Here is a 144,179-nt window from a genome sequence, read left to right as displayed (position 1 = left end):
AAAGTTTAGGCTAGATATAACATGCTCCTTGGTTTGTACCGCGATGGCCGAACTAAGGAAAAAATTTGGGATGAATGCAACATGCTCTTTAGACTGTACCCAAATGGCCAAACCAAAGACAAAATTTTGAGATAGATTAAACCATGCACCTTAGTCTGTACCGCAATGGCCGGACTAAGGGAAAGAATTTTTGAGATATGAAATATGCTCCTTTATTTATACCATGATGGCCGAACCAAGGAGAAAAAAAATTGGGAAGGGAGGAAGAAGAAAGCTCCCTGGTCTGTACCACAATGGTCAAACCAGGGGCTAGAGGAGAACCATAGATCTTACCTTCAAGCTTTCGGCAAGCACCACGTCTCATCTTCTTTCTCTATGTGCTTTTATATGATTTATGGTGTGTAGTAGAATATTGCTACTAGAGGAGAAAGAAGACTAGAGAACTCAGGAGCAAAATCCGTCCAACCCCCTCTACGCAAGGGAACCAGCTATTTATAGGGACGAAGCATGAAGCGCTGCGGCTGGAGGTGTGTGTGCCCACGTCCATGTCCACTGATCATGGGATCGTGGGATGGTGGGAGCGTGCTGGCTCCTTTTTTTCTGTTTGTTTAATCGCTAATTGACCGGTAATGTCACTAACCCATTTACTTATGTGCGTGATTGGCCGATGGATGTGGCTACACATGCACACGTACGTAGACATTTTCAAAGTGGGCTAGGCATGATTAAGGCCAATTTTCTTAACGTGCATGAGACAAAGATATGAGAATATATTCTTTCATTGATAATTCTATGATGGTGTGTGACACATTTTTTGTTCAAGCATTGCACCAATATTTCATTAGACGTCATAGAATGACATGCTCACATTTATTTTGTGGAATAATATTTTGGCGACATTGGCGCCGGCCATGATTATTTGATTTTATGTTAACATTAGAATTCTATCATCGATGAAATTTCCTTAGGACAAAAACTTGATGAGCATTTATTTGTTTCATCAATACCATTATTTTCATCAGCCCTTGCTTTGAATGATTGATTATTTTTTAATTGATCATTTTCATTATAAAACGGATTTTTGTCGCTTCACATTTATATTTTATGTGGGTTGTACATTCTAATTTATCATGGTCAAAATCCATGTCAACAAGGCCTTATCCTAGTAATCCCTCTAATAATTATTGTAATTCCTACAATAATTCTTATGGAAATTATAATAAGATGCCCTCTGATTTTGAATCTAATATTAAAGAATTTATTACTTCGCAAAAGAATTTTAATGCTTTGATTGAAGAAAAATTGCTTAAGATTGATGAGTTGGCTAGGAACGTTGATAGAATTTCTCTTGGTGTTGATTCTTTGAAACTTAGATCTATTCCACCTAAGCATGATGTCAATGAGTCTCTCAAAGCCATGAGAATTTCCATTGATGAGTGCAAAGAAAGAACCGCTAGGATGCGTGCTAAGAAAGATGCCTTTATAAGAGCGTGTTCTTCTAGTTGCTATGAAAATAATGATGAAGATCTAAAAGTTATTGATGTGTCCCCTATTAAATCTTTGTTTTGCAATATGAATCTTGATAATGATGGGACTGAATATGATCCACCTTACCTAGAAGGCGTTCCAAGAATTCGGAATTTTTTGATCTTGATGCTAAAATTGATAAAAGTGGGATTGAAGAAATTAAAACCCTGGATGTTGCTAAACCCACTATTATGGATTTCAAGGAATTTAACTTTAAAAATTGCTCTTTGATTGATTGTATTTCCTTGTTGCAATCCATGCTAAATTCTCCTGATGCTTATAGTCAAAATAAAGCATTTACTAAACATATCGTTGATGCCTTGATGCAATCTTATGAAGAAAAACTTGAATTGGAGGTTTCTATCCCTAGAAAGCTTTATGATGAGTGGGAACCAACTATTAAAATTAAAGTTAAAGATAATGAATGCTATGCTTTATGTGATTTGGGTGCTAGTGTTTCCACGATTCCAAAGACTTTGTGTGATTTGTTAGGTTTCCGTGATTTTGATGATAGCTCTTTAAACTTGCACCTTGCGGATTCCACTATTAAGAAACCTGTGGGAAGAATTAATGATGTTCTTATTGTTGAAAATAGGAATTATGTGCCCGTAGATTTTATTGTTCTTGACATAGATTGCAATCCTTCATGTCCTATTATTCTTGGTAGACCTTTCCTTAGAACGATTGGTGCAATTATTGATATGAAGGAAGGAAATATTAGATTCCAATTCCAATTAAGGAAAGGCATGGAACACTTTCCTAGAAAGAAAATTAAATTAACTTATGAATCAATTATGAGAGCCACTTATGGATTGCCTACCAAAGATGGCAATACCTAGATCTATCCTTGCTTGTTATGCCTAGCTAGAGGCGTTAAAGGATAGCACTTGTTGGGAGGCAACCCAATTTTATTTTTATTACTTACTTTTTGCTCCTGTTTAGTAGTAAATTATTTATCTAGCCTCTGTTTTGGTTGTGTTTTTTTGTTTAATTAGTGTTTGTGCCAAGTAGAACCGTTGGGAAAACTTGGGGAAGTCTTGTTAATCTTGCTGTAAAAAACAGAAACTTTAGCGCTCACGAGAACTTCTGCCATTTTTATTTGGAAAGTGATATTTAGTTAATTATTTTTACAGATGATTAATATATAAACTCCTCACGTCCATAAATTTATTTTAGAATTTTTGGGGTTCCAGAGCTTGCGCTAGCTACAGATTACTACAGACTGTTCTGTTTTTGACAGATTCTGTTTTTTCGTGTGTTGCTTGCTTATTTTGATGAATCTATGGCTAGTAAAATAGTTTATAAACCATAGAGAAGTTATAATAAAGTAGGTATAACACCAATATAAATAAAGAATGAGTTCATTACAGTACCTTGAAGTGGTCTTTTGTTTTCTTTCGCTAACAGAGCTCACGAGATTTTCTACTTTAAGTTTTGTGTTGTGAAATTTTCAAGTTTTGGATAAAGATTTGATGGATTATGGAACAAGGAGTGGCAAGAGACTAAGCTTGGGGATGCCCATGGCACCCCCAAGATAATTTAAGGACACCTAAAAGCCAAAGCTTGGGGATGCCCCGGAAGGCATCCCCTCTTTCGTCTACTTATATCGGTAACTTTACTTGGAGCTATATTTTTATTCGCCACATGATATGTGTTTTGCTTGGAGTGTCTTGTATGATTTGAGTCTTTACTATTTATTTTACCACAACCATCCTTGCTGTACACACCTTTTTAGAGAGCCATACATGATTTGAAATTTGTTAGAATACTCTATGTGCTTCGCTTATATATTTTGAGTTATATAGTTTTGCTCTAGTACTTCACTTATATCTTTTAGAGCACGGAGGTGGATTTGTTTTATAGAAACTATTGATCTCTCATGCTTCACTTAGATTATTTTGAGAGTATTAAATAGCATGGTAATTTGCTTAAAATCCTAATATGCTTGGTGTACAAGATTAATAATAAAACTTTCTTATGAGTGTGTTGAATACTATGAGAAATTTGATGTTTGATAATTGTTTTGAGATATAAAGATGGTGATTTTAAAGTTGTGCTAGTTGAGTAGTTTTGAATTTGAGAAATACTTGTGTTAAAGTTTGTGATTCCCGTAGCATGCACGTATGGTGAACCGTTATGTGATGAAGTCGGAGCATGATTTTTTTTATTGTCTTCCTAATGAGTGGCTGTCAGGGATGAGCGATGGTCTTTTCCTACCAATCTATCCCCCTAGGAGCATGCGTGTAATACTTTGCTTTGATAACTTGTAGATTTTTGCAATAAGTATATGAGTTCTTTATGAATAATGTTGAGTCCATGGATTATACGCAGTTTTCTCACCCTTCCACCTTTGCTAGCCTCTCTAATACCGCGCACCTTTCGCCGGTATCATACACACACCATATACCTTCCTCAAAACATCCACCTTACCTACCTATTATGGCATTTCCATAGCCATGCCGAGATACATTGCCATGTAACTTTCCACCGTTCCGTTTATTATGACACACTCCATCATTGTCATATTGCTTTGCATGATCATGTAGTTGACATCGTATTTGTGGCAAAGCCACCATTCATAATTCTTTCATACGTGTCACTCTTGATTCATTGCATGTCCCGGTATACCGCCGGAGGCATTCATATAGAGTCATATTTTGTTCTAAGTATCGAGTTGTAATTGTTGAGTTGTAAGAAAAATAAAAGTGTGATGATCATCATTATTAGAGCATTGTCCCAGTGAGGAAAGGATGATGGAGACTATGATTCCCCCACAAGTCGGGATGAGACTCCGGACGAAAAAAGGGGGGAGAAAATAAAAGAGGCCATAAAAAAAGAGAAAAGGCCCAAAAAATGAGAGAAAAAGAGAGAAGGGACAATGTTACTATTCTTTTACCACACTTGTGCTTCAAAGTAGCACCATGATATTCATGATAGAGAGTCTCTCATTTCGTCACTTTCATATACTAGTGGGAACTTCTTTATTATCACTAGTGCAGAACCGGGCAATAGCACCGGTTCGTAAGGCCCTTTAGTGCCGGTTTAGCAACCGGTGCTAAAGTGTATGCACTAAAGGCCCCCCCTTTAGTACCGGTTCAACACGAACCGGTGCTAAAGGGCAACCACGTGGCACGAGCCAGCTTCGGGGGCAGGGAGCCCTTTAGTACCGGTTGGTGTCACCAACCGATATTAAAAGGTTGGGGGGGGCTTTGGGTTTATGATTTCTTTTTCATTTAATTTTGTGTTTTCCATTTAATTATTTTTCGTTTGCTGGTATTTTACGATACTACATATTGTACACGTTATGCATATATATATATAAATAGAATTTCTAGTAGAACCGATCATAATATATATAGGGTCGCGCTATTTGTCACCCTCTATTTACCATGAATGCACCGTAATTTTACGTTCCGTAAGTTTTGTTTTATTTTCGACGTAAAAAGAGACCGTAAGAAAATATATAATCGTTGTAAAATATATTTTATGTTATATAAAATTACAAACGTAAAATCATAGTGTAAAATACACATAAACTGCAAATTTTCTTGTCTTATGACCTATATTTTCATTTTCTTATGGCAAATTTTACGTAGTGAATCAATAAGAATGTAACTATTTGAATTCCAAACATAATTTAATTATGAAATGATCGTAATATTACCTTGGGTGAAGAATAACTTATTCTGCACCCTGGGTGATGAATAGTAACACTATATATATATATCATCGAATGTCTCACAACCACCATTAATTAATTCACACACACACACACACAGATATATATATATATATATATATATATATATATATATAATTTCTCCTAATTGGTGCCTTCAGAGCCAGTGGCATTAGCCTAGCTAATTGGTGCCTTCGGAGCACGATAACAATTGGAAGTGGTTCATGGGGGCGGTTGCGGGTAATAGTATTCTCCTTTGGGATCTATGACCTGGTCGAGCAAAAATCCCGCTATTTCCTCTTGAATTGCTTCTATGCGGTCCTGTGCTAGGAGCTTGTCCCACACCTCTTTGAACTGTTAAGAAGGAGATCAATATGCATGTGTATTAGTTGTGTGACTAGATATCGATAATGGTGTAAAAATTGTAAATAGTGTTCTGACAATCGATATCGTACCCACTCCTGTCTTTGAGATTTGCTCCTTTCGGACGCCATCGTGCGAATGTTCTCGCAAACGTAGTATGCACATAGATCATTCCCCGGCGCCTACTTCAGGGCCTTTACGAGAATGGAATTTGATCAGATAATAATTAATCAAGCATGATAATTAAAGAGATGGCAGCTAGCTAGTACTACTTAATTACTTACCTTGGGTCGATACCATTTCAGATTTTGTTTTCATGGGCCTAGAGTGGACCTGATGAACTTTGCCCAAGCCCTGCCCGCTGACAAAGAAAATGAATAAATGGGTTATTAAATAGTTGTTATCAGGAAATGACGAACTAATTAAATAGGCCGAGATATAGTTAATAATGATTGAAATTACCTGTTGACTATCCCCTTCACGATGGTGTAGTCACTTGCTTAGTAGTGAGTCTAGTACTTCAACTGTTCCTTCATCTACTTTAATGATTAACAAGATCTAGTGAAATCTGCATGCACACACGTTTGCATGTCTTAATTAAGCGGGCATATGTAAGCAAAAACATGTAGCTAGCTAGTAGGGAAAAACAGAATTTGTAGTACAAGACAGTGTGACTCACTGGAAGTTGTAAGGAAGTAGTATATCTTCATTGTATTTGAGTTCCTTGAAGAACTATAGCATGCTTTCCTCTACACTTTTTTCGTGATATGGATCTATTTTCCATGTGTATTCATTAATGGTATTTGGGTCAACGAACCCAATGCCATAGCGTCCACCTTTTTTCATTTCATAAATCTTCATCCTGCATAATACCACAGAAAAGAATATAGTAAGGATAATTACAGGTAATGATTGATCAAAATGATCACTACAGCTAGCTTGAGACTTAAATTACATAAAGAAATCACTTACAGACAATAGCAACTGACGATAGATTTGTCGAGTGCGTCTTTATTGTATAGTTGAAATAGTTCTGAATACTCAATGGTCACAACTTTCTCATGGTAGTAATGATCCTTGTTGACATTCACCATGAGGGACTCTCGATTGGAAATCTTGGTAATTCCATGTACCATTGATGCAATTCATACATTCTTGTTGGGAGCTTATTGACCTCCTCTGGCTCGACCAAAGGTTGGCCTCGGTCATATTTCCGTTTTATTTCCTCCTCTCTAGTCGGAGACATGGGCTCGATATCGAGGAGTTGTCCAACAGTGATCCCGGTCGATTCAGCATGCGCAATATGCTCCTCAGTTATTACCACATCGCCCACCCCGGGAACGTCAACGGTTTGCCCACAATAATATTGGGCGCGCCTACTCTCATGTGTTGTTGGCACAACAAGCGGGGGGATTGATTGCGCCGCCTGTTCTCCCAGCTGGGGAACGGTTTTACCGCTCCTTTTGCCAGCTGATTTGCTCAAGCTTGAGCTCGCCTCTTTCTGTAGACGTGCTCGATTTAACTTCTTGATGTGGCGCTCATAGTCTGTGTCAACAGGCTTGGGAGCTGGTGCTCTAGCCATACGAATGAAGTGGTCAATCTTTTCCACAGGCACTTTCTCCCTTGGCGGCGGTGGCGGTTTCGGTGCAAAATGGGCTTCCACCTCGGCCTTCGATATGGCTACGTTTTCCTCCTCGGACTTGTCATAAGGCCTCTGCGGAAGAGGCGCGAGGCTTGGACCATATTGAAATCGCTTGCCTCCGCCTGTACCTCCAGTACTACCTCGACTTGTACCGCTACGCACCATAGCTGAGGCGGCTCTCTTCCGTGATTGCTAAGGCGGCGAAGACGGCTGACGTGGCTGAGTTGGAGGAGGAGGAGTGGCCTGAAGCTGTGCCAGACTTGGAGGAGGAGTGGCCTGAAGCTGTGCCGGACTTGGAGGAGGAGTGGCCTGACGCTTTGCCGGACTTGGAGGAGGAGGAGTGGCCTGAAGTTGTGTCGGACTTGGAGGAGGAGTGGCCTGACATGTTGGTGGACTTGGAGGAGCGGGAGTCTGCTGACTCGGTGGCGGACTGCGACGAGAAGTCGGATGACGCGGTGTCGGTGGCCTTCGAAAGATGATGCAATCCTTTCTCCATAGGATGATACGATGGTTGGCCTCTCCTAGTGTGTGCTCATCGTCACCTCCAGGAATGTCAAGCTCTAGCCCCGAATATTGGTCCACCACCTCATCAACCAAGATACGAGCATAGCCCGTTGGAATTGGGTTGCAATGGAAGGTTTCCTCGGGGGGATTTGTAAAAGCAAGGGCGTCCGCCACCTTCATGGATATGTTCTTCATTTTGAAGTGTTGCTCGCAGTTAGTGTTCTCCATGATGTCATCCACTGGGTAGCTATCCAGCAATGCGTCGCCCGGGGCAGAACCCACGCTGCTTCTGGGCATGGATGGGACGGTGCTATCCAATGGTGGATCATCCGCTAGCTGCTGAGACCCCTTTGCTGGCTAAGTGAGTCGATCTGCTCCTGCTGCCGCTGGAATTTGACTGCCAAGTCCGCGTGCACTGATTCTAGGCCTTGAAGGCGTTCATAGTCTAGCTTCCTCTGCTCCTCCTCCATCTTCCTCTTCTTCTCCTCCGCAGTCTTCTTTCTCACATGGGTTCTGTAGTCGGCGTTCTAGTCCGAAAACCCCTCATACCACGGAATAGCGCCCATGCCTCGTGTTCTTCCCGGGTGTTCAGGATTTCCCAGGGCACGCGTAAGCTCATCGTTCTCTTTGTTGGGCTCGAACAACCCCGATCGAGCCTCTTCTATTGCAACAAGTAGCTTATCTTCGGCTCCGTCCAGACATGCCTTCTTCGAAACTTTGCCTGTCTTCGGGTCCAACTCCCCCCATGCGCATAGAACCAAGTCCTGCACCTGGGGGGCCAGCTCAATGTTTCTGGAGTGACACCTGCATCCAACATCTCTTTCTCGGAGTTATCCCACTTAGGCATTCCCACCGCATAGCCACCTGGCCCCAGCTTATGGAACTTATCCTTTTTGCGGTATTGGCCTTGTTTATTCTCGACCGTTCCTTAGATAATTTCGAATTCTTGAATTTCACGAAATCATCCCAATGAGCACATTGGTTCTCTAGTGTTCCCTCGAATACTGAATTCTTCCTTCCTCCGTTGACGTACTTGGCCCATTCACGAATCTTGTGGTTCTTGAATGCAACCACCATCTTCCTAACAGCAGCGTCCTTGACTTTCTCCACATCTGCATCTGTGAAATGATCTGGTAGGGTGAAATGTTCCATGAGCGTTTCCCAAAGCACAAGTTTTTGTCTGTCATCGACATAAGTAACTCCTGGACGTGGCTTTGCTGGCTCTCTCCATTCTTGAAGGGAGATCGGGAGTTGGTCCTTAACAAGAACTCCGCACTGACGAATGAACTTGTCCGCAATCTTCTTAGGCGCTAATGGTTCGCCATTAGGTATGATTGCCTCGATATTGTACTTTACGCCCTCCTTCAACTTTTTGTTCGGGCCTCGTTTCGTCCTGTTGCCTGAAGATTTGCTCGATCCGGATGGCTGAAAGAAGAAAGATCGATTCGTTAATATATCTTCAAGTCATTTAAAACATGTGATGATCACCAGATGCCTGCTTATATAAATATATATACCTCACCGGTCTTTGTTGTTTCAAGATCAACATTTTCTTCGTCATGTTCATAGTTCATGACTTCATCAATTCGGTCATCGCGATCGAATATCATATCACCCTCCCCGGTGTTGTTTAAATATTCGGAGCCGTCATAATCTTCTTCATTCTGATCATCATCTGGCCCGCGAGGATTGCGTATGATATTGAACAGGGCCTCTTCTACCTCTCTGCCGGTATTGTCCGCCACAGGTTTTGTTTAACTAATCCAAAAGAAATATAAAACAATTTAGTATTCAAATTACATCGTCTCGAATAATAGATATAATCTTGAATACATCGTCTCGAATAATAGATATAATCTCGAATACATTGTCTCGAATAATAGATATAATCTCGAATACATCGTCTCGAATAATAGATATAATCACGAATACATCATCTCGAATCATATATAATCTCGAATACATCTTCTCGAATATTATATATCGAATACATCACTGGCTAGGTAGCTAATAAAGATCGAATACTACAGAAGAATCTAGGACACTCGCGGTTCCTGTGGCGCGGGCGGTGGACACCCAAAGAGAAGGAACCCTCATAGGATCATAGCTGAAGTGAGATCCCTGAAGAAACTGCCAGGTATTGGAGAACCTGCCGCCCTCTAACGCAACCATGTAGCGATGGACGTGCTCGTCCTCCTCCCTGACACGGCGACGTACCACCTCAGCGGGGCCGGCTCCCTCCGCACCGAAACTGGCCCACGCGAACGCCACCAAACGAGATTAGGGTCGACGACGGGACCCGGGGCCGGGTTCCTCATCAAGCGGCGCGCCCCTCCAGGCAGCACCTCCTAGTGCCAGCCCGGCGGAGCCCAGTCCCGGACATGGGTCAACCGGACATCGTCGCGGACGGGTCGACGGCGAGGATGCGGCCGGGCATCGTCGAGAACAAATACTAGCTATATGCCCGCAAAAAGTAACATTTTTTAATGATTGGATTTTGATAACTAAAATTTCTAACATTTCTATATAACTAACATTCCTATAACATTTCTAACAATGCTATATAACTAACATTTCTATAACATTTCTAATATTTCTATAACTAAAAAACAGAAGAAAAAAAATTATAACATTTCTATAGATATAACTAACATTTGTATAACATTTCTAATATTTCTATAACTAAAAAAAATAAAAATTTCTAACTTTTTTATAACTAAAAAACAGAAAAATTTCTAACAATTCTAACTTTTTTATAACTATTTCTATAACTAGAAAACAAAAAAATTTCTAACAATTCTAACATTTCTAACAATGCTATATAACTAACTATTTCTATAACTAAAAAAAGAAAAATTTCTAACATTTTTATAACTATTTCTATAACTAAAAAACTAAAAAAATGTATGTGTGTGTGTGCTCACCGGCGAGGCGAGAGGCGACGGGGGGCGGCGACGGGGACGGCGACGGGCACGGCGACGACGGGGACATGGACGGGGCGATGACGACGGGGACGGGGACGTACGGGCCGGGGCGGCGATGACGGGGACGGGGCGGCGATGACGGGGACGACGCGGGACGGGCCGGGACGGGGCGGCGGTGACGACGGGGACGACGGGGACGGGGACGACGGGGCGGCGACGACGGGGATGGGGCGGCGACGGGGGCGGCGACGAGGGATATGGAGACGGGGGCGGCGGGCGACGGGGCAGAGGAGAAGAAGCATATGAGAAACTGAAATTTTTGAAGTGTTTAGTTATATAGGATGGACCTTTAGTACCGGTTGGAGCCACCAACCGATACTAAAGGCCTGTTTTGGCCAGGCCAAGCGGCGGGAAGCGCACCCCCTTTAGTACCGGGTGGTGGCTCCAACCGATACTAAAGGCCCCCCTTTAGTACCGGTTGGTGCCACCACCCGGTACTAAAGGGGGTGCGCTGGCGCATGTGCGGTGCGGCAAGTTTAGTCCCACCTCGCTAGCCGAGGGGCGTCCGCACTAGTTTATAACCCCCCGTGCGGTAGCTCTCTCGAGCTCCTCTCCAAAGCAGGCCTACTGGGCCTACATGTTCTGTGCTGCCCTGTGGGCCTACTGGGCCTTTGCGGGCCTGCATCCTGGCCCAACAACAGGTTGGGTTTCTAGTCGTATGCAGGCCGCTCTGTCCCAGTAGGCGGGCTTTTTTAATTTTTTTGCTTTATTTATTTTTGAGTTGTTTTTTTGTGTATTTAGAGTTTCTTTGTGAATATTTTTGCTTTAGGTACAAAAAATTACAAACTTTCTGTTAGTGCCCGTAGTTTTCAAATTTGAATAGTTTAAATTTTGAATTATTTGAAATTAGTGTGAATCACTAGTTTGTGAATAACTTAACTTTAAAAATCAGTAAAGGCATGAAAGAATTTGTTTGCACATAAAATTTCTTCGCGTTTCAAATGCCAAAACACATAAGTACCCTAACTATTACAGAGATTCCCTCCTGGGTGTGAAACACAGAAGAAAGTGATGATAGTGAAGCCGATCACATCCCAGATCTTTGGGTGTGAAATTTTTCTTCGCGTGTGTCCCTTTGCATCGTAACCATGGAAAATCTTCATCATTTAACGGGATGCTCGGGTCAATATTCACTGTGAATGGAGCAATTTCATCAAACTTTTCATAATCTTCTGACATGTCTGTCTTTTCATCCACTCCCACGATGTTTCTCTTCCTAGAAAGAACTATGTGCCGCTTTGGCTCATCGTACGATGCATTCGCTTCCTTATCTTTTCTTTTTCTTGGCTTGGTAGACATGTCCTTCACATAGAAAACCTGTGCCACATCATTGGCTAGGACGAATGGTTCGTCTGCATACGCAAGATTGTTGAGATCCACTATTGTCATTCCATACCGCGGGTCTTCCGTTACCCCGCCTCGTGTCATATTGACCCATTTGCACCGAAACAAAGGGACCTTCAAACCACGTCGATAGTCAAGTTCCCATATGTCCTCTATATAACCATAATATGTTTCCTTTTCCGTCTTGGTTTCTGCATCAAAGCGGACACCACTGTTTTGGTTGGTGCTCTTCTTATCTTGGGCAATCGTGTAAAATGTATTACCATTTATCTCTTACCCTTTGAAAGTCATTATATTCGAAGATGGTAACTGGGACAGCAAGTACAGGTCATCTTCAATAGAGGTGTCATGCATGGTACGTGTCTGCAACCAGCTGGCGAAACTCCTGGTTTGTTCACATGTAATCCAGTCATCAGACCGCTCCGGGTATTTGGAGCGTAGAAAATTCTTGTGTTCATCCATATACGGAGCCACCAAGGCGGAATTCTGTAGAACTGTGTAGTGTGCTTCAGTGAGAGAATGTCCGTCCATACATATTATTTGTTCCCCTCCTAGCATGCCTTTTCCATCCAGTCTGCCCTTATGCCGCGATTCAGGAACACCAATCGGCTTAAGGTCAGGAATAAAGTCAATACAAAACTCAATGACCTCCTCATTTTCATGGCCCTTGGAGATGCTTCCTTCTGGCCTAGCACGGTTATGAACATATTTCTTTAAGACTCCCATGAACCTCTCAAAGGGGAACATATTGTGTAGAAATACAGGACCCAAAACATTAATCTCTTCGCATAGGTGAACTAGGACGTGCGTCATGATGTTGAAGAAGGATGGTGGGAACACCAACTCGAAACTGACAAGACATTGCACCAAATCATTCTCTAACCTTGGTATGATTTCTGGATCGATTACCTTCTGAGAGATTGCATTGAGAAATGCACATAGCTTCACAATGGCTAATCAAACATTTTCCGGTAGAAGCCCCCTCAATGCAACTGGAAGCAGTTGCGTCATATCACGTGGCAGTCATGAGACTTTAGGTTCTGGAACTTTTTCTCTGCCATGTTTATTATTCCCTTTATATTCGACGAGAAGCCTGACGGTACCTTAATACTGAGCAGGCATTCAAAGAAGATTTCCTTCTCTTCTTTGGTAAGAGCGTAGCTTGCATGACCCTGATGTATGCCGTCTTTTCCGTGCATACGTTGCTAGTCCTCCCGTGCCTCAGGTGTATCTTTTGTCTTCCCATACACGCCCAAGAAACCAAGCAGGGTCACACAAAGATTCTTTGTCACGTGCATCACGTCGATTGCGGAGCGGACCTCTAGGTCTTTCCAATAGGGCAGGTCCCAAAATATAGATTTCTTCTTCCACATGGGTGCGCGTCCGTCAGCGTCATTCGGAACAGGTTGTCCACCAAGACCCTTTCCAAAGACCACCTTCAAATCCTTGACCATATCATGTACATCAGCACCAGTACGGTGGCGAGGTTTCGTCCGGTGATCCGCCTCACCTTTGAAATGCTTGCCTTTCTTTCTTACGGGATGCCTGCTCGGAAGAAATCGACGATGTCCCAGGTACACATTATTCTTACAATTAGCCAAATATATACTGTCGGTATCGTCCAAATAGTGCGTGCATGCGCGGTATCCCTTGTTTGTCTGTCCTGAAAGGTTACTAAGAGCAGGCCAATCATTGATGGTCACGAACAGCAACGCCTTTAGGTCAAATTCTTCCCCCATGTGCTCATCCCACGCACGTACACCTGTTCCATTCCACAGTTGTAAGAGTTCTTCAACTAATGGCCTTAGGTACACATCAATGTCGCTGCCGGGTTGCTTAGGGCCTTGGATGAGCACTGGCATCATAATGAACTTCCGCTTCATGCACAACCAAGGAGGAAGGTTATACAAACATAGAGTCACAGGCCAGGTGCTATGGTTGCTTCTCTGCTCCCCAAAAGGATTAATGCCATCTGCGCTTAGACCAAACCATACGTTCCTTTCGTCATCTGCAAACTCCTTCCCGTACTTTCTTTCGATTTTTCTCCACTGCGACCCGTCAGCGGGTACTCTCAACTTTCTGTCTTTCTTACGGTCTTCTCTGTGCCATCGCATCGCCTTGGCATGCTCTTTGTTTTGGAACAAACGTTTCAATCGTGGTATTATAGGAGCATACCACATCACCTTGGCAGGAATCTTCTTCCTGGGGCGCTCTCCCTCGACATCACCAGGGTCATCGCGGCTGATCTTATAGCGCAATGCACTACATACCGGGCAAGCGTTCAAATCCTCGTACTCACCGCGGTAGAGGATGCAATCATTAGGGCATGCATGTATCTTCTGCACCTCTAACCCTAGAGGGCAGACAACCTTCTTTGCTTCGTACGTACTCTCGGGCAATTCATTGTCCTTTGGAAGCATATCCTTTATCATTACCAGCAACTTTCAAAATCCCTTGTCAGATACACCATTCTCTGCCTTCCATTGCAGCAATTGCAGTGTGGTGCCTAGCTTTTTCTTGTCACCTACGCAATTCGGGTTCAACAATTTTTTGTGATCCTCTAACATGCGCTGCAACTTTTTCTTCTCCAAATCACTTGCACAGTTTCTCTTTGCATCGGCAATGGCCCGACCTAGATCATCAACGGGCTCATCCGATGCCTCTTCTTCAGCTTCTTCCCGCATTGCCAGCTCAGCTTCATCCTGCATTACCGGCTCAGCTTCTTCCCTCATTGTTGTATCATCGTATTCAGGGAACCCATGGCTAGGATAGCTGTCGTCGTCCTCTTCTTCTTCATTGTCTTCCATCATAACCCCTCTTTCTCCATGCTTGGTCCAAACATTATAGTGGGGCATGAAACCGGACTCAAACAGGTGGACGTGAATGGTTCTTGACGTAGAGTAATTGTTACCATTCTTACAGCCAGCACATGGACAAGGCATAAAACCATCCGCTCGCTTGTTTGCCTCAGCCGCAAGCAGAAAAGTATGCACGCCATTAATGAACTCGGGAGAGCATCGGTCATCGTACATCCATTGCCGGCTCATCTTCAACACACAGCACCGAAAACATCAAATTAATACAATACATAAAGTTCATACATAAAGATCATACAACACTTAAATGCAACAAACAAATAACTCTCTAGCTAAAGAATTTAAATGCAACAACAAATGCGATCAAGATCGCAACTAAGGTAACAATTGATCCAACAGCATAATGATACCAAGCCTCACTATGAATGGCATATTTTCAAATCTTTCTAATCTTCAAGCGCTTTTTCTCCATCTTAATCTTGTGATCATCGACGACATCGGCAACATGCAACTCCAATTCCACCTTCTCCCCCTCAATTATTTTCAATTTTTCCTTCAAATCCTCGTTTTCTCTTTCAACTAAATTTGACCTCTCGACAATAGGGTCGGTTGGAATTTCCGGTTCAACTACCTCCTACATACAAATATATATGTCAACTTGATGGGCATAATTTGTCATAAACACGAAATGCAATGAATAGTTTTAAAAGAGAATATACCACATCCGAATCATAACCCGGACGAGGGCCGACGGGGACGGATATCAAAACCATGGCACTATGTATAACAAACAACGTATGGGTAAGATAATTATACGAGCAACTATATATCCAAATCACACAAACATCAATTTTTCTATGTAAAACTTCATGAACAAGAGGCTCACCACAAGGTGGTGCCGGGGACGGGACGTTGTGAGCGATCGACGATGGTTACGACGGAGATTTAGAAGGTACTAAGTAAACCACACCTACATATGCAAACTAAGTGTTGTTTTTGACCTCAAATTGCATATAAATCAAATACTAGCACATATATATAATTCCTCCCAAATTACTAAACTCAAAAATCAATCACTATATAAAGCATTGCACGAGCTAATCTATCAATGAGAGATGAAAGGAAAAAATTGTTAACCTTTGTGATCATTTGAATGGATGGGGGCCTTCAAATCTTGACAAATTTTGGGCAAAATGTGTGATGAGCTTGAGAGGAAGAGGGAAAAGAACAGAGAGGAGAGGGGAAAGGGGAAGAACAGAGCGAGCTCGGGTGGACGAAGGGTCTATGTAGGACGACCTTTAGTACCGGTTCGTGATACGACCCGGTACTAAAGGTGCTGGAGGGGCCCCGGACTGACAACATCCTGCCACCACTCACTTTAGTACCGGTTCGTGGCACGAACCGGTGCTAAAGGTTCGCCACGAACCGGTACTAATGAGAGCGGCCCGGCTAGCCATTGGAACCGGCACTAATGTACACATTAGCGCCGGCTCAAATTCAAACCGGCACTAATGTGCTTCACGTTTGACCCTTTTTCTACTAGTGTATAGAACTTGGCTTGTATATTCCAATGATGGGCTTCCTCAAAGTGCCCTAGGTCTTCATGAGCAAGCAAGTTGGATGCACACCCACTTAGTTTCTTTTTGAGCTTTCATATACTTATAGCTCTAGTGCATCCATTGCATGACAATCCCTACTCACTCACATTGATATCTATTGATGGGCACCTCCATAGCCCGTTGATACACCTAGTTGATGTGAGACTACCTTCTCCCTTTTTGTCTTCTCCACACAACCACCATTCTATTCCACCTATAGTGCTATATCCATGGCTCACGCTCATGTATTGCGTGAAGATTGAAAAAGTTTTGAGAATGTCAAAAGTATGAAACAATTGCTTGGCTTTTCATCGGGGTTGTGCATGATTTAAATATTTTGTGTGGTGAAGATAGAGCATAGCCAGACTATATGATTTTGTAGGGATAACTTTCTTTGGCCATGTTATTTTGAGAAGACATGATTGCTTTATTAGTATGCTTGAAGTATTATTATTTTTATGTCAATATGAAATTTTATCTTGAATCTTTCGGATCTGAATATTCATACCACAATTAAGAAGAATTACATTAAAAATTATGCCAAGTAGCACTTCGCATCAAAAATTCTATTTTTATCATTTACCTACTCGAGGACGAGCAGGAATTAAGCTTGGGGATGCTTGATACGTCTCCAACATATCTATAATTTTTGATTGCTCCATGCTATATTATCTACTGTTTTGGACATTATTGGGCTTTATTATCCACTTTTATATTATTTTTGGGACTAACCTATTAACCGGAGGCCCAACCCAGAATTGCTGTTTTTTGCCTGTTTTAGGGTTTCGAAGAAAAGGAATATCAAGTGGAGTCCAAATGGAATGAAACCTTTGGGAACGTGATTTTCTCAACGAGCAAGACCCGGGAGACTTGGACCCTACGTCAAGACACAAAATAGGAGGCCACGAGGTAGGGGGCGAGCCTACCCCCCCAGGCGCGCCCTCCACCCTCGTGGGCCCCCTGTTGCTCCACCGATGTACTCCTTCCTCCTATATATACCTACGTACCCCCAAACGATCAGATACGGAGCCAAAAACCTAATTCCACCGCCACAACTGTCTGTATCCACGAGATCCCATCTTGGGGCCTGTTCCGGAGCTCCGCCGGAGGGGGCATAGATCACGGAGGGCTTCTACATCAACACCATAGCCCCTCCAATGAAGTGTGAGTAGTTTAACTCAGACCTACGGGTCCATAGTTATTAGCTAGATGGCTTCTTCTCTCTTTTTGGATCTCAATACAATGTTCTCCCCCTCTCTTGTGGATAACTATTCGATGTAATCTTCTTTTTGCGGTGTGTTTGTTGAGACAGATGAATTGTGGGTTTATGATCAAGTCTATCTATGAATAATACTTGAATCTTCTCTGAATTCTTTTATGTATGATTAGTTATCTTTGCAAGTCTCTTCGAATTATTAGTTTGGTTTGGCCTACTAGATTGATCTTTCTTGCAATGGGAGAAGTGTTTAGCTTTGGGTTCAATCTTGCGGTGTCCTTTCCCAGTGACAATAGGGGTAGCAAGGCACGTATTATATTGTTGCCATCAAGGATAACAAGATGGGGTTTTCATCATATTGCATGAGTTTATCCCTCTACATCATGTCATCTTGCTTAAGGCGTTACTCTGTTTTAACATAATACTCTAGATGCATGCTGGATAGCGGTCGATGAGTGGAGTAATAGTAGTATATGCAGGCAGGAGTCGGTCTACTTGTCTCGGACGTGATGCCTATATACATTATCATTCCTAGATATTCTCATAACAATGCTCAATTATGTCAATTGCTCAACAGTAATTTGTTCACCCACTGTACAATACTTATGCTCTCGAGAGAAGCCACTAGTGAAACCTATGCCCCCCGGGTCTATCTTTATCATATTAATCTCCGACTACTTAGTTATTTTCTTTGCTTTTTACTTTGCCTTTATTTTACTTTGCATCTTTATCACAAAAATACCAAAAATATTATCTTATCATATCTATCAGATCTCACTCTCGTAAGTGGTCGTGTAGGGATTGACAACCCCTATTCGCGTTGGTTGCGAGGATTTATTTGTTTTGTGCAGGTACGAGGGACTCACGCGTAGCCTCCTACTGTATTGATACCTTGGTTCTCAAAAACGGAGGGAAATACTTACGCTACTTTGCTGCATCATCCCTTCCTCTTCGGGGAAAACCAACGCAGTGCTCAAAGAGGTAGCACTGATCATGTTTTGCTCGTGAGAGAGGCTTAGTCAATGGGTCTACAACATTTAGATCCATATGTATTTTGCAAATCTCTATGTCTCCCTCCTTGACTTGATCGCGAATGGAATTGAAGCGTCTCTTGATGTGCTTGGTTCTCTTGTGAAATCTGGATTCCTTTGCCAAGGCAATTGCACCCGTATTGTCACAAAAGTTTTTCATTTGACCCGATGCACTAGGTATTACACCTAGATCGGATATGAACTCCTTCATCCAGACTCCTTCATTTGCAGCTTCAGAAGCAGCTATATATTCCGCTTCACATGTAGATCCCGCCACAACGCTCTGCTTAGAACTGCACCAACTGACAGCTCCACCATTCAAGAAAAATATGTATCCGGTTTGTGACTTAGAGTCATCCGGATCAGTGTCAAATCTTGCATCGACGTAAGCGTTTATGACGAGCTCTTTGTCACCTCCATAAACGAGAAACATACCCTTAGTCCTTTTCATGTATTTCAGGATGTTCATGACCGCTATCCAGTGATCCACTCCTGGATTACTTTGGTACCTCCCTGCTAAACTAATAGCAAGGCACACATTAGGTCTGGTACACAGCATTGCATACATGATAGAACCTATGGCTGAGGCATAGGGAATGACTTTCATTTTCTCTCTATCTTCTACAATGGTTGAGCATTGAGTCTGACTCAACTTAACACCTTGTAACACAAGCAAGAACCCTTTCTTTGACTGATCCATTTTGAACTTCTTCAAAACTTTGTCAAGGTATGTGCTATGCAAAAGTCCAATTAAGTGTCTTGATCTATCTCTATAGATCTTGATGCCCAATATGTAAGCAGCTTCACCAGGGTCTTTCATTGAAAAATTCTTATTCAAGTATCCTTTTATGCTATTCAGAAATTCAGTATCATTTCCAATTAAAATATGTCATCCACATATAATATCAGAAATGCTATGGAGCTCCCACTCACTTTCTTGTAAATACAGGCTTCTCCAAAAGTCTGTATAAAATCATATGCTTTGATCACACTATCAAAGCGTATATTCCAACTCCGAGTGGCTTGCACCAGTCCATAAATGGATCGCTGGAGCTTGCACACTTTGTTAGCACCTTTAGGATTGACAAAACCTTCTGGTTGCATCATATACAACTCTTCTTTGAGTTATCCATTAAGGAATGCAGTTTTGACATCCATTTGCCAACTTTCATAATCATAAAATGCGGCAATTGCTAACATGATTCGGACAGACTTAAGCATCGCTACAGGTGAGAAGGTCTCATCGTAGTCAACTCCTTGAACTTGTCAAAAACCTTTCGCAACAAGCCGAGCTTTGTAGATAGTAATATTACCGTCAGCGTCAGTCTTCTTCTTGAAGATCCATTTATTATCTATGGCTTGCCGATCATCGGGCAAGTGAACCAAAGTCCACACTTTGTTCTCATACATGGATCCCATCTCAGATTTCATGGCCTCAAGCCATTACACGGAATCTGGGCTCATCATCGCTTCCTCATAGTTCGTAGGTTCGTCATGGTCAAGTGACATGACTTCCAGAATATGATTACTGTACCACTCTGGTGAGGATCTTACTCTGGTTGACCTACGAGGTTCGATGGTAACTTGATCAGAAGTTTCATGATCATCATCATTAGCTTCCTCACTAATTGGTGTAGGAATCACTGGAACTGATTTCTGTGATGAACTACTTTCCAATAAGGTAGAAGGTACAGTTACCTCATCAATTTCTACTTTCCTCCCACTCACTTCTTTCGAGAGAAACTCCTTCTCTAGAAAGGATCCATTCTTAGCAACGAATATCTTACCTTCAGATCTGTGATAGAAGGTGTACCAATAGTCTTCTTTGGGTATCCTATGAAGACACATTTCTCCGATTTGGGTTCGAGCTTATCAGGTTGAAGCTTTTTCACATAAGCATCGCAACCCCCCAAACTTTAAGAAACGACAATTTGGGTTTCTTGCCAAACCACAGTTCATATAGTGTCGTCTCAACTGATTTTGATGGTGCCCTATTTAACGTGAATGTAGCCGTCTCTAAAGCATAACCCCAAAATGATAGCGGTAAATCAGTAAGAGACATCATAGATCGCACCATATCTAATAAAGTGCGGTTACGACGTTCGGACACACGATTACGCTGTGGTGTTCCAGGTGGCGTGAGTTGCGAAACTATTTCGCATTGTTTCAAATGAAGAACAAACTCATAGCTCAAATATTCACCTCCACGATCAGATCGTAGAAACTTATTTTTGTTGTTACGATGATTTTCCACTTCACTCTGAATTTTTTTGAACTTTTCAAATGTTTCAGAGTTATGTTTCATCAAGTAGATATACTCATATCTTCTCAAATCATCAGTGAAGGTCAGAAAATAACGATACCCACCGCGAGCATCAACACTCATCGGACCGCATACATCAGTATTTATTATTTCCAATAAGTCTGTTGCTCGCTCCATTGTTCCGGAGAACGGAGTCTTAGTCATCTTTCCCATGAGGCATGGTTCGCAAGCATCAAGTGATTCCAAAAGCCCATCAGCATGGAGTTTCTTCATGCGCTTTACACCAATATGACCTAAATGGCAGTGCCACAAATAAGTTGCACTATCATTATTAAAATTATATCTTTTGGCTTCAATACTATGAATATGTGTATCACTACTATCGAGATTCAATAAAAATAGACCACTCATCAATGGTTCATGACCATAAAAGATATTACTCATATAAATAGAACAACCATTATTCTCTGATTTAAATGAATATCCGTCTCGCATCAAACAAGATCCAGATATAATGTTCATGCTTAACGCTGGAACCAAATAACAATTATCCAGGTCTAAAACTAATCCCGAAGGTAGATGTAGAGGTAGCGTGCCGACCGCGATCACATCGACTTTGGAACCATTTCCCACGCGCATCATCACCTCATCCTTACCCAATATTCACTTAATCCGTAGCCCCTGTTTCGAGTTGCAAATGGTAGCAACAGAACCAATATCAAATACCCAGGTGCTACTGCGAGCATTAGTAAGGTACACATCAATAACATGTATATCAAATATACCTTTCACTTTGCCATACTTCTTATCCGCCAAATACTTGGGGCAGTTCCACTTCGAGTGACCAGTCCCTTTATAGTAGAAGCACTCAGTCTCATGATTAGGTACAGACTTAGGCTTCTTCACTTGAGCAGCAATTTTCTTGCCGTTCTGCTTGAAGTTCCCCTTCTTCCCTTTGCCCTTCTTCTTGAAACTAGTGGTCTTGTTGACCATCAACACTTGATGCTCCTTCTTGATTTCTACCTCCACAGCTATTAGCATTGTGAAGAGCTCGGGAATTGTCTTATCCATCCCTTGCATATTATTGTTCATCACGAAGCTTTTGTAGCTTGGTGGTAGTGTGTAACGCCCCGAGACCGTTGCGCTAGGTGTCTTCCAGTTATTCGTTGTCATTGCCATGTCATTTGCTTGCGTGTTGCATCTTGCCATGTCATCATGGTGCATTGCATCATCATGTTTTCAAAACTTGCATTCATCCGGGTTCCCCCGGTTCCGTCCGTTGTCCGTTCTGAGCCCAACCACACTTGCCCGCGCCCGCGGCACGTCCGAAATATTATTTTATAAGTGGCCGGAAAATGTTCTCGGAATGGGACGAAAGTTGACGTGTGGTCTTATTATAGTGTAGATAGACCGTCTGTCAAGTTTCATCGCATTCGGAGATCGTCTGATGCCCCAACGGATAACTATAGCGGCAGTATAGCCGGTCTTTTCGTCGGACGTTTTCAGTCTCCGGAAATCGTGCCGGGCTGCATCTCTCCCCTCTTCTCTCAGACGAACCCGCTCTCCACAGTCCACCTAGGCTCATGCCTACCCCTCTTTGCACAGTGCATCGGACCTCCTCGTGCGCGCGTCCGAAAGCTGTCTCGGACCCGACCCGGACAGTCGTCACCGTTGGGTCCAGATCATCCCCAAACGTCTACAAAACATATCTGTTTTGTTTATTGGGCTACCTAACCTATTCATCTCGGACCGTCCGATTTTTATAGGAGGGACCAAATAGTCTAACATCTAATCCCCTACCTATATAACCGGACAAAACCCAAAAATTTAGGAGCCTTTTCCCATCGAGCCGCCGCCAGCCAGTTCCCATCGGGATCCATTCCCCACCTACCAACAGCCAGATGCCCGATCCAAAATCCAGCCAGATCGATCCATCCGCCATCCTACCACCTCACCTCCTCATTCCTGTGCCCGCAACAGTCGAGCAGGAGGCACCGCGCCCGAGCCTTCCCTCGTCCAGGAAATAGGAGCCCGAGCTCCTCGATCCCTCCTCACCAGCCAAGTTACTAGCTGGAGCACGCCGTTGCTAGCGTCGTCGACCACCAGGCCATGCCCCTACTCCCTTTCCCGATCCCTTCTTCGCGAAAGCCCTACTCTTCCATCGCCTCTCAGCTCTCTCTATTCTCTCTTTCTCTGTCCACAGGAGCGCCCCCGCGCCATGGCTGCTCTCTTCTTCAGAGAAAGGCGTCGGCGGCCGGATTCGGTTCTTCTCAGCATCGAAGCTCGTTCCCGGCCAGATCCAGACGCCCAAGACCTCGCCGCCCTTCGCCCCGCTCACCGGAGTTCTGCTCCCAGCCACTGCCATGCAGTGCGCCGCCTCCTCTGTTTTTCTGCGCCCGTTCGAGCGGGGAGGACGATCGGTAGTGCATTTGGGCCGCCCCCTTTGCATCTCCTTAAGGCCCAGCGCCAGGGCGTTCTCCAGCTAGACCCCACCATGGCCTAGAGCTGCCAGGCCCATTCGGCCACCCAGCGTCCTGCCTCCTATGCGTCGTCGGCTGCACCAACAGGCCAGCTGCGCGCCCCTGCAGGCCCCCCTCTCCACCAGCTGGGCCAAGGCCCGATGTGAGCAGCCCCACATTTTCCCCCCTATGCATGTTGGCCCGATTATAGATTTGGTCCGTTTTGTTTTTTCCATGCTGCTGCGATTTTAGCAATTAAACCTGAGACTGCAGTTTTTACAGAAAGGTCCCTAAACTTCATGCATATAATAACTTAATAACCGTGCATCGGTTTAAAATGATTTATATATGAAACTTGTTTAGAATTTTGTCTAGATTCATAATATCCAACTTTCCTCCATGTTTGAAATGTTTAAAATGCTGTTTGGTTAAATTTGCTCCTATGCCATGTTAAAATGCTTTATTTCATAAGTAAATAACCGCAGCTCCAAATTCAATAAACTTTATATGTAAATGGGGTGGAAAAATGCCTAGTTTAACATGGCGGTTTTGCTTTGCATGTTTAACAACTCTAAAATTGTGTATAGGGCAGAACAGTACCAAACCTAATATATGCATATGAGGATTTTCCGGAATTGTTGTTTGTTGTTTCCGGCCTCATTTAAACTTGCCTAAATAGATAGTTTTACTTTGCTTCACCCAATTGCCATGCTAAACAACATTTAATATTGTTGGGTCCATAAACGAGATAGAACTAAATAACTTGAATGTGGTGTTTCGTCAATATGCAACGAAGTTGCATGTTGAGCTCCACGTAATTTGTAGGATTGTTTGTGCATTTTGCCATGCCATGCTTCATTAAACCAGACATGCATCATACTTGATTGTGCATCATGCCATGATTATGTGGTGTTTGTTTACTATGTTGTTTGCTTCTTTCCGGTTTTCCTTCTTCGGGTTGGTTCCGATAACGTTGCGTTTGTGAGGATTCGTTCGACTATGTCCGTTTGTCTTCTTCATGGACTCGTTCTTCTTCCTTGTGGGATTTCAGGCAAGACGACCATACCCTCGAAATCACTTCTATCTTTGCTTGCTAGTTGCTCGCTCTATTGCTATGCCGCGATACCTACCACTTGCTATATCATGCCTCCCATATTGCCATGTCAAGCCTCTAACCCACCTTGTCCTAGCAAACCGTTGTTTGGCTATGTTACCGCTTTGCTCAGCCCCTCTTATAGCGTTGTTAGTTGCAGGTGAAGATTGGAGTTTGTTCCTTGTTGGAACATGATTATTGTTGGGATATCACAATATCTCTTATTTAATTAATGCATCTATATACTTGGTAAAGGGTGGAAGGCTCGGCCTTATGCCTGGTGTTTTGTTCCACTCTTGCCGCCCTAGTTTCCGTCATACCAGTGTTATGTTCCTTGATTTTGCGTTCCTTACACGGTTGGGTTATAATGGGAACCCCTTGACAGTTCACCTTGAATAAAACTCCTCCAGCAAGGCCCAACATTGGTTTTACCATTTGCCACCTAGCCTTTTTTCCCTTGGGTTCTGCAGACTCAAGGGTCATCGTTATTTAAACCCCCGGGCCAATGCTCCTCTGAGTGTTGGTCCATCCTGTCAGCTGCCGGTGGCCACCAGGGGCAACTCTGGGCTGGCCTACTGGAACCTTGGACAATCCGGTGTGCCCTGAGAATGAGATATGTGCAGCTCGTATCGGGATTTGTCGGCACATTCGGGTGGCTTTGCTGGTCTTGTTTTACCATTGTCGAGATGTCTTGTAACCGGGATTCCGAGTTTGATTGGGTCGTCCTGGGAGAAGGAATATCCTTCATTGACCGTGAGAGCTTGTGATGGGCTAAGTTGGGACACCCCTGCAGGGATTTGAACTTTCGAAAGTGGTGCCCGCGGTTATCGGCAGATGGGAATTTGTTAATGTCCGGTTGTAGAGAACTTGACACTTAACTTAATTAAAATGCATCAACCACGTGTGTAGCCGTGATGGTCTCTCTCCGGCGGAGTCCGGGAAGTGAACATGGTGTTGGAGTTATGCTTGAACGTAAGTAGTTTCAAGATCACTTCTTGATCACTTCTAGTTCACGGCCGGGCATTGCCTTCTCTTCTCGCTCTTATTTGCGTAAGGTAGCCACCATATATGCTACTGCTTGCTGCAACTCCACCTCATACCTTTTGCCTACCCATAAGCTTAAATAGTCTTGATCGCGAGGGTGTGAGATTGCTGAGTCTCCGTGACTCACAGATTACTTCCAAAACCAGTTTGCAGGTGCCGATGATACCGTGCAGATGACGCAGCCGAGCTCAAGGAGGAGCTCGATGAAGATCGTGTTCGTTATGTTGTTCCGTTTTCATTTGATCAGTAGTGGAGCCCAGTTGGGACGATCGGGGATCTGTAGCATTAGGGGTAGTCTTCTTTTATTTTGGTTCCGAAGTCGGACCTTGATTGTATTCTGGATGTTGTAATGCTTTTCATGTATTGTATGAAGTGGCGATTGTAAGCCAACTCTGTATCTCTTTCTTATTCAGTACATGGGTTGTGTAAAGATTACCCCTCTTGCGACATGCCTACAATGCGGTTATGCCTCTAAGTTGTGCTCCGACATGTGGGAGATATAGCCGCATCGTGGGTGTTACAAGTTGGTATCAGAGCCTTCCCCGACTTAGGAGCCCCTGCTTGATCGAATCACTGACGTTGTTGAGTCTAGAAAAATGTTTTGAGTCTTATAGGATTATATATATATCGGAGAGTAGGATTCTTTTTACTACTTAGTCCCTTCGTCGCTCTGGTGAGGCCTCCTGACGTACAATTTTGACTCTTCTCTTCTCAAATTTCACAAAAAAAATTAGGTTCACGCGGGTATCTTGGAATCGTTCCGATGGTTTTGTGACGAGAACATTGTTCTTGGTGCCTCCTGACATTTAGGGGTTGTGGCAGTGTCCCGGGGAGTTGAGCTCCGAGGTGTTGTCGTCACAATTTTATCGTTGCAGTTCTGGAATACCTGAGTTTCGCCGACATCGAAAATCTCTTTTATGCAGTTGTTGGTGAGATAACCTCGACGCCACCCAGTACTGGGGTGGGAGTTCGGGAGTATTGCCATAACTCGTATAACGGATGCTTTTCGAAGGTTGAGGTAAATGATTTCCGAAGGTTTCTTAGTTATGTGTTTTTTTGACAGGAAGACTATAAGGGAACCCCCTACAGTATAATTGGTGCAACAAACCCAAATTGCAAGTACCATGCCTTGAACCTGGGTGGGTGGGAAGCCATCAGCCCCTTCACACCACTAAGCTATGCCTTAGTCTGCTTCTTGGTTATGTGTTGAAGGATGGATACAGCTGGATGTAGGATTTGTTAGTTTGGGTGAGATATTATGCTTCCCCTGTATCCCCAACACCTGATTGCATAACCAGAAAGTTTCAGGAGTTTATAAGTGGGAATTCAAGTAGCTCCTAGGATATCTTTCCGACAAATGTATGATATGAAATTGGGGTTCGAAGTCTAGTGGTCCGCCCATCCACGGTTGGTTTTACAATGGTCTCATTGTGTCTTAAAGAGTCCTTGGCTATGCTGACTCGGGGACGCTTCGTATGTCATGTGCACTGCCTTGTACATGATGGTGCTGTACGATCGAGCCCGTGTGGGCCCCACCATGAAAACTTCGGACGAAATCTCTATCATATGTTTGTTCTGGCTTATTTTGCAAGCCAATCCTTTGTTTTTTGTTTTGAGTTGTGGTATTCGAGTTGCTTCGAAGTCAAATGTTGATTCCATACCTTTCCTAAGTGGTGTTCTCATATTTCTATGTGAATACCAATCCTTCATGATAATCGAGATTGTCATGTCAATCCTTTTCAACTAGTGTGTCTCTCTTCAAGGGGATCCGATCTTTTCAACACCCACAAGATCTATTCTAAGCTCTCTCAATGGTGTTTGTTTCATCCTTCCCAAGTTGCCTTTGTTTTCCCACCCTCCCACCCTTTTCCCTTCAAGGACTCGGATTTCTTAATCAAGTATCAATTTTATTGATGGGAAGTCTCTCCATTCTTTTCCGTCAATGTTCTTACCCGGTGGTTCTCGTGAAGATGCTCTACAAGTTCATAATTATTCATTCTTTTCTTCTCCGATGGATTCAATTCAAGCTTTGGTGTTGATCATATATTTTCCTCGTTCATAATGTTTTCTCTTGTCAGTGCACCTCTTAATCATTCACCTCTCGCTATTCAATTGTTCCGGAGTGCTGAAGATATCTTGAAGATTCGTGTTTCCACTCCGCTTTCATTCAAGCCCTTTCGAGGATGTTATCTCATTCAAGCCATTTAATTCAACCGACACAATCTCTCTTTTAAATCATTTCAACGTTGTATCTTTTGAGTGGGCCCTAACCCATAGGTTTTTTCCTGGGATCTTACCTGACTCTTCTAATTTTCCCGGAGTTATTGTCAAATTCATTTCAAAGTCTGATGTAAGAATGAATTATCATCAGTCATATGTTCTTCTCTAAGATCTTTCAAATTCTTTTCGTTGTTGGTTCAACCTTTCTAATTTCCATTCTGGAGTGCCTCAACAACTCAAGGTGGGGTTTCTCATCGTCATTCTAAATCTTGGTCCGTTCTCTTGAAGATTCATGGTTCTAGCTTGTTGCCATCCTCTCATAATTGTTTTCGATTGTGAGAATTCTTTTCATCCTTCCAGAGCTATTCAGGAGTCTTTTCAGCTTGATTCTCTGAAGGCCATCATTTTAGATTATTCATTCTCAGCTTTCAACTATTGTTATCCAAATCTTACCAGTGCATCATTTAAATATCCTCTAATTGGTTCATGATCTCTTCGTTCTCATGTATCTATTTTCCCTCAAGCATCTTCGTTCTTGTGCTAATTCTTCCCGGTGTTTCACTATCTTTTCCTTGATCATTTTTAATTATTATGGTGGTTCATTCAAGATTTCTTTTCCTTCTTTATCATATTAATTTATCCGTTGTCTCAATCCTACCAGTGGTTCGTTGAAGATTTTCTCAAGTTTGCGCTACATCTATCTTAATCCTTTCTACGAGAGTAAGTTGTATGCAATCCATTGCTTGTCATCAATTTAAATTGGTGAAGGATACACATAATGTAATTCTTATTCTTGTTTCATCCAAGTGATTAATTCCTTATTCCGGAGGTTCATCAAAATTCTTGTTTTCATTTGTTCAACTTTCTTTCCGGAGTTCGAAGTTTTCTCGGTTTTATCATCATGAAACTTCATCTAATCATTGCAACACTTTAATCGTATTCTTTCCATCCTTCACTTCTTTGTGATCATTCTTGTTACCGGAGTTCTTCATGGAGGTTCTACATGATGGTTCACCAAGGATTTAATCCCTTCGGGAAGTGTTCTTTGAGATTCTTTCCAGAGGAGTTCAATTATTCTTCATCATGCATTCCGGAAGTGCAATTATTTCTACCGTATCATTTGAGGTGGCGCTATGTCATTCTTCATAATTTGAGTTCATGTTTCATGATTCACATGTGGTCAAGAATGAGGTATCTTAAATCCATCAATCTCTTCATTGGAGTTATCTTGGATTATATGTCACCCAAAACCTTCCCTAAGGAATGTTGATATTATGGTGTTTATCAATGACCCAAGTTCCCCTCCTATTCTCGTAGTTAAAGAAGTTTTCCATCTCTTCGTCCATCTTAGCTAATCAATATTTTGGTAGTGGTTGGTTGTCGCCTCATAATTTTGAGATGTCTCCATAAGCCCACGAGGATAATATCCTTTCGTATTGATCTTCCAACAACTCCACTCAATCCTTCTTTTGAAGGATGCTTTCTTAAATTCATTTCAGGCAGAACTTGTTGTCTTCTTCTCTGTTCTTTTGGTTCCATTCTTATATTTTTTCCGGAGGCATTGTGATGTTGCTCTCTTCGACCCATCATCTTGTTTTGTCAAGATCTTGTTCAATTCCTTCCATTTATAGTCGGAGTGCTGCCTAAATTATATCATTCTTATTCCTTCTCTATCTTGTTTAACCGGAGTGTTGTGTCTATCATTCCTCTTCTAACTGGAGTCTCATCCAAGTGCTTTCATTTTGTCAAGTTCATATTATTGCCTTCCATTTCCAACCGGAGTGTTGTCGTTATTGATCCTTATCGTTCCTTGTACATCTCGTTTCTACCGGAGTGCTTGCATATACTTCTTTTCCATTGCAACTTTTTTTCTTATGTCTTTCAACCTACAAGGTTCTGGTAATGTTCCTTGTTCCTCTTTTCTAACAGAGTGTTTTCAACCTCGTTCATCTTCGTTGTATTCTTTTCTCGAAAAATTTTCAACCTCGCAAGTTTCTTTGATTTCACTCGTTTGTCAAACAAGCAACTTAGTTTTACCTCTTCTCTTTCTCTTCCGTTATCCCTCCGGTGCCATTCTAGATCTCGGGATGAGATCCTTTCGTACTGGTGGAGTGTTGTAACGCCCCAAGACCGTTGCGCCAGGTGTCTTCCAGTTATTCATTGTCATTGCCATGTCATTTGCTTGCGTGTTGCATCTTGCCATGTCATCATGGTGCATTGCATCATCATGTTTTCAAAACTTGCATTCGTCTGGGTTCCCCCAGTTCCGTCCGTTGTCCGTTCTGAGCCCAACCACACTTGCAGGCGCCCGCGGCACGTCCGAAATATTATTTTATAAGTGGCCTGAAAATGTTCTCGGAATGGGATGAAAGTTGGCGTGTGGTCTTATTATAGTGTAGATAGACCGTCTGTCAAGTTTCATCGCATTCGGAGATCGTCTGATGCCCCAACGGATAACTATAGCGGCAGTATAGCCGGTTGAGGGAGTCCTGGGTTAGGGGGTCTCCGGACAGCCGGACTATATTCTTTGGCCGGACTGTTGGACTACAAAGATACAAGATTGAAGACTTCGTCTCGTGTCCGGATGGGACTCTACTTGGCGTGGAAGGCAAGCTAGGCAATACGGATATGTATATCTCCTCCTTTGAAACCGACCTTGTGTAACCCTAGTCCCCTCTGGTGTCTATATAAACCTGAGAGTTTTAGTCCGTAGGACAACATACAATCATACCATAGGCTAGATTCTAGGGTTTAGCCTCTCCGATCTCGTGGTAGATCAACTCTTGTAATACTCATATCATCAAGAATAAATCAAGTAGGACATAGGGTTTTACCTCCATTAAGAGGGCCCGAACCTGGGTAAAATATCGTGTCCCTTGCCTCCTGTTACCATCTGCCTTAGACGCACAGTTTGGGACCCCCTACCCGAGATCCGCCGGTTTTGACACCGACATTGGTGCTTTCATTGAGAGTTCCTCTGTGTCGTCGCCGTTAGGCTTGATGGCTCCTACGATCATCGATAGCGATGCAGTCCAGGGTGAGACTTTTCTCCCCAGACATATCTTTGTGTTCGGTGGCTTCGCACTGCGGGCCAACTCGCTTGGCCATCTGGAGCAGATCAAAAGTTACGCCCCTGGCCAGCAGGTCAGGTTTGGAAGCTTAAACTACACGGCCGATATCCACGGAGACTTGATCTTCGATGGATTCAAGCCCCTGCTTTGTGCGCCACGCGGTCATGATGAGTACGATTTAGCTCTACCATCGTACCGTATTCAGGAGATCGCACCGGCAGCCACTCCGAGCCTCAATTCGGAGCCAGTTGCGCCATCCATGGACGGGTGGATAGACCCCATCACGGAGGCTGTATCCTCAGGAGCGATCGAGCCGAATATCGACCTTACCCTTCACGAGAGCCGTGTTGCCAAACTGCCGGATCCTTCTCCGGCCACGGACTCTGAACCGCCTGTGCCCATTCCTGTCGAATCCGATTGGGCGCCGATCATGGAGTTTACCTCCGTAGATATTTTTCAGCACTCGCCCTTTGGCGACATACTGAACTCATTAAGGTCTCTCTCCTTGTCAGGAGAGTCCTGGCCGAACTACGTCTGGCAGGATTGGGATGTGGATGACAAAGAAATTCACTGCCCACCCACCACCCACTTAGTAGCCACTGTCGATGACTTAACCGACATGCTCGACTTCGACTCCGAAGACATCGACGGTATGGACGATGATGCGGGAGGCGAAGAGGAACCACTGCCCACAGGGCACTGGACGCCCACTTCATCACATGACGTATACATGGTGGACACACCGAAAGAAAATAACGATGAGGAACGGAAGGACGCAACGAAGGGTGGTTCCCTCGAGAAGCAGTCAAAGCGGCGGCGTAAACGCCGCTCCAAATCCCGCCTCAGCAGAAATAACGATCATATAGACCCAGCGTTAGAGCAGGGTGAACCATTGCCCGACCATGACAACACAGAAAATCAAGCCGAACAACCCAACCCCATCGAAGATAACAGTCCGGACGACATCACACCGGACAGGCGGCAGGAGCAACATAATGCCCGGCTTGTTACCACGGCGAGGAGCCTGAAAAAACAGAAGCAAAGGCTCAAGGCTGCACAAGACACACTCAAAATCAAATGGAGTCAAATACTCAACACTGCAGCGAAGTACGGCAGTAATCGCCACACCAAGAGCTATCCGAAGCGAAAGTTGCTACCTGAATTTGATGAGGAGGCCTTAGATCCTCCACAATTAAAAAATAAAACGGCCATCCGGTCGGATAGACGACCTCATAGCCAACACAAAGCGGCAAATGATGCCGCACACAAACCAGTACGTGATCCGCGTAAGGGCTCGCATCAAAAGGACGGCGCAACCAGATCCATCTATGGACCACGCAAGCGCGCTCCAACATACAATGCAATACAACAAACATCCGAACACCATGGTACACCCAAATACAGGGGTGCTGCACACCCTCTATGTTTCACCGATGAGGTGCTGGATCATGAATTTCTAGAGGGATTCAAACCCGTAAACATCGAGGCGTACGTCGGAACAACAGACCCTGGAGTCTAGATTGAGGACTACATCCTCCACATCCATATGGCTCGAGGAGATGATCTCCATGCCATCAAGTACTTACTCCTCAAGCTCAAAGGGCCAGCTCGGCTCTGGCTTAAAAGCCTCCCCGAAAACTCCATCGGAAGCTGGGAAGAGCTCGAAGACGCCTTTCGAGCAAATTTTCAAGGGACATATGTCCGACCACCGGATGCAGACGATTTATGTCATATAACTCAACAGCCCGGTGAGTCAGCCCGAAAACTTTGGAACAAGTTCCTCACTAAAAAGAACCAAATAGTTGACTGTCCAGACGCCGAAGCCTTAGCAGCTTTCAAGCATAGCGTTCGAGATGAATGGCTTGCCAGACACCTCGGTCAAGAAAAGCCGAGAACAATGGCAGCATTAACAAGCCTCATGAACCATTTTTGCATGGGCGAGGACGGCTGGTTAGCCTGATGCAGCACCAGTGACCCAAGTACATCCGAAGTCAGGGATGGAAACGGGAAATCACGACGCAGCAAGAATAAGCGCCAGAATAAAGAAGACAGCCCGAAGAGCACGACGATAAACGACGGATTTAGAAGCTCTCAGCCAGGGTAGCAGAAGCCGCCCTTCAAAGGCAACATAGACGAATTGTCCAGCCTAAACAAAATTCTGGAGCAAATATGTCAGATCCATAGCACCCCGGATAAACCTGCAAATCATACCCACAGAGAATGTTGGGTCTTCAAACAGTCCGGCAAGCTCAACGCTGAACACAAGGGGCAGGATACACCAAGTGAAGACGAGGACGAACCTCGCAAGCAAAGCACAGGGGAACAAAACAAATTCCCACCAGAAGTCAAATCAGTCAACGTGTTACACGTGATAAAAGGGAGAAACAAAGCGGCACCTTTAGAGGAACATGCCCCAGGGCCTATCACCGTGGAGCTCCGCCACTGGTTGTCCCGACTGATCACCTTCGACCATTGGGATTACTCGGCAAGTATCCGACGTGCAGGATGGGCTGCCTTGGTATTAGATCCAATAATTGACGGATACCACTTCACCCGAGTCCTGATGGATGGCGGCAACAGTTTAAATCTGATATATCAGGACACAGTCCGCAAAACGGGGATAGACCCAACAAAAATTTGCCGCAGCAATGCTACCTTTAAAGGAGTAACATCAGGCCCGGAGGCTCACTGCAGGGGCTCCCTGCTACTAGAGGTTATATTCGGCTTCCCCGATAACTTCCGCAGCGAAAATTTAACTGTCCACGTCGCTCCGTTCCAATGTGGCTATCAAGCACTACTCGGACGCGAAGCTTTCGCTCGCTTTAACGCAATACCGCATTACACTTCCCTCAAGCTCAAGATGCCCGGTCCACGCGGCATCATTACAGTAAATGGAAATATTGAGCGCTCCTTGCACGCCGAAGACGGTGCGGCCGCCTTGGCCGCCGCACACTAAACGGCCTCACCAACTCAAGCATTTGATAGGTCGTTAAGACCACGGACACAGCTAGACGAGTCCGGCTCAGCTATATGTAATTAATACATGTTTGATGGCTATACCCCTATTACAATACAAGGGGCTCAACGCGCGCGCAAAAGTGGCAATAAGGCTCACCTTTACTCATTTTCAACTATACATTGTTTATTTAGTATAACTTAACTTTTGCACGACAACTTTTCAATTAAGTTCCTCTCTTTTTCAGATGACCATCGTGCTACACCCGTCCAGGATACGACACAACAGAGACACAGGCGCAGACGTGCAGCAGGGACCCGTTCCAAGGATTCTTTGTAGATTAAGACCCTGTGTAAACCTTTTTTACTGTCTCTTGTTGATTTACATCCCTCGGATTCTCAGTACAACCGAGAAGGATGCTGACGTCTTGGCATGTGGCCACGCTAGAATAATGCACGTACCTCGACACCAGGGGCTTATTACAAAGGGTACTGTCCAGACCCGGTTTACACCATAAAGACCGAATACCTTAGGGAGTGTTCGGCGTCGCAAGTTTGGCCTTATATGCATCAGCTCTGAATCATGTCTTTGGTCAAATGTTGGGTTTGCCAGGCTCTTGTGTTTTGCTGCCTTACGTTCTGCTCTATCGGCTAAGGCGGCACCAGGAGAACTACTGCGATTGTGCCCTGGTTCATCCGGACGAGCACCTCAGTAGAGAAAGCCGAAAACTGACTGTCATGATATAGCGTGAGACTGGTAAACCACTCAATGACTTATTGGAATCTTCGGGATTCCTTCGCATTAACGAAGGGCCGTTTCCCGGCCAGGCATGCACACACCCCGAATCCGGATGAGTGCGGAGCCACCAGGGGCTATATAGTAGCCCCGCTGTCAAACTCCTATAACTAAGTGAATGTGTTAAAGCATTATAGTCCGGTTGCCTAGTTCGCTGTGCTATCACCTCCTTAATAGGACCAAGACGTTGGATTAAGTGTGAATACGCGTCTTGTGCGAATACCCCCGCATTATATGCGTGGGGGCTTGTAACGCCCCGTGACCGATGTGCCAGGTGTCCTCCAGTTATTCGCTGTTGTTGCCGTGTCATTTCTTGTGTGTCATGCATGTCATATCATGTCATCATGTGCATTTCATTTGCATACATGTTCGTCTCATGCATCCGAGCATTTTCCCCGTTGTCCGTTTTGCAATCCGACGCTCCTATGTCACCCGGTGTCCCTTTCTACTTGTTTTCGTGTGCGGGTGTTAAACGTTTTCGGAATGGACCGAGACTTGTCATGCGGTCTTGGTTTACTACCGGTAGACCGCCTGTCAAGTTTTGTGTCATTTGGACTTCGTTTGATACTCCAACGGTTGACTGAGGGACCGAGAAGGCCTCGTGTGTGTCGCAGCCAAACTCCTCTCCAAAGTGGTCCAAACCCACCTAAACCTCCTCCATCATCTCGGTCGTTCGATCACGATCGCGTGGCAGAAAACCGCACCTCATTTGGACTCTCCTAGCTCCCTCTACCTATATATATATATATATGATCCCCTCCAAAATTCGCGGAGCAAACCATAACCTCCTCCTCCGCGCGCCTCCGGACATTTCTTCTCCGCCGACGAACATGTCCGCGCCGCCCGTCGCAGCCAACCACGGCGTGCCACGTCAGCGTCGCCGTCCTCTCCCCCTCCACCGCGCCAGGCCCGCCGGGCCCGGATCGGGCCCGCGGGGCCCAACCGTCGCCGCCGCCACCCGCGAAGGGCGCACGCGCCCGCGCCAGCCGGATCTCGCGCCGCGCCGCTCGCCTCTTCCTCCGTCGGAGCTGCGCCACCGCCACGCGCGAGATCGCAGGCCCCGCCATCGCCGGCCACCGCGTCCACTGTCATCCACCTCAACCCCCAGGTCGCGCCGCCCTTGCCTCTTCTCCTTCCTCCTCTCTCCCTCTGACCTTGTCTCTCTCTCTCTCTCGCACAGGGTCGCCGGCCCCGTCACCGGAGTTAGCCAGGCCACCGACGCTGGCCTCCTCGCCCTCTACCTTCGCCGGATCTGGGCCCCCCATGGCCGGATCTACCCGTTTCCATCGATCCCCGCCGCGCCCGTCGCCGGAAACCCTCCCGCCGCGCTCGTCGGACTTCCTCGCCGGCGCCGAGCCACCGTCGTCGTCCTGCTCGAGGTCAGGCGCGGCCTCGCCCGCTCGTTCCACCACGTGGGCCCCACAAGTCGGCCCAGTCTCCAGGCTCAGCCTAGGCCTCGCTAGGCCTGCCTCGCTTCCTCTTCGTTTTGGGCCAAAGCCCATGGTGAGCCCCGCTGCTAAACCCCGCCCCAGATCCTGTTAATTATTTTGCTATCTTCATCATGTCATGACTCCGCATCCGTAGCTCCGTTTTGGGCGTGTAGCATATCAAAATATTCGTCCCGACGAGTACATCATTTCATCTCATTGCATCATTTTAAATTGAGCAAATCTTGATGCCCGAAATGTTGTTGGAAGAGGGCTATGTGAGGAATTTGTCAGATCTGTTTCAGCAAATAGCATTTTGTCATTTTTGCCATGATTAATGTGTGCATGCTATGATCCTGAGCTCTACATGTGTTTTGTTATATGCCATGCCATCTTTACAGGGGTGCTTTCCATGTAATTTTGTGATATTTGTGGTGACTAGCACAAGTTTGCAAAGTAGAGTAATCGTTAATGCTGATTTCAGGGACTTGAATTTCACTATGTCCTTGACCTGTCATTATTTTTATGCCATATGTTCATGTTGTTTCCTAGTGATCCGTGCCTCTTTTAAGGATCATCAGTAAGGATGTTTTGTTAATATTGTGGTGCTCTATCCATCCATGCCTTTGTTTGCATTTATGGAGAAACCTAGCTTGAGTCAATCGAGCTCTAATTTTGCTATAAAATGTTGCTGGCAGATCGTTGACATGATTAGCGATTTTGCCGAGGTTGTTGCTATTGATCCGAATATGTTTATGTTTTTGCCGAGGTTGTTCACTAAGTCTGAATATGTTTATGTTTTTGCTATGTTCACATGCTCGCAATTGTATTTTCTGTTCCCTTTTGGCTCAAGGTCACTAAGGGACTTTTGTTAAGTGCTTTGAGTAGCTTCATGCCATGCCTTGCTTTTCCATGATATGTTCCTGTAGCATGTAGTTTTCATGCTCTAAAGTATGCTTCATGATGATAAATTCCAGACTTGTGTTAATTTCACTAAGTCTGAAACCTGTTATCTTTTGCACTTTTGTCATGCTTGTTTGAACCTGTTAATGGATGAATTAGCCGTAGCTCAGTGTTCATCTTTTGTCAAGTATCATGAGTGGATCCCTAACATGTATTTTGTTGCTATGTTTGAATGATGTAGCATATTTATCTTGATGCATTTAAGAGGCTACTTGTTGTTTGTCGCAGACTGGTGCCATATTTGTTTTGCTTGTCATTTCCAAACCGTGCATCCGATTCCGGTGATCTTTATATCGATTTCAACTGAAATCACCTCACCTTTCCAGTGGCACTCTTGGATTTCCAAGTTGAGGCCAGGTTCAATCATTCCTTTCCAAATCATGCATATGCATCACATACCGCATCCCGCATATCATACCATGTTCATGTGTTGGTTGTTTACTATGTTGTGTGCTTCTTTCCTGTGTTGCTTCTTCGGGTTGGTTCCGGTAACGTCGTGTTTGTGAGGACCCGTTCGACTACGTCCGTTTGTCTTCTTCATGGACTCGTTCTTCTTCCTTGCGGGATTTCAGGCAAGATGACCATACCCTCAAAATCACTTCTATCTTTGCTTGCTAGTTGCTCGCTCTTTTGCTATGCCTATGCTGCGATACCTACCACTTGCTTTTCATGCCTCCCATATTGTTAAGCCAAGCCTCTAACCCACTTTGTCCTAGCAAACCGTTGTTTGGCTATGTTACCGCTTTGCTCAGCCCCTCTTATAGCGTTGTTAGCTGCAGGTGAAGATTGAAGTTTGTTCCTTGTTGGAACATGGATATTTTGTTAGGATATCACAATATCTCTTATTTAATTAATGCATCTATATACTTGGTAAAGGGTGGAAGGCTCGGCTTTATGCCTGGTGTTTTGTTCCACTCTTGCCGCCCTAGTTTCCGTCATATCGGCGTTATGTTCCCGGATTTTGTGTTCCTTACGCGGTTGGGTTATAATGGGAACCCCTTGACAGTTCGCCTTGAATAAAACTCCTCCAGCAAGGCCCAACATTGGTTTTACCATTTGCCACCTAGCCTTTTCTTCGCTTGAGTTGTCCGGCTCAAGGGTCATCTTTATTTTAACCCCCCCGGGCCAGTGCTTCTCTAAGTGTTGGTCCAAACTGCGCGATGTCCGAGGCTACCAGGGGCAACTCTGGGCTGGCTTACCCGACGTCTGGCTCATCCGGTGTGCCCTGAGAACGAGATATGTGCAGCTCCTATCGGGATTTGTCGGCACATCTGGGTGGCTTTGCTGGTCTTGTTTTACCATTGTCGAAATGTCTTATAACCGAGATTCCGAGCCTGATCGGGTCTTCCCGCTAGAAGGAATATCCTTCGTTGACCATGAGAGCTTGTGATGGGCTAAGTTGGGACACCCCTGCAGGGATTTGAACTTTCGAAAGCCGTGCCCGCGGTTATGGGCAGATGGGAATTTTTTAATGTCCGGTTGTAGAAAACCTGAAGTTAACCTTAATTAAAATGCATCAACCGCGTGTAACCGTGATGGTCTCTTCTCGGCGGAGTCCGGTAAGTGAACACGGTGTTGGAGTTATGCTTGACGTAGGTTGTTTCTAGGATCACTTCTTGATCATAGTTGTTCGACCGTGCTTTTGCCTTCTCTTCTCGCTCTCATTTGCGTATGTTAGCCTCCAAATATGCTAGTTGCTTGCTGCAGCTCCACCTCATACCTTTTGCCCTACCTATAAGCTTAAATAGTCTTGATTGCGAGGGTGCGAGATTGCTGAGTCCTCGTGGCTCATAGATACTTCCAAAACCAGCTTGTAGGTGTCGTTGAACTGTGCAGATGACGCAACCAAGCTCAAGGAGGAGCTCGATGAAGATCTTTTCCTTTGTGTTGATTCGTCTAGTAGATCAGTAGTGGAGCCCAATTGGGGTCGATCGGGGATCTGTGTAGCATTTGGGGTAGTCTTCTTTTATTTTTGTTCCGTAGTCGGACCTTGTGTGTATCTGGATGATGTAATGCTTTATACATGTAATTGTGTGAAGTGGCGATTGTAAGCCAACTATGTATCTCTTTCCCTTATTTATTACATGGGTTGTTGTGAAGATTACCTCACTTGCGACATTGCTTTCAATGCGGTTATGCCTCTAAGTCATGCTTCGACACGTGGGAGATATAGCCGCATCGAGGGCATTACAAGTTGCTTTCAGAGCCTTCCCCGACCATAGGAGCCCCCTACTTGATCGAATCGCTGGCGTTATTGAGTCTAGAAAAATGTTTTGAGTCATTTAGGAATTATATATATCGGAGAGTTAGGACTTCTTTTTACTCCTCAGTTGTAACGCCACGATGCGGCTATATCTCCCACGTGTCGAAGCACAACTTAGAGGCATAACCGCATTGTAAGCAATGTCGCAAGTGAGGTAATCTTCACACAACCCATGTAATACATAAGGGAAAGAGATACATAGTTGGCTTACAATCGCCACTTCACACAATACATGAATAAAGCATTACATCATCCAGATACAGACAAGGTCCGATTATGGAACCAAAATAAAAGAAGACTACCCCAAATGCTACATAGATCCCCGATCGTCCCAACTGGGCTCCACTACTGATCAACTGGAAATGGGACAACCTAACGAACACAATCTTTATCGAGCTCCTCCTGAGCTTGGTTGCGTCACCTGCACGATATCATCGAGCACCTGCAAACTGGTTTTGGAAGTAATTTGTGAGTCACGGGGACTCAGCAATCTCACACCCTCGCGATCAAGACTATTTAATCTTATGGGTAAGGTAAAAGGTATGAGGTGGAGCTGCAGCAAGCGACTAGCATATATGGTGGCTAAACATACGCAAATGAGAGCGAGAAGAGAAGGAAAGGGACGGTCGATAAAACTATGATCAAGAAGTGATCCTAGAACAACCTACGTCAAGCATAACTCCAACACCGTGTTCACTTCCCGGATTCCGCCGAGAAGAGACCATCACGGTTATACACGCTGTTGATGTATTTTAATTAAGATCAACTTCAGGTTTTCTACAACCGGACATTAACAAATTCCCGTCTGCCCATAACCGCGGGCACGGCTTTCGAAAGTTCAAATCCCTGCAGGGCTGTCCCAACTTAGCCCATCACAAGCTCTCACGGTCAATGAAGGATATTCCTTCTAGCGGGAAGACCCGATCAGGCTCGGAATCCCGGTTACAAGACATCCTCGACAATGGTAAAACAAGTCCAGCAAGACCACCCGCTGTGCCGACAAATCCTGATAGGAGTTGCACATATCTCGTTCTCAGGGCACACCGGATAAGCTAAGCGTACGGGAGCCAACGTAACCCAAGTTGCCAAGGGACGGCCCCGCACGGTGCTCTGGGTTGGACCAACACTTAGAGAAGCACTGGCCCGGGGGTTTACCAAAGATGACCCTTGAGCCGGCCGACCCAAGGGAAAGAAAAAGGCTAGGTGGCAAATGTTAAAACCAATGTTGGGCCTTGCTGGAGGAGTTTTATTCAAGGCGAACTGTCAAGGGGTTCCCATTATAACCCAACCGCATAAGGAACGCAAAATCCGGGAACATAACACCGATATGACGGAAACTAGGGCGACAAGAGTGGAACAAAACACCAGGCATAAGGCCGAGCCTTCCACCCTTTACAAAGTATATAGATGCATTAATTAAATAAGAGATATTGTGATATCCCAACAAAAAAATCCATGTTGCAACATGGAACAAGCTCCAATATTCACCTGCAACTAACAACGCTATAAGAGGGCTGAGCAAAGCGGTAACATAGCCAAACAACGGTTTGCTAGGACAAGGTGGGTTAGAGGCTTGGTTCAACAATATGGGAGGCATGATAAGCAAGTGCTAGGTATCGCAGCATAGGCATAGCAAAAGAGCGAGCAACTAGCAAGCAAAGATAGAAGTGATTTCGAGGGTAAGGTCATCTTGCCTGAACTCCCGCATGGAAGAAGAACGAGTCCATGAAGAAGACAAACGGACGTAGTCGAACGGGTCCTCCACAACACGACGTTATCGGAACTAACCCAAAGAAGCAACACCGAAAAGAAGCAAACAACATAGTAAACAACCACCACATAAGCATGGCACGATGCGCAAACAAGTATGATGCATGTCCGGTTTAATATGCGGCATGGCAAAGTGCACAAGAAATCCTACAAATTAAATGGAGCTCAATATGCAACGGAGTTGCATATTGAAGAAAACACCACATGACTTATTTAGTTCTCTCTCGTTTAGGTACTCAACAATATTAAATGTTGTTAAACATGGCAAGAGGAGAAGCATAATAAAACTACCTAATTAGGCAAGTTTAAATGAGGCTGGAACAACAAACAACAATTCTGGTAGATCCCCATATGCATTTATCAATCTGGTGCAACAACAATTTTAAACATTTTAATTGTTGTTATCATGATGCGGATGACAAGAACAAATTTATGCAAGGTATTATGACAAGGTTATCAAGAGCATATTATGAAGCATTTGTCATCGAGGCAGAAACGGAAGGGGTGCCATAGCAATGGTAACGAAAGCGGTGCCATGACAACGATAACGGAAGCGGTGCAACGGCAATGTCCCGGTTCCGGTAACTCGATTGAGATACTGATGCAAAGGGGAAGTGTCTGGAACATGACATGCAAGGATGGTGGGGTGAACTCGGATACCGAGTTCCCACATGCCGGTGGCAAGGCAAAAAGAGGGGCGACGTTCACCGACAATTCGAGCACGGAGCAAGCACGAGCATCTCATACAACACACAACATTCATTCACGGGTGTCGTCTCAAGGGTTATACCTTCGAAGGGTGCGTTATCGGAGTGGTTCGGGTCAAGCGGTGTAGTCGTTCACGATCGTCGTGGGAAGTAGTAGTACTCGGCGATGGTAGAGGAAGTAGTTGTTCACGGTTCGTTGTGGGAAGTAGTCGTTCTCGTGGCGACGGTAGTCGTTCACGTTCTTAGTTGTACAATTTTCCGTAGATGTTCGGGATCACGACGAGGGACTTGACGTCCACGGAGGCTTCGAGGGTCGACGGTAGTTGTTCTCGTATCATCGTGGAAGTAGTCGTACTCGGCAATAGTGGTACTTGGCATTTTGTTCGGTACTCGTTCAAGCATCCAAGGTCTTCGGCGCTACGGTAGTCGAACTTGACGTTTCCAAGGGGCTCCGGATGTCGTGGTACTTGGCGAATCCGCATGGTCTTCGAGGGACTTGGCGAAAACCATTCAGGGAGAAAGCAACGGGACTCGGTAGCGGCAAACTTGGCGAAGCAGGCAGGGGCTTGGCAAAGCGGACGTGTTTCCGATGAAGCTGCTTGCTGGCAGCGGCTGGAAATAGAGGAGGGGGCATCAGTGCGATGGAGGAGGAGCAGGGGAGGGGCGAGGCAAGTAGAAGGCATGCATGCGAAGGCGAAGCAGGGAGGCGGAGCTCCTGATCTGGCGGCGGGGAACTCCAACGGAGTAGGCAGGACGACAGCGACAGCCATTGGGCTCCTGCTCCTGCTGGTGACGACGAAAAACAGGCGCGGTCGTGGACGAGGAGAAAGGAGGAGGCACCCCGATCCAGCGGCGGCCAGCAGCGGCTCCGGCGTCCGGCACGATTGAGGGAGCAGGCGAACGGGCGCAGCTCCATGGTGAGGCAGCGACGTTGGAGGAGGTCGGGCAGCGGCTCCTGCTCGGCGACAGGCGAGGCAGCAAGGAGGAGGCGATCGAGGAAGCTCGGGTTGCGCCCCTGTGCACGAACGAAGAGAGGGAAGGAGATGGGGATTGGGCTTGAGCGCGTGCTCTCTGCTCTTGGCGGCACGAGATGGACCCGGGGGGATGGCAGCGAGGGCAGGTGCTACGGGGTGAGGGAGAGGGCGAGAGGATCAAGAGGATCGAGCATGGGGCGCCTCCCTGGCGGCGGGCACGGGAATGAGAGGGAGAGGACGAGGAGAGGCTGAGGGTCGCTCGGGCCTAGGGTTAGGAGAAGGTGGCCTTGGGTCCGGCCCAGCTACAGGGAAAAGGCCTGGCTGGGCTCCTCACTCCTTCCCTCTTCTCTTAAAAAAAACCTCAGATAGCAAAATAAAAAGAAAAGAGCAGGTATCTAAGGGAGGTTTCTGACAAGGAGGTAAAAAGCTATGGGGTCCAGGATTTAAGTAATATTTGAATAAATTTCTTAGGGCATTTTTAAGGGTACAAAATTAAACCAAGTTTAAATTAACTTCAAACTTGATGCAATTTTGAACCCAACCAAAACAACGTCAAAAGAGATGAAATTTGGTAGAGAGATTGAAGGCATGGTCGAGAATTTATAGGAAAAGAATGAACATTAATAGAGAAGGGGAAAATGGCACTTGCAAAAGAAAGGAAATAGAAGGAAAGGAGAAGGAGATGATGCATGGGACAAAGGCATGGGGAATTATTTTGCAAGTGTGTCAAGGTAATTCCACATTAATGAAATACTTAATATAGCTCCCTACTATTGGGAGGATATGTTTTAAAGAGAATCACCATGTGAATTCCCTCGATTTAAATGGACCGAAGATCCATGCAATTTATTTAGTTGAGTTTTAAAACGGGTTGCATGATGACATGATGCAATGCACATGATGCAAAGATGAATGCAACAGACGGAACAAATCACACAACGAAACCCGGAAACCCTGGAAGGCAACTGAAGCTCCGGTCTTGGGGCGTTACAACACTCCACCACTACGAGAGGATCTCGTCCCGAGATCCAGAATGGCTCCGGAGGGGAAAAAACGGAAGAGAAAGAGAAGATGTAAAACTAAGTTGCTTCTTTACCCAAAGAGTGAAACCAAGAACCTTGCAAAGGTTAAGTCAATTTGAAAGAAAGAATACAACGAAGGTGAACAAAGTTGAAAACCTCCATTAGTAAAGAGGAACAAGGAAGAACAACTTCGTGCAGCACTCCGATTGAAAAGAAAAAAAAGAATTGAATAAGAACTTGATAAGATGAGAAGATACTTGAATGAAAACACGACACTCCGGTTGGAAAAGGATTAGTAGAGGAAAGAATATGGTCTTGACAAACCGAGATGAGGAGTGAAAAGAGCAACATCACTAGACCTCTGGGAGAAAGAATAGAATATAGATAATTGAGATAAAAGAATGGAGAAGAAAAGGCCAACTTCTGTCACAAAAGAGCTTGAAAAGGCATACTTAGGAGAAGGGTCGAACGGAGTTGTTGGAAACCAACAATGAAAGAGTAAGCTTGTTGTGGGCTTATTGAGAACATCTCAAAGCTGAGGTGAAATTCTGCCAGTAGCGGAAACAACAGATTGAATTGACATAAACAAGGAGACGAGAAACTTATTTCACCGGGAGGATAGATGAAGCACTTGGATCATTTATAAGCACCATAGATAGCAACAATCCTTAGGTAAGGCTTTAGGTGAAATATGACACAAGATTACTCCAACGAAGAGATTGATGGATTTAAAATACCTCATTCTTAACAACATGTGAATCATGAAACATGAACTCAAATTATCAAGAATGACATAATACCACCTCCAATGATAAGGTAGAAAGAATTGCACTCCGGATTGCAAGATGAAGAATACTTGAGCTCCTTAGAAAAGAATCTCGGTGACAACTTCGAGAAGGAAATAAATCCTTGTTGCACCATCATGTAGAACCTTCATGAAGAACTCCGGTAACAAAAGAATAACGAAAAGAAAGAGAAGATGAAAACACAAGGTGAAACCTTGCGATGATTGGATGAAGCTCTGCAACGAGATAAGTTGAAACTTGGAACTCCATAAAAGAAAAGATGAATCAAGTGAAACCGAGAATTTAATCATCATGAACAAACTCCGGAAGAAAAGATTAACATATGGATGAAACAAGAATAAGAATTACATAATGCTTATCCTTCATCAATTAAATTGATGCCAAACAATGGATTTGGCACACTACTTATTCTCGTAGAAAGGATTAAGAGAGATATAGCGCAAACTTGGGAAGGCCTTCAACAAACCACCGGTAGAATTTGAAAAGCACGAATGCATAGATATGATACACGAAGGAAGAAAAACTCTTGAACGAACCACCGTAAGAATTGAAAAAGAACGATTAAAACATGAAGAAACACCGGGAAGAATTAGCAATTAAACGAAGATGCTTGAGAGAATTTAGATCCATGAGAACGAAAAGATTATGCGCTGATTAGAGAATCCTTGATTTAGACACCGGTATGATTTAGAATATGAGAGCTGAAAGCTGGAATGAATAAATCTTAGATGATGGGCTCCGGATAATCAAACTGAATAGAATCTTGAATTGCTTCGGATGGGTGAAAAAAAATCTCACAACCGAAAATAATTATGAGAGGATGGCAGAGAATGGGGCAATATTTAAAAGAAACTCTTCTTCGGTCTTCAAAATCTGGGAATGACGATGAGAAACACCACCAAATTGTTGAGATACTCCGGGATGAAGAATGGAAAGGTTGATCCAACGATGATAAGAAATTGAGAGATCTTGGAGAAATACATCTGACTGATGAAAACTTCATTCTTACGTCAAACTTCGAAATGAAATTGAGGTTACCTCCGGGAAAATAAGAAGAGTCATGTAAGATCCTGGGAAAAGACCTGTGGGTTAGGGCCCACTCAAGAGAAACACTGTTGAAATGATTTAAAGAGAGAGATTGCACCAGTTGAATCAAAAGACTTGAATGAGACAACAACCTCGAGAAAGGTTGAATTGATCTTGAAAGACAAGACGAGCCTTCTGAGATATCTTCAGCACTCACGAACAAATGAATAGCGAGAAGTAAATTATTATGAGGTGCACCAGTATGAGAAGGTATTTGAAACGAGGAAAAAGGGTATGAGATCAACACCGAAAGCTTGATTTGAATCCACCGGAGAAGAAAACGAGTGAAGAGTGACGAACTTGAAGCTCCGTTAGAATGTTCATGAGAATCACCGGGTAAGAACATGAAGGAAAGAATGGAGAGACTACACATGAATCAAAGGATACTTGATTAAGAAATCTGAGTCTTAAAAAAAAAGGGGGGGGGGGGAGGGAAAAACAAAGGCAACTTGGAGACGTATGAAATGAACACCGTTGAGAAAAAAAACTGATAATTGATCTTGCTGATGTTGAAATGATCAGAACCACTTGGAGGGAAAACACGCCGGTTGAAAAGGATTTGCATGACAATCTCGATTATCATGAGGGATTAGTATTCACGTAGGAGTATGAGAACACCGTTTAGGAAAGGTGTGGAATCAACATTTGACTTCGAAGCAACTAGAATACCACCACTCAAAACAAAAAAACAAAGGGTTGGCTTGCAGAATAAGCCGGAACAAACATATGATAGAGATTTCGTCCGAAGTTTTTGTGGTGGGGACTACACGGGCTCGATCATACAACACCATCATGTACAAGGCAGTGCACATGACATACGAAGCATCCCCGAGTCGGCATAGCCAAGGACTCTTTAAGACACAACGAGACCACCGTAAAACCAACTCTGGATAGGCAGACCACTAGACGTCGAACCCCAATTTCATATCATACATCTGTCGGAAAGATATCCTAAGAGCAACTTGAATTCCCACTTATAAACTCCCGAAATTTTCCGGTTATGCAATCATGTGTTGGGGATACAGGGGAAGCATAATATCTCACCCAAAACTAGCAAATCCTACATCCAGCTGTATCCATCGTTCAACACATAACCAAGAAACCTTCGGAAATCATTTACCTCAACCTTTGAAAAGCATCCGTTATACGAGTTATGGCAATACTCCCGAACTCCCGCCCCAGTACTGGGTGGCGTCGAGGTTATCTCACTAACAACTGCATAAAAGAGATTTTCGATGTCGGCGAAACTAAACTCAGGTATTCCAGAACTGCAACGATAAAATTGTGACGACAACACCTCGGAGCTCAACTCCCCGGGACACTGCCACAACCCCTAAATGTCAGGAGGCACCAAGAACAATGTTCTCGTCACAAAACCATCAGAACTATTCCAAGATACCCGCGTGATCCTAAGAAATTTTTTTAGTGAAATTTGAGAAGAGAAGAGTCAAAACTCTACGTCAGGATGCCTCACCAGAGCGACGAAGGGACTGAGGAGTAAAAAGAAGTCCTAACACTCCGATATATATAATCCTAAATGACTCAAAACATTTTTCTAGACTCAACAACACCAACGATTCGATCAAGCAGGGGGCTCCTAAGTCGGGGAAGGCTCTGATACCAACTTGTAACGCCCACGATGCAGCTATATCTCCCACGTGTCGAAGCACGACTTAGAGGCATAACCGCATTGTAAGCAATGTCGCAAGTGAGGTAATCTTCACACAACCCATGTAATACATAAGGGAAAGAGATACATAGTTGGCTTACAATCGCCACTTCACACAATACATGAATAAAGCATTACATCATCCAGATACAGGCAAGGTCCGACTACGGAACCAAAATAAAAGAAGACTACCCCAAATGCTACACAGATCCCTGATCGTCCCAACTGGGCTCCACTACTGATCAACTGGAAATGGGACAACCTAATGAACACGATCTTCATCGAGCTCCTCCTGAGCTTGGTTGCGTCACCTGCACGATATCATCGAGCACCTGCAAACTGGTTTTGGAAGTAATCTGTGAGTCACGGGGACTCAGCAATCTCACACCCTCGTGATCAAGACTATTTAATCTTATGGGTAAGGTAAAAGGTATGAGGTGGAGCTGCAGCAAGCGACTAGCATATATGGTGGCTAAACATACGCAAATGAGAGCGAGAAGAGAAGGCAAGGCACGGTCGATAAAACTATGATCAAGAAGTGATCCTAGAACAACCTACGTCAAGCATAACTCCAACACCGTGTTCACTTCCCAGATTCCGTCGAGAAGAGACCATCACGGTTACACATGCGGTTGATGTATTTTAATTAACCGGACATTAACAAATTCCCGTCTGCCCATAACCGCGGGCACAGCTTTCGAAAGTTCAAATCCCTGCAGGGCTGTCCCAACTTAGCCCATCACAAGCTCTCACGGTCAATGAAGGATATTCCTTCTAGCGGGAAGACCCGATCAGGCTCGGAATCCCGGTTACAAGACATCCTCGACAATAGTAAAACAAGTCCAGCAAGACCACCCGCTGTGCCGACAAATCCCGATAGGTGCTGCACATATCTCGTTCTCAGGGCACACCGGATAAGCTAAGCGTACGGGAGCCAACATAACCCAAGTTGCCAATGGACGGCCCCGCACGGTGCTCTGGGTTGGACCAACACTTAGAGAAGCACTGGCCCGGGGGTTTACCAAAGATGACCCTTGAGCCGGCTGACCCAAGGGAAAGAAAAAGGCTAGGTGGCAAATGGTAAAACCTATGTTGGGCCTTGCTGGAGGAGTTTTATTCAAGGCGAACTGTCAAGGGGTTCCCGTTATAACCCAACCGCGTAAGGAGCGCAAAATCCGGGAACATAACACCGATATGACGGAAACTAGGGCGAAAAGAGTGGAACAAAACACCAGGCATAAGGCCGAGCCTTCCACCCTTTACCAAGTATATAGATGCATTAATTAAATAAGAGATATTGTGATATCCCAACAAAAAAATCCATGTTCCAACATGGAACAATCTCCAATATTCACCTGCAACTAACAACGCTATAAGAGGGATTGAGCAAAGCGGTAACATAGCCAAAGAACGGTTTGCTAGGACAAGGTGGGTTAGAGGCTTGGTTCAACAATATGGGAGGCATGATAAGCAAGTGGTAGGTATCGCATGATAGGCATAGGAAAAGAGCGAGCAACTAGCAAGCAAAGATAGAAGTGATTTCGAGGGTAAGGTCATGTTGCCTGAAATCCCGCAAGGAAGAAGAACGAGTCCATGAAGAAGACAAATGGACGTAGTCGAATGGGTCTCACAACTCTGGAACGAAACCGAAGCTAACGCGAGAAGTAACCCAGAAAGCAGCAAACAACATAGTAAACAACCACCACATAAACATGGCATGATGCAAACAAGTATGATGCATGTCCGGTTTAATATGCATGGCATGGCAAAGTGCACAAGCAATCCTACAAATTAAATGGAGCTCAATATGCAACGGAGTTGCATATTGAAGAAAACACCACATGACTTATTTAGTTCTCTCTCGTTTAGGTACTCAACAATATTAAATGTTGTTAAACATGGCAAGAGGAGAAGCATAATAAAACTACCTAATTAGGCAAGTTTAAATGAGGCCTGAACAACAAACAACAATTCTGGTAGATCCCCATATGCATTTATCAATCTGGTGCAACAACAATTTTAAAAATTTTAATTGTTGTTATCATGATGCGGATGACATGAACAAATTTATGCAAGGTTTTATGACAAGGTTATCAAGAGCATATTATGAAGCATTTGTCATCGAGGCGGAAATGGAAGGGGTGCCACGGCAATGGTAACGAAAGCGTTGCCATGGCAACGATAACGGAAGCGGTGCCACGGCAACGTCCCGGTTTCGGTAACTCGATTGAGATACCGATGCAAAGGGGAAGTGTCTGGAACATGACATGCAAGGATGGTGGGGTGAAATCGGATACCGAGTTCCCACATGTCGGTGGCAAGGCAAAAAGAGGGGCGACGTGCACCGACAATTCGAGCACGGAGCAAGCACGAGCATCTCATACAACACACAACATTCGTTTACGGGCGTCGTCTTGAGGGTTATACCTTCGAAGGGTGCGTTATCGGAGCGGTTCGGGTCAAGCGGTGTAGTCGTTCACGATCGTCGTGGGAAGTAGTGGTACTCGGCGATGGTAGAGGAAGTAGTTGTTCACGGTTCGTTGTGGAAGTAGTCGTTCTCGTGGCGACAGTAGTCATTCACGTTCATGAAGGCTTCAAGGGTCGACGGTAGTTGTTGTCGTATCATCGTGGAAGTAGTCGTACTCGGCGATAGTGGTACTTGGTGTTTCGTTCGGTACTCGTTCAAGCATCCAAGGTCTTCGGCGCTACGATAGTCGAACTTGACGTTTCCAAGGGGCTTTGGATGTCGTGGTACTTGGCGAATCCGCGTGGTCTTCAAGGGACTTGGCGAAGACCATTTAGGGAGGAAGCAACGGGACTCAGTAGCGGCAAACTTGGCGAAGCAGGCAGGGGCTTGGCACAGCGGACGTGTTTCCGATGAAGCTGCTTGCTGGCAGCGGCTGGAAACAGAGGAGGGGGCATCGATGCGTTGGCGACGGAGCAGGGGAGGGGCGAGGCAAGTAGAAGGCATGCATGCGAAGGCGAAGCAGGGAGGCATGCATGAGTAGGCAGGACGACAACGACAGCCATGGGGCTCCTGCTCCTGCTGGTGACGACGAAAAACAGGCGCGGTCGTGGACGAGGAGAAAGGAGGAGGCACCCCGATCTGGCGGCGGCCAGCAGTGGCTCCGGCGTCTGGCACGATCGAGGGAACAGGCGAACGGGCGCAGCTCCATGGCGAGGCAGCGACGTTGGAGGAGGTCGGGCGGCGGCTCCTTCTCGGCGACAGGCGAGGCAGCAAGGAGGAGGCGATCGAGGAAGCTCGGGTTGTGCCCCTGTGCACGAACGAAGAGAGGGAAGGAGATGGGGATCGGGCTTGAGCGCGTGCTCTCTGCTCTTGGCGGCGCGAGATGGACCCGAGGGGAAGGCAGCATGGGGAGGTGCTACGGGGTGAGGGAGAGGGCGAGAGGATCAAGAGGATCGAGCGTGGGGCGCCTCCCTGGCGGCGGGCACGGGAACGAGAGGGAGAGGACGAGGAGAGGCTGAGGGTCGCTCGGGCCTAGGGTTAGGAGAAGGTGGCCCTGGGGCCGGCCCAGCTACAAGGAAAAGGCCTGGCTAGGCTCCTCACTCCTTCCCTCTTCTCTTTAAAAAAACCTTAGATAGCAAAATAAAAAGAAAAGAGCAGGTATCTAAGGGAGGTTTCTGACAAGGAGGTAAAAAGCTATGGGGTCCAGGATTTAAGTAATATTTGAATAAATTGCTTAGGGCATTTTTAAGGGTAAAAAATTAAACCAAGTTTAAATTAACTTCAAACTTGATGCAATTTTGAACCCAACCAAAACAACGTCAAAAGAGATGAAATTTGGTAGAGAGGTTGAAGGCATGGTCGAGAATTTAAAGGAAAAGAATGAACATTAATAGAGAAGGGGAAAATGGCACTTGCAAAAGAAAGGAAATAGAAGGAAAGGAGAAGGAGATGATGCATGGGACAAAGGCATGGGGAATTATTTTGCAAGTGTGTCAAGGTAATTCCACATTAATAAAATATTTAATATAGCTCCCTACTATTGGGAGGATATGTTTTAAAGAGAATCACCATGTGAATTCCCTCGATTTAAATGGACTGAAGATCCATGCAATTTATTTAGTTGAGTATTAAAACGGGTTGCATGATGACATGATGCAATGCACATGATGCAAAGATGAATGCAACAGCGAACAAATCACACAACAAACCAGCCGGAAACCCTGGAAGGCAACTGAAGATCCGGTCTTGGGGCGTTACATCAGTCCCTTCGTCGCTCTGGTGAGGCATCCTGACGTAGAGTTTTGACTCTTCTCTTCTCAAATTTCACTAAAAAAAATTTAGGATCACGCGGGTATCTTGGAATCGTTCCGATGGTTTTGTGACGGGAACATTGTTCTTGGTGCCTCCTGACATTTAGGGGTTGTGGCAGTGTCCCGAGGAGTTGAGCTCCGAGGTGTTGTCGTCACAATTTTATCGTTGCACTTCTGGAATACCTGAGTTTAGTTTCGCCGACATCGAAATCTCTTTTATGCAGTTGTTGGTGAGATAACCTCGACGCCACCCAGTACTGGGGCGGGAGTTCGGGAGTATTGCCATAACTCGTATAACGGATGCTTTTCAAAGGTTGAGTTAAATGATTTCCGAAGCTTTCTTGGTTATGTGTTGAACGATGGATACAGCTGGATGTAGGATTTGTGTTGTTTTGGGTGAGATATTATGCTTCCCCTGTAGCCCCAACACCTGATTGCATAACCGGAAAATTTTGGGAGTTTATAAGTGGGAATTCAAGTAGCTCTTAGGACATCTTTCCGACAGATGTATGATATGAAATTGGGGTTCGACGTCTAGTGGTCCGCCTATCCACGGTTGGTTTTACAGTGGTCTCGTTGTGTCTTAAAGAGTCCTTGGCTATGCCGACTCGGGGACGCTTCGTATGTCATGTGCACTGCCTTGTACATGATGGTGCTTTACGATCGAGCCCGTGTAGGCCCCACCACGAAAACTTCGGACAAAATCTCTATCATATGTTTGTTCCGGCTTATTCTGCAAGCCAATCCTTTGTTTTTGTTTGGAGTTGTGGTATTCGAGTTGCTTCGAAGTCAAATGTTGATTCCATACCTTTTCCTAAGCGGTGTTCTCATACCCCGATGTGAACACTAATCCTTCTCGATCATCGCGTTTGTCATGTCAATCCTTTTTAACCGGTGTGCTTCTCTTCAAGTGGATCCGATCATTGCAACATCCGCAAGATCAAGTATCAGTTCTTCTCAACGGTGTTTGTTTCATCCGTCCCCAAGTTGCCTTTGTTTTCCTACCCACCCACCCTTTTTCTTCAAGGAATCCGATGTTTTAATCAAGTATCCTTTATATTCTTGTGAAGTCTCTCCATTCCTTTTCCGTCAATATTCTTATCTGGTGATTCTCAGGAAGATTCTAATGGAGCTTCAAGTTCGTCTTCAATTCAAGCTTTGTCAATTATTTCCTTTCCTCGTTGCAAATACTTTCTCATGCCGGTACACCTCTTAATCATCCATTTCTCGCTATTCAATTATTCCGGAGTGCTAAAGATATCTCAGAAGGATCGTCTTGTCATTCAAGATCCGTTCATCCTATTTTGAGGATGTTTATCTCATTCAAGCCTTTTAATTCAACCGTTGCATTCTCTCTTTTAAATCGTTCTACGGTGTTTCTTTTGAGTGGGCCCTAACCCACAGGTCTTTTTACAGGATCTTACCTGTCTCTTCTTATTCTCCCGGAGTTAGTCTCAAATTCATTTCAAAGTTTGACGTAAGGATGAGTTATCATCAGTCAAATGCCCTTCTCCAAGATCTTTCCAACTCTTTTCATCGTTGGCTCAATCTCTTCACTTTTGATTCTTCCGGAGTGCCTAAACGATTCATGGTGGTGTTTCTCGTCGTCATTCTCAGATTTTGAAGACGAAGAAGAGTTTTTCCTCTAAAGCTTGCTCCATTCTCTTCAAGATTCATGGTTCTAGCTTTGTCGCCATCCTCTCTTTATTGTTTTTGATTATCAGAATTCTTTTCACCTATCCAGAGCAAATTCAGGAGTATTTTCAGTTTGATCATCCGGAGCCCATCATCTCAGATTTATTCTTTCTTAGCTTTCAGCTATCATTCTCCAAATATTACCGGTGCATCGCTCAAATATCCTCTAATCAGCTCGTGATCTATTCGTTCTCTTGTATCTAAATCCCCTCAAATATCCTCACTCGTTCTCTAATTCTTACTGGTGATTCATCACTTTACTTCGTAAATTTCCAATTCTTATGGTGGCTATTCAAGATTCTTCTTCCTTCGTGTTCATATCAATCCATTCGTTGTTCCCAAATCTACCGGTGGTTCGTTGAAGACTTTCCAAGTTTATGCTATATCTATTTTAAATCCTTTCTACGAGAATAAGTAGTATGCCAAGTCCATTGCTTGTCATCAATTTAAATTGGTGAAGGATAAGCATAACGTAATTCTTCTTCTTGTTTCACCCAAGTGATTAATTCTTTATTTCGGAGGCTCATCAAAATCCGATTTAAATTGTTTCATCTTCTCTTTTTCCCGGAGTTCCAACAATTTTCAAATATTTCACCACAGAGATTCATCTAAATCGGTACAAAGATTCACCTTGTGTTTTCAACTTCTTTTTCCTTCCATTTGATCATCCTTTTGTTTAACGGAGTTCTTCATGAAGGTTCTACATGATGGTTCATAAAGGATTTAATTCCTTCTCGAAGTTTTCATAGAGATTCTTTTCTAAGGAGATCAAGTATTCTTCATCTTGCAATCCAGAGTGCAATTCTTTTTACCTTATCATTGGAGGTGGTATTATGCCACTCTTGATAATTTGAGTTCATGTTTCATGATTCACAGGTTGTTAAGAATGGGGTATTTTAAATCCATCAACCTCTTCGTTGGAGTTATCTTTGGTTATATTTCACCTAAAGATTTCCCTAAGGATTTTGCTATTTATGGTGCTTATAAATGATCCAAGTTCTTCATTTATCCTCCCGGTGAATAAGTTTCTCGTCTCCTTGTTGTTATCAATCCAATCTTGGGTTTGGTTAGTGGCAGGTTGTCACCTCATAATTTGAGATGTATTCCATAAGACCATATCAAGCTTATCCTTTCGTTGTTAGTTTTTACAACAATTCCGTTCGACCCTCCTCCTAAGGATGCCTTTTCAAGCTCTTTTGTGGCAGAAATTGGCATTTTCTTCTCCATTCTCCTATTTCAATTATCTGTCTTCTATTCTTTTGTTCTGGAGGCATTGCGATGTTGTTCTTTTCACCCATCATCTCGTTTTGTCAAAGATCATGTTCTTTTCATGCCTATCCATTTAAACGGAGTGTTGTGCCCTTTTGCTCAAGTTCTTTTCGCCTTATCAAGTCTTGCATCTCTTTTCAACCGGAGTGCCATACGAATTTCTTCTTCCTTGTTCCTCTTTCCTAACGGAGTGCTTTCAACTTCGTTCATCTCCATTGTATTCTTTCCTCAAGATGGATTAACCTTTTCAAGGTTTGTTGGTTTCACTCGTTTGTCAAAGGAGCAACTTAGTTTTACCTCTTCTCTTTCTCTTCCGTTTTCCCTCCGATGCCATTCTAGATCTCGGGACGAGATCCTCTTGTAGTGGTGGAGTGTTGTAACGCCCCGTGACCGATGTGCCAGGTGTACTCCAGTTATTCGCTGTTGTTGCCATGTCATTGCTTGCATGTCATGCATGTCATATCATGTCATCATGTGCATTTCATTTGCATACATGTTCGTCTCATGCATCCGAGCATTTTCCCAGTTGTCCGTTTTGCAATCCGGCACTCCTATGTCACCCAGTGTCCCTTTCTACTTCTTTTCGTGTGCGGGTGTTAAACGTTTTTGGATTGGACCGAGACTTGTCATGCGCGCTTGGTTTACTACCGGTAGACCGCCTGTCAAGTTTCGTGTCATTTGGACTTCGTTTGATACTCCAACGGTTGACCGAGGGACCGAGAAGGCCTCGTGTGTGTTGCAGCCCAACACCACTCCAAAGTGGCCCAAACCCACCTAAACCTCCTCCATCATCTCGGTCGTTCGATCACGATCGCGTGGCCGAAAACCGCACCTCATTTGGAATCTCCTAGCTCCCTCTACCTATATATATGTGATCCCCTCCAAAATTCGCGGAGCAAACCCTAACCTCCTCCTCCGCGCGCCGCCGGACATTTCTTATCCGCCGACGGACATGTCCACGCCGCCCGCCGCAGCCAACCACGGCATGCCACATCAGCGTCGCCGTCCTCCCTCTCCCCCTCCACCATGCCAGGCCCGCCGGGCCGGGATCGGGCCCGCGGGGCCCAACCATCGCCGCCGCCACCCGCGGAGGGTGCCCGCGCCCGCGCCAGCCGGATCTCGCGCCGCGCCGCTCGCCTCTTCCTCCGCCAGAGCTGCGCCACCGCCGCGCATGAGCTCGCTGGCCCCGCCATCGCCGGCCACCGCGTCCACCGTCATCCACCTCAACCCCCAGGTCGCGCCGCCCTTGCCTCTTATCCTTCCTCCTCTCTCCCTCTGACCCTGTCTCTCTCTCTCTCTCTCTCGCACAGGGTCGCCAGCCCCGTCGCCGGAGTGAGCCAGGCCACCGACGCCAGCCTCCTCGCCCTCTACCTTCGCCGGATCTGGGCCCCCCACGGCCGGATCTACCCGTTTCCGTCGATCCCCGCCGCGGCCGTCGCCGGAACCCCTCCCGCCGCGCTCGTCGGACTTCCTCGCCGGTGTCGAGCCGCCATCGTCGTCCTTCTCGGGGTCGGGCACGGCCTCGCCCGCTCGTTCCACCGCGTGGGCCCCGCAAGCCGGCCCAGTCTCCAGGCTCAGCCCAGGCCTCGCTAGGCCTGCCTCGCTTCCTCTTCATTTTGTGCCAAAGCCCATGGTGAGCCCCGCTGCTAAACCCCGCCTGTGTGTTGTTTTGCTATATGACGCTCACCTGTTTTTTTTCACTAAGTCCCAGATCTGTTAATTATTTTGCTATCTTCATCATGTCATAACTCTGCATCCATAGCACCGTTTTGGGCGTGTAGCATATCAAAATGTTCGCCTCGACGAGTACATCATTTCATCTCACTGCATCATTTTCATTTGAGCTCATCATGATGCCCGAAATGTTGTTGGAAGAGGGCTATGTGAGGAATTTGTCAGATCTATTTTAGCAAATGGCATTTTGTCATTTTTTCCATGATTAATGTGTGCATGCTATGATCCTGAGGTCTACATGTGTTTTGTTATATGCCATGCCATCTTTACAGGGGTGCTTGCCATGTAATTTTATGATATTTGTGGTGACTAGCACAAGCTTGCAAAGTAGCGTAATCGTTAATTCTGATTTCAGGGACTTAGAATTTCACTATGTCCTTGCCCTGTCATTATTTTTATGCCATATGTTCATGTTGTTTCCTAGTGATCCGTGCCTCTTTTGAGGATGATCAGTAAGGATGTTTTGTTAATATTGTGGTGCTCTATCCATCCATGCCTTTGTTTGTATTTATGGAGAAACCTAGCTTGAGTCAATCGAGCTCTACTTTTGCTATAAAATGTTGCTGGCAGATCGTTGACATGATTAGCGATTTTGCCGAGGTTGTTGCTATTGATCTGTGCACGCTATGTTGTTGTTCTTGCCATGTCTAGCTTCTATGCGATGTCTTCTTGATGGGTGCATGCTTAGTTTGTCATGTCATGCTCTGTAGTGAGTGAATCGAGCTCGTAAACATGCCTACTCGTTAACTGTTTTGCATGCTCAGGTTTTTCACTAAGTCTGAATATGTTTATGTTTTTGCTATGTTCACATGCTCGCAATTGTATTTTCTGTTCCCTTTTGGCTGAAGGTCACTAAGGGACTTTTGTTAAGTTCTTTCAGTAGCTTCATGCCATGCCTTGCTTTGCCATGATATGTTCCTGTAGCATGTAGTTTTCATGCTCTAAAGTATGCTTCATGATGATAAATTCCAGACTTGTGTTAATTTCACTAAGTCTGAAACCTGTTATCTTTTGCACTTTTGTCATGCTTGTTTGAACCTGTTAATGGATGAATTAGCCGTAGCTCAGTGTTCATCTTTTGTCAAGTATCATGAGTGGATCCCTAACATGTATTTTGTTGCTATGTTTGAATGCTGTAGCATATTTATCTTGATGCATTTAAGAGGCTACTTGTTGTTTGTCGCAGACTGGTGCCATATTTGTTTTGCTTGTCATTTCCAAACCGTGCATCCGATTCCGGTGATCTTTATATCGATTTCAACTGAAATCACCTCACCTTTCCAGTGGCACTCTTGGATTTCCAAGTTGAGGCCAGGTTAAATCATTCCTTTCCAAATCATGCATATGCATCACATACCGCATCCCGCATATCATACCATGTTCATGTGTTGGTTGTTTACTATGTTGTGTGCTTCTTTCCGGTGTTGCTTCTTCGGGTTGGTTCTGGTAACGTCCCGTTTATGAGGATCCGTTTGACTACGTCCGTTTGTCTTCTTCATGGACTCGTTCTTCTTCCTTGCGGGATTTCAGGCAAGATGACCATACCCTCGAAATCACTTCTATCTTTGCTTGCTAGTTGCTCGCTCTTTTGCTATGCCTATGCTGCGATACCTACCACTTGCTTTTCATGCCTCCCATATTGTTAAGCCAAGCCTCTAACCCACTTTGTCCTAGCAAACCGTTGTTTGGCTATGTTACCGCTTTGCTCAGCCCCTCTTATAGCGTTGTTAGTTGCAGGTGAAGATTGAAGTTTGTTCCTTGTTGGAACATGGATATTTTGTTGGGATATCACAATATCTCTTATTTAATTAATGCATCTATATACTTGGTAAAGGGTGGAAGGCTCGGCCTTATGCCTGGTGCTTTGTTCCATCTTGCCGCCCTAGTTTCCTTCATATCGGCGTTATGTTCCCGGATTTTGCGTTCCTTATGCGGTTGGGTTATAATGGGAACCCCTTGACAGTTCGCCTTGAATAAAACTCCTTCAGCAAGGCCCAATATTGGTTTTATCATTTTCCACCTAGCCTTTTCTTCCCTTGAGTCGGCCGGCTCAAGGGTCATCTTTATTTTAACCCTCCCGAGCCAGTGCTTCTCTAAGTGTTGGTCCAAACTGAGCGATGTCCGAGGCTACCAGGGCAACTCTGGGCTGGCTTACCCAATGTCTGGCTCATTCGGTGTGCCCCGAGAACGAGATATGTGCAACTCCTATCGGGATTTGTCGGCACATCTGGGTGGCTTTGCTGGTCTTGTTTTACCATTGTCGAAATGTCTTGTAACCGGGATTCCGAGCCTGATCGGGTCTTCCCGCTAGAAGGAATATCCTTTGTTGACCGTGAGAGCTTGTGATGGGCTAAGTTGGGACACCCCTGCAGGGATTTGAGCTTTCGAAAACCGCGCCCGCGGTTATGGGCAGATGGGAATTTGTTAATGTCCGGTTGTAGAAAACCTGAAGTTAACCTTAATTAAAATGCATCAACCGCGTGTGTAACCGTGATGGTCTCTTCTTGGCGGAGTCCGGGAAGTGAACACGGTGTTGGAGTTATGCTTGACGTAGGTTGTTTCTAGGATCACTTCTTGATCATAGTTGTTTGACCGTGCATTTGCCTTCTCTTCTCGCTCTCATTTGCGTATGTTAGCCTCCAAATATGCTAGTCGCTTGCTGCAGCTCCACCTCATACCTTTTGCCCTACCTATAAGCTTAAATAGTCTTGATCGCGAGGGTGTGAGATTGCTGAGTCCCCGTGGCTCATAGATACTTCCAACACCAGCTTGCAGGTGCTTTTGAACCGTGCAGATGATGCAACCAAGCTCAAGGAGGAGCTCGATGAAGATCTTATCCTTTGTGTTGATTCGTCTAGTAGATCAGTAGTGGAGCCCAGTCGGGGTCGATCGGGGATCTGTGTAGCATTTGGGGTAGTCTTTCTTTTATTTTGGTTCCGTAGTCGGACCTTGTGTGTATCTGGATGATGTAATGCTTTATTCATGTAATTGTGTGAAGTGGCGATTGTAAGCCAACTATGTATCTCTTTCCCTTATGTATTACATGGGTTGTGTGAAGATTACCTCACTTGCGACATTGCTTTCAATGCGGTTATGCCTCTAAGTCGTGCTTCGACACGTGGGAGATATAGCCGCATCGAGGGCGTTACAGGGCTGAAGCGACGACTGCAATTTTCAGGTTATATACATGGTATACATAAACAGCCGCACAGGAGGCATCACAATACTTTCGGGCAAAAGTATAAATACAGCCTTCATAAATTCAATAAAATATTGTTTTTACAATGGGAATACATGTCACTCAAACATAACATTCTTCGAGCATTGGGCCTCTATCGAACGAGCGCCCTCAAGAACTTCTTCAAAATAGTGATCGATAGCCACTCGGCCTATGGCCGAACCCTGCGCCGCGACAATGGTGGCATCCATCTCCACCCAGTATGTTTTAACATGGGCAAGGGCCATCCACGAGCCTTCTATGCACGCCGACCTCTTCATCGCATTAATGCGTGGCACCGCACCAAGGAACTGCTGCACCAAGCTAAAATAGTTGTTCGGCTTTGGCCTTTCCGGCCACAGATGATCCACGACAGACCTCATGGCGAGTCCGGACAATCTATTGAGTTCGGCCCATTCGGCAAGCTGGTCAGTCAATGGAAGAGGATGCTCTGGAACGTTAAATTGCGACTGGAATAGCTTGTCCACTTCACGATCTGATTGATCTCGGAAGTATTCGGCCGCATCGACAACGCTCGCCGCTAAGTCCAGATATGTGTCGGCCGAACTCCACAGCCGATCCAGAGGGGCATACCGCGGATCGCCAAACTTCCTCCGCAGCATAAAGGGCTTCCCAGCCACAATGTCCCCAGCTTCACGCAGTTCCTCCTTCTTTGCTCTCATTGCAGAGCGGGTGTCTTTGGTCGCCATTGTGGCCTTTTTAAGGTCCGTAGCCTTCGCCCGGTTTTCTTCTTCCAGAAACTGGCAGCGGTCGGCAGTGTCTTTTAACTTCACAGCCATTTTGGCCATTTTCTCTTTGCTCTCGCTATGAGCAGCCTTCTCGGCTCTCAACTCCTCGGCCGCCTTCAAAGTGGCCGCATTACTACTCCTTGCTTGCTCCTTGGCTCGGGCAAGCTCCGCCCGCAAGGCCTCCACGGTGGCAGCTCCATCTGCAGTCACAACATATTAAAGATACTGGCATCACGCTGCTCTTACTATGTGACATCCACTATAAATATCACCTACCCTGTGCCTCGTCAAGCCGCTTGTTAACAAGCTCGATGTCGGCATCAGCCGCATCCAGTCACTGCTTTAGTTCGGCAACCCCATCAGTCCGGCTAGCCACCGGAGCTTCAGACACCTGCACATAAAGGCGGTCTGGTTATTACCTGGGACTATGATCCTCTGTTCGCCGCCGTACTCGACGACAACCAGAGTCTCAGGGGCTACTATCTACACAGGGCACACCTAAAATGTGCGGTACCATCACAAATGTATATCATTTCACGTACCTCAAAGCCTGTCAGTAGACTCATAAAGGCTTCATGCAACCCGTTTTTGGCAGACGAAATCCTTTCAATCACCGTACACATTAATGTACGGTGCTCTTCTAAGATAGTTGCTCGCTCTAGCAGACCCTTCAGTACATTCGACAGCATACCAGATGGTGTCGGACTCTTTTGATTGCTATCTTCTAGAGCGGGATACTGAGGGCTTCGGGTGACCATGGGATTACCTTCTGGCCTTGCCGGATCCAGAGAAACTCTCCGTGATGACACTTCAAGGTCGCCCGCTTCTTGAGCCAGGGAGTCCGGGGGAGGCGTTTCGCTCTCCATCATCTCCGGAAGAAGATCCCCCGAAGACGAGCTCTGCTGAGAAGGGCTCAGATCCGAACTGCAAGATAAATGCTTCGGTTATCTTCCTCAGAAGTAAGGTAGTATATCTTCACTATTAAGTACTTTTTGATTACTTACAGCTCGTTAGAGGGCTGATCCCCGCATGGACTTTGTGCGGCAAGAGCACCCTCCGGGCGGGACCCTCTGGTGGAGTTTTCTTCTCCCGTTTGGAAACCTTGGTTTCCGGGTCATCAGAGGTAGTCCTCTCCCCCCCTCCCCGGGGTCGAGGGAATGTCAGATTCCTTCCCTTGGTTATCCTCCCTCACGGAGGCGCTCGTTCCCTCGGTTGGAATAGGTAGCGGTGGGGGCCCGCTTTCGCCCTCTTTATTCCCCCCTTCATCTTCCTTTGACGGCACCAGGCAAGGTGCTGGCTCAAGCATCTTTTCCAGCACCAGATTGTCCAAGCCTTCGGGAAGGGGGGCCGAACACCGGATCATCTTCACCTTTGTTATCCAGTCGTGGTCAAAAAGCAATTCTTCAGAATGACGTCATGATAAATGAAAGACAGTGTGTTCGGCTAGATAATTACTTACTTGGGCCGCGGTGCGGTTGCTGCTCAGGTCCACGTCCTCGGAGGTGTCCGAACACTCTATTTGGGGTTCAAAGAACGACTTGTACATCTCCTCGTGCGCCAGGCCGAGGAAATTCTGAATAGCGCGCGGTCCTTCTAGGTTGAATTCCCACAAGCGAAGGGGCCGACATTTGCAAGGCTGGACTCGATGAACCAGCATGACTTGTAGTACCATAACGAAACTAAAATCTCCCTCGAAGAGATCTCGGATGCGGCTCTACAGTATGGGTACATCCTTGGCTGGACCCCAGCTCAGCCCCCTGCTGATCCATGACATCAGTTGTGGTGGAGGGCCAGAGCGAAAGGCGGGGGAAGCTACCCACTTGGCACTTCTGGGAGCTGTGACGTAGAACCACTCCCGTTGCCATAATCCGGACATCTCTCGAAAGGAACCCTTTGGTCACGGAGCTCCAGCGATCTTGCTTATTAATGCCCCTCCGCACGCTTCATGCTGCCCCTCAACCATCTTCGGCTTCACAACAAAGGTCTTGAGCCACAGGCCGAAGTGAGGGGTAATGCGGAGGAAGGCCTCACATACGATAATAAATGTCGAGATGTGGAGAAAGGAATCCGGGGCTAGATCGTGGAAATCAAGCCCGTGATAGAACATCAAACCCCTTACGAAGGGATCCAGAGTGAGGCCTAGTCCTCGGAGGAAGTGGGAGATAAACACGACATCTTCATTGGGTTCAGGAGTAGGGACGACCTGCCCTCGGGCGGGCAGCCGATGCGAGACTTCGGCGGTCAAGTATCTTGCCTCCTGCAACTTCTTGATATCCTCTTCCGTGACGGAGGAGGGCATCCACCGGCCCTGGAGGCTGGATCCGGACATGATTAAAGGTCCGAAGCACCTGACCTGGGCTTTGGGTGTTAGAACTCGTGGCGGGGGGAGGGTTCGATTGAGCATGGGAGGAAAAAAGTAAAAGCCTTGACCCTTTATAAAGAGGGTGAATATCAAGCATCCTCCTCGTGACCGTTTGGGACCTGCCTAAAATCTAGGAGTCCTAGGCGTGGTTGGGTTACCCACGACCGTATTGATGAGAATCCCGTAATAAGGGGGACACGATCTCTGCTTTGACAAGACGTGTCAACAAACTGCCTCGCGTTATGTGCGGGGCTAGTTAAAGAAAAACGGTTCGAATAATCACCGAGGCATGACATGATGTCATGTTGCCAAAACGTGTCAGCAGACTAGTTTTTTGGAAATATTATTCTCTCTACGGTGGTATGTGGAACTTATTTTGCAGGGTCAGACACTATCCTTTTATTCGAACTCTTCTGTGGTGTATCCGGAGGAGGAACCCGCCTTGCAATGCAGAAGACAACACTGTGCACCGGATTCATCGTCATTGAAGCCTGGTTCAGGGGCTACTGAGGGAGTCCTGGGTTAGGGGGTCTCCAGACAGCCGGACTATATTATTTGGCCGGGCTGTTGGACTATGAAGATACAAGATTGAGACTTCGTCTCGTGTCCGGATGGGACTCTACTTGGCGTGGAAGGCAAGCTAGGCAATACAGATATGTATATCTCCTCCTTTGTAACCGACTGTGTAACCCTAGTTGTTGGGTTCGTAGTAATTTCAAAAAAATTTCCTACGCACACGCAAGATCATGTGATGCATAGCAACGGGGGGAGAGTGTTGTCTACGTACCCAACGCAGACCGACTGCGGAAGCTGACAACGTAGAGGAAGTAGTCGTACGTCTTCACGATCCAACCGATCAAGCACCGAAACTACGACCCTCCGAGTTCGAGCACACGTTCAGCTCGATGACGATCCCCGGACTCCGATCCAGCAAAGTGTCGGGGAAGAGTTCCGTCAGCACGACGGCGTGGTGACGATCTTGATGTACTACAGCAGCAGGGCTTCGCCTAAACTCCGCTACAGTATTATCGAGGTATATGGTGGCAGGGGGCACCGCACACGGCTAAGGAATAGATCACGTGGATCAACTTGTGTGTCTAGAGGTGTCCCCTGCCTCCGTATATAAAGGAGTAAGGGGGGGAGGCTGGCCGGCCAAGGAGGGAGGCGCAGGAGGAGTCCTACTCCTTCCGGGAGTAGGACTCCCCTCCAATCCTATTCCAACTAGGATTCCCCAAAGGGGGAAAGAGGGAGAGGGGGGCCGGCCACCTTCTCCTAGTCCTAATAGGACTAGGGGAGGGGGAAGTGGCGCAGCCACCTTGGGCTGCCCCTTTCTCCTTTCCACTAAGGCCCATGAAGGCCCATATGGCTCCCGGGGGGTTCCGGTAACCTCCCGGTAACTCCGGTAAAATCCCGATTTCACCCGGAACACTTCCGATATCACATAGGCTTCCAATATATCAATCTTTACGTCTCGACCATTTCGAGACTCCTCGTCATGTCCGTGATCACATCCGGGACTCCGAAACCTTCGGTACATCAAATGCATAAACTCATAATATAACTGTCATCGTAACCTTAAGCGTGCGGACCCTACGGGTTCGAGACAATGTAGACATGACCGGCGCGGCGCGCCGTTTGCGGGATATCGCAAACATAGGCCTATATATCTTTATGTCTCGACCATTTCGAGACTCCTCGTCATGTCCGTGATCACATCCGGGACTCCGAACAACCTTCGGTACATCAAAATGCATAAACTCATAATATAACTGTCATCAACCTTAAGCGTGCGGACCCTACGGGTTCGAGAACAATGTAGACATGACCGAGACACGTCTCCGGTCAATAACCAATAGCGGGACCTGGATGCCATATTGGCTCCTACATATTCTACGAAGATCTTTATCGGTCAGACCGCATAACAACATACGTTGTTCCCTTTGTCATCGGTATGTTACTTGCCCGAGATTCGATCGTCGGTATTCCAAATACCTAGTTCAATCTCGTTACCGGCAAGTCTCTTTACTCGTTCGTAATACATCATCTCGCAACTAACTCATTAGTTGCAATGCTTGCAAGGCTTATGTGATGTGCATTACCGAGAGGGCCCAGAGATACCTCTCCGACAATCGGAGTGACAAATCCTAATCTCGAAATACGCCAACCCAACATCTACCTTTGGAGACACCTGTAATGCTCCTTTATAATCACCCAGTTACGTTGTGACGTTTGGTAGCATCCAAAGTGTTCCTCCGGCAAACGGGAGTTGCATAATCTCATAGTCATAGGAACATGTATAAGTCATGAAGAAAGCAATAGCAACATACTAAACGATCGGGTGCTAAGCTAATGGAATGGGTCATGTCAATCAGATCATTCAACTAATGATGTGACCTCGTTAATCAAATAACAACTCTGTTCATGGTTAGGAAACATAACCATCTTTGATTAACGAGCTAGTCAAGTAGAGGCATACTAGTGACACTAAGTTTGTCTATGTATTCACACATGTATTATGTTTCCGGTTAATACAATTCTAGCATGAATAATAAACATTTATCATGATATAAGGAAATAAATAATAACTTTATTATTGCCTCTAGGGCATATTTCCTTCAGTCTCCCACTTGCACTAGAGTCAATAATCTAGATTACACAGTAATGATTCTAACACCCATGGAGCCTTGGTGCTGATCATGTTTTGCTCGTGAAAGAGGCTTAGTCAACGGGTCTGCAACATTCAGATCCGTATGTATCTTGCAAATTCTCTGTCTCCCACCTGGACTAGATCCCGGATGGAATTGAAGCGTCTCTTGATGTGCTTGGTCTCTTGTGAAATCTGGATTCCTTTGCCAAGGCAATTGCACCAGTATTGTCACAAAAGATTTTCATTGGACCCGATGCACTAGGTATGACACCTAGATCGGATATGAACTCCTTCATCCAGACTCCTTCGTTCGCTGCTTCCGAAGCAGCTATGTACTCCGCTTCACATGTAGATCCCGCTACGACGCTTTGTTTAGAACTGCACCAACTGACAGCTCCACCGTTTAATGTAAACACGTATCCGGTTTGCGATTTAGAATCGTCCGGATCAGTGTCAAAAGCTTGCATCGACATAACCATTTACGACAAGCTCTTTGTCACCTCCATAAACGAGAAACATATCCTTAGTCCTTTTCAGGTATTTTAGGATGTTCTTGACTGGTGTCCAGTGATCCACTCCTGGATTACTTTGGTACCTCCCTGCTAAACTAATAGCAAGGCACACATTAGGTCTAGTACACAGCATTACGTACATGATAGAACCTATGGTTGAGGCATAGGGAATGTCTTTCATTTTCTCTCTATCTTCTGCAGTGGTCGAGCATTGAGTCTGACTCAACCTCACACCTTGCAACACAGGCAAGAACCCTTTCTTTGACTGGTCCATTTTGAACTTCTTCAAAACTTTATCAAGGTATGTGCTTTGTGAAAGTCCAATTAAGCATCTTGATCTATCTCTATAGATCTTGATGCCCAATATATAAGCATCTTCACCGAGGTCTTTCATTGAAAAATTCTTATTCAAGTATCCTTTTATGCTGTTCAGAAATTTAATATTATTTCCGATCAACAATATGTCATCCACATATAATATCAGAAATGCTATAGAGCTCCCACTCACTTTCTTGTAAATACAGGCTTCTCCAAAAGTCTGTATAAAACCATATGCTTTGATCACACTATCAAAGCGTATATTCCAACCCCGAGAGGCTTGCACCAGTCCATAAATGGATCGCTGGAGCTTGCACACTTTGTTAGCACCTTTTGGATCGACCAAACCTTCTGGTTGCATCATATACAACTCTTCTTTAAGATATCCATTAAGGAATGCAGTTTTGACATCCATTTGCCAAATTTCAAAATAATAAAATGCGGCAATTGCTAACATGATTCAGATAGACTTAAGCATCGCTACGGGTGAGAAGGTCTCATCGTAGTCAACTCCTTGAACTTGTCGAACACCTTTCACAACAGGTCGAGCTTTGTAGACAGTGACATTATCGTCAGCGTCAGTCTTCTGCTTGAAGATCCATTTATTCTCTATTGCTTGCCGATCATCGAGCAAGTCAACCAAAGTCCACACTTTGTTCTCATACATGGATCCCATCTCAGATTTCATGGCCTCATGCCATTTTGTGGAATCTGGGCTCATCATCGCTTCTCATAGTTCGTAGGTTCATCATGCTCTCGTAACATGACTTCCAGAACAAGATTACCATACCACTCTGTTATGGAATGTGCTCTGGTTGACCTACGAGGTTGGGTAGTAACTTGATCTAAAGTTTCATGATCATCATCATTAACTTCCTCACTAACTGGTGTAGGCATCACCGGAACTGATTTCTATGATGAACTAGTTTCCAATTCAGTAGAAGGTACAACTACCTCATCAAGTTCTACTTTCCTCCCACTCACTTCTTTCGAGAGAAACTCCTTCTCTAGAAAGGATCCATTCTTAGCAACGAATACCTTGCCTTCGGATCTGTGATAGAAGGTGTACCCAATAGTCTCCTTTGGGTATCCTATGAAGACACATTTCTCCGATTTTGGTTCGAGCTTATCATGTTGAAGCTTTTTCACATAAGCATCACATCCCCAAACATTAAGAAACAAAAATTTTGGTTTCTTGCCAAACCACGGTTCATATGGTGTCGTCTCAACGGATTTTGATGGTGCCCTATTTAACGTGAATGCAGCCGTGTCTAAAGCATAACCCCAAAACGATAACGGTATATCAGTAAGAGACATCATAGGTCGCACCATATCTAATTAAGTGCAGTTACGACGTTCGGACACACCATTACGTTGTGGTGTTCCAGGTGACGTGAGTTGCGAAACTATTCCGCATTGTTTCAAATGAAGATCAAGCTCATAACTCAAATATTCACCTCCACGATTAGATTGTAGAAACTTAATTTTCTTGTTACGATGATTTTCCACTTCACTCTGAAATTCTTTGAACTTTTCAAATGTTTCAGACTTATGTTTCATTAAGTAGATATACCCATATCTACTCAAATCATCTATGAAGGTCGGAAAATAACGATACCCGCCACGAGCATCAACATTCATCAGACCACATACATCAGTATGTATTACTTCCAATAAGTCTGTTGCTCGCTCCATTATTCCGGAGAACCGAGTCTTAGTCATCTTGCCCACGAGGCGTGGTTCGCAAGCATCAAGTGATTCCAAAAGCCCATCAGCATGGAGTTTCTTCATGCGCTTTACACCAATATGACCTAAATGATAGTGCCACAAATAAGTTGCACTATCATTATTAAACTTATATCTTTTGGCTTCAATACTATGAATATGTGTATCACTACTATCGAGATTCAATAAAATAGACCACTCATCAAGGGTGCATGACCATAAAAGATATATTACTCATATAAATAGAACAACAATTATTCTATGATTTAAATGAATAACCGCCGCCCATCAAAAAAGATCCAGATACAATGTACATGCTTAACGCTAGCACCAAATAACAATTATTCAGCTCTAATACTAATCCTGAAGGTTGATGTATAGGTAGCGTGCTGACGGAGATCACATCGACTTTGGAACCAATTCCCATGCGCATCATCACCTCGTCCTTAGCCAGTCTTCGTTTAATTCGTAGCCCCTATTTCAAGTTGCAAATATGAGCAATAGAATTAGTATCAAATACCTAGGCGCTACTACGAGCATAAGTAAGGTACACATCAATAACATGTATATCAAATATACCTTTCACTTTGCCATCCTTCTTATCTGCCAAATACTTGGGGTAGTTCCGCTTCCATTGACCAGTCCCTTTATAGTAGAAGCACTCAGTCTCAGGATTAGATCCAGATTTGGGCTTCTTCACTTGAGCAGCAACTTGTTTACCGTTATTCTTGAAGTTCCCCTTCTTCCCTTTGCCCTTCTTCTTGAAACTAGTGGTCTTGTTGACCATCAACACTTGATGCTCCTTCTTGATTTCTACCTCCGCAGCCTTTGGCATTGTGAAGAGCTCGGGAATTGTCTTATCAATCCCTTGCATATTATAGTTCATCAAGAAGCTTTTGTAGCTTGGTGGAAGTGATTGAAGAACTCTTTCAATGACACTATCATCGGGAAGATTAACTCCCAGTTGAGTCAAGTGGTTGTGGTACCCAGACATTCTGAGTATATGTTCACTGATAGAACTATTCTCCTCCATCTTGCAGCTATATAACTTATTGGAGACTTCATATCTCTCAATTCAGGCATTTGCTTGAAATATTAACTTCAACTCTTGGAACATCTCATATGCTCCATGATGTTCAAAACGTTGTTGAAGTCCCGATTCTAAGCTGTAAAGCATGGCACACTGAACTATCGAGTAGTCATCAGCTTTGCTCTGCCAGACGTTCATAACATCTGGAGTTGCTCCTGCAGCGGGTTTTTCACCTAGCCGTGCTTCCAGGATGTAGTTCTTCTGTACACTAATGAGGATAATCCTGAAGTTACGGACCCAGTCCGTGTAGTTGCAACCATCATCTTTCAACTTAGCTTTTTCTAGGAACGCATTACAATTCAAATGAACAGTAGCACGGGCCATTTATCTACCACAACATAGACATGCAAAATACTATTAGGTACTAAGTTCATGATAAAGTAAAGTTCAATTAATCATATTACTTAAGAACTCCCACTTAGATAGACATCTCTCTAGTCATCTAAATGATAATGTGATCCATATCAACTAAACCATGTCCGATCATCACGTGATATGGAGTAGTTTTCAATGGTGAACATCACTATGTTGATCATATCTACTATATGATTCACGCCCGACCTTTCGGTCTTAGTGTTCTGAGGCCATACCTGCACATGCTAGGCTCGTCAAGTTTAACCTGAGTATTCTGCTTGTGCAAAACTGGCTTGCACCCGTTGTATGTGAACGTAGAGCTTATCACACCCGATCATCACGTGTTGTCTCGGCACGACGAACTGTAGCAACGGTGCATACTCAGGGAGAACACTTATACCTTGAAATTTAGTGAGAGATCATCTTATAATGCTACCGCCGAACTAGCAAAATAAGATGCATAAAAAGATAAACATCACATGCAATCAAAATAAGTGATATGATAAGGCCATCATCATTTTGTGCCTTTGATCTCCATCTGCAAAGCACCGTCAGGATCACCATCGTCACCGTCTTGACACCTTAATCTCCATCATAGCATCGTTGTCGTCTCTCCATCTATTGCTTCTACGACTATCGCTACCACTTAGTGATAAAGTAAAGCAATTACATGGTGATTATATTTCATACAATAAAGCGACAACCATAAGGCTCTTGCCAGTTGTCTATAACTGTTACAAAACACGATCATCTCATACAACAATTTATGTCTCATCATGTCTTGACCATATCACATCACAACATGCCCTGCAAAAACAAGTTAGACATCCTCTACTTTGTTGTGGCAAGTTTTACGTGGCTACTACAGGCTTCTAGCAAGAACCGTTCTTACCTATGCATCAAAACCACAACGATTTTTCGTCAAGTGTGCTGTTTTAACCTTCAACAAGGACCGGGCGTTGTCAAACTCGATTCAACTAAAGTTGGAGAAACAAACACCCGCTAGCCACCTATGTGCGAAGCACGTCAGTAGAACCAGTGTCATGAATGCGGTCATGTAATGTCAGTCTGGGCCGCTTCATCCAATAATACCGCCGAATCAAAGTAAGACATTGCTGGTAAGCAGTATGACTATTATCGCCCACAACTCTTTGTGTTCTACTGGTGCATACAACATTCACGCATAGACCTGGCTCGGATGCCACTATTGGGAACACACTATTTCAAAAAAAAAATCCTACGATCACGCAAGATCTATCTAGGAGATTCATAGCAACGAGCAGGGAGAGTGTGTCTACATACCCTCGTATACCTGTCGGTGCTGAGGAACGACACCTATGGGATCACAAGAATCCCTACTATGGTTGCGGGGCGCGGGGTCATGGGAAGAGCGGATCTAACAGGTAGCACACAGTTCGTTTATCCAGGTTCGGGCCGCAAGGATGCGTAAAACCCTACTCCTGCTTTGGTGGATTGTTTATCTGCGTCCTTGAGCTACCTATGGGGCGTGAGGAGCTCCAAAAAGCCGAATCCTTCTCCTGGTTGCCTCGGGCCTCCTTTTATAGGAAAAGGGGTTGCCACAGTGGCACACAGGAGGTGGAAAGGGTACAGTGATGCGAGGTTATCCCTCACATAACATGACAAGGCGCATTTAATGTGTCTTGCTTAGGTGTCCTTGCTTTATCAGGGACGGGGGAGAGATCTGTCCCGTCCATCGCCGCTCCTTCTTGTTTCGACACGCGCCCTGGCCAGCGATGCCTGAGATGCCACGTAGGTAGGCAGACAACTGAGGTGGCGCAGTGGTGGGTCTTCACGAAGATCTGCATGCTGCCACGCAGGTGCCCGCCTAGCTGGTTGGGTCGGCAGCTGCATGCATGCGGCGGTGGAGGTTTAGTCGGCGTGGGCCTGATGGTGGCCCTGCGGGTGTCCTCGGCAAGGGCCTTGCCGAGGCGCCTGCTGTCATCCCCGGCAAGGCGCTTGCCGGGGGCCTTGTGGTCTTCCTCGGCTGGGATCCCGCTAAGGGTTGTCGTCTCCTTAGTGCGTATTTGATCTTGAATGTCTTCACAAAGATCTGCATGCCACCACGGGGATGTCTCCCGAATCCTTGACCCTTGGGGCAGTGGACTCAAGGGTGACTCGCTCCATAGGTGCGGGACGAGTCGCCGCGGCAAGGGTCTTGCCGGGGCTGCTAGAACTGTCTCCCGGCAAGGATCTTGCCGGGGGAGTCCGCTTCGTCCCCTTTGCTCTTCGTGGTCTTGGCCTTGGCGTCGTTCTAGTTCTCTTGAGCTTCGGTCTTACCCTAGCTCACCTCCCTTGCCTTGCTTGGTGTGGTGGTGCCCGTGGCTCAGACTACCCGTGCACAGTTATAGGGGTACAAAAAGTGTACCCCTCTTTTTGTACACCGACAGGAGCCCCCGGGCCTGGGCCACACATAAGCGCAACGCGTTGTTGGGCTAGGCCCAAAAACGGTGCGCGGGCAGGCGGGGCGGTTTTTACCGCGGTAAGGTTCTTCGCGTGCTGCGCTTCCCACGACTCCCGTGCGTGGCGCGGTGTGGGGAGGCGCGTGTGACGTGGGCGGCATGCATGGGGAAGGTTCCCGCGGGCATGCGTCACACCACAGTTAATGTGAAAGGAGGCGGCCCGTGTTTTCCCCCATAAAAAAGGAATAACCGCGGGCACGCTGCTCACTTTATCCTCTTCCCTCGTGCCTTTTCCAATCTCAGAGCCGCCGTTTCCTCTGTTCCTTCCTTCCTAAGCTTCCGCCGTCGCCCACCGTCGTTGCCTCGCCACCCCCCTTCCTCAGCCCTCTAAACTTCTTGGCCGCTATGGCGCCCAAATCCGTCAAGGGAAAGGGGGTGGCTAAGGGCACTGGGACTGTGGAGCCGCCGGAGAGCGCGCTGTCGGGGGACCGGACGAAGTCCGCCTTCTTCTTCCCCTCGACGGTTGATGTCCATGAGCTCCGGGCCTCCTTGAGGCCCCTATGGGGAGCGATGACGGGGGGAGAGAATTCGGGACACCCTACGACGCACGTAATTCCTGCTGCTTGCGCTGATCCTACTCCAAATCGGTATCCCTTTTTTGTCGATTATCCTTCTTGCGGGTTATGCCCCCTTTCTCTGATTTCTTCTGCGACATCATGCACACCTTCGGCTTTCGCCTCTTGGATTTTACTCCGAATGCGGTGGAGTGCATGGCTTTCTTCACGCATCTTTGCGAAGGCGTTGCCGGGGTGCAGCCCAACACGACGCTCTTCCGCCATTACTTCTTCCCTCGGATCCAGCCAGGAGGTGCCATCTCTGGTTGCGTCACCTAGATCCCAAGATCCAAGGGGTTGTACCCGGACGGTGCCGTGAAGGAGAGGTGGGAGGAATGGCATGGCTGGTGGTGCTGGATTGAGGATGAAGACCTGCCGGAATTTTGCAAGGTCCGCCGAGTGCCGCCAGGCCGCGGCAGCGATTGGAGTGATGTCGACGTCGCCGATGAGAGGCTCATTGTCGCCACCACCAGGATTCTCCGTCTCACCCAGGCTGGACTCACCCTTGAGATGATCGGGGCAGACTTCATTCATCGCCGGATTGCCCCGTTGCACAACAAGGGGAGGCCAGCCTGGCTTTTTACGAATCCGGCTGACATTATGCGACTCCGCCCCGGCCTTGACCACAATTTCACGGTGTTGGCACATGCCCACTTCTGCCAGCGGCTTTTCCAGCTTGATGTGGGTCGCGACGGCGAGGTCGAATGGACCGGCAAGGCCGCGAGGGCTGCCGCAAAGGTTGGCAAGGCCCTCAAGGGGCCATTTTCAAGCTGCCAGCGGGGGTGGTCCCGTTGTGCAACAATTCACGTCGGTCCGAGATCATCGCCATGATGCCGGACTGTAATGTGCACGGCCCTGTCCCGAGCTGGAAGGAGCCCAAGGAAGCGGATGTGCAGCAATTCTTTGACACCCTGATCGAGGTGTATGTCAATGCTGACGCCGAGCGGTGGCTTATCATGGACACCACCCAGGCAGAGCTAGACTACATCGCCACTAGGGCGAGGGAGGCACAGCTTGCCATGGAGGCCGGCAGCGCCGGGGGTGTGGAGGACAAGGCCGCAACGGCTACGGAGGAAGAGCAGCTCACCCGATGGGCGGCAGCCACCGAGGAGGTCAGCAGCGCCGACACTGGAGCTCCACTTGTCGAAGACGCGGCCGACGAGTCGTCGTCGGAGGAGGACGTGGCAGCGGGCTCGACGCCAACCAGGGGAAGAGGGCGATTCCTGCGGCGGGCTGGCTACGGCGAGCCGGTCCGGCCCGGCAGGGCTACGCGGCCTCAATTGACCCTGGAGGGGTCTGGGCATCACACGAGGGCCACGGCAGCCAAGAGGCTAACGAAGTCCGCTGAGAAGAAGAAGACAACAGCCCCTTCCTCATCTGGGCACGCACAAACCCCGCCGTTTTCGCCTCCTCCGGCAGATGTCGACTCGGATGTTGACGCGGTGGTCACTTTTGATCTCGGGCCTCTCATCCCGAAGAGGAAGAGGAAAGTGGCGGAGGAAGAGCAGATAGATGACGAGTAAGTACTCCATTCCTTACTGCCATTTCCATTCCTCTGCATTAAGTCACTCATCTTGATCCGTTTTTGCTTTTGCAGGGATGCAGAGACGTTGGCCCAGAGGGTGAAGAGGGCCAAGGCCTCGGCGAGCAGTCAGCCCCCGGCTGGGGCTTCAAAGACGCCACTGGTGGTGTTGAGCAGCCCGGACAGCAGCCCCCAGCACAGCCCCCAGCGTAAGTTCGTCACCCTCCTCTTATTCGACATGTGGTAGGCATTTGATGCTATGGTGTTGACCTTGTCGGGTTTGCAGGAGGGGAGCGGCAGCAGGAGGAGCCGCAGAGGGCTACTCCCAACACACCACCCCCATCGACTACGCCGCTGCGAGGGGCGTCCCCGGCAAGGGCATCAAGCAAGGAGCCCACACCCATGGAGGAAGAGGGGAACTTGGGCGCTGGTGACTCTGCCACGGCGCCGAATGCTGGCGGGGAGGGGACTTCTGCTTCACAGCCTGGCACTGTTGAGTCGCCTGTCCTCCGTCTCTGTTTTTCCCTTATTCTTTTTCTTGGCTTCAATGCTCCCATTACTACACAGGCCCTCCTTCAATAGGTATGGAGGACGTGGATGCCGTTGCTGGGAACGTTGCTGAGGAGGCCGCGGCGGGGGCCGACAGGATTGCCGCCGAGGAGGCCGCCAAGGATGCTGCCGAGGACACAGCTGCGGGGGCCGCCAAGGCGACCGGCGAGGCTTCTGCCGAGGGTGCCAGCGGCGGGCCTGCCGGGGAAGCCGGCAAGGCCACTGCCGAGGAAGAGGTGGCTGATGATCAGCCTCCCTCCTCCTCAACCTCGGGCCCCGGCAGATACCTGAAGGTGGGCGACGATCTTTTCGTCCATCTCCCAGGGGCGTCAAGCTCCCGGGCGCCCGCCGAAGTGGAAGTCTTTGACGGCGAGGTGCTTGCCGCCACCGGGCTCGAGGTTGTCGATGAGCTGGGCGATGGCAGTGATGGTTCTCCAGAAGAGCAGCTTTTCTGCACTATGGGGGCCAACTTCCGAAAACTCCAGGCGCTCTACCATGTCCGTCTGGACAAGGTTAAGTCCAGGACGGCAACGGTGGACTAGGCGGAGGTGGATTTCAAGGCGCGCGTTGCTGAGACGCAGACCTGGTTCCACCAGACTCGCGAGGAGCAGAGGGCCTTCCAGGAGGAATTGGCCAAGCGCAATGTCGAGCTCACCATGAAGATGGCTGACATCGTGAAGGCCCAGGAAAAGGCGGCGAACTTGGCTGCCGCGGCCGAGGCCGTCTGGAACCAGCATCAAGCCGCACTGGATTCCCAGGAAGAGGACCTCACCGCGCGTGAGGCGAAGCTTGCCGCAGCGCTCCGTGGCAAGGATGAGGAGCTCGAGGCCCTTGTTGCGCGGCGGACTCGTGAGCTAGAGCAGAGGCACAAGGAGGCACTCGATACCTAGGCTCTGGCCCATGCCGGCAAAGTAAGGGATTTGGAGGTGGAGCGGGACGAGTTCAAGGAGCAGGACCTCAAGCTATCCAACGAGAAGAGCACGCTCAACAGCGCCTTGGTAGAGGCACAAGGAGTGGTCATTAGCAGGGCTGGGGAGCTCTCCGAAGCGCAAAACTCCGTCAAAGATCTCAAGCTGAAGCTGCAGGATCTCGAGAAGATGTTGTCGGAGAGCAGGGCTCGGGAGGAGACCTTGACCAGGAGCCTAGAGGAGGAGAGGCAGCTGCGGGCGAACGAGGCCGCCATCCACCAGGAATATGTGGCGGACGAGAACAGATGGATCAGCCGTCTGGAGGAGTTCGCCGGCAAGGTCACCTCGCAGTTGGACACCATGGGGATGCCAAACGTGAGGTACGCCCCTGAGCGCAGCGGGACCGTCAACACCAAGCTGACTCTGTTCTTCGAGGGCGTCCTTGGAGGCTTGGCTTATCTTCACTCCAGCAGAGCGGCCACGTTGGCCGGGGAAGCCCGGCGACTTTGCCGTGGGGTCATGACCAAGGTCCTCACCAAGATGGCGTACTGGAATCCCGACCTCGACTTCGGTGCCGCGATGGATAGCTTGCCGGAGGGTGCTGACCTCATGGTGCTCAAGGAGCGCATCAAGCCCATCATCAGCAACATCGACGAAATCAAGAGGGTGGAAGGCCAGCGCCGAGATTAGGCATCCCGTTCTTCACCGCCGCTGCAGGTTCACGACCAAGACAAATTTTATCTTTAGTTAGAACCGCAGCAATGATGCGATGTAATATAACTTTGCAGCACTTTTGATTTCATGCACATTATTTTCTCGTTCAATTCCTCTTTGTATGCGTGCCCTACGTCAATTGGGTAGGCTCGCCAGCGCGGAAGCCCCTAGTGGCATTTTGGGGACGGATCCCCATGGGCCTGCTGGGTACGCGTGCTGCCGGACAAGCCACCTTTCCGTTCTGAACACGGGCGCTCGAACTGTCAAGCTTGACTCGAGTCAGAATCGAGGGTGTTGCTGATCATGGAAGGCTACTCTGCCATTCTCGACGCAGCCGCTTGAGCTGTTGAGCGGACTCGAAACAGGGCAAGGGTGTCGCCGATCGTGGGAGAGCCCCCTCGCGTGCAGATTTCTCATACAAAGGTGTGACATCTCCGGGGGGAATAACCTAATATAAGAACGATAGAACAAATAAGGGTTCAGTGCAACTTAGCTTCTGTTTGTAGTCGCTCGAGCGTAGATCTTCCGGCCTCCTTCCCTCTCCAAGAGCCACGAAGACGAAGGACTGCTGGGCTGATCGCTAGAGCCGATTCTCACAACTGCGCCCCCCTACCTGGCGCGCCAAAGATGTCGGTGCTGAGGAACGACACCTATGGGATCACAAGAATCCCTACTATGGTTGCGGGGCACGGGGTCGTGGGAAGAGCGGATCTAACACGTAGCACACAGTTCGTTTATCCAGGTTCGGGCCACAAGGATGCGTAAAACCCTACTCCTGCTTTGGTGGATTGTGTATTTGCATCCTTGAGCTAGCTATGGGGCGTGAGGAGCTCCAAAAAGCTGAATCCTTCTCCTGGTCGCCTCGGGCCTCCTTTTATAGGAAAAGGGGTTGCCACAGTGGCACACAGGAGGTGGAAAGGGTACAGTGATGCGAGGTTATCCCTCGCATTACATGACAAGGCGCATTTAATGCGTCTTGCATAGGTGTCCTTGCTTTATCGGGGACGGGGGAGAGATCTGTCTCGTCCGTCGTCGCTCCTTGTGTCGACACGCGCCCTGGCCAACGATGCCTGAGATGCCACGTAGGTAGGCAGGCAGCTGAGGTGGCGCAGTGGTGGATCTTCACGAAGATCTGCATCCCGCCACGCAGGTGCCCGCCCCAGCTGGTTGGGTCGGCAGCTGCATGCATGCGGTGGTGAAGGTTTAGTCGGCGTGGGCCTGATGGTGGCCCTGCGAGTGTTCTTGGCAAGGGCCTTGCCGGGGCCCCAGCAAGGGTCTTGCCGAGGCGCCTGCTGTCATCCCTGGCAAGGCGCTTGTCGGGGGCCTTGTGGTCTTCCTCGGCTAGGATCCCGCCAAGGGTTGTCGTCTCCTTAGTGCGTATTTGATCTTGAATGTCTTCACAAAGATCTGCATACCGCCACGGGGATGTCTCCTGAATCCTTGCCCCTTGGGGGCAGTGGACTCAAGTGTGACTCGCTCCGTAGGCGCGGGACGAGTCGCCGCAGCAAGGGTCTTGCCGGGGCTGCTAGAACTGTCTCCCGACAAGGATTTTGCCGGGGGAGTCCGCTTCGTCCCCTTTGGTCTTCGTGGTCTTGCCCTTGGCGTCGTTCTAGTTCTCTTGAGCTTTGGTCTTACCCTGGCTCACCTCCCTTGCCTTGCTTGGTGTGGTGGTGCCTGTGGCTCAGACTGCCTGTGCACAGTTATAGGGGTACAAAAAGTGTACCCCTCTTTTTGTACACCGACAATACTGTCGGTGTTCTGGGAACGGGGGTCCCCAGACTTGCCTGCCTGCGGCGTGGCTCAAAGGGGGCCCAACACGGCCCGTCTTCATGAACACAGACCCAAGACCCTCGCGAGGGGCCAAGCCTCGCGGGGCGGACGACACGGAGCTTCCTCAGACATGGCCTCATTAGGCTGGCTCGCGAGGAGCCGGAGAGATCAAGGCGGGGTACCTCATGAGGTGCCCGTGACGCAAGCGATGACGACCAAAGGCGCCAGGCGGGCGCCAGCCGCGCAGTGTCCTCCTTTCCTCTTTGGTGCAAAGGGGGCAAGCGCAGGCGAGAGCATCAAGCAAAGGCACCCGTTTCGGTGCAACGAGACCAAGACCAGTCCAACGGCAGGGAGGAAGTCATTGTGGAGCCCAAGCCAGCGTCACCACTAGAGCCTTTGGCAGGCGAGGACCAACTTTAGTCAGGATAAGTGTACCAGATGTTCCCCTTCAAAATGGCCAATTGTTGGCGCCCTTCCCGCTCAATATTTGGGAAGAGGCCCAAGGCCTTTTCCTATAAATAGGACTAGCCACTCCCAGGGTAGAGAGATCGAAATCAGAGAGAGAAGAGAGAGAGAGAGAAGGGTGACTGAACTCCTCCTAGCAGTTCATCCCCTCAGCCAAGAACAGACCCTCGCGAGGCTGTTCTACCTTGTATTGCTCATCATCATTAGCCCAAGAGGCAATGCACCGCACCACACACTGGACTAGGGTATTACACCATAACGGTGGCCCGAACCAGTATAAACCCTGTGTCTCTTGTGCTATTCTTTCCATAGCTTAGATCTTAGCGAGGCGGAGGGGTGCAGGTAGGTAGAAGGGGAAATCTCCGCGCGCACTCCAGTGTTCGAACCTCAAGGGTCTGCCGGAACCCGAAATCCGACATTTGGCGCGCCAGGTAGGGGTGCGCCGGAATCCACCTTCTACCGCTTCGTGTCCCATCGCGTCGTCATCACCATGTCCGGCGACCAGGCGGGCAACCTAGATCCATGGGCGGCGTGGCCCGCCCGCGCAGAGCCGCTCGCCTCGGGAGACCCCATGCCCCAGGTAGCTCGCGGTCCGTAGGGCGCTGCGGGCCGCGGGTGACGCGAACAGCCTTCGACAACTCTCACACCGCGGCAGGCGCGGTTGGCAGCAAGGGCCTCCAATCACGCCGCGACCACGACACCGTACACCCGCCGGGAGCAGGCGAACTCGAGGGTCGCGCTCACAGTGGCCCGAGAGCTGCTGCAGTGCAGGCTGCTGGAGGGCGGCCGCGACGTGCTACTGGAGCGGGTGGCAGAGCTCTTGGCTTCGCCGCCTCGGGGGCTCACCCCTTCTGCACCCAGCTCCCATCTCAAGCCCAGGGCGGCCCGCGTGGGGGCTCCGCGCGCGCCCGCGGGCTCCAAGGCTACTCCAATGCCAGCGAAGCTGTAGGCACCGGACCGGCGACGGCGCTGCCCCCGCTCCCGGTCCGCGAAGAAGGACTCGATGCGACCCGCGGCCCCAGTGGATAGCCGCGCTACCACCCCACGGTGAGCGCGTCAAGTAGAGCTGCATGGCACGCGGAGCACTACGGCGTGGCCTTCAGGATCATGGCGCCAGAAGAATACGTGCCCCACATGATGGACCAAGGGCACCCTCACGAGGGCGAACAAGGCTCGCTCCTCAGCCCAAGCTAGGGGGACGAGGCACCAGAAGCTGAGCTCTTCCAGGAGCCCCGGGACTGTCCCACCGGCCACGCTGGAGGCAGCGATTATCGGGTACCGCTAATTCCTCAGGAGCAGGCATACGCTAATCATGGATCGCAGGAGGTGCAGGTTGCCACAGCGAGCAGCTGCCCCGCTCCCACAGTCTCCTACCCCTCAGGAGGAGGGCGCAGGGGGCTGCAGGAGAGGGGCCGGGATCCGACATCACCACCGCGGTGTTCGGAGCAAGGTGTTCTCAGGAGGTAGGCCCTCTGCTGGGGAGGTGCCTCAGGGCCTGCCCCTGGCGGAGGACCCGTGGTCGTCGGGGGAACCACTGGCGACCGCTCTACCCCATCGGCGGCGTCCTGGTTTCCGGTCGTCGTTGATGGCACTAGAGTGTGGCACAAGGCGAGGCCCTCGTCTGGCGATATGAAGCAAGGCCGGTCCCTATGAAGAAGGCCCAGTGCCTGTGAAGCTCGCCGCCCCGTGACACTCTCACGTAATAATGAGTGGGGCTGTACATGCCCCGGAGTCTCAGGGGTGCCGGCCTCAGGCCCTGGGGCTCCCTCCCACGCCCAGTGGCAGCACTTAGCTCCGCGCTGGTGAGAAGACGTCCAAGACTAGATTAGGTGCCGGATGCGGCCTTTTGTCTACTTTCATTGCTTTTCCCTTTTGGTTGTCACTTTCCCCCGCTGGATTTAAGTTGGTTTCGAATTTGAAATTTGCATGTGTTTGGGGAAGGGGTGCTTAGTCTCGTTCGAGCAATTTCTCGCGTTTTGATTACCACTTCGCCTCAGCTGCCTCCCCTCGTGAGCCCCTCGCGAGCCGGGTCAGGCCTAGCTTGCGCGCAGCCCAGACTGCCGCCGCCGCGTCCTCTCAGGAGGGTTTTTTACTGCAGATCCTACGGATTCGATCAGGGAACACTCGGGACACCACAGCCTCCCACGGGCTGCCTCAGGGCCCGCACGGGACAAAGGTAAACTAGCCGACCAGCGCGTCGCGTAAGCCAACCACTTGGCGCGGGCGCATGGGCAATGTAGCGTCTACTAATACGATGAACACAAGTTTTACATGAGGGGCTCCCCCTCCAAAATGCTCTCACAGCCATCAGGCCAAAACCTGAGTTCTATTCATGCAGGGTAAGGAAGCAGGAACGATGCACAATCAGTCGGATAAATCCCCCAATGCGTCCTCAGGAGCACCACCCGAACCGTTGATGGCGTCGCTGGACTCACCATCGCTGTCTGCGTCGCCGCTAGTGGCGGCAGGGCCGTTCACCACACCGCCCTCGTCGGCAGCCACGATCACGTCGTCGTTGTCTGAGGGAAGGCCCTGACAAGAGCATCCACATTGTCTTCCACCCAGTGCGCCAGGTCGTCTCGGAAGGCCTGGGGGACTGGGGCGATGGCGACGTAGAAATCTAAGTGGGGATCCATGTTCTGGAGATGGCTGAAGACGCGAGAAAAGGCGCGCCCGAGCAGGGCGCGGCTCCTCTCCTCCACCAACCTGTCAGCCCTGACCGACCGCGCCTCCAGCTGTGTCACCACGTCGGTGAAGAACTGAAGGTTGCCGGCGTAGTTGACTGCGTGCGGCTCGCCAACAGCTGCCTCGCAGATGTTGCCCAAGGCTGTGTTGGCTCTCTCCTGGAGCATGGTGAGCATGGGGCCGTGCTCATGCTCCAGGATCCGCCGCTGACGTATCTCGTCCGCATTCTGGCGCGCGACGACCTCAGCCTCCTCCACCCGCTGGCGAAGAAGGAGCACCTCGGCCTGGGAGGTGGTTGACTCCCCTTGCGCTACCTCTAGGGCGGCCCGAAAAGCATCAGCCCGCCGCGTCGCTTCCTCTAGCTTGACCCTCAAGGCAGCAGTCCTACCTTCAGCCTAGGCCCGGATCAACCCCAGCCTCTACTCGAACTCGTGCTCGAGGTTCAATCGCGCCATCGCCACCCGACGTCCGACCTCCTCCAGGACACGGGCTTCCTATGCAGCGACATCATCCTCCGCCTGCGTGACCAACTGCTCCCTCGTCTCCAGACGCTCGTACTCGCGGGTACGTTCGGCGGCTTCCAGCGTTAGCGCCTCCTCACGCTTCTGGAGCTCTGCTGGGTCACCAGAGGCCACCTTCGTCGACGCGAGGGCTGCCTCGCGCAGCTCCACTTGCTCCTCCAGTGAGTGCCACCAGGCCAGGAGCTCCCGAGCCCGCTCCTCCGCCGCCTCTCACCGCCGGCCAGCTTCCCGGGCCTCCTCAGCAGCCCAAGATCGGGCCTCCCGAGAGGCCACCAGTGACGCCTTGGCCTCTACGTCGTCAAGATTGCGTTGATGGCGCGCAAGGGCGATGGCGCCCTCCAGCTCACGCCTCTCTGCAGCCAGGCGTAGGCCCTCGGCCTCAAGGCGCGCTTCTTCATCAGCAAGCTCCTCACCAAGCAGGCTCATCGCGTCAGCCGCCCTTCGAAGGAATCCTTGGCGAAGAGCGCGACGCTCCCGGGCACGCTCGAGCACGTCTCCCACACCATCATCTGCCCCAAGCAAGCGCCGGGGGCCACGAATCAGCACTCCCCCTCCGGGCAGGGGGCTGGGGGCTGGCACCCTCGCGACGGCCTGGCACGCCACGCCAGAAGCCCGGCCTGGAGCCAGCCCGTCCCCAGATGAAGAGCGCAGGGAGCGCCTCAGCCAATCGCAGTCCACGACCAGGCGAGAAGCCCATGGCAGGCTGGCTATGCCACGAGATGGCCCGCGAAGGAGGATCGCGAGGTGCGTAGGGCCATGATGCGCCTCGGGATGGTTCGCCTCTCCAATCTCCCTCACCACAAGGGCTCTGCTTCTCGGAGCACTTGAGGACGGTGGAGGGGGAGAAGCCAAGGGGGACGGCACCTCAACCATCTCCGTGAGCTGGGCTAGAAGGGGCCTGCGGAGCAAGGATCAGTAAAAGCAACAGAAGGATCGGGAGCTAGGAAAGGAGAAGGCTTACTCATCAGTGGCGAACTACTTCCTACGCTTCAGGAGGCGACAAGGGTAATCGTCGCCCAGGGCCTCCCTTCTCTTCCGGAGGGCCTCAAAGTCCACGCGGAAGCATCCCAAGAGTTGAGCGCAGGGATCAACCTACGACGAAGACGGAGCGTCAAGGCGATCCGCGTCAGGGGCGCCTGCCTGATGCACGCTGCCAATCGCCTCGCCAAGAGAAGCGGCTGGAGCCTCAGGGGCCTCAGTCGCAGGCACTGAGGGCAGCTGCATGCCACCCTTGGCCTCAGCGGCACGGGCCCCAAGAGTTGCTCCCTCATGAGCATCGCCCGGTGCCGTCACCCCACCGGGAGCCCCCTCGGCCTTTGGCGCCTCATGCCTCCCTGCTCCGCCACTTGAGGAAGAGTCGCCTTGGCCGACTGGAAGGGCAGTCACCATCACTGGGTTCTTGCGAGACCCCTGGAGGCTGGCGGGGCGCGGCCCCACTCATCAAAGATAGGCATCTGATTCACAAAATCGCCCCTGTTCTGGCAGAGGTACAGCAAGGCCCCTCCCTGCTGGATGCTGCCAGGGTTGGGGTCCCCAGTCAGGATCAAGAGCGCTGTCCTCAGCACTTCAGGCATCAGGTCCTCTTCCTAGAGCCTCATACGATCATCACGCCCGCTGAAGGCCCACATCCGGCGGGAGTGGCATTGGAGAGGAGCAACGCGGCGTAGCAGGAACTCCTTCACCACCTTGGGCGCTGTCACGCCAAGCGACCTCAAGAACGCGAAGCGGTGCCAGACGAAGACGAGCCGGGGGCTCTGAAGCGTCTCCCGACCCCAGCCTGAATTGGGGACAGCAGGCGAAGTAGGCTCTGATAGCAGGGGGTGGGCACCCCTACATCCACATACAGCCACCGCTCGCGGAACCCAGCCGCGAGCGGAGGGGGCCTGAAGTCAATCCCTGAGGCCGCTGTCTCAGATGCGGCAGCGAAGCTCACGCACGCTGAGCATTGGGTAGGGTCGACAAGACGCAGAGAGAAGAAGTGGTGCAGCAAGGCAACCGAAGGAAGGATGCCCATCATTGCCTTGCAAAATAAGGCGAAGACCGAAAGAAGGGTGATGGATTCAGGACCTAGATGCATCATATGGATCTGATAGTGGGAAAGCACGGCATTGGAGAAATCAAAAAAGGGGGGAACCAGACCCGCCCATAGGGTGTCGGCGAAATACTGGACCTCGGTGACTATCCTGTCGATGGAGAAGTGAGACGCGGGCCAGGCCGTCGTCCTCCCGCATTCATTGAAGATAGTGGCCAGAGCCGAGCTGACCTTGCCCAAGCCCTCGGCGGGGGCCGCCAACGACGGCGAGCAAGGCCGAGGCATGGGTTTCTTCCCTCTTCCCTTCTTCGTCGGAGCCATGGCGATGGAAAGGGGGGGGGAAGGTTCGAGATTGGGTTGAAAACAGAAGCTGGAGTTCGAGCGGAGGAAGGATAGAGGGCGCTCGAGCAACAGAAAGGGGAGCGGCTGTGTACGACTACGAGTCCGCCTAGCATGGCGCAAAATAAGGGGGGCGTGGGGTAACAGTGCCGCCCACGCCCAATCAACCGCCACGCGGCGCACAAGGCCGTAGGCTTTTAGGGCCCGCGGCGCTTTGCCCTTGCCCTTTCGCCTCCCTGCATGGCCAAGTCCGGGCGCGCCTTGGGCCCGGGGGCTACTGTCGGCGTTCTGGGAACGGGGGTCCCCAGACTTGCCTGCCTGCGGCCTCCGGCGTGGCTCAAAGGGGGCCCAGCATGGCCCGTCTTCATAAACACAAACCCAAGACCCTCGCGAGGGGCCAAGCCTTGCGAGGCGGATGACACGGAGCTTCCTCAGACACGGCCTCATCAGGCTGGCTCGCGAGGAGGCGGAGAGATCAAGGCGGGGTACCTCACGAGGTGCCCGTGACGCAAGCCATGACGACCAAAGGCGCCAGGCGGGCACCAGCCGCGCAGTCTCCTCCTTTCCTCTTTGGTGCAAAGGGGGCAAGCGCAGGCGAGAGCATCAAGCAAAGGCACCCGCTTCGGTGCAACGAGACCAAGACCAGTCCAACGGCAGGGAGGAAGTCATTGTGGAGCCCAATCCAGCGTCACCACCAGAGCCTTTGGCAGGCGAGGACCAACTTTAGTCAGGATAAGTGTGCCAGATGTTCCCCTTCAAAATGGCCAATTGTTGGCGCCCTTCCCACTCAATAGTTGGGAAGAGGCCCAGGGCCTTTTCCTATAAATAGGACTAGCCACCCCCAGGGTAGAGAAATCGAAATCAGAGAGAGAATCGAGAAGAGAGAGAGAGAAGGGTGACTGAACTCCTCCTAGCAGTTCATCCCCTCAGCCAAGAACAGACCCTCGCGAGGCTGTTCTTCCTTGTATTGCTCATCATCATCAGCCCAAGAGGCAATCCACCGCACCACACACTGGAGTAGGGTATTACACCACAACGGTGGCCTGAACCAGTATAAACCCTGTGTCTCTTGTGCTGTTCTTTCCATAGCTTAGATCTTAGCAAGGCGGAGGGGTGCAGGTAGGTAGAAGGCGAAATCTCCGTGTGCACCCCAGTGTTCGAACCTCAAGGGTCTGCCGGAACCCGAAATCCGACAAATACCGAAAGCGGAAACATTTAATAACGCGGTTCATGTAGTCGAACGTGTTCGCGATCCAACCGATCAAACAACGAACGTACGGCACCTCCGCGTTCAGCACACATTCAGCTTGGTGAGATCCCTCGAACTCTTGATCCAGTTGAGGCCGAGGGAGAGTTCCATCAGCACGACGGCATGGCGACGGTGATGATGAAGTTTACCAGCGCAGGGCTTCGCCTAAGCACTACGACAATATGACCGAGGTGTGTAACTGTGGAGGGGGGAACCGCACATGGCTAATAGAAACTTTTGTGTGCCTTTGGGGTGCCCCCTCCCACGTATATAAAGGGGGGAGGAGAGGTGGCCGGCCCTAGAGGGGGGCGCGCCATGGGGGGAGTCCTACTTGGACTCCCAGTCCAAGTAGGATTCGATCCCCCTTTCCTAGTTCAAGTAGGAGTAGAAGGGACGGAGGAAAGGAAGAGAAGGAAGGAGGGGAGCGCCGCCCCCTCCCCTTGTCCAATTTGGAATGGGCAGGGGGCGCGCGCCACCTCTTGCCGGCCCTCTCTCTTCTCCACCAAGGCCCATGATGGCCCATTAACTTCCCGACCCGGTACTCCGAAACTTATCTGAAACAACCTAAACCATTCCGGTGTCCGAATGTAACCTTCCAATATATCAATCTTTATGTCTCGACCATTTTGAGACTCCTCGTCATGTCTGTGATCTCATCCGGGACTTCAAACAAACATCGGCTCATCAAAACATGAAAGTCATAATACAAATCGTCATCGAACGTTAAGCGTGCGGACCCTATGGGTTTGAGAACTATGTAGACATGACCGAGACATATCTCCGGTCAATAACCAATAGCGGAACCTGGATGCTCATATTGGCTCCTACATACTCTACGAAGATCTTTATTGGTCAAACCGTACAACAACATACGTTGTTCCCTTTGTCATCGGTATGTTACTTGCCCGAGATTTGATCATCGGTATCATCATACCTAGTTCAATCTCGTCACCGGCAATTCTCTTTACTCGTTCTGTAATGCATCATCCCGTGGCTAACTCATTAGACACATTGCTTGCAAGGCTCATAGTGATGTGCATTATTGAGAGGGCCCAGAGATACCTCTCCGATACACGGAGTGACAAATCCTAATCTCGATCTATGCCAACTCAACAAACACCATTGGAGACACCTGTAGAGCATCTTTATAATCACTCAGTTACGTTGTCATGTTTGATAGCACACAAGGTGTTCCTCCGGTATTTGGGAGTTGCATAATCTCATAGTCTGAGGAACATGTATAAGTTATGAAGAAAGCAATAGCATAAAAACAAAATGATCATTATGCTAAGCTAAGGGATGGTTCTTGTCCAGCACATCATTCTCTAATGATGTGATCCCATTCATCAAATGACAACATACGTCTATGGCTAGGAAACTTAACCATCTTTGATTAACAAGCCAGTCAAGTAGAGGCATACTAGGGACACTCTGTTAGTCTATGTATTCACACATGTACTAAGTTTCCGGTTAATACAATTCTAGCATGAATAATAAACATTTATCATGATATAAGGAAATATAAATAACAACTTTATTATTGCCTCTAGGGCATATTTCCTTCACATCTGCTGCTACCTCCGCAAATAAATATAAATCCGCTTCTACCTCCGTAGCATGGTTAATAATATAGCCTTGTCAATCACGATGTAGAAATATCATTCACTGATACAATTGGGCTAGATCTAAGGCTCGTGATTTTTTTACTTTGTCTCTTTCTCTTTTTGTCTCATTTACTCATTTTACATAGGAGCATGTGTAGAGGATGGCTATTCCTTTTGATGGGACTTCTTCATGGGGTTTAAGACTAAGCAGCTCCGAATTATGCCCGCTGCCCACCACTCTGAATCATGCCATCTATGATAGGGAGTACTACTCCCATTGCAGCATTGAGGTCCACTAGGTCTAGCACGTCCTGTAAGAAGAGGTTGTCACGCAAAACATACATCTTGTTGCCTTCTTCCGCATACAGTACGCACCACTGGTACATACTACTAGTACTCGTTCTCCTATAAACCTTGCGCTTGGCATCTCCAAAATATTAACCTTGCACTTGGCTCTTCACCTCTTCGTGAAGTCGAGCAATAATGGTACTGCAGTATACTCACTGGAGTATATCATTCTGGCTATCTGAGATCGAATGAATTGCTGCACGTCCACCATGTGGGCGAGGGTCGAGCAAGGGGTGAGGGTGAGTGCGTACTAGTATTACGTTTGTTTCAATATGGACTGCATACAGAGCAAAATGAGTGAATCTACACTCTAAAATACGTCTATATACAATAATGTTTGGAGTATGTACTAGTAGTTAATATTGAAATCTACTAAAATACATATATTTCAAAAAATATGATAATCTCTCTAACGAAGGTATGGGCGAGGAGTAAACGGAGGGAGTAGTAAAATTTTCTCCTCGTCCTGCGAGCAACCGCGCGCGTGGGCGAGCGAGCGGGCGTAAGGCGTAGTAAGCAAGCTTCACCTCGTCCTGCAAGCCACTGCACCCGTGGGCGGGGGAGACGACGTACTAAGCAAGCTTCTCCTCATTCTACGAGTTGACGGGACACATCAAAGGTAATACATACAGAGCATCTCTAGTGTATAGAGCCTTGCCTCTAAGGTAGGCCCCACATGGTTTGCCTCTTTTTCAACATAACGCGTCAAGTCGCAATTTGTTTGTTCACCCATGGTACACAATCCTCCATCAAGTGGACAACTAGTACACGTGTCAAATTACAACGTGGGCTGCCTTTTCGTATAGAAATGAGTTCCACAGTGTACCCGCGCGGGTGTGGTTGGGAATGAGGATTCGGGAAATAGACGGGAGTGCGTGCGTCGTGCGTGCACCTCTTCTCTTTGTGCACGTCCCCCACCTACATGTGTGTGAGAGAGATACAAACCTAGATAGATGGCGTGTGCGTTCGTGAGTGTTTTTTGTTGGGGGTGTGATTTCATGAATGTATTTGTGGGAATATGTGTCGGTGATATCTCAAACAAAAATTTGACACATGCAATGTGTGTGAAATAGAGGCCTATCTATATCATATATAGAGGGGGCGATCCACGAGAAGAGAGGGATAGGTCATAGATATTGATAGAGTCGAAGAGAGGATCAAGTGGGTGGGTGCGAGATCGATGAAGAGAGCCATCAAAATTGTGTGTGTGCAAGTCAAAGATATAGGGAGACTGACCTACCAGAACGTCAGAGGGCACAGGGCAAGTTTGTGTGTGGTAGGGAGACATGAGTAGAGCGCTCGATGTATCGGTGTGTGGGGGGAGGGGGGAGGCAGAGACCTAACTAGAGAGGTAGATCGACTCGTATATGTGTTGAGAAGGAGAGACCCAACTATGTCTTGAGGGAGATCTGTCGACATCCATACATAAGTGAAGGACGGGAAATAGGTTGGGACAGAGAGAGAGAGAGAGAGGAGAGAGAGAGGGAGAGGGAGGGAGAGGGATAGAGTGTTGGATGGGTCATGGAGTTGCTTCTCGAAGATGGTGGGAGAGGCCTACTAGACAAACTGAGGGTAGAACTACAATATTATCAATAAGAGTGGGGATGTGTTTCTGTGTGTGCGTGTGCGTGATAGATGTGTCAGGACGCGTGCATGGATTATGAAGGGGGACCATGTGTTTGGTAAGCAGACCTACCTAGATCGATAGATCCATTGTTGTTTGTCGGAGGAAGGTAGAGACATAACTAATGAGGTAGATCGATCGACGCGTGGGGAAAATGAGTTATAACGACCTAGATAGCTATATGTATAGCAGGAGATCGGTTGGTGTACATCCATTTGTTAGAGGCAAATAAGGCCCAGCGAGAGACAGAGAGAATGGAGCTAGGAGGTGGTGCTAGAGGTCTACTAGCTAGATAGGGGGAGGAGCGTGCGATTATGAGATCGATGAAAAGAGGGGTGAGAGTTTACACATGTGTAGGACCATTTGAGAGACATGAGGCATGGACACAAAAAGGAGGAGATGGAAGGTGCGTGTGTATATTGTAGGCATACATCGCTGGAGAGGTTTATCGATCAGTGTGTGTCAGAAAGGAGTTGTTGAGACCGTGGGAGAACGACCTAAAGAAAAAAAATGAATGTGTGCGATGGATAGAGTGCTGAGGGAGGGGGAGGGCGAGGAGGGCGTGTGCATGCACGAGAGAAAGTTAATGCTAGCTACAAAGGTTAGAGGATTGTGTGGGTGTAAGAGACTAACAAAGATCATAATTGGATATGAAAGTGGATTCATATATTTGAATAGGAGATCATAGTTTTAGAAACATATGCATGCATGAATATAGCGGTGATAGCGTGGTGTGTGGTTTTAGACATGGTGTGTGGTTTTGGACATGTAATACCATAATGTGATAATGTGTGGTGTTTGCAACTCATAGCTAAATATCGAACAATCTAAATCATACTATACATCGAACAATATCACATTTTATTTGAATTTGTGATAATGTGTGGCGTTTGCAGATCACAACTAAATATTGAACAATCTAAACCATATATTATATATCAAACAATCTCACATTTTATTTGAATTTGTGGTAAGGTGTGGCGTTTGCAACTCATATCTAAATACTTGTAGGCGTAGGTGGCGGGGCACCATACATTATGTGATAAACACATTATACATAGGAGAGATGGTTTAGATTATGAAGATCTAGCTAGAGATTTAAATTTACTGTGATTTGAAATCAACATAAAGTGGATTCAAAAAATCGAGTTCGATTTCATATAGTACACATAGTTCATATCTAACTCGACAATAATCATGTGGTGTGCTGTGAAGATAATATACAAACGATGGTTTAACTTGACAATAATGATGATTGTAGATCTTATTAAAATAGAGAAACGAATTCAAATGGTTTAACTTCACAACAATCATGATTGTAGATCTTATTCAAATAGAGAAAAAAAATTCAAATTTAGTTCATATTGAAGCAGTACTATATACGTTTGGAATGCACTAAAACGTTCATTTGAGGAGCAGGTTGCATGCATATACACGTAGAAAAATAGTTTAATTGAACATAACATGAATTCAAAGGTTTGAATGGCATTTGTAGTGCGAATTGATTTGGTACAGTACACGGGACAAGACTCTCTTGTGTGGTGTGAATTGATTTCTTTTTGTTTTTTCATCGACGGAAGTGCGAATTGATTTGCTACAGTACACGTTAGGCTTGTCAGGAAATTTCAACCCGCGCCTTGTTACCCCGAAATATTTAAAATATATATTTATCTCGTTGTGCTCCGAAAACTCCCTCCATCTCAACCCGCGCCTTGCTATCCCAAAATTACAACGCGCGCGAAAACTCCCACCTCCTGCGAAATGCCCGTCATACCTCTGAACCGAAAGAACCGCCTAGCTCAAATAGGTGGGGGTACTTTTTTAACTTACCCCACATTTCGGACAAGCGCATCCTTAAGCCATGGTACCCCCCCTCCCATCACATCTGCCCACCCATTCGTACATCGAGGACACGAAAAGCCGCAAAGCCCCACACCCTCCTCCGTCCGCCATCCAACCGGAGCCTCTTCCCCGACGACGTCGTCCACAGAAACACCTCGACGTCCCTCATCCACTGTACCGGATGAGGATCCGTCGTCGATCTTGTCGTCCCACCGGTTCAGCCACCCGTCCTCCACCTCCAAGGATCTACCCCGACATTCCCCTCGTCTTTCGCGCCACCTCCATTCCCACACCGTCATCTTCACCTGCACCACCGGAAGAGTAGCATCATCACCATTTCCTCGGATGAAGCTGAGGCCTAATTGGCACCACCAAAGAGGTTGTACACTAATCGCCGCATTTTCTTCTTTATTCGATCCCACGGTGCTGCCGGCGCTCAGTCCCGAGCCGACATGGCATGCCTCCATCCACGGCGGCGTCTCCGACCACTTCCTCCACGGCATCGCTCCCTCGGCGGTGACGTCCACATCAGTAGGAGCTGCTGCTGCTTTAGCTCTCGCTCGCGCTGCTGCTCTGCTCTTGCTCTCGGTCCCTTGCCTAGTCTGCTCTTGCTCTTGCTCGCACTGCTGCTCTCACTTTTGCTCTTGCTTGCGTTGTTGCTCTACTCTTGCGTGCGCTGCTGCTGCTCTACTCTTGCATGCGCTGCTGCTGCACGAGCAGCAGATCCTGCACTCCCTCGAGCCCTTGCAGCTGCTACCCGAGATGCTGCGACACGACCAGTTGCCCTAGCTCTCGCACGCGCTGCTGCTCCAGGTGATGTTTCTACTGCTACTGCTTTTCTGCTACTAGTGCGTTCAGTTTCAATAGTAAAATTCCGTTTCGACAGCAAAATTCAGTTTAGATAGTTAAATTTAGTTTCAACAATTAAATTCAGTTTCGACAGTTAAGTTCAGATATGAGCGGCTGATGTATTTTACATCTAGCACTTTGTGGTTATTTATCTTACGTTATCTATTGAAGATGCTATTAGAATTCCACTTAGGTTAACGTTGTCTCTCTTTTCCTGCTTCTGCCTCACCGTCGTACAACTCACCGGAGCTGCTCCAACGACGAAACCCTCCATCACAGTGGAGCAGTACCCCGGGCTCCATCTCCAGACGCCTAAGATCTTCTTCCCCTCCTCTGACAGCCAAATCAGTCGGAGCATCCTCACCGACCAACCCAATCACACTGAGATCGACATGGCTTCGCCAAAGAGGTTGTACACTTGTTGCATCTCTTTTTACTCTACATGTTACATATATTGTCCACTGAGCACACGTAGTAACATGAAATACGATTAGTTTCTCCTACTATATGACAAGCATTAAGGTACCAGGAAACTTAGATATCCGTGAAGGACTCTCTTGAACACCATCATTATTTATCTCTGCGTGTTTGAGCTATGCATTTGTAGATGGGCCTGGGAGTTGAGCTAGTAGGGCAGTGGCCTGGGTCCAAAGTAGTAGAAGTAGCACAAAAACATTTTTTGAGTGTAGGCTTTTCCCTGCTCAAGCCTGCCTACTAGAATCGCTAGTGCTTGAAAGGAAAAATGAAGGAAAAACATAGGAATTGGAAAGTTTCCTATGGTACTACTATCCATGCATTTGGTTCAAAGGAATGGAGCAAAGGAAAACTGTAGGATGTGTTCCTTTAGTGTCTTCTTGAAAGAAAAACCATAGGAATTTTAATATAAACTTGTCCTCCTTTTCAAATTCCTATTCATGAAGCACAAGACTAAGAGATAGTAGCATAATAGCATTATAACCATACATTTTCTTGTTGTTTGACTTAATCTCACCATGCTTCTTTGCATCCTGTGATCTTCTCATTCTTATGAACTAAACACCCAGATTGGCAGAAATCTTGTGTTTTTAAATTCTCTGTTTTGCACGTGCATTCCTATCTATTCCTATGTATTTCCTATCCCTGCATTGCTAGAATCCTCAAATTCAAACAAGACCTTGCACAATTACTTTTGTTACAGATATGTGTCAAAGAAAATCTTGTGTGGTTTGTACCGCTCCTACTTTGCTATGTTCCACCCTAGCTCAGCAGCTCCAATGACGGAAGGGTTCACCACTGCAGGGATCCACTCTCGAGACTGTCTTTCGCCGCCTCAGATCTTCTTCCCCACCGCCGGCAGCCACGACAACTGCTTTACCAACATCAACAGAGTAGATGACCTTGAGGACTACACGGGTCCGCAAGAGAGGTCGCACTCTTCCGTGTCTGCTTACGTTATGCATCGCTTAATATGATGACATGCTACTTTATCGTTGTGTTCACCTTTTAGACTCTGAGTCAGGTCCAAACTAATGCTGAAACTTGAGTTTTTAAATGGTTGTGGGGTACATACACTACAAAAAAAGACACATCTGTGACATTTTGGGCCGAATGAATTTTTTTTTCTGTCATACATATGACACTTCTATGATGATAATTGTGAAAAAACCCGGTATCATCATAGATGTGGTGGGCTCCTACTTCTATGACAAAAAATGGGCTTTTCGTCCTGGGTGGGCCGGAGATGCAACTGCATGACATTCTTTGGGCCGTCCATGACGGAAAAAACCATGGTAGAAGCGAGGGCGAGGAAAATTTCGGGGAGTTCCCGGTTACGGTGGGAGGTCGGGGGCCGAGCGATGCGCGTTTCTCTCGTACACGTACGCGCGTGTGTGCGAGGCGTTGGCTCTAACTGAACCCGAGCGAGGCGTTGGGCTCTAACTGAACCCGAGCGATCGATCTATGGCTGTTAACTGAACCCGATCGAGCGATTCCTTCGCTACTGCTGCTAACTGAAGCCGGTCGATGCTGCCTCTGGATGAACAGTGAGCGTTGCGGGGGGGTGAATGAACAGTTCCCGGTGGGGGTGGATGAACAGGACCCCATGGTGTTGCCTCTGGATGAACAGGACCCCGATCGATCGAGCCGGTTGGGGCTGGATGAACAGGACCCCGTGGAGGGCTGGATGAACAGGACCACCCCATGGAGGGTAGGATGAACAGTAGACGGTGGAGGGGTGGTTGAACAGGAGCCCGTGGAGAGGGCTGGTTGAACAGTAGCCAGTGGAGTAGAGCGCGGTGGAGGCTGGATGAACAGGAGCCAGTGGATGAACAGTCGCAGGTGGAGGCTGGAGGAGGTCGACGGTGGATGAACAGTACCTCGTGGAGGCTGGAGGAGGTCGACGGTGGAGATGAACAGTATCCCGTGGAGTCCTGTTTTGTGGTACGCCACACCCCTCCCGATGAACAGGACCCCCGTTTCGACCGTAGCGCTCCAACACAAGTCTGTTTCGTCCATTTTGCGGTACGCCACACCCCTCCCGATGAACAGGACCCCCGTTTCGACCGTAGGAGGTCCATTTCCTCTGTTTTGCGGTATGCCAGACCCCTCCCGATCAACAGGACCCCGTTCCGAACATAGGAGGTCAATTTTCTCCGTTGTGCGGTACGCCAGGCCTCGTTTCCATCGCCTATTCCGTCCAAGCCCTCCCGATGAACACGACCATGCATTCCGTTCCGACCCAGCCGGTTGGCTCCCACGCATTCTGTTGCCTCCCCATGAACACGACGCATTCCGTTGCCTCCCCATGAACATGACGCATTCCATTGCCTCCCCATGAACACGACGACGACGTTGTTTCTCCGTTCTGACCCAGCCATGTACACGAGCCCTGGGCATACGTATGCGTGAGTAGGTGTTCGAGACCCCGCCCGTATGTACACATACGTGGCCGTATTTTCTTTCTTGCACCCTGGCCGCTGTACGTACATGTACATGCTACATGCGCGCCTCTACTACGACACGTGCGCGCCTCTACATCGACCAGTATGTACGTACAAGTTCGCGACCAGAATGACAACGCTACGTACGCTCCGACCAGGTGCGTCCCGACTGTCAGGCACTTCCTTGCCTGCGAAGATGTAGCTGGTGGGTGCCAGCAGTCAGGGGGCAAATCGTTTTTTTCCCGGACGCACTTCCTTGCGTGCGAAGATGTAGCTGGTGGGTCCCAGCAGTCAGGGGGAAACATTTTTTCACGAAATACATTGGCCGTTCTGGTGGGTCCCAGCTGTCAGGTGGAGGAATCATTATTTTCTTTGTAATAAGGAGGCACTTCCTTGCTGCGGCCGTGGACCCAGCTGTCAGCCCCTCCACGTACAGTCCACGTCCAATGGAAGTCGTTCCTTGACCACGTTGACCACACCGTGCCGACAGCACCAGGGCGGTGGACGACGACGAGGCCTAGGAAGGGGACGACACGGAGGTAGGGAAGACTCGGCAGTTGTTTCCCACGCGGAGGGGAGTACGACTGTACAAGGGTTTACAAGTTCGTCTGCCGTCGCCGGAGAATAACAGCAGGTGTGGGTGAGTAGAGGGATGGCTAGGCCAGCGATGGGAGTACGGTCGGGCGGTGAGGCCTGCACGACAGCACAGCCGGCCGCGAGGAGGAGGGAGCAGGCAGTCCCACCGGTGCTTGTTTGAGCGGCTGGAGCAGGAAGAGCAGAGATTGAAGAAGCTCGACAGCCGTTGGATGGACATCCAACAGTCAGTGCTTGTGCGTCAACCTTTTTTTAGGAAAGCCTCAAATCTATGGAAAACAGCATACAACGCATCTACCATTATTTCTAATAATTTACAGCCCATTTGCTAATTCTTAAGGTTTTTTGGAGCCCATAATCTTTTTGTTAGCATTACAGCCCATATTGTGGCAACGGTTAAAAAATTATACGAAATTTTGCATATTTCGGTGCGGTCTGAACTGTTTTTAATCCCGAAATTTCGACACACATTCAAACTGATTTTAAAAATAAATATATATCAATATAAAATCCAACAAATTCTCCACGCATAAAAATTAATGTAATTTAAAATCTTGAAATGAAAAAAAAGATATTTGAAACTAATTGCCGGTTTGATGTGTTTTAAAAATGTACAACCCATTTCTCATTACTGATGGGCCATTTTCTTGGCCAGCCGAATGAAAGCTCTTCTCGTCTTGAAAGATTTGCAGCCCAACAGGCCTGACAAAGCGACTTACTTGGCAAATCACAAAAAAACTGGGCTGTGGCCGTGGACCCAGCTGTCAGCCTCTCCACATACAGTACTCTTCCGATGGAAGTTGTTCCTTGACCACATTGACCATGCCGCGCGGAGAGCACCACGGCAGTGGATGACGGCGAGGCCTAGGAAGGGCACGACGCGGCAGTGGAAGCCCATGCGGAGAGGACTACGAGGGTTCACTGGTTCGGCTGCGGTGTGAGGCTGCCGTCGCCGCAGGGCCTGGCCAGCGGTGGGAATAGTAGGGGGCGGTGAGGCCTCTGCGGCAGCACAGCCGGCCACGGGAGGCAGGAGCATGCGGCACGACCGGCGCTGCTTTGGGCGGCTGGAGCAAGAAGACCAGAGGTTGAAGAAGCACTACGGCCATTGGATGGACATCGTACGGTCACTGGAGCTAGAATTGTTCATATTGACTAAGTTGACAAAGCCCTTCATCCCCGTCAACTTAGTAGGCCCACAAGTCAGCCTCCCAACAAGGTGGGTCCTAGCTAGCCGGGGGAGTATTCATTTTTTTGTGCGTAATAAGGAGGCACTTCCGGTGGGCCCGAGCTGACAGCGGGGGGAACGTTTTTTTTTGCGAAATACGGTGGCCCGTCCGGGGGGTCCCAGTAGTCAGGGGAAACAATTTTTTTCGCAAAATACTGGTGGCCCATCCGGTGGGTCCCTGCTATCAGGTGGAGGAATCATTATTTTCTGCGTAATAAGGAGGCACTTCCTTTCTGCCGCCATGGACCTAGCTGTCAGCCTCTCCACGTATAGTCCATGTCCGATGGAAGTCGTTCCTTCCACGTTGACCACGCCGCGCCGAGAGCACCAGGGCGGTGGACGACGGCGAGGCGTAGGAAGGGGACGATGCGGAGCCGGTGAAGACACGGCAGTGGATGCCCATGCGGAGAGGAGTATGAGGGTTCACTCGTTCGGCTGCGGTGTGAGGCTGTCGTCGCCGCAGGGCCTGGCCAGCGGTGGGAATAGTAGGGGGCGGTGAGGCCTCCACGGCAGCACAGCCGGCCATGGGAGGCAGGAGCAGGCGGCACGACCGGCGCTGCTTTGGGCGGCTGGAGCAAGCAGACCAGAGGTTGAAGAAGCACTACGTCCGTTGGATGGACATCGTACGGTAACTGCAGCTAGAATTGTTTATATTGACTAAGTTGACAAAGCCCTTGGTACGTTAACTTAGTAGGCCCAGAGCTCAGCTTCCGAAATGGTGCACCCCAGATGTCAGGGGGAGGAATCATTTTTTGGGAGGGTGAAGCTAGAATATCAGAGATTGAAGAAGAAGTACGGCATCCGTTGGATGGACATCCAACGGCCACTGCTGCTAGAACCGTGTGTTGACTATAAGTTGACAATGCCTTGCATACGTGTCAACTCTGTTTTTTTAGGGGACGCGTCAACTTAGTAAGGCCAGAAGTGTGTGGCAGAGAACTTATAGCCCATCTGAGATTTGTAAGAATGTGTAGCCCATTTTTGAATTCTAATGGAATTTACTACATCCCCTTTATAGTTTGTTAAAAGTACGGCCCATTTCAACCAACTGTTCAAAACAGAATTCAATAAAATTTCCCACATTTTCATGGGATCTGAAATATTTTTATCCCGAAACTTCTAGTCAGATTAAATACAATTTCAATATAAATTTATATTACATAAAAATCCAATGAAACATTGCGCTCGCAACAATTAATGAAATTAAAATTTTCAATATCCAAAAATAATATTTTATGAAGTAATCACGTGTTTGGTGCATTTTTTATAGTTAGTGCCCAGTTTTTATAATTACATCCCATTTATTATTTCTTAAAGCCCATTTTCTTGTTAAGCCTAATGCATCCCTCCTAGGAAAGATTTGCAGCCCAGCGGGGCGGAAAATGACAACTTGACCTTGCCTGGGTATTCCTAAAAAAAGTATAGCTGGGCTATCCATTTTCAGCTTGAAAAAAATTAATATCTGGGCTGGATATCTGGCCTGGGCTAGATGGGCCACAGCCCGCCCAGTTAATTCCTGCAACGATGTTTTCATTGTTGTTCAGAGGAGAAAAATTAATATCTGGGCTAAACATCAAAAAACTCTGCAGTGCTCACACCTCAAAAACACAAATACTGCTCGAGCTGCTTGGTCCCAACTGTCGGCCACTTCTTGTGCAATTCTCTCGTTTATTGACGAGTACTACATAGGTTGACAATCGTGTGGGACAGTGATGTCAGGAAACCAGGGGGAAGCAAAAAAAATAACTCCAGCGAGCGCTTCCACCTCTGCCTCGTTGTCTCCCGTGGAAACCCCTTTCCTCCCTTTTTTTGCTCGGGCAAGGACCAATGCATGCAGCACGTCCATGCGGTTAAGGCAAGAAATAAAAGCGCTTTGCATGCTATGAATTACGATGGCCTGCATGGGTAGCTAATAAGGCATCCTCTTAACTGCTGTGATTAAATGTTGTGTTTAGAAGAGAGAAATATTCTTCTTTTCCACCAATCTGCTTGCACCTAGGTCGTGATGCACCTTCTAATACGACTTATTCACTTAGACAGAGGGAGTATAGTTTTATAAATATATATATAATAAGGAGGCACTTGCGTACGTGAGGCTATGGACCTGGTGGGTCCCCATTGTCATCCTCTCCAAGTAAAGTCATCTCCTCGCCCGCGCGCGCTTTCCGCCCGAAACAGTCAGCGCCGCCCGCCCCGCTTCCCAGTACCGGTGATTGCTTTGCCTTCAAATGACACAAGTGTCGTCCATCCGTCCATCTGCTGCCCACATTAATGATACGCGGTTGCCGAGGCGGCTACTCCGGCGCCACACGTTCGTCCCTCCGCCCGCCCACCATTGCTATATAAACTGCTGTGCCGGCCATAGCCGCAGTCATCCGCATCCGTTCCCTTTCTCCTGTCCACACCACTACTGCCCACCATGGCTTCCTCGCGCTCCAGCGCTCTTCGGGACGGGCAGACGACGGACCACAAGGAGATGGCAGCCATTGCTGCCGACCGGCTGGCCGACAGGCAGCCGGAGGACGAAGACGTCCCAATGGAGAACATGGTAGTCAATGATCCGGCACCAACCCCCTCCTCCACGCCATCCTCGTCGGTGCATTGCACCATGACCATCCGCGAGGCTCGTGCCAATATATGGACAGTGTGAGGAAGATGCGTTAGGAGCAGTTCCTGGAGGCGCAGGCCGACGCCGCCTACAACCACCATCTCCTCCAGGAGCACCTGCAGGCGGAGGAGCAAATCGCCGCGGAGCGGGCGGAGTAGGAGGCGCTGCTTGACTCGTACCGCTCCGCCCGCAAGGGCCGCCTCGAGCGCTGGCGGGACCGCATGCGGGTGGCCGAGGCTGCGGCCGCCTACAAAGAGGCTAGCAAAGAGGGCGATGAAGCGGGCGAGGCGCTGTTTGGCGAGACCGAGGACGAGGCAGAGGACAATGCCGGCTCCGACGAGTCCCCGCTCTGCTGGCGTCGACGAGGCCCTGCTCCGCCGAGGTCCCGCGGCGACAACAACGAGGCAGAGGACACCGCCGGCTCCGCCGAGGCCCCGCCCCACCAACAAAAACGCAGAGGACATCGCCGGCTCAGCCGAGGCCCCACCCTGCCGCTAATGCGGGGGAGGATTTCCACCGCTCCGCTGAGGCGCCGCCCGCCGGCAATGAGACAGAGGACATCCCCGGCTCAGTCGAGGCCCCGCCCCGCTGCCAATGAGGCCGCGCCACACAGAAAATGAGGAAGAGTAAAACATGGTAGGTCGCCACCGCTCGGGTCCAAGTAAGGCTGCCGCTGCCACCCTCCTATTGAAGCCAAGCTAGGCGGGTTGACCATTGACGGCCGGTTAGCTTCTCGACGGTGACGTGGAGTCGGGGAGTTCTGCTGGAGAATAACGCTGCTTCTACTTAACTGCTGGTGTAGTTGGCTGACTGACACGTGGGCCCAACAGGCCACATGTCAGTTACGCAACTGCACCTGCAGTTAAGTCACTGAAGCTTCTGTTCGGCTCAGCGGGACACAGGTGGGTAGCTTCGGTTAATTAATTATACCTCCAGCGCACCCGTTTTTAGTTGAAGAATGTATGAAATGTAATGAAATCTGGCATGTTTATATCAAATCCGACCGTGTATGAATGAATTTATTTTGATTAGTTCGAATTCCTGTATCACTGGCATTGGATGAACATGCAAAACAATATGTACTAGCATTATTCCCAGGGTGATCACCTCTTTTGCAGCAGTTTCACATGTACTCCCTCCGGTCCTTTCTAGTCTGCATACAAGTTTTGTCTGCAGTCAAAGTATCTCTACTTTGACCAATCTTATACAAAAAAGTATGCACTTTCACAATGTGCGAAGTAAAATGGAACAGAAGGAGTACAAAGAATTTGAGCAGGTTTTTAGTGTTTCTGTACATTGCAATCAAACACACAGGCCTGGCAATTCATAGAGAACATTCAAAACAATCGATGATTATTCATCTCAGCGACTCACATGTCAGAGGCAATATTTACTTCACAACTAAAGAATAAATAAAAAATTGATTGACGCTACTGACAGCAAGGGCGTCCCATTCGAAAATATCAAACGCATGTCTTGCTAAAATCAATGAGCAAAATTTGACATGGTTGCCCCATTCCAAAATATCAAATGCCCACGATTGTGGAATGGGCAGGGTTTGCCATCAGTTCAGACATTGACATGGCACCTCGTGCTAAATAAACCAGCTGTTCTTTTTGTGCAGTTCCACCAAAATTAACCAAATTCGCGCGTAGCTTGTATGATTTCGCCCTTATATGTTGCAACGCCTTGAACTTATCGGCACCTCCTTTCTTGTGGTGGAAATGAATGATTCGATGTATTCATGAACATTTTGTGCAGTTCCCATTGAAATCAAGCTGAGCACCCATGTTTGCACAAATACCAAAAAGTGATTAGTATAGAGCAAACTGTACTATGAATTGACAGTTTCAACAGACACATACATGGTCCATGTAGAGCACTTTTAGAAAAATGTAACTCACCAGAAAGAATCCTAGAACAGCATTGTACTCGTGCATCACAGCAAAAAAATGGAGATTTTGTCAGTCCTTCTAAGCTGAAGTTAGTTGGGTCTTGTGGGGAGTAATGTAACCATCCTTCAACTGCTCCTTCTGATGATAAGATAGACAGGACTTCTTCATCCTGGCATAATCGGAACTAGTCACTTCACGTACTCCATATTCTTCTTCAGAGGAAGATGATCCTGTTGTGCAAAGACAAGAGGACTACTAAATGCTAGCATCACTGTTTGCTTGAAAAAAAGGAAAGGAAATATTTAAAACAGCACATATGAAGCACTTCTCAAGGACAATACCACCTTTTCATGACAGTATCTAAACAGTAGCACAACACCAATAGAGATGACAAAGCTCAATCATATGGATGAAATCAGTGGGCGAGTACCAACCTTTGTCAGGAGGCTTATTGTGTAGAGCATACAGATGAAGGAATTCTCCTGAACCATCTGTTGAAATCTACGGTGGTGGCCATGCTTACTATATACTCCTCGATTAGTTTAATGTTTCCAACATCTTCTTGTGCAGTTCCACTAAAATATATGGTATCATCAAAGAAGATCCCTGTTTGCACAAGTAGAGATAATTACATATTACATTAAGAGTGGCATCAAATTAGTGGCAAAACAATTGCTCGTTCCAGCCATAGCAATAAAAAAAGATGCAAAACTATATCATTACTTGTTTCATCACAGTTCCAGTGCTTCATTACAGCACCGGGAGTTGATTTTTGTTTTTCTTCCCCTTGTTCTTCCCCTTCATCACTTGGTTCAATAACAAACAAGCTTAGCCTTCAATGTAAGATTTGGCATGTCAATTAGGGAGCACAAGTATAGTACTAAACTTAATTTTCTGATGAAAGTGGCAAAATACAGGCCAGCAGTTGTGAAATATCCTTATCTTACCTCAATGGGATATTACGGTGCACATATAGATTGGAATTCTTGTCTCCGTTTGTGTAGTTCTCTAAAATCAAGCAACATTATCGTACAAGTAGCATAACATATGAATGCACACTGCAGAATCATGTGAAAGAAGGCTAGTACTAACCTCTCATGATGCGGAATTCAAACAACTCACAAGAAGATCTGAACAAAATTCGCCTTAACGGATAGGAAGTAAGATCTCCTCTTGTGCAGTTCTACTAAGATCAAGCAATCAAGCAACATTGTCGGTGTGACATTTTGGTTGAACTACACAAAACACTCTTAAAACAAAAGTGTTTTGTGCAGTGCAAAAAAAGGTCACAATGGCAACGAGGTGAAGCAGATAACCCTGTTTACACAAAGGTGCAAAGGAAACAATTAGTGGTCAATAACGGTGGATGACACAGAAGCCAACAAAAAGAAGCATCTACCTATCTAAATGGGAAAGAAAGCAAGACAGTAGCATTTCTCAAACGGTGGCATTGATTAATATTAACATAGAGATTATATTAACAATACAATTCGTTAAACATGTAATTTGCTTTTAACTGTGGCATTGCATCAATTTTCCAGCGGCATTATTAGAGGGTGTTTGTTTACAAGGACATTTTGGTATAGGCACTAAAAAAATCCGTGTCAGTCCCATCTAAACCAAAGAGGATGGACTTTTAGGGACTAAAAGTGGGCATTTGGGACTAAAGAAAGAAGACCTCGAGGGAGTCTTTTTGGGACTTTTTCCAATAGTTGCCCCTGCCACGCATCGCACCTTGTCTCTATTAGTTCATTACTAGGGGTAACATGGTCTTTTAGCATGTCATTTAATAACCTCTAGTCCATGTTTAGTCCCTGGAACCCAGCAGGTAGGGACTAGGGAGTTTTTAACCAAACAGGGCCTTAGATTAACAACAGCTAATGAGTTGCACGGGACAGTGGACGCACCAGCACCATGTGCATCTACCGATGTACTGTGGTCATGCACAGTCTGTTGCAACAAAGAACAAGCAACCAAGGAGCATATTTGTGTTGGTCCCAGATTTGTTATCTTTAGACGCCTTTCCCTATGTGAGCGCAGCAAATCTAGTCCTGCTCAAACTCTACAGCCTTGTCCCTTCCTTTCCTTTTTGAACTAGTACTTTCGCCCCTTCCTTTCCTTTTTGAACCATGTCCTAGATTTATGCGATACAACTTTCCCCACTACTTTCCCCCATTCCTTTCCTCTTTGAACCACATCCTAGATTAATGCTATACAACTTTCCCCCTTCATTTCCTCTTTGAACCACGTCCTAGATTCATGCTATATACAACTTTTCCCACTACTTTCCCCACTCCTTTCCTCTTTGAACCACGTCCTAGATTCATGGTATACATGCAGCTAGAGCAATGCATGTGGAGTAAGTAAATTATACCTTAAGGTTCTTGGGGCGTGGTTCGGTGGGCGACGGGACGACGGCGAAGAAGAAGGGGTCGGAGGCCCTCCCATGCCGCCGCTGGGTGGAAAGTGAACAGCTGCGCCGGTAGTCCCTCGCCGACGGCGACAGCGTTAAGCATCCTTCCCTTCTTGGCGGACGGATCCTGCCGGCTCTTTGAGCAGCAGTGAGGGGAGAGAGAGAGGCCAACGAAGTCTTGTTTAGATCTGGAGAGAGGGCGAGAGAGTGTGAAAAGAGCAACTACAAGCGCTGAGGCTCCAGCGGGAGAGGGCGAGAGAGTGAGCGAACAGGCTAACCAGCTACACAACCCCCCCCCCCCGTTATGTTCAACGAGAGGGAAATAACCTTTTATACATTCCTGCATTTGTGTGACAAGCATGCTGTGTTTTTTTTGTGTGTGTGGGAGTCATTGGGATTTCAATCATAATCGTGTCATGTGGCTTTGGTGGTAAGACTATCCACAGTGGTGCAGAAATAATGCAGCCTTAGTCACCTTACCTCTCTCCACGTAGTACGTTGGGTCCCACCAGTCAGAAGGTGAAACAAAAAAATTAATAAGAAAAATTAAAAGCACCAGCAGTGTATCTTACCACACACATCTCGCTACTGCTCGGGAACACTGTCCAATTGATCCCTATGTTCGCTCATGTACTATTTTAAGTGAATCCTTATTATAACATGCACACAAATTTTGGGCACTTGTATTCGACTTAAGTCAGTGTGCCACCGTATCTCGTATACTTACTACTCCCTCCGTCTAGGTGTAATAAGTCACATTAGAAGGTGCAACGGGACCAAGGTGCGTGCGTGTGCGTGTGTGTGTCTGTGTGTGTGTTTTTAACACCATGTGTGTGTTAGAGAGAGCGACAGATCGACCTAATCCTACAGAGAGATGTTGTGTAGTGTACGATTTTAGCCGCGAGAGCCGGTGCATCCTCTCGTTTCCGGGCGTGTCCGGTAGGGACATGCGGACAGCTGCCACGCCCGCTCCTGACCAGCCTGGCCCACCCAAAGCACCTCCATTGCCCGCGCGCGCTTTCCGCCTGAAACGGTCAGCGCCGCTCTAAAGAATCGGTGCTGCATTCATGCCCGGGCAGAGCGGACGCGACCTCTCACTGGCACAAGAGTGATGGTTGCTTCGTCCGTCCAACTTACTGCTGGGTCTATGTGATTTGACGGATCATTGGTCTTTATTACTGAGGTGGTAGGACTGCTGGATGTCCCACGCTTTCGGCGAAAGGAGGTATACTACTACTACTACTACTACTACTACTACTACTAGATTATAATTTTCTCCATTCTTATAGCGGAGGCGTGCAAGAGCAGTGAAAACACGCAGGCTCAGTGATTACATGGCTCACCTCACACTATCACCCTGCGACACCTAACTCTTTACATAGTACTCCCTCCGTTCTAAATATTACTATATGAGTCCCTACGCGTTGGCGCGGAACAGCGGTATATCTCTCTGCGCAAAATTATCGATTTCATGGAACAAAAAAACTCTATAACCGCATGAAAAATGTGGTAGCCAAACTAAATAAACTCCCATCATCATTTAGATCATCCCACGTAAGGAAAAAAGATCAGCCAACTCCTACTGCATAATGGGATTATATTTTTCTTTTTGACATGTTAATGGGACTTAAAAGCTCACTTACATGCATGCTACCGGTGCATGCTTGCATGCAGACATGTTGATGTGATTTAAAACCCACTCACATGCATGTGGCACGGTATTCCTGCATGCTTGCATGTGGCTTAGTGCGGAGCCTCTCAACGTCAAGATCAGACGGCTATTATGGACTGATTTACTTCATCTAACGGCTACATCAATTTTGATGATGTGGCTCAAGGAGAGGATAGAGAATTCCTAGTAGTGGGGGCTAGCTATTACTAGTAGATATAAGTCTTTGTAGAGATTCCACTACATACGGAACAAAATGAATGAATCTACACTTAAAATGCATCTATATACATTCGCATGTGGTTCATGGTGAAATCTCTACAAAGACTTATATTTAGGAACGGAGGAAGTACTAGTATAGTACGTACTGTAATTTATCAACGAGATAAATTTGTACAATGCTATGAAGCTTCCAGCTTCTCTTACATGTATCTTGCGTCCAAGGTTGCCCGTTGCAACATTTCATCAAATACAAAGAGACTAACATGCATGCTATTGCATCTCAATGATTGACAGATCATAGAAAATATGTACTCCCTCCGTTCCAAAATAAGTTTCTCAACTTTGTGCAAACTTTAGCACAAAGTTGTATTACTACTAAAGTTGACACTTATTTTGGAACAGAGGCAGCTAAAGAAAAAAATGATCCATGTAGTCCCTAGCCCTAGAACCGTGAACCCTGACCAGGCTTCCATTTGCTGGCAACGTTCGAGCTTCCTAATAAATGAAGTTTGCAACCTTTTGACCATAGGATCATTTTGTGCAGTTTCACCAAAATCGAGATGAGCATCCCTGTGGAAAAGAAATTGAACAAGCATGATTAGAATAAGATTACTGGGAATATTTGATGAGACATAAACTCATCACAAATACAGTACGTAGAAGCCAGTAGAGGTATGTGCGGGGCAAAGAAGTAGAGAAATATCCACAGGGAGTGATGTGGGCAGCTGGAGCAGTGGTGCAAGCCGGCTGTAAAGGGAGTTGTACTTGAGGGACGTAGCTCAACCTTGAGGAGGGCGGCGGGAGGCGGCAACTTCCCGCGTCGCGGCAGTGAGCAAGGGACGAAGGCAACTTCATCGGCTTTGTGAGAGAGAACGGTGGGGACCCCTGATCAGGACGTGCCGATAGTGGGTTTTCACCGTCGGTGATGGCCACCGCATCTACACTAAGAATCCACCCCTTCCCCAAGCGGACGTGATCCGCCGGAATGTTAGAGATGTGGCCACAGTCGTTTTGTGCGAGAGAGAGTGAAGAGAGCAACCCCAGCAAGCAACCGTGTTGGCTGGCCCGTCCTGACTATGTATATAGTGGAGCGGTTTCCTTTTCTCTCCATATGAACCTATCATATTGCGTACGTGCGATTGGCTCTTCGCCTCTTCGCCTTGTGCTTGGCATCTCCAAAATATTGACCTTGCAATTGGCTCTTCGCCTCTTCGAGAAGTCGAGCAATAATGGTAGTGCAGTATATATCGTTTTGGCTATATGAGACCGAATGAATTGCTACATGTCCACCACGTGGGCGAGTGTCGAGGGGCGAGGGAGAGTTCTACATACGGAGCAAAATGAGTGAATCTACACTCTAAAATACGTCTATATACATCAGTGTTTGGAGTATGTACTAGTAGTTCATATTGAAATCTACAAAAGGACATATATATTCCAAACAATATGATATAATCTCTATAACCAAGGTAGTAGGGACGAGGAGTAAACGGAGGGAGTAGTAAATTTTTCTCCTCGTCCTGCGAGCCACCACGCGCATGGGCGAGGGAGCGGGCGTAAGGCGCAGTAAGCAAGCTTCACCTCATCCTGCGAGCCACCGCGCCCGTGGGCGGGGGAGACGGCATACTAAGCAAGCTTCTCCTCGTTCTGTGAGTTGACGGGACACATCAAAAGTGCTCCAGTGTATAGAGCCTTGCCTCTAAGGTAGGCCCCACATGGTTTGCCTCTTTTTTTAACATAACATGTCAAGTTGCAATTTGTTTGTTCACTCGTGGTAGACGATCCTCCCTCCACCAAGTGGACAACCAGTACAAGTGCCAAATTACCACATGGGCTGCCTTTTTCGTACAAAAATGAGCTCCACCGTGTATCCGCGCGGGTGTGGTTGGGAAAGAGACGGGAGTACGTGCGTCGTGCATGCACCTCTTCTCTTCGTGCACGTCCCCCACCTACGTGGGTGTGTGTGAGAGATACAAACCGCTTAGTGAGTGTTTTTTGTTTTGGGGTGGGGTGGGGTGGGGGTTGATTTCATAAATTATTTGTGGGAATATGTGTCGATGACATCTCAAACAAAATTTTGCATGCAATGTGTGTGAAATGGAGGCCTATCCATATCATACATAGAGCGCCAGGCAATCCACGAGAAGAGAGGGAGGGGTCATAGCTATCGATAGAGTCGAAGAGAGGATCAAGTGGGTGGGTGCGAGATCGATGAAGAGAGCCATCGAAATTGTGTGTGTGTGTATACAAGTCAAAGACATAGGGCGACTGGCCTACCAGAACGTTAGAGGGCACACGTCAAGTTTGTGTGTGGCGGGGAGACATGACTAGAGCGCTCGATGTATCAGTGTGTGTGGGGGGAGGGGGTGGTGGGAGGGGTAGGCAGAGGCCTAACTATAGAGGTAGAATGACTCGTATATGTGTTGAGAAGGAGAGACCGAGCTATGTCTTGAGGGAGATCGGTCGACATCCATACATAACTGAAGGACGGGAAATATGATGGGAGAGAGAGAGAGGAGAGAGACAGGGAGGGAGAGGGAGGGAGAGGGGTAGAGTCCTGGATGGGTGATGGATTTGCTTCTCGAAGATGGTGGGAGAGGCGTACTAGACAAACTAAGGGTGGAACTGCAATGTTATCAATAAGAGTGGGGATGTGTTTCTGTGTGTACCTGTGCATGACAGATCTGTCGGGATGCATCCATGGATGATGAAGGGGAACCATGTGTTTGGTAAGAAAACCTAACTAGATCGGTAGATAAATTGTTGTTTGTCAGAGGAAGGGAGAGACACAACTAATGAGGTAGATCGATTGACGTGTGGGTAAAAACGAGTTATAAGGACCTAGCTAGCTATATGCATAGCGAGAGATCGGTCGGTGTACGTCCATTTGTTAGAGGCAAATAAGGCCCAGCGAGACGGATAGACAGAGAGAATGGAGCTAGGAGGTGGTGCGAGAGGCCCAACTACTAGCTAGATAGGGGGAGGAGTGTGCGGTTGTGAGAGCGATGAAAAGAGGGGCTAGAGTTTACACGTGTGTCTGACCGTATGAGAGACACGAGGCAAGGACACATAAAGGAGGAGATTGAAGGTGTGTTTGTATGTTGTAGGCAGGCATCGCTGGAGAGGTTTATCGATCGCTGTGTGTGTCAGAAAGGAGTTGTGGAGACTCTGGGAGAACGACCTAAAGAAAAAAATGAATGTGCCCGGTGGATAGAATGCCGAGGGAGGGGGGCGAGGAGGGCGTGTGCAAGCACGAGAGAAAGTTAGTGGTAGCTACAAAGGTTAGAGGATTGTGTGGGTGTAAGAGACTAACAAAGATCATAATTTGATATGAAAGCGGATTCATATATTTGAATAGGATATCATAGTGTTTTAATCATTTCATGCATGAATATAGCGGTGATACACGTGCTGTGCACATGTTATACCATAATGTGATAATGCATGGTGTTTGCAACTCACAACTAAATGCCGAACAATCTAAACCATATTGTACATCAAACAATCTCACATTTTATTTCAATTTGTGACAATGTGTGGCGTTTGCAGCTTACAACTAAATATCAAACAATCTAAACAATACTATATATCGAACATTCTCACATTTTATTTGAATTTGTGGTAATCTGTGGTGTTTGCAACTCACATCTAAATACTTGTAGGCGTAGGGGGGCGGGGCACCATACATAATGTGATAAACACATTATACATATGAGACATGGTTTAGATTATGAAGATCTAGCTAGAGCTAGAAATGTAATGTGATTTGAAATCAAAATAAAGTGGATTCAAAAAATCTAGTTCGAGTTCATATAGTACACATAGTTCATATGTAACTCGAGACTAATCATGTGGTGTGCTGTGAAGATAATACACAAATGATGGTTTAACTTGACAATAATGATGATTGTAGATCTTATTAAAACAGAGAAACGAATTCAAATGCTTTCACTTCACAACAATCATTACTATAGATCTTATTCAAATAGAGAAACAAATTCAAATTTAGTTCATATTGAAGCGGTAGTATATACATTTGGAATGCACTAAAACATTCATTTGAGTAGTAGATTGCATGCATTATACACGTAGCAAAATATTTTAATTCAACATAACGTGAATTCAAAGTTTTGAATAACATTTGTAGGGCGCATTGATTTGGTACAGTACACGTTAGGCTTGTCCGGAAATTTCAACCCGCGCCTTGTTAGCCCGAAATATTTAAGATACATCTTTGTCTCGTTGTGCTCTGACAACTCCCTCCATCTCAACCCGCGCCTTGCTATTACGAAATTACAACGCGCGCGAAAACTCCCACCTCCTGTGAAATCCCGACACGCGAAATTCCCGTGGTACCCCTGAACCGAAAGAACCGCCTCAAATCGGTGGGGGTACTTTCGTAACTTACCCCACATTTCGTACAGGCGCGTCTCTAAGCCATGGTTCCCCACTGCCATCCCATCCGCCCACCCATTCGTACACCGAGGCCACGAAAACCCGCGACGAAACCCCACACCCTGCTCCATCCGTCACCCAGCCGGAGCCTCTTCCCCGACGACGTTGTCCAAAACAACACCTCGACGTCCCTCATCCACTGTACCGGATGAGGATCCATCGTTGATCTCATCGTCCCGCCGGTTCAGCCACCCCGTCCTCCACCTCCAAGGAGCTGCCCTAACGTTCCCCTCGTCTTTCACGCCACCTCCATTCCCACACCACCATCTTCACCTGCACTACCGGAAGAGCATCATCATCACTGTTTCCTCAGATGAAGCTGCGGCCTAATCGGCGCCACCAAAGAGGTTGTACACTAATCACCGTATTTCCTTCTTGATTCGATCTCACGGTGCTGTCGGCGCTTGGTCTCGAGCCGACACGGCGCGGCTCCATCCACGGCGACGTCACCAGCCACTTCGTCCACAGCGTCGCTCCCTCGGCGGCGACGTCCACATCAGTAGGACCTGCTGCTGCTTTAGCTCTCGCTCGCGCTGCTGCTCTGCTCTTGCTCTCGATCCCCTGCCTGGTCTGCTCTTGCTATTGCTCTTGCTCGCGCTGCTGCTCTCACTCTTGCTCTTGCTTGCGATGCTGCTCCGATTTAGCTACACTTCACTCTGATGCCGCCGGGGTGAAGGAAGAACCAGCCGCAGCGGGGAGGGGGGCTCACCGGAGAGCTACCCCACTATCTATCTTAGGGTTCAGGATGGGGGTGGTGGTCACCGGCGGTGGTGGGGCGGTGGCGTGGGGATCGCCGGAGAAAAAGGCACGGGGGGGGGCCTAGAGGGATGGCTGGGGCGTCGGCGGACCAGTGGTGGGGAGTGTTTTTGGGGCGGGCGGGGCGGCGCACCACCGGCAGCGGGCGGCGGGGGGCTGCCGTTTGGCCGGCTCAGGGGGTGGAGGTTGAAGATGAACCGCAGGCCCTTGATTTCGTATCCAATGGCTGCAAAATCGACTGACCAGAGATGAAAAAGTCAGTCAACCGACGTGTAGCCTCACCTTGCTAGTGCGTTCAGTTTCGACAGCAAAATTCAGTTTCAACAAAAAAATTTAGTTTTGACAATTAAGTTCATTTTTGACAGTTAAGTTCAGTTTCGACAGTTAAATTCAGTTTCGATAGTTAAGTTCAGAGATGAGCGGCTGATGTATTTTACATCTAGCACTTTGTGGTTATGTATTTTACGTCGTGTATTGGAGATGCTATTAGAATTCCACTCAGGTTAACGTTGTTCGTTGTCTCTCTTGTCCTGCTTCAGCCTCGGCGTCGTACAACTCACCAGAGCTGCTCCAACGACGAAACTCTCCATCACAGCGGAGCAGTACCTCGGGCTCCATCTCCAGACGCCTAAGATCTTCTTCCCCTCCTCCGACAGCCAAGTCAGCCGGAGCATCCTCACCGGCCAACCCAATCACGCTGAGATCGACATGGCTTCGCCAAAGAGGTTGTACACTTGTTGCATCTCTTTTTTACTCTACATGTTATATATATTGTCCACTGAGCACACGGATTTGTTCCTTTAGTGTGTCCTTGAAAGAAAAAACGTAGGAATTTTAATTTTCACTTGTCCTCCTTTTCAAATTCCTATTCATGAAGCACAAGACTAAGAGATAGTAGCATAATAGCATTATAACCGTACATTTTCTTGTGGTTTGACTTAATCTCACCATGCTTCTTTGCATCCTGTGATCTTCCAGTTGTTGTGAATCAAACACCCAGATTGGCAGAAATCCTGTGTTTTTAAATTCTCTATTTTGCACGTGCATTCCTATCCTATCCCTGTCTATTTCCTATCCCTGCATTGTTAGAATCCTCCAATTCAAACGAGCCCTTAAAGAATTACTTCTCTTACAGATAGTTGTCAAAGAAAACTTTGAGTGGTTTGTCCCGCTCCTATTGCGCCGTTGTCCACCCCAGCTCAGCTGCTCCAACGACAGAAGGGTCCAGCACAGCAGGATCCGGCCTCCAGAATGTCTTTCACCGCCTCAGATCTTCTTGCCGCTGGCAGCCATGAAAACTGCACTACCATCATCAACCGAGCAAATGACCTGGAGGACTACATGGGTCCGCGAGAGAGGTCGCACTCTTTCGTGTCTGCTTACGTTATGCATTGCTTAATATTACATGCTACTTTATCGTCCTGTTCACTGATTAGACTCTGAGTCAGCTCCAAACTAATGGTCAAACTTGAGTTTTTAAATGGTTGTGGGGTACATATCGGGGCCGCTATCAATAGTATCTATCTACTATCTGGTTAATCTCCGGTGTCTACTATGAGTTTCATGTTGGGTGGGAAACAAGCAGTAAAGAAGCCATTATCTGTATTTTTTAACTGAAGCCATTATCTGCCTGCTATTATTGGTTTTGGGTCTATCCACAAGTTGCTACCATCAGTCTGGATTTCTGCATGCACTCCTTACATAATCTCACTATGTTTTATTCCTATGCATGATAGTTATTGTAAACAATGGAACTGAACATGTAGAGCAAAAGAGACGAGCCTTGTGTGGCAATAAAATTTCATGCAGACATCACTCCATGGTAGGCACAAAGGAAGCCCCCCCTCCACGCATTTCGGATTGTAATCAAGAGGAAGATATCTGTTCTGAGGGGGATTTAGAAGGAGAAGACAACTCCTATTTACCCCCTGAGGTCTTCGCTCTAACTTGGCATGCTGATGTTTGTTATATCATGCATATGGAGTCTTGCATTGCTTACTTTATACATCAAATATGTCATCTGCTTAGTTTAGACATCCTTTGCGCGAATGCCATCTGTTTAGTTTATTCATCATTTATGTGAATTATGCAACGCCATCTTGTTTAGCCAGGCATCATATATGTGAATTTTGCAATGCCATCCTGCTTAGCCGGTCATCTTATATGTAAATTATATCAGGCCATCCTTTTTTTCGTTACATATTACATTTTTCAATGATGTTATTACATTCAACTGCTCTTCGTGTGCATCAGCCATTTGACATGGTGATGGCAAATTCTGGAGTGAAAACAAGGTCTTCAGAGCAGACTATGCTATCTGACGAAGCGCATATCTTGCTGGTTACGGATAGCTCCTCAGAGGAGGATTCAGAGACAGATGACCAGTCCTATTCCCCACCCCCTGAGGTGTATGCTCTAACTTGACAGGGTTATGTTGCTCATATCGCACGTATGGTGTCTCGCATTGCTATGTCATTTGATTAGTTTAGACATGCTTTGTGTGAATGCCACGTGTTTAGTGTCTAATTACCATATATGTGAATTATGCATTGCCATCTTGTTGCAAGACATTATATATGTGAATTATACAATGCTATCTTGTTGCAAAGGCATTATATATGTGAATTATGCAATGCCATGCTGTTTAGCCAATCATCACGTATGTGAATTATATCATGCTATCATTTTTTTGTATTACATGTTCCATTTGGCGACAACGTTTGTATATTCAACTACTCTTCCTGTGCATCAGCCATTTGAAGTGGTGATGGAAGTATCTGGAGTGAAAACAAGGTATTCAAAGCAGACAATGCTACCTGCTGAAGCAGACATCTTGCTGGTTACAGAGAGCTCCTCAGAGGAGGATTCAGAGACTGATGACCAGTCCTATTTTCCCCCTGAGGTCTATGCTCAAACTTGGCAGGGTTATATTACCCATGTCATGAATGTTGTCTTCCATTGCTTAGTTTTTACATCATATATGGATTGCCATCTGCTTACTTGCTTACTATATAAATCATATATTTGAATTATATCATGCCATCATGTTTACATAGTACATACACATCATCTATCTGAATTATAGCATGGCAACCCATTTAATAAAGACATCATATAGTTATATCATCTCATCCTGTTTATTGTTTACAGTCATCATATTTGGAATTATGGCATTCTATCCATGAATGTATGTGAATTATGGCATGCCAACCTATTTAATAAACACATTATATAGTTATGTCATATCATCATGTTTACATAGTCTCATATTTTGAACTATGTCTTTCCATCTTTTTTAGTTAGCCATCATAATGTGAAATTGTGTCATGCTATCCTGCTTAGTTAGCCATCATATATGTGAAATTGTGTCATGCTATCCTGTTTGGTTAGACAACATAAATATGAATTATTGCTTGCCCTCTTTTATTCCCCACTATCCATTGCACCTGTCTATCATACAATGTCTATATTTTCAATTACTTTTCTTGTTTATCAGCCATTTGAATTGGAGAGCGTGATGGCAGTATCTAAGGGAGTAACAACACGGTCTTCAGAAAATATAGTGCTACCAGTTGATGCAGATAGAACCACAGTTGTACTTGCCCAAGGACCAGATCCACCACACATAACCCAGACTCTCGCAGATTGTACCCCTACCCAGTTGGACAGAGAACCAGCTACACCCCTTCTAACCCCAACCCCGGCAGATAGTAACCCAGTTCCAGTTGACAAAACACCATCTCCACCACAGAGCACCCAAACACGAAAAGTTAGTAAGGGAACTGCAGTGCCCAAAGCATGAGGACCACCACTCCGAATCCCAACTCAACGCCTAAAGGAGAAGAAGATTTGTTCTTAGGTCAGGTTCTGTAGCTATGGTTCATACTCCTTTGCTCTTGCATGACTGTATTTACTCATACCAACTATTTTCAAATTTGAAGGATGCAATTGAAACTCTAATGGCGCAATAGGTATGTTTTAAACCTGTTTCTTTAACTGGTTTGCTGTTGTAACCTGCTCTATGTTGATTTCAATTTCAATTGAATAAACAGTTATGTTCTCATGTCTTGCACATTACAAGTGTTGTTATTGCTCTATAGTTACCCACACTTATATTCTGTCTATTCTGCTTTGTCTTGAACAAATATTATTTGAACTATGTCTCTATCTTGATTTGGCAACAAAAACTAGAATGATATAGACCATAAAGTGACCATGGTACATAGATATATGTTTGTTTCATGTTGTTATCCTGTCCACTTTACTACTGAACTCATTTGCCAAAATGAGTTTCATATACAACATGGTAAACATGTGATGTGTCTGCTTGTTTCTCTTTTAGAATACAGACAAAATATTGGAGAACAGTATCGCATTATCCAATGGTAAAGGAAGTAATGCAGATAAGGTTCAAGATAGTGAGACATCCCTGTTGGTCTCCAAGAAAGCTGATAAAAACTATCTTGACGACAGTGAGGGAACCCAAAAGTCATGTCTTGATGTAGTGTTCGAGTTATTGGACACTACTGCTGGCACAAGCTCTTCGAACTCGCTGCCTGAATCAGTTCGTCTTCTTGAGTCTCAACTTCAAGTTGAAAGACATCGATCAGATGTGCTGCGACAGGAAGCTGAAGGACTGAGGAAGTCCCTGCAGAATTCAGATGGACCAAGGAAGTCCCTGCAGAATTCAGATGCATATTTTCTGGTGCAATAGCAAGCGCTGGAGGATTTAAGCGCCAAACAAGAGAAAGTTAATAAGCTTGCTAAGCATCTTGCCAGCATTATGGGTACCCAGGATATTGTTTCAGTTCTGGATTTGTTTTGCTACGACGTTTATTTGCGCTGGTCACCAACTTTGACAACCAGTGTATATGATATGCTGCTTTGTTCCCTATATTTGCACTGGTGGCGAACTTTGATGCCCAGTGGATGTAATATGTGTAATAGCCGTGATAGCCTAGCATTAGTTGCTTGCTTATTTATTTCCTTGTTGTCTTGTTTATTTGTTTGCTTGTAGTCATTGCAGTTCTTTTTCCGCGGTTAGCTAGTGGCTGCAATAACCTATTTTTTAAAACTAGGCCACAATAACCATGGGCTAATATTTACTGTAGTGACACTGGGCCTCCTACTGGCCATAGAAACAGTGGGCCTTCTACGGGCCGTAGAAACAATGTGCCTTCTACGGGCCGTAGAAACAATGGGCCTTCTGGGGGCCGTTTTATCAATGGGCCTTATACGGGCCGTATAATCGATTGGCCAAACATGGGACAAAAAGACCGCATTATGGCCGTAAACGGTCTAGACTTGGAATCATCCGTTCATGGGCCGACCATAACGGGCCATCGTTAAGAGGCCGTATATGATGACGCAATGAAATCGGCCCAACGTATTAACGGATCACAAACGGGCCGACTGTAACCACGGGCTGAATTTGGCCCACAAGCAGAAAATGACCGTAACGGGCCGTAAGTAAACGAATGCTGGAAATGAGCCCAAGAATAAATGGGCTCTGAGAAGGCCGAAAGATAACATGGGTTGGAAACGTCCCAACGGAATAACGGGCCGTTAATGGGTATAAAGTGATACACTGTTCGTTACGGGCCAGTTTCACCACGGGCCGTTAATGGGTGTAAACTGATACACTGTTCATTACGGGCCAGTTTCACCACGGGCCGTTAGTAGGCCAAGAGTTACATAGGGCCTCATATGGGCTGAAAGACATCATGGGCCAGAAGTGAAAACGGGCTGGAATCATATTGGATGGCCCATATGACCCTACTGGGCCTAATTCGGATAGGGCGTAACGGGCCTTGGGTTAGCGGGCTGTAAATGGGCTATATTCGAACAGGCCATTAACATGCTTTCCATGGGCCGGCCCGCCAGCTTTTGACCAAGTCAAACGGGCCGGCCTTTTCACAGGAATGGGCCTCTGTTGGGCCGTGCCACATGTCGATGTATCATAGGCGCCTTCCGTCCAATGAGTGGTTGACATCTGTCCCAACGATGAGCCGACACGTGTTTTCTCCAGCCAATGATGATTTTACACGTGGAAAATCCCCATTGTTCGGGGCTGTTAATGGGTTATCGGATCCAAAACCCGACCCGATAGCTTAACGGCGTTCCGTTACGGTGGACGCCACGTGTCGGTCACCCTTGACGAAAGCACTTCTGTGACGCGCGATTTATCATCATGGAAGTGGACACTTCCGTGATGATAATTTTGGTAATGTCATGGAACACTTCTACGACAGCACAGGTATGACTATCTTGATTTTTGTCATAAATTTGTCATGGATGTACATGCATAACAAAAAAGCGACCTACTGTGACAAACATGTATCATCACGGAAGTGTATTTTTTTGTAGTGATATTGGGGCAGCAATCAGTACTATCTTTCTACTATCTGGTTAATCTCGGGTGTCTACTATAAGTTTCATGTTGGGTGCAAACAAACATTAAAGGAGCCATTATCTGTATTTTTAACTAAAGCTATTATCTGCCTGCTATCATTGGTTTTGGGTCTATCCATAGTTTGCTACCATCACTCTGGATTTGTGCATGCACTCCTTACATAATCTCACTATGTTTTATTCCTATGCATGTCAGTTATTGTACACAATGGAACTGAACATGTAGAGCAAAAGAGACGACCCTTGCATGGCAATAAAATTTCATGCAGACGTTGCTCCATGGTGGGTGCAAAGGCAGCTCCCCTCCACCCATTTCGGATTGTAATCAAGAGGAAGATAACTGTTCTGAGGGGGCCTGGGCCTGGGCCGCCTCTTCCACCAAGCCCAGCGCCACCTCTTTCCTGCAGCCCACAGAGCCGGTCCAGTTGCTGTTGGCCTAGCGTGAGCAGTTCCCCGCAGCCCAGTCCGCCTCAGTTTTAGCACATGTCTTGTTTTTTTCTGTTCTATGAATTTGTCCTTTTATCCAGAGAAACCTATTTTGCAGAATAACCCCTAAACTTCATGCTTTTAATAAATCTCAAACCGTGCATCCAAATTAAACAAACTTAATATGAAATATGACTAGAATTTCATCTAGTTTCATAATATGTCACTTTCATCTATGTTTAAAATGTTTAAAATGTTGTTTGATTAAATTTGCTCCTATGCCATGTTAAAATGCTTTATTTCATAACTAATTAACCGTAGCTCCAAATTTAATAAACTTTATATGTAAATGGGGTAGAAAAATGGCTAGTTTATCATGGTGACCTTACTTTGCATGTTTAACAACTCTAAAATTGTGTTTAGGGAAGAACAGTACCAAATTCATAAAAATATGCACATGAGGATTTTCCGGACTTGTTGTTTGTTGTTCCGGCCTCATTTAAACTTGCCTAGATAGGTAGTTTTCCATTTGCTCCACCTCTTGCCATGATAATCAACATTTAATATTGTTGAGTACATAACTGAGAGAGAACTAAATAAGTCATGTGGTGTTTCGTCAATATGCAACTCGTTGCATATTGAGCTCCACTTAATTTGTAGGATTGCTTGTGCACTTTGTCATGCCATGCCTCATTAAACCGTACATGCATCATACTTGTTGTGCATCATGCCATGACTATGTGATGGTTTCTTACTATGTTGTTTGCTTCTTTCCGGTGTTGCTTCTTCGGGTTAGTTCCGATTACGTTGCGTTTGTGAGGATCTGTTTGACTACGTTCGTTTGTCTTCTTCATGGACTCGTTCTTCTTCCTTGCGGGATCTCAGGCAAGATGACCATACCCTCGAAATCACTTCTATCTTTGCTTGCTAGTTGCTCATTCTATTGCTATGATGCGATACCTACCACTTGCTATATCATGCCTCCCATATTGCCATGTCAAGCCTCTAACCCACCTTTCCTAGCAAACCGTTGTTTGGCTATGTTACCGCTTTGCTCAGCCCCTCTTATAGCGTTGTTAGTTGCAGGTGAAGATGAAGTTTGTTCCATGTTTGGAACATGGATATGTTGGGATATCATTATTATATCTTATTTTCATTAATGCATCTATATACTTGGTAAAGGGTGGAAGGCTCGGCCTTATGCCTGGTGTTTTGTTCCACTCTTGCCGCCCTAGTTTCCGTCATACCGGTGTTATGTTCCTTGATTTTGTGTTCCTTACACGGTTGGGTGTTATGGGGACCCCTTGACAGTTTGCTTTGAATAAAACTCCTCCAGCAAGGCCCAACCTTGGTTTTACCATTTGCCTCACCACCACCTACTTTTCCCTTGGGAGTCGCTCTCCCGAGGGTCATCTTTATTTTAACCCCCCTAGGCGAGTGCTTCTCTAAGTGTTGGCCTGAAACAGAGCCACTTGCAGCGCCACCTCGGGGAAACTTGAGGGTTGGTTTTAGTTGTACGTAGTGTTCATCCGGTGTTGCCCTGAGAACGAGATATGTGCGGCTCCTATCGGGATGTCGGCGCATCGGGCAGTCTTGCTGGTCTTGTTTTACCATTGTCGAAATGTCTTGTAACCGGGATTCCGAGCCTGATCGGGTCTTCCTGGGAGAAGGAATATCCTTCGTTGACCGTGAGAGCTTGTGATGGGCTAAGTTGGGACACCCCTCCAGGGTTTTGAACTTTCGAAAGTCGTGCCCGCGGTTATGGGCAGATGGGAATTTGTTAATGTCCGGTAGTAGAAAACTTGACACTTAACATAATTAAAATGCATCAACCGTGTGTGTAGCCGTGATGGTCTCTTTCCGGCGGAGTCCGGGAAGTGGACACGGTGTTGGAGTTATGCTTGAACATAAGTAGTTTCAAGATCACTTCTTGATCACTTCTAGTTCGCGACCATGCTTTGCTCCTCTTCTCTCTCTCATTTGCGTAAGTTAGCCACCAGATATGCTAGTGCTTGCTGCAGCTCCACCTCACATACCTTTTACCTACCCATAAGCTTAAATAGTCTTGATCGCGAGGCATGAGATTGCTGAGTCCTCATGACTCATAGATTACTTCCAAAACCAGTTTGCAGGTGCCGATGATACCGTGCAGGTGACTCAACCGAGCTCAAGGAGGAGCTCGATGAAGATCTTGTTCATCGTGTTGTTTCGTTTCAGTTGTTTAGTAGTGGAGCCCAGTCGGGGTGATCGGGGATCTTTTGCATTAGGGGTAGTCTTCTTTTATTTTGGTTCCGTAGTCGGACCTTGATTGTATCTGGTTGATGTAATGCTATATTTATGTATTGTCTGAAGTGGAGATTGTAAGCCAACTCTTTATCCCTTTGTTATTCAGTACATGGGATGTGTAAAGATTACCCCTCTTGTGACATGCCTACAATGCGGTTATGCCTCTAAGTTGTGCTCCGACACGTGGGAGATACAGCCGCATCGTGGGTGTTACAAGTTGGTATCAGAGCCTTCCCCGACTTTGGAGCCCCCTGCTTGATTGAATCGTTGGCGTTGTTGAGTCTAAAAAAAATGTTTTGAGACATTTAGGATTATATATATTGAAGGGTAGGATTCTTTTTACTCCTCAGTCCCTTCGTCGCTCTGGTGAGGCCTCCTGACGTAGAGTTTTGACTCTTCTCTCCTCAAATTTCACTAAAAAAACTTAGGATCACACGGGTATCTTGGAATTGTTCCGATGGTTTTGTGATGAGAACATTGTTCTTGGTGCCTCCTGACATTTAGGGGTTGTGGCAGTGTCCCAGGGAGTTGAGCTCCGAGGTGTTGTCGTCACAATTTTATCATTGCAGTTCTGGAATACCTGAGTTTCATCGACATCGAAAATCTCCTTTATGCAGTTGTTGGTGAGATAACCTCGACGCCACCCAATACTGGGGCGGGAGTTCGGGACTATTGCCATAACTTGTATAACAGATGCTTTTCGAAGGTTGAGGTAAACGATTTCTGAAGGTTTCTTAGTTATGTGTTGAAGGATGGATACAGCTGGATGTAGGATTTGCTAGTTTTGGGTGAGATATTATGCTTCCCCTCTATCCCCAACACCTGATTGCATAACCGAAAAGTTTTGGGAGTTTATAAGTGGGAATTCAAGTAGCTCCTAGGATATCTTTCTGACAAATGTACGATATGAAATTGGGGTTCGACGTCTAGTGGTCCGCCTATCCACGGTTGGTTTTACAGGGATCTCGTTGTGTCTTAAAGAGTCCTTGGCTATGCTGACTCGGGGACACTTCGTATGTCATGTGCACTGCCTTGTACATGATGGTGTTGTACGATCGAGCCTGTGTGGGCCCCACCACGAAAACTTCAGACGAAATCTCTATCATATGTTTGTTCCGGCTTATTCTGCAAGCCAATCCTTTGTTTTGTTTTCAGTTGTGGTATTCGAGTTCCTTCGAAGTCAAATGTTGATTCCATACCTTTTTCTAAGTGGTGTTCTCATATTCCTATGGGAGTACTAATCCTTCTTGATCATCGAGTTTGTCATGTTAATTCTTTTTCAACCGGCGTGTTCTCTCTTCAAAAGGATCCGATCTTTTTCAACATCCGCAAGATCAACTCAAGTCTTCTCAATTTTGTTTGTTTCATCCGTCCCAAGTTGCCTTTGTTTTCCCCCCCCCCCCCCCCTTTTTTTTTCTAAGGACTCGGATTTCTTAATCAAGCATCCTTTTATTCATGGGAAGTCTCTCCATTCTTTTCTGTCAATGCTCTTACCCGGTGGTTCTCATGAAGATGCTCTACTAGTTCATCATTCTTCGTTCTCTTTCTTCTCCGGTGGTTTCAATTCAAGATGTCGGTGTTTGATCACATTCGTTTCCCTGTTTCAAATGTTTTCTCGTGCCAGTGCACCTCTTAATCATCCACTTCTCTCTATTCAATTGTTCTGGAGTGCTCAATATATCTCGGAGATTCGTGTTTCCACTCTGCTTTCGTTCCAGCTCTTTCGAGGATGTTATCTCATTCAAACCATTTAAATCAACCGGCGCAATCTATATTTTAAATCATCAACAGTGTTTCTCTTAAGTGGGCCCTAACCCACAGGTCTTTTCCCAATCTTACCTGACTCTTCTATTTTCTCAGAGCTATTCTCAAATCTTCTAAAGTTTGACGTAAGAATGAATTGTCATCAGTCAAATGTATTCATCCAAGATCTTTCAAATTCTTTTCATTGTTAGTTCATCCTTTCTAATTTTCATTCCTGGGTGCCTCAACAATTCATAGTGGTGTTTCCCATCGTCATTCTCTGCTTTTGAAGACCGAAGAAGAGTTTCTCTTAAATCTTGCTCCATTCTTTTCAAGATGTGTAGTTCAAGTTTGATGCCAACCTCTCATAATTGTTTTCGATTGTGAGAATGCTTTCCACCCATCCGAAGCAATTAAGGAGTCTTTTCAGTTTGATTCTCCGGAGCCCATCAAATCAGAATTATTCATTCCAGCTTTCATCTCTCGTTCTCCAAATCTTACCGGTGCTTCGTTCAAGTTTTCTCTAATCAATTCAGGATCTCTTCGTTCACTTGCATCTAAATTCTCTCAAGTATCTTCGCTCTTTTTCCAATTCCTCCTGCTGATGTGTTCATTTTCTTCATTCATTTTCAATTCTTACGGTGGTTCGTTCAAGATTTCTCTTCCTTGTTTATCATATCAATTTATCCGTTGTTCCAATCCTACCGGTGGATCGTTGAAGACCTTCCCAACTTTGCGCTATATCTATCTTAATCCTTTCTACGAGAATAAGTAGTATGCCAAATCTGTTGCTTGTCATCAATTTAAATTGGTGAAGGATAAGCATAATGTAATTATTATTTTGTTTCATCGAGTAAACTCAACTCCTTATTCCGGAGGCTAATCAAATTCTCGTTTTCAATTGTTCATCTTTCTTTTCCTGAGTTCCAAGTTTTTCTCGGTTATATCATCGTGAAGCTCCTTCAAATCATTACAAGGCTTCATGTTGTGTTTTCAACTTCTCTTTCTTTTCGTTATCCTTTTGTTTACCGGAATTATTCATGAAGGCTCAACATGGTGATTCATCAAGGATTCTTTTCATTCTTCAATTGTTCTTCAAGATATCTCTCGAAGATATGATCCGTCAAGCTATACTCCAAGTATTATTCATCTTGCATTCCGAAGTGCAATTCTTTCTACTGTATCTTTTGAGGTGGTGCTATGTCATTCTTCATAACTTGAGTTCAGGTTTCATGATTCACATGTTGTCAAGAATGAGGTATCTTAAATCCATCAATCTCTTCATTAGAGTTTTCTTGTATAGATTTCACCTAAAGCCTTCCATTAGGAATGTTGCCATTACGGTGCTTATCTATGATCCAATTTCCACTTCTCATCTCGATGAAGGAGTTTTCATCTCCTTGTTGTTCTCAATCCAACTGCTTGATTTCTTTAGTGGCTGGTCTTCACCTCATAATTTGGGGATGTTTTCCTTAAGACCATTGGAAATCATATCCTTTGTTGTTGGTTTTCCAACAACTCCGTTCGACCCTTCTCCTAAAGATGTTTCTTCAAGCTCATTTGTGGAAGAAATTGTCATTTTCTTCCCCGTCCCTTTATCCCAACAATCTAACTTCTATTCTTTTGTTCTGGAAGCTTTGTGATGTTGCTCTCTTCACTCATCATCTCAGATTGTGAAGATCATGTTCTTTCCTTTGCTTATCCATTTAACCGGAGTGTCATACCCTCTTTTCAAGTTCTTCCCATTTTATCAACTCTTGCCCCCTTCTCAACCGGAGTGTCTTCTGAAATCATTCTTACCCTTTGTGCCATTCTTTCATTAGTTCCAGAGGCAGTGTGTTGTTGATTTCATCAAGTATCATCCAATCTTCCCAAGTTCATATTCAATTCTTTCCATTCAGTCGGAGTGTTATCCAAATTATATCATTCTTATTCCTTCGCTATCTTGCTTCAACCGGAGTGTTGCGTCTATCATTCGTCTTCTAACCGGAGTCTCATCCAAGTGCTTTCATTTTGCCAAGCTCATATTCTTTACCTTCCATTTCCAACCGGAGTGTTGTCGTAATTGATCCTTATCGTTCCTTGTGCATCTCGTTCTACCGGAGTGTTGTCGAATTTCACCTTTATTGTTCCTTGTTCCTTTGTTCTAACGGAGTGTTTTCAACTTTGTTCATCTCCGTTGTTTTCTTTTCCCAAATGGTTCAACCTCTCAAGGTTCATGGTTTCACTCATTTGTCAAAGAAGCAACTTAGTTTACCTCTTCTTTTCCTCTTCCTTTTCCCTCCGGTGCCATCCTAGATCTCGGGACGAGATCCTCTCGTAGTGGTGGAGTGTTGTGACGCCCCGAGACCGATGCGCCAAGTGTCTTCCAGTTATTCGCCATCATTGCCATGTCATTCGCTTGCGTGTTGCATCCTGCCATGTCATCATCCGCATTGCATCTGCATGTTTTCGAAACTTGCATCCGTCCGGGTTCCCCAGTTCCGTTCGTTGTCCGTTCTGAGCCCAGTCACTCTTGCACGCGCCCGCGGCATGTCCGAAATAGTATTTTATAAGTGGCCGGAAAATGTTCTCGGAATGGGATGAGAATCGACGTGTGGTCTTATTATAGTGTAGATAGACCGCCTGTCAAGTTTCATCGCATTCGGAGTTCGTTTGGTGCCCCAACGGATAACTATAGCGACAATATAGTCGGTCAAATTGTCGGACGTTTTCGGTCTCCGGAAACAGTCGCCGGGCCTTTCTCTTTTCTCTTCTCTCAGCCTGGGGCCTTCTGCACAGCCCACTACCACTCACCGTCAGGCCCTACCTAACCTCTCTCATCAGCCCACGGCCCTCCTCGCGCGCGCGTCCGAAAATTGTCCCGGACCCGACCCGAGCAGTCCTCACCATTGGGTCCGGATCATCCCCAAACATCTACAAAACGTGTCCGTTTTCTTATTAGGACTTCCTAGGCTATTTATCCAGGACCGTCCGTTTATGATCGGAGGGACCAAATGCCCCTATCCGAAAATCCTTGTGCTATATATATCAGACCAAATCCTAAAAACTAGGTCATTTGTCCCCCTCAGCCGCCGCCACACTCCAAATCCCCCTCGGTCGCCGCCGCATCCTCCTCATTTTTCTCAGCCAACCAACCAGATCCACTCCTCCTGTTTTTCCTTGAGATCCACCTCCTCCTTCCTCGAAGCTCCTCCTCTGCTTCTCCTCGAACAAGTAGCAGCAGCGCAGCGCCCAAGCGCTCCTCACCTCGCCAGTGCACCCTGCCTCCACTCTCGCGCCGGGAACGAACCCCCCCATGCCCGGATCTCACCACCGCGTCGCCGTCCACGACCCCGCTGACCTCCCCTTTCTTCTACTGCGGGAAGAGGATGACGCATCCAGCGAGCGCCCCTGCGTTGACATCTCATCGAGACGCTCCAGCTGTGCCACGTTCGTCTCCGTCGCCAGCGCCAAGTCCCGCCGCCAGTAGCGCCCCGGCCTTCCTCGTCCATGCACTCGAGACAACGAGCGAGGACCTCGCTGCGTCCCTGGCCTCCTCCGAGTGCCGCCCCTTTGCGTTCTCCACCGCGGTCGAGCCGCCCAAGTCCCAGGAACGCCATGGCCGCCCCTCGCCTCCTCACGGTTCCTTGACCCCTGCACCCCGTCACTGGCGTCCAGCGCCGCCATGGATTTGCGCCAAGAGTTCCTCTGCCTCGCCCCAAGCCACGTCCTCGCCGGATACATCATCGCCCTGCCAAGTACCTCGCCGGAGCACCGCTCATTCCTCTGTTCGAGCGACAGGTCGAGGCCAGCACCAAGAACCGCCCGATCCCCTGCCTGCATTGACCACGCCCCTCGACCGCACGCGCAGGGACCGGCCTCGCCTGCCAAGATCCGCGCCTGGGCCGCTTCTTGCACCAAGCCCAGCGCCACCTCTTTCCTGCAGCCCACAGAGCCGGCCCAGTTGCTGTTGACCCAGCGTGAGCAGTTCCCCGCAGCCCGGTCCGCCTAAGTTTCAGCCCATGTCTTGTTTTTTCTGTTCTATGAATTTGTCCTTTTATCCAGAGAAACCTGTTTTGCAGAATAACCCCTAAACTTCATGCTTTTAATAACTCTCAAACCGTGCATCCAAATTAAACAAACTTAATATGACTAGAATTTCATCTAGTTACATAATATGTCACTTTCATCTATGTTTAAAATGTTGTTTGATTAAATTTGCTCCTATGCCATGTTAAAATGCTTTATTTCATAACTAATTAACCGTAGCTCCAAATTTAATAAACTTTATATGTAAATGGGGTATAAAAATGCCTAGTTTATCATGGTGACCTTACTTTGCATGTTTAACAACTCTAGAATTGTGTTTAGGGCAGAACAGTACCAAATTCATAAATATGCACATGAGGATTTTCTGGACTTGTTGTTTGTTCTTCCGACCTCATTTAAACTTGCCTAGATAGGTAGTTTTCCATTTGCTCCACCTCTTGCCATGGTAATCAACATTTAATATTCTTGAGTACATAACCGAAGAGAACTAAATAAGTCATGTGGTGTTTCGTCAATATGCAACTCGTTGCATATTGAGGTCCAATTAATTTGTAGGATTGCTTGTGCACTTTGCCATGCCATGCCTCATTAAACCGTACATGCATCATACTTGTTGTGCATCATGCCATGATTATGTGATGGTTGCTTACTATGTTGTTTGCTTCTTTCCGGTGTTGCTTCTTCGGGTTAGTTCCGATTACGTTGTGTTTGTGAGGATCCGTTAGACTACGTCCGTTTGTCTTCTTCATGGACTCGTTCTTCTTCCTTGCGGGATCTCAGGCAAGATGACCATACCCTCAAATCACTTCTATATTTGCTTGCTAGTTGCTCGTTCTATTGCTATGCCGCGATACCTACCACTGGCTATATCATGCCTCCCATATTGCCATGTCAAGCCTCTAACCCACCTTTCCTAGCAAACCTTTGTTTGGCTATGTTACCACTTTGCTCAGCGCCTCTTATAGCATTGTTAGTTGCAGGTGAAGATGAAGTTTGTTCCATGTTTGGAACATGGATATGTTGGAAAATGGTAAACCAATGTTGGGCCTTGCTGGAGGAGTTCTATTCAAGGCGAACTGTCAAGGGGTTCCCATTATAACCCAACCATGTAAGGAACGCAAAATTAAGGAACATAATACCGGTATGACGGAAACTAGGGCGGCAAGAGTGGAACTAAACACCAGGCATAAGGACGAGCCTTCCACCCTTTACCAAGTATATAGATGCATTAATTAAATAAGAGATATTATGATATCCCAACAATAATCATGTTCCAACAAGGAACAAACTCCAATCTTCACCTGTAACTAACAACGCTATAAGAGGGGCTGAGCAAAGCGGTAACATAGCCAAACAACGGTTTGCTAGGACAAGGTGGGTTAGAGGCTTGACATGGCAATATGGGAGGCATGATATAGCAAGTGGTAGGTATCGCGGCATAGCAATAGAGCGAGCAACTAGCAAGCAAAGATAGAAGTGATTTCGAGGGTATGGTCATCTTGCCTGAAATCCCGCAAGGAAGAAGAACGAGTCCATGAAAAAGACAAACGCACGTAGTCAAGCGAATCCTCACAAACGCAATGTTATCGGAACCAACCCGAAGAAGCAACACTAGAAAGAAGCAAACAACATAGTAAACAACCACCACATAATCATGGCATGATGCACAATCAAGTATGATGCATGTCCGGTTTAATGAAGCATGGCATGGCAAAATGCACAAACAATCCTACAAATTACATGGAGCACAACATGCAACTCCATTGCATATTGACGAAACACCACATTCAAGTTATTTAGTTCGATCTCGTTTATGTACCCAACAATATTAAATGTTTTTTTAGCATGGCAAGGGGTGAAGCAAAGTAAAATTACCTATTTAGGCAAGTTTAAATGAGGCCGGAAACAACGAACAACAATTCCGGAAAATCCTCATATGCATATATTAGGTTTGGTACTGTTCTGACCTATACACAATTTTAGAGTTGTTAAACATGCAAAGCAATACTGCCATGTTAAACTAGGCATTTTTCCACCCCATTTACATATAAAGTTTAGTTAATTTGGAGCTACGGTTATTTAGTTATGAAATAAAGCATTTTAACATGGCATATGAGCAAATTTAACCAAACAGCATTTTAAACATTTCAAACATTGATGAAAGTTGGATATTATGAATCTAGACAAAATTCTAAACAAGTTTCATATATAAATCATTTTAAACCGATGCACAGTTATTAAGTTATTATATGCAAGAAGTTTAGGGACCTTTCTGTAAAAACTGCAGTCTCAGGTTTAATTGCTAAAATCGCAGCAGCAAGGAAAAAACAAAACGGACCGAATCTGTAATCGGGCCAACATGCACAGGGGAAAAATGTGGGGCTGCTCACATCGGTCCTTGGCCCAGCTGGTGGAGAGGGGGGCCTGCAGGGGCGCGCAGCTGGCCTGTTGGTGCGGCCCATGACGCATAGGAGGCAGGCCGCTGGGTGGCCGAATGGGCCTGGCAGCTCTGGGCCACGGTGGGGTCTAGCTGGAGAACGCCATGGCGCTGGGCCTTAAGGCGATGCAAAGGGGGCGGCCCAAATGCACTACCGATCGTCCTCCCCACTCGAACGAGCGCAGAAAAACAGAGGAGGCGGGGCACGGCATGGCAATGGCTGGGAGCAGAGCTCCGGTGAGCAGGGAGAAGGGCGGCGAGGTCTTGGGCGTCTAGATCTGGCCGGGAACGAGCTTCGATGCTGAAAAGAACCGGATCCGGCCGCCGATGCCTTTCTCTAAAGAAGAGAGCAGCCATGGCGCGGGGGCGCTCCTGTGGACAGAGAAAGAGAGAACAGAGAGAGGTGAGAGGCGATGGAAGAGAAGGGCTTTCGCGAAGAAGGGATCGGTAAAGGGAGTAGGGGCATGGCCTGGTGATCGACAGCGCTAGCAACGGCGTGCTCCGGCTAGGAACTTGGCCGATGAGGAGGGATCGAGGAGCTCGGGCTCCTATCTCCTGGACGAGGGAAGGCTCGGGCGCGGTGCCTCCTGCTCGACTGCTACGGGCACAGGAACGAGGAGGCGAGGTGGTAGGAGGGCGGATGGATCGATCTGGCTGGATTTTGGATCGGGCATCTGGCTTTTGGTAGGTGGGGAATGGATCCCTAGGGGAACTGGTTGGCGGCAGCTCGATGGGAAAAGGCTCCTAAATTTTAGGGTTTTATCCGGTTATATAGGTAGGGGATTAGATGTTAGACTATTTGGTCCCTCCGACAAAAATCGGACGGTCCGAGATGAATAGGCTAGGTAGCCCAATAAACAAAATGGAGATGTTTTGTAGACGTTTGGGGATGATCCGGACCCAACGGTGACAACTGTCCAGGTCGGGTCCAGCAGCTTTCGGACACGCGCACGAGGAGGTCCGATGCACTGTGCAAAGAGGGGTAGGCATGGGCCTAGGTGGACTATGGAGAGCGGGTTGGTCTGAGAGAAGAGGGGAGAGATGCAGCCCGGCATGATTTCCGGAGACCAAAAACGTCCGACGAGAAGACCGGTGTCGGTGTCAAAACCGGCGGATCTCGGGTAGGGGGTCCCGAACTATGCGTCTAAGGCAGATGGTAATAGGAGGCAGGGGACACGATGTTTTACCCAGGTTCGGGCCATCTTGATGGAGGTAAAACCCTACGTCCTGCTTGATTTATTCTTGATGATATGAGTATTACAAGAGTTGATCTACCACGAGATCGGTGAGGCTAAACCCTAGAAGCTAGCCTATGGTATGATTGCATGTTGTCCTACGGACCAAAACCCTCCGGTTTATATAGACACCGGAGGGGAATAGTGAAGGAAATATGCCCTAGAGGCAATAATAAAGTTATTATTTATTTCCTTATAATCATGATAAATGTTTATTATTCATGCTAGAATTGTATTAACCGGAAACATAATACATGTGTGAATACATAGACAAACAAAGTGTCACTAGTATGCCTCTACTTGACTAGCTCGTTAATCAAAGATGGTTATGTTTCCTAACCATGAACAATGAGTTGTTATTTGATTAACGATGTCACATCATTAATTGAATGATCTGATTGACATGACCCATTCCATTAGCTTAGCACCCGATCGTTTAGTATGTTGCTATTGCTTTTCTTCATGACTTATACATGTTCCTATGACTATGAGATTATGCAACTCCCGTTTGCCAGAGGAACACTTTGGGTGCTACCAAACGTCACCAACGTAACTGGGTGATTATAAAGGAGCATTACAGGTGTCTCCAAAGGTAGATGTTGGGTTGGCGTATTTCGAGATTAGGATTTGTCACTCCGATTGTCGGAGAGGTATCTCTGGGCCCTCTCGGTAATACACATCACATAAGCCTTGCAAGCATTACAACTAATATGTTAGTTGTGAGATGATGTATTACGGAACGAGTAAAGAGACTTGCCGGTAACGAGATTGAACTAGGTATTGGATACCGACGATCGAATCTTGGGCAAGTAACATACCGATGACAAAGGGAACAACGTATGTTGTTATGCGGTCTGACCGATAAAGATCTTCGTAGAATATGTAGGAGCCAATATGGGCATCCAGGTCCCGCTATTGGTTATTGACCGGAGACATGTCTCGGTCATGTCTACATTGTTGTCGAACCCGTAGGGTCCGCACGCTTAAGGTTACGATGACAGTTATATTATGAGTTTATGCATTTTGATGTACCGAAGGTTGTTCGGAGTCCCGGATGTGATCACGGACATGACGAGGAGTCTCGAAATGGTCGAGACGTAAAGATTGATATATTGGAAGCCTATGTTTGGACATCGGAAGTGTTCCGGGTGAAATCGGGATTTTACGGTTACCGGGAGGTTGCCGGAACCCCCCTGGAGCCATATGGGCCTTCATGGGCCTTAGTGGAAAAGAAAGGGGCAGCCCAAGGTGGCTGCGCCACTTCCCCCTCCCCTAGTCCTATTAGGACTAGGAGAAGGTGGCCGGCCCCCCTCTCCCTCTTTCCCCCTTTGGGGAATCCTAGTTGGAATAGGATTGGAGGGGAGTCCTACTCCCGGAAGGAGTAGGACTCCTCCTGCGCCTCCCTCCTTGGCCGGCCAGCCTCCCCCCCTCTACTCCTTTATATACGGAGGCAGGGGACACCTCTAGACACAAAAGTTGATCCACGTGATCTATTCCTTAGCCGTGTGCGGTGCCCCCTGCCACCATATACCTCGATAATACTGTAGCGGAGTTTAGGCGAAGCCCTGCTGCTGTAGTACATCAAGATCGTCACCACGCCGTCGTGCTGCCGGAACTCTTCCCCAACACTTTGCTGGATCGGAGTCCGGGGATCGTCATTGAGCTGAACATGTGCTCGAACTCGGAGGTGCCGTAGTTTCGGTGCTTGATCGGTTGGATCGTGAAGACGTACGACTACTTCCTCTACGTCGTGTCATCGCTTCCGTAGTCGGTCTGCGTTGGGTACATAGACAACACTCTCCCCCTCGTTGCTATGCATCACATGATCTTGCGTGTGCGTAGGAAATTTTTTGAAATTACTACGAAACCCAACAGTGGTATCAGAGCCAGGTTATTTATGTTGATGTTATATGCACGAGTAGAACACAAGTGAGTTGTGGACGATACAAGTCATACTGCCTACCAGCATGTCATACTTTGGTTCGGCTGTATTGTTGGACGAGACGACCCGGACCAACATTACGCGTACGCTTACGCGAGACCGGTTCTCCCGACGTGCTTTGCACACAGGTGGCTTGCGGGCGACTGTCTCTCCAACTTTAGTTGAACCAAGTATGGCTACGCCCGGTCCTTGCGAAGGTTAAAACGGAGTCTATTTGACAAACTATCGTTGTGGTTTTGATGCGTAGGTGAGATTGGTTCTTACTTAAGCCCGTAGCAGCCACGTAAAACTTGCAACAACAAATAGAGGACGTCTAACTTGTTTTTGCAGGGCATGTTGTGATTTGATATGGTCAAGGCATGATGCTGAATTTTATTGTATGAGATGATCATGTTTTGTAACCAAGTTATCGGCAACTGGCAGGAGCCATATGGTTGTCGCTTTATTGTATGCAATGCAATCGCGATGTAATGCTTTACTTTATTACTAAACGGTAGTGATAGTCGTGGAAGCATAAGATTGGCGAGACGACAACGATGCTACGATGGAGATCAAGGTGTCCGGACCTAAGCCTGAAACTGAGTGCTTCTACTGCAAGCAGACTGGTCACTGGAAGCGGAACTGCCCCAAGTATTTGGCGGATAAGAAGGATGGCAAGGTGAACAAAGGTATATGTGATATACATGTTATTGATGTGTACCTTACTAATGCTCGCAGTAGCACCTAGGTATTTGATACTGGTTCTGTTGCTAATATTTGCAACTCGAAACAGGGGCTACGGATTAAGCGGAGATTGGCTAAGGACGAGGTGACGATGCGCGTGGGAAACGGTTCCAAAGTCGATGTGATCGCGGTCGGCACGCTACCTCTACATCTGCCTTCGGGATTAATATTAGACCTAAATAATTGTTATTTGGTGCCAGCGTTGAGCATGAACATTATATCTGGATCTTGTTTAATGCGAGACGGTTATTCATTTAAATCAGAGAATAATGGTTGTTCTATTTATATGAGTAATATCTTTTATGGTCATGCACCCTTGAAGAGTGGTCTATTTTTATTGAATCTCGATAGTAGTAATACACATATTCATAATGTTGAAGCCAAAAGATGCATAGTTGATAATGAAAGTGCAACTTATTTGTGGCACTGTCGTTTAGGTCATATCGGTGTAAAGCGCATGAAGAAACTCCATACTGATGGACTTTTGGAACCACTTGATTATGAATCACTTGGTACTTGGGAACCGTGCCTCATGGGCAAGATGACTAAAACACCGTTCTCCGGTACTATGGAGAGAGCAACAGATTTGTTGGAAATCATACATACCGATGTATGTGGTCCGATGAATATTGAGGCTCGTGGCGGATATCGTTATTTTCTCACCTTCACAGATGATTTAAGCAGATATGGATATATCTACTTAATGAAGCATAAGTCTGAAACATTTGAAAAGTTCAAAGAATTTCAGAGTGAAGTTGAAAATCATCGTAACAAGAAAATAAAGTTTCTACGATCTGATCGTGGAGGAGAATATTTGAGTTATGAGTTTGGTGTACATTTGAAAAACTGTGGAATAGTTTCGCAACTCACGCCACCCGGAACACCACAGCGTAATGGTGTGTCCGAACGTCGTAATCGTACTTTACTAGATATGGTGCGATCTATGATGTCTCTTACTGATTTACCGCTATCATTTTGGGGATACGCTCTAGAGACGGCCGCATTCACGTTAAACAGGGCACCATCAAAATCCGTTGAGACGACGCCTTATGAACTATGGTTTGGCAAGAAACCAAAGTTGTCGTTTCTGAAAGTTTGGGGCTGCGATGCTTATGTGAAAAAGCTTCAACCTAATAAGCTCGAACCCGAATCGGAGAAATGTGTCTTCATAGGATATCCAAAGGAAACTATTGGATACACCTTCTATCACAGATCCGAAGGCAAGACTTTTGTTGCTAAATTCGGAAACTTTCTTGAGAAGGAGTTTCTCTCGAAAGAAGTGAGTGGGAGAAAAGTAGAACTTGACGAGGTAACTGTGCCTGCTCCCTTGTTGGAAAGTAGTACATCACAGAAAACTGTTTCTGTGACACCTACACCAATAAGTGAGGAAGCTAATGATAATGATCATGAAACTTCAGAACAAGATACTACTGAACCTCGTAGATCGACCAGAGTAAGATCTGCACCAGAGTGGTACGGTAATCCAGTTCTGGAAGTCATGCTACTAGATCATGATGAACCTACGAACTATGAAGAAGCGATGGTGAGCCCAGATTCCGCAAAGTGGCTTGAAGCCATGAAATCTGAGATGGGATCCATGTATGAGAACAATGTATGGACTTTGGTTGACTTGCCTGATGATCAGCAAGCAATTGAGAATAAATGGATCTTTAAGAAGAAGACTGACGCTGATGGTAATGTTACTATCTACAAAGCTCGACTTGTCGCAAAAGGTTTTCGAAAAGTTCAAGGGATTGACTACGATGAGACCTTCTCACCCGTAGCGATGCTTAAGTCCGTCCGAATCATGTTAGCAATTGCCGCATTTTATGATTATGAAATTTGGCAGATGGATGTCAAAACTGCATTCCTGAATGGATTTCTGGAAGAAGAGTTGTATATGATGCAACCGGAAGGTCTTGTCAATCCAAAGGGAGCTAACAAAGTGTGCAAGCTCCAGCGATCCATTTATGGACTGGTGCAAGCCTCTCGGAGTTGGAATAAACGCTTTGATAGTGTGATCGAAGCATTTGGTTTTATACAGACTTTCGGAGAAGCCTGTATTTACAAGAAAGTGAGTGGGAGCTCTGTAGCATTTCTAATATTATATGTGGATGACATATTGGTGATTGGAAATGATATAGAATTTCTGGATAGCATAAAGGGATCTTGAATAAAAGTTTTTCAATGAAAGACCTCGGTGAAGCTGCTTACATATTAGGCATTAAGATCTATAGAGATAGATCAAGACGCTTAATTGGACTTTCACAAAGCACATACCTTGACAAGATTTTGAAGAAATTCAAAATGGATCAAGCAAAGAAAGGATTCTTGCCTGTGTTACAAGGTTTGAAGTTGACTAAGACTCAATGCCCGACCACTGCAGAAGATAGAGAGAATATGAAAGATGTTCCCTATGCATCAGCCATAGGCTCTATCATGTATGCAATGCTGTGTACCAGACCTGATGTGTGCCTTGCTATAAGTTTAGCAGGGAGGTACCAAAGTAATCCAGGAGTGGATCACTGGACAGCGGTCAAGAACATCCTGAAATACCTGAAAAGGACTAAGGATATGTTTCTCGTATATGGAGGTGACAAAGAGCTCACCGTAAAAGATTACGTTAATGCAAGCTTTGACACTGATCCGGATGATTCTAAATCGCAAACCGGATACGTGTTTACATTAAACGGTGGAGCTGTCAGTTGGTGCAGTTCTAAACAAAGCGTCGTGGCGGGATCTACATGTGAAGCGGAGTACATAGCTGCTTCGGAAGCAGCGAACGAAGGAGTCTGGATGAAGAAGTTCATATCCGATCTAGGTGTCATACCTAGTGCATCGGGTCCAATGAAAATCTTTTGTGACAATACTGGTGCAATTGCCTTGGCAAAGGAATCCAGATTTCACAAAAGGACCAAACACATCAAGAGACGCTTCAATTCCATCCGGGATCTAGTCCAGGTGGGAGACATAGAGATTTGCAAGATACATACGGATCTGAATGTTGCAGACCCGTTGACTAAGCCTCTTTCACGAGCAAAACATGATCAGCACCAAGGCTCCATGGGTGTTAGAATCATTACAGTGTAATCTAGATTATTGACTCTAGTGCAAGTGGGAGACTGAAGGAAATATGCCCTAGAGGCAATAATAAAGTTATTATTTATTTCCTTATAATCATGATAAATGTTTATTATTCATGCTAGAATTGTATTAACCGGAAACATAATACATGTGTGAATACATAGACAGACAAAGTGTCACTAGTATGCCTCAACTTGACTAGCTCGTTAATCAAAGATGGTTATGTTTCCTAACCATGAACAATGTGTTGTTATTTGATTAACGAGGTCACATCATTAATTGAATGATCTGATTGACATGACCCATTCCATTAGCTTAGCACCCGATCGTTTAGTATGTTGCTATTGCTTTTCTTCATGACTTATACATGTTCCTATGACTATGAGATTATGCAACTCCCGTTTGCCAGAGGAACACTTTGGGTGCTACCAAACGTCACAACGTAACTGGGTGATTATAAAGGAGCATTACAGGTGTCTCCAAAGGTAGATGTTGGGTTGGCGTATTTCGAGATTAGGATTTGTCACTCCGATTGTCGGAGAGGTATCTCTGGGCCCTCTCGGTAATACACATCACATAAGCCTTGCAAGCATTACAACTAATATGTTAGTTGTGAGATGATCTATTACGGAACGAGTAAAGAGACTTGCCGGTAACGAGATTGAACTAGGTATTTGATACCGACGATCGAATCTCGGCAAGTAACATACCGATGACAAAGGGAACAACGTATGTTGTTATGCGGTCTGACCGATAAAGATCTTCGTAGAATATGTAGGAGCCAATATGGGCATCCAGGTCCCGCTATTGGTTATTGACCGGAGACATGTCTCGGTCATGTCTACATTGTTCTCGAACCCGTAGGGTCCGCACGCTTAAGGTTACGATGACAGTTATATTATGAGTTTATGCATTTTGATGTACCGAAGGTTGTTCGGAGTCCCGGATGTGATCACGGACATGACGAGGAGTCTTGAAATGGTCGAGACGTAAAGATTGATATATTGGAAGCCTATGTTTGGACATCGGAAGTGTTCCGGGTGAAATCGGGATTTTACCGGGTTACCGGGAGGTTGCCGGAACCCCCCGGGAGCCATATGGGCCTTCATGGGCCTTAGTGGAAAGGAGAAAGGGGCAGCCCAAGGTGGCTGCGCCACTTCCCCCTCCCCTAGTCCAATTAGGACTAGGAGAAGGTGGCCGGCCCCCCTCTCCCTCTTTCCCCCTTTGGGGAATCCTAGTTGGAATAGGATTGGAGGGGAGTCCTACTCCCGGAAGGAGTAGGACTCCTCCTGCGCCTCCCTCCTTGGCCGGCCAGCCTCCCCCCCCTTTACTCCTTTATATACGGAGGCAGGGGACACCTCTAGACACACAAGTTGATCCACGTGATCTATTCCTTAGCCGTGTGCGGTGCCCCCTGCCACCATATACCTCGATAATACTGTAGCGGAGTTTAGGCGAAGCCCTGCTGCTGTAGTACATCAAGATCGTCACCACGCCGTCGTGCTGACGGAACTCTTCCCCGACACTTTGCTGGATCGGAGTCCGGGGATCGTCATCGAGCTGAATGTGTGCTCGAACTCGGAGGTGTCGTAGTTTCGGTGCTTGATCGGTAGGTTCGTGAAGACGTACGACTACTTCCTCTACGTCGTGTCATCGCTTCCGCAGTCGGTCTGCGTTGGGTATGTAGACAACACTCTCCCCCTCGTTGCTATGCATCACATGATCTTGCGTGTGCGTAGGAAATTTTTTGAAATTACTACGAAACCCAACAACTAGGGTTACACAAGGTCGGTTACAAAGGAGGAGATATACATATCTGTATTGCCTAGCTTGCCTTCCACGCCAAGTAGAGTCCCATTCGGACACGAGATGAAGTCTTCAATCTTGTATCTTCATAGTCCAACAGCCCGGCCAAATAATATAGTCCGGCTGTCTGGAGACCCCCTAACCCAGGACTCCCTCAGTAGCCCCTGAACCAGGCTTCAATGACGATGAATCCGGTGCACAGTGTTGTCTTCTGCATTGCAAGGCGGGTTCCTCCTCCGGATACACCACAGAAGAGTTCGAATAAAAGGATAGTGTCTGACCCTGCAAAATAAGTTCCACATACCACCGTAGAGAGAATAATATTTCCAAAAAACTAGTCTGCTGACACGTTTTGGCAACATGACATCATGTCATGCCTCGGTGATTATTCGAACCGTTTTTCTTTAACTAGCCCCGCACATAACGCGAGGCAGTTTGTTGACACGTCTTGTCAAAGCAGAGATCGTGTCCCCCTTATTACGGGATTCTCATCAATACGGTCGTGGGTAACCCAACCACGCCTAGGACTCCTAGATTTTAGGCAGGTCCCAAACGGTCACGAGGAGGATGCTTGATATTCACCCTCTTTATAAAGGGTCAAGGCTTTTACTTTTTTCCTCCCATGCTCAATCGAATCCTTCCCCCGCCACGAGTTCTAACACCCAAAGCCCAGGTCAGGTGCTTCGGACCTTTAATCATGTCCGGATCCAGCCTCCAGGGCCGGTGGATGCCCTCCTCCGTCACGGAAGAGGATATCAAGAAGTTGAGGGAGGCAAGATACTTGACCGCCGAAGTCTCGCATCGGCTGCCTGCCCGAGGGCAGGTCGTCCCTACTCCTGAACCCAATGAAGATGTCGTGTTTATCTCCCACTTCCTCCGAGGACTAGGCCTCACTCTGGATCCCTTCGTAAGGGGTTTGATGTTCTATCACGGGCTTGATTTCCACGATCTAGCCCCGGATTCCTTTCTCCACATCTCGACATTTATTATCGTATGTGAGGCCTTCCTCCGCATTACCCCTCACTTCGGCCTGTGGCTCAAGACCTTTGTTGTGAAGCCGAAGATGGTTGAGGGGCAGCATGAAGCGTGCGGAGGGGCATTAATAAGCAAGATCGCTGGAGCTCCGTGACCAAAGGGTTCCTTTCGAGAGATGTCCGGATTATGGCAACGGGAGTGGTTCTACGTCACAGCTCCCAGAAGTGCCAAGTGGGTAGCTTCCCCCGCCTTTCGCTCTGGCCCTCCACCACAACTGATGTCATGGATCAGCAGGGGGCTGAGCTGGGGTCCAGCCAAGGATGTACCCATACTGTAGAGCCGCATCCGAGATCTCTTCGAGGGAGATTTTAGTTTCGTTATGGTACTACAAGTCATGCTGGTTCATCGAGTCCAGCCTTGCAAATGTCGGCCCCTTCGCTTGTGGGAATTCAACCTAGAAGGACCGCGCGCTATTCAGAATTTCCTCGGCCTGGCGCACGAGGAGATGTACAAGTCGTTCTTTGAACCCCAAATAGAGTGTTCGGACACCTCCGAGGACGTGGACCTGAGCAGCAACCGCACCGCGGCCCAAGTAAGTAATTATCTAGCCGAACACACTGTCTTTCATTTATCATGACGTCATTCTGAAGAATTGCTTTTTGACCACGACTGGATAACAAAGGTGAAGATGATCCGGTGTTCGGCCCCCCTTCCCGAAGGCTTGGACAATCTGGTGCTGGAAAAGATGCTTGAGCCAGCACCTTGCCTGGTGCCGTCAAAGGAAGATGAAGGGGGGAATAAAGAGGGCGAAAGCGGGCCCCCACCGCTACCTATTCCAACCGAGGGAACGAGCGCCTCCGTGAGGGAGGATAACCAAGGGAAGGAATCTGACATTCCCTCGCCCCGGGGGAGGAAGAGGACTACCTCTGATCATCCGGAAACCAAGGTTTCCAAACGGGAGAAGAAAACTCCACCAGAGGGTCCCGCCTCGGAGGGTGCTCTTGCCACACAAAGTCCATGCGGGGATCAGCCCTCTAATGAGTTGTAAGTAATCAAAAAGTACTTAATAGTGAAGATATACTACCTTACTTCTGAGGAAGATAACCGAAGCATCTATCTTGCAGTTCGGATCTGAGCCCTTCTCAGCAGAGCTCGTCTTCGGGGGATCTTCTTCCAGAGATGATGGAGAGCGAAACGCCTCCCCCGGACTCCCTGGCTCAAGAAGCGGGCGACCTTGAAGTGTCGTCACGGAGAGTTTCTCCGGATCCGGCAAGGCCAGAAGGTAATCCCATGGTCACCCGAAGCCCTCAGTATCTGGCTCTTGAAGAGAGCAATCAAAAGAGTCCGGCACCACCTGGTATGCGGTCAGACGTACTGAAGGGTCTGCTAGAGCGAGCGACTATCTCAGAAGAGCACCGTACATTAATGTGTACGGTGATTGAAAGGATTTCGTCCGCCGAAAACGGGTTGCATGAAGCCTTTATGAGTCTACTGACGGGCTTTGAGGTACGTGGAGTGATATGCATTTGTGGTAGTACCGCACATTTTTAGGTGCGCCCTATGTAGATAGTAGCCCCTGAGACTCTGGTTGTCTTCGAGAACGGCGGCGAACAGAGGATTGTAGTCCCAGGTAATAACCAGACTGCCGTTATGTGCAGGTGTCTGAAGCTCCGGTGGCTAGCCGGACTGATGGGGTTGCCGAACTAAAATGGCGACTGGATGCGGCGAATGCCGACATCGAGCTTGTTAACAAGCGGCTTGACGAGGCACAAGATAGGTGATGTTTATAGTGAATGTCACATAGTAAGAGCAGCCTGCTGCAAGTATCTTTAATATGTTGTGACTGCAGATGGAGCTGCCACCGTGGAGGCCCTGCGGGCGGAGCTTGCCTGCGCCAAGGAGCAAGCAAGGAGTAGTAATGCGGCCGCTTTGAAGGCGGCCGAAGAGTTGAGAGCCGAGAAGGCCACGCATAGTGAGAGCAAAGAGAAAATGGCCAAAATGGTTGTGAAGTTAAAAGACACTGCCGACCGCTGCCGGTTTCTTGAAGAAGAAAGCCGGGCAAAGGCTACGGACCTCGAAAAGGGCACAATGGCGACCAAAGACACCCGCTCTACAATGAGAGCAAAGAAGGAGGAACTGCGTGAAGCCGGGGATATTGTGGCTGGGAAGCCCTTTATGTTGCGGAGGAAGTTCGGCGATCCGCGGTATGCCCCTCTGGATCGGCTGTGGAGTTCGGCCGACGCATATCTGGATTTAGCGGCGAGCGTTGTCGATGCGGCCGAATACTTCCGAGATCAGACAGATCGTGAAGTAGACAAGCTGTTCTGGTCGCAATTTAACGTTCCAGAGCATCCGCTTCCATTGAATGATTAGCTTGCCGAAAAGGCCGAACTCAATAGATTGTCCGGACTCGCCATGAGGTCTGTCGTGGATCATCTGTGGCCGGAAAGGACAAAGCCGAACAGCTATTTTAGCTTGGTGCAACAGTTCCTTGGTGCGGTGCCACGCATTAATGCGATGAAGAGGTCGGCGTGCATAGAAGGCTAGTGGATGGCCCTTGCCCGTGTCAAAACATACTGGGCGGAGATGGATGCCACCACTGTCGCGGCGCAGGGTTCGGCCATAGGCCGAGTGGCTGCCGAGCACTATTTTGAAGAAGTTCTTGAGGGCGCTCGTTCGATAGAGGCCCAGTGCTCGAAGAATGTTATGTTTGAGTGACATGTATTCCCATTGTAAAAACAACGTTTTATTAAATTTATCAAGGCTGTATTTATACTTTTGCCAGAAAGTATTGTGATGCCTCCTGTGCGGCCGTTTATGTATACCTGTATATAACCTGAAAGATTGCAGTCGTCGGCTTCAGCCCTGTAACGCCCTCGATGCGTCTATATCTCCCACATGTCGAAGCACGACTTAGAGGCATAACCGCATTGAAAGCAATGTCGCAAGTGAGGTAATCTTCGCAACAACACATGTAATACATAAGGGAAAGAGATACATAGTTGGCTTACAATCGCCACTTCACACAATTACATGAATAAAGCATTACATCATCCAGATACACACAAGGTCCGACTACGGAACCAAAATAAAAGAAAGACTACCCCAAATGCTACACAGATCCCCGATCGACCCCGACTGGGCTCCACTACTGATCTACTAGACGAATCAACACAAAGGATAAGATCTTCATCGAGCTCCTCCTTGAGCTTGGTTGCATCATCTGCACGGTTCAAAAGCACCTGCAAGCTGGTGTTGGAAGTATCTATGAGCCACGGGGACTCAGCAATCTCACACCCTCGCGATCAAGACTATTTAAGCTTATAGGTAGGGCAAAAGGTATGAGGTGGAGCTGCAGCAAGCGACTAGCATATTTGGAGGCTAACATACGCAAATGAGAGCGAGAAGAGAAGGCAAATGCACGGTCAAACAACTATGATCAAGAAGTGATCCTAGAAACAACCTACGTCAAGCATAACTCCAACACCGTGTTCACTTCCCGGACTCCGCCAAGAAGAGACCATCACGGTTACACACGCGGTTGATGCATTTTAATTAAGGTTAACTTCAGGTTTTCTACAACCGGACATTAACAAATTCCCATCTGCCCATAACCGCGGGCACGGTTTTCGAAAGCTCAAATCCCTGCAGGGGTGTCCCAACTTAGCCCATCACAAGCTCTCACGGTCAACAAAGGATATTCCTTCTAGCGGGAAGACCCGATCAGGCTCGGAATCCCGGTTACAAGACATTTCGACAATGGTAAAACAAGACCAGCAAAGCCACCCAGATGTGCCGACAAATCCCGATAGGAGTTGCACATATCTCGTTCTCGGGGCACACCGAATGAGCCAGACATTGGGTAAGCCAGCCCAGAGTTGCCCTGGTAGCCTCGGACATCGCTCAGTTTGGACCAACACTTAGAGAAGCACTGGCTCGGGAGGGTTAAAATAAAGATGACCCTTGAGCCGGCCGACTCAAGGGAAGAAAAGGCTAGGTGGAAAATGATAAAACCAATATTGGGCCTTGCTGAAGGAGTTTTATTCAAGGCGAACTGTCAAGGGGTTCCCATTATAACCCAACCGCATAAGGAACGCAAAATCCGGGAACATAACGCCGATATGAAGGAAACTAGGGCGGCAAGATGGAACAAAGCACCAGGCATAAGGCCGAGCCTTCCACCCTTTACCAAGTATATAGATGCATTAATTAAATAAGAGATATTGTGATATCCCAACAAAATATCCATGTTCCAACAAGGAACAAACTTCAATCTTCACCTGCAACTAACAACGCTATAAGAGGGGCTGAGCAAAGCGGTAACATAGCCAAACAACGGTTTGCTAGGACAAAGTGGGTTAGAGGCTTGGCTTAACAATATGGGAGGCATGAAAAGCAAGTGGTAGGTATCGCAGCATAGGCATAGCAAAAGAGCGAGCAACTAGCAAGCAAAGATAGAAGTGATTTCGAGGGTATGGTCATCTTGCCTGAAATCCCGCAAGGAAGAAGAACGAGTCCATGAAGAAGACAAACGGACGTAGTCAAACGGATCCTCATAAACGGGACGTTACCAGAACCAACCCGAAGAAGCAACACCGGAAAGAAGCACACAACATAGTAAACAACCAACACATGAACATGGTATGATATGCGGGATGCGGTATGTGATGCATATGCATGATTTGGAAAGGAATGATTTAACCTGGCCTCAACTTGGAAATCCAAGAGTGCCACTGGAAAGGTGAGGTGATTTCAGTTGAAATCGATATAAAGATCACCGGAATCGGATGCACGGTTTGGAAATGACAAGCAAAACAAATATGGCACCAGTCTGCGACAAACAACAAGTAGCCTCTTAAATGCATCAAGATAAATATGCTACATCATTCAAACATAGCAACAAAATACATGTTAGGGATCCACTCATGATACTTGACAAAAGATGAACACTGAGCTACGGCTAATTCATCCATTAACAGGTTCAAACAAGCATGACAAAAGTGCAAAAGATAACAGGTTTCAGACTTAGTGAAATTAACACAAGTCTGGAATTTATCATCATGAAGCATACTTTAGAGCATGAAAACTACATGCTACAGGAACATATCATGGAAAAGCAAGGCATGGCATGAAGCTACTCAAAGCACTTAACAAAAGTCCCTTAGTGACCTTGAGCCAAAAGGGAACAGAAAATACAATTGCGAGCATGTGAACATAGCAAAAACATAAACATATTCAGACTTAGTGAACAACCTCGGCAAAAACATAAACATATTCGGATCAATAGCAACAACCTCGGCAAAATCGCTAATCATGTCAACGATCTGCCAGCAACATTTTATAGCAAAATTAGAGCTCGATTGACTCAAGCTAGGTTTCTCCATAAATGCAAACAAAGGCATGGATGGATAGAGCACCACAATATTAACAAAACATCCTTACTGATGATCCTTAAAAGAGGCACGGATCACTAGGAAACAACATGAACATATGGCATAAAAATAATGACAGGTCAAGGACATAGTGAAATTCAAGTCCCTGAAATCAGCATTAACGATTACTCTACTTTGCAAACTTGTGCTAGTCACCACAAATATCACAAAATTACATGGAAAGCACCCCTGTAAAGATGGCATGGCATATAACAAAACACATGTAGAGCTCAGGATCATAGCATGCACACATTAATCATGGCAAAAATGACAAAATGCTATTTGCTGAAACAGATCTGACAAATTCCTCACATAGCCCTCTTCCAACAACATTTCGGGCATCAAGATTTGCTCAATTTAAAATGATGCAATGAGATGAAATGATGTACTCGTCGGGACGAATATTTTGATATGCTACACGCCCAAAACGGAGCTACGGATGCGGAGTCATGACATGATGAAGATAGCAAAATAATTAACAGGATCTGGGGCGGGGTTTAGCAGCGGGGCTCACCATGGGCTTTGGCCCAAAACGAAGAGGAAGCGAGGCAGGCCTAGCGAGGCCTAGGCTGAGCCTGGAGACTGGGCCGACTTGTGGGGCCCACGTGGTGGAACGAGCGGGCGAGGCCGCGCCTGACCTCGAGCAGGACGACGACGGTGGCTCGGCGCCGGCGAGGAAGTCCGACGAGCGCGGCGGGAGGGTTTCCGGCGACGGGCGCGGCGGGGATCGATGGAAACGGGTAGATCCGGCCATGGGGGGCCCAGATCCGGCGAAGGTAGAGGGCGAGGAGGCCAGCGTCGGTGGCCTGGCTAACTCCGGTGACGGGGCCGGCGACCCTGTGCGAGAGAGAGAGAGAGACAAGGTCAGAGGGAGAGAGGAGGAAGGAGAAGAGGCAAGGGCGGCGCGACCTGGGGGTTGAGGTGGATGACAGTGGACGCGGTGGCCGGCGATGGCGGGGCCTGCGATCTCGCGCGTGGCGGTGGCGCAGCTCCGACGGAGGAAGAGGCGAGCGGCGCGGCGCGAGATCCGGCTGGCGCGGGCGCGTGCGCCCTTCGCGGGTGGCGGCGGCGACGGTTGGGCCCCGCGGGCCCGATCCGGGCCCGGCGGGCCTGGCGCGGTGGAGGGGGAGAGGACGGCGACGCTGACGTGGCACGCCGTGGTTGGCTGCGACGGGCGGCGCGGACATGTTCGTCGGCGGAGAAGAAATGTCCGGAGGCGCGCGGAGGAGGAGGTTATGGTTTGCTCCGCGAATTTTGGAGGGGATCATATATATATATATATAGGTAGAGGGAGCTAGGAGAGTCCAAATGAGGTGCGGTTTTCTGCCACGCGATCGTGATCGAACGACCGAGATGATGGAGGAGGTTTAGGTGGGTTTGGACCACTTTGGAGAGGAGTTTGGCTGCGACACACACGAGGCCTTCTCGGTCCCTCAGTCAACCGTTGGAGTATCAAACGAAGTCCAAATGACACAAAACTTGACAGGCGGTCTACCGGTAGTAAACCAAGACCGCATGACAAGTCTCGGTCCATTCCGAAAACGTTTAACACCCGCACACGAAAACAAGTAGAAAGGGACACCGGGTGACATAGG

The sequence above is a fragment of the Triticum urartu genome, chromosome 3 (genome assembly GCF_003073215.2).
Source record: "Triticum urartu cultivar G1812 chromosome 3, Tu2.1, whole genome shotgun sequence".
Lineage (NCBI taxonomy): Eukaryota > Viridiplantae > Streptophyta > Magnoliopsida > Poales > Poaceae > Triticum > Triticum urartu.
This window is presented reverse-complemented; position numbering follows the sequence as displayed.